A 144179-nucleotide genomic window follows, 5' to 3' on the forward strand; every position below is an offset into this window, starting at 1 on the left:
ATTTCCTGTATTTCAACTTGTGCCCATTGTCCTGTCACTGGACACCACTGAGAAGGGCCTTGCTATCTGGCTCCATCTTAGTTACACCTCTCTCTCTAGCCCCTATCAGGTATTTATATACACTGAAAAGATTTCCTGAACCTTCTCCCCTCCAGGAAGTCTCAGTTCTCTCAGCCTTTTCTCATATGAAAGGTGCTCCACTGCCTCAGTGTGTCCATGTCTGTTTGTTACTGGGGAGCCCAGCCCAGTACACAGTACTTCAGATCTGTCTCACCAGGGCTGAGCAGAGGGGAAGGATCACCTCCCCTGACCTGCCAGTCATGTCTAATGCAGTCCAAGAGACCATTGGCCTTCCATGCAGCAAAGACACATTGCTGTCTCATGGATGACTTGGTGTCCACGGGGACCCTCATGGCATTTTTTCAAAGCTATTTCCCAGCTGGCTGTCCCCAGCACATACTGGTGCATGAGATTATTTCTCCCCAAGGGCAGGACTTGACATTTCCCTTTGTTGAATTTTATGAGACTCCAGTTGATACATTTCTCCAGGTCCCTCTGAATGGCAGCACAGCCATTTGTCTCATCAGAGACATTCTGTATGCCATTAATGAAGATATTAAACAGTACTGTCCACAGTATCTGCCTCTTGGTACACAGCTATTTTCTGCACTCCATCTGGACTTCACACCCCTGATCACAACCCTTTGAGCCTAGCAGTTCGGTCAGTTTTCCAGCTATCTCACTGTCAAGTTGTCTCACTCATTATTTTATCAGCTTGTGTATGAGACTCTTATGGCACAGAGTGTCATAGATCTTCTTGAAGTCAAGATAAATGAAATCCTCTGCTCTCCACTTGTCCAGTAAATAAGTCATCTCACCTTAGAAGGTTATCATGTTGATCAGGCATGATTTCCTCTTTGTAAATCTGTGTTGACCACTCCCAAACACCTTGCTGTCCTGAATAAGCTTGGAAATGGTTTCCAGGACTAGTTTCTTTATTGCCCCCAATTAGATTAAATTGACCCTGAAGTTCCCCAGATTCTTCTTCTTGCCCTTCTTGAAAATGGGAGTGATGTTTGCTTTCTTCCAGTACTCAGGAATGTCTTCTAGTCACTGTGACCTTTTAAAAGTAATTGTGAGTGGCCTCACAATGACAACAGTCAGCTCAATCAGTGCTTGTGGGTATTCCCATCAGGTCCTATGTATTTGTGTACCTCCAGTTTGTTTGTGTTCCCTAATCTGATCATTCTCCACTGAGGGTAAGTCTTCCCTGCTCAAGACTTTCCTCTGGTCTGAGGGGCCTGGGACTGATGAAGTCAATATTTCCACTAAAGACCAAGGAGAAGGAATTCAGTACATCAGTCTCTTCCATGCCCTTTGACATCAGGTCCCTTGCCCCTTTCAGCAGCGAACTGCATTTTTCCTTCATCCTTCGCTGCTGATGTGCTTGTCAAAGCCCTTCTTGTTGTCCCTCATGTCCCTTGTCAGATTCAACTCCAGAGGGGCTTTTGCTTACTGTGACAGTCTGATGAAACCATAGTTAATGTCTCAAATATCCGATAAAGAACTTTGGCAAAGGAAATGGTTTCTATGGAAACCCCAGGGCTGTGTAGTTAATGGCAGGGAGGTGTGGCAAGAGGATAGTGTCCTGCGGGTGGGATGTGGGACTACACTTTTCAGAGGCTGAACTTTATCTTGACCAACTCTGTGAAGAGCCAATAGAGAAGACGTTTTCACAATGCATGTGCGAAAAGGAAAGGTCAAACAATGTCCACATCAACAGGGATGGGGAAATAATTCCCCAACAATCTCTAAGCGCACTGACTCATTTTCAGAAAAATCTAAAGGTACAAACTGCACATGTACCAAAAGCAAGGAGAATTTTAGAAGCGCGAACTGTGCATGATGCCTAATTAGCCTAATGAGTCCAAGTGCCCACTTGGAGGAGGGGCAAGAAATTATAAAAGGACACAAGTTAAAGCCCCAGGGTGGCTGTGCTGCTTTGGAACTGGACCCCTAGGCTGGCTGGACCAACAGTGGAACCAGCACTGGTGAAATCTTCTTTTTTGTCTTTCTTGCTCTCTTTTTCCCCTTTTCTCTTCCATTCTTATTCTGTATCCCCACATATAAGGCAAGGCTTGTTAGGGCATGTTTAAGGTTTGTTGGGGCACATTTAAGGCTTATCAGGGTATGTTGTAAGATGTGCCACTAGTCAGTGTAAGTTTAATGCCTGTTGCAGAGGTTACAGAGATTACTGACAAAGTTTCATTGCAATATCTGTTGTGACTGAATAAAGATTAAGTTTTTGTGAATTGAAGAATCCTTGGTGACATTTCACCTTAAACCTGACCTTGGAATCAGCGAATCTGAGTCATTGTCCCAATAAATTGGGATGTGGCTCTTACCTAACCCCATCCTTACATACTTGGAGAGTGTTTCTGTATTCCTCCTGGGTCACCTGTCCCTGGCTCTACTTCTTATAGGTTTCTTTATATGTTTGTGTTTTATCCGGAGCTCATTGTTCATGCATATAAACCTCCAGCTGTGTTTGCTTAATTTCTTGAAAAAGGGAATAAACTATTTTTGATCATGGAGGATCTGATTCTTCAAAATCAAACTAGCTCACTGGCCTCCTCTCCTGAACCATGTCTCAAGGGAATTCTTTAAAGGAATTTCCTGAACTCATTCTTCTGAAGTCCAGGGTTTTGATCCTGCTTTTTTTCCTGCTCCTTCTTCTCAGAATCCTGAACTGCCCATCTTATGGCCACTGTAACCAAGGCTGTACCCAGCTGTCATATTCCCAACAAGCTGTTCTTTGCAAATATGAGATCCAGCAGACTGCCTTCCTTTGTTGGCTCCTTGATCACTTCTGTTAGGAAGTTGTCGTCAATGTATTACAGAAATGTCCTGAACCACTTGTGCCCTGCTATGTTGAACTCCTAGCTGTTATTTGGCTGGTTTGAGTCCCCCAAAAGGACCAGGGTCTGTGAACATGAGACTTTCCAGTTATCTGAGGAAGGCCTCATCTGCTTCTTTTTCTTGATCAGGTGGTCAATAGCAGACACCCAATGCAAAATCAACACATGTTGTTCTGCCCTCTAGTACTGATCCATAGGCTCTCAACTGGCTCATCATCCATCCAAGGCAGATCTCCATGATTGCCACTGCTTCTTCATGTCAAGGGATACTCCCTCTCATTGTTGTGCTGACCTTTCCTTCCTGAACAGCTAGTATTCAGCCATTAAAGCACTCCAGTTGTGTGAGCTACCCCATGACATCTCTGGGATCCCAATAAAATCGTAGCCCCGCAACTACATACAGATCTTTAATTCCTCCTGATTGATAGTGGGAGACCTAGAGTATCTCCAGCTATCTCTGGGTTTGCCCATAGGTATATTGTAGAATTTATTTTGAGGCAGAACAGAGGGTGATCTGAAAGTGCGCTGCATATTTAAGAAGTGAACATTTTATTAAGCAGTTTTGCTATCACAGTTTTTGCAATAATGTTGACAGCATTGGCTATATACACTGACAATGCTCTGCATGTTACTTAACCTTTCTAATGAATGACTTCCTCTTATTTTCCTCAGCTATAACTTATTCCTGCTAGCCTGACAGTGTTAATATGCATTCATAAATAAGAGACTTCAGGCTGTAGCACTGTCTATTTCTTTTTTGTTCTTCAATTAAATAATAAATTTTCATGAGCTTAATGAATCATGATTAATTGTTAAAAATTTTTACTGTTCACATGTCTTTAAACTTTTTTCTAAAAAACCAGTGATTTTCTGGCATTTAAAAATTGTTGATTGTTAAAAATTGCTTCATATCCCCATTTCATCATCCAAAAAAGAATATGTTTATGTCTTTTCATACTCATTATTGCTAAATATTCTGTTCTTGTAGTTCAGTAAAAGCAAGGATACATGTTTTCTGTTACTGGAACTCTTACCAGACCACATTTGACACCATACTCAGAGAATCCACCTTGTGGGTAGGTTTTGCTGTTGTTGTTTTAAATTGATACATCCAAGTATGAATAATAGTGTTTGGAATATTTAATTTATCACTGAATACCTTACCTGTATACTTACAGGTAGAATTTTAAAAATGAGGAAAGAATTGTAAAGTAAATCAGACTAATCTTGGTTATCTTGAGATCCTCTCATCAGACCCTGTTCTAATGAAAGTTTTGCAAGCAGGAAAATGGGATGAGAAAGTAAATTGAAAAGATTTCAAATTTCATTCACATGTTCTGGGATTCTGTAGATAAGTAAGGGCTTTACTGAATCTCAAATAAACAACAGTAATGAATACAGGGAGGAGAGAGGAGACGAAAGCACGGAAGACTGAGACGGAAAGAATTGCCAGAGGCAAAATAGCTCCAGGGGAGGAAGAATGTTAACAATCGAAATCATTGCTTTTGAGAGGGGAATTTAACTTTTCCTTCTGTCTCTATGTCCTCCCTTTTTTTCTTTGGGGTAGTGTTCATTCCACAGAGGAATGCAGTTCAAAAGACTGGAATTATTCTTGGTCGTTATTGACATCAGTCACAGAGGAAAGCTTTTATTTTGTGCTCTGGAGAGGGCTAGACAGTGCATGGATAGTACTTCACTGTGTCAGTAATCCCACTGACACGAAGTAGGGAGTAATAATAGAGGTAAAGTGACCAGCAATCCACTGGATGTTGATATTTGAACTGAAGTGTTAGAGCACTTGTATTCTTTGCTCACTTTTGTCCTGGATGGGCACATTTTAGTTTCTGTATTATTGTTTGCAACTACATAGCATTTCTGTGATGAAAACAATTTATGGTGGGCAATTTTTCTAACAGGAAGATCACTTCTTCCACTTGCAAATCTTCATGGTTTATGGCAGGCTGAAGCAAATAAGTTCTTAAGCAAATACAAACTGGTTTCCGAATATAAGCCTTCACCAATATTTCTGCGGTGTATCTTTCTTTTCTGCAGTTAGAAGCAGCCCTGAACTTGGAGGAATTTTTGCTGTATTTACTTGACAGGCAAAGCAAGTGGAATTCAGATGGTTTGGAATGGCTGTCCTTGTACCACCAAAATTTACGGGATATCCCCTGATGCTACGAAGCTTCAAAATTGGCATAGGAAGAGAGAGGAGGCAAAATAAGAATCTAGGAGTGCATGTAGCTTGCTCTCACTGCACTCTGCTGCACAGGTCTCAGGTAGAAAAACATGGCATAGTGTAGTTTTAATTTCTGGAAGATCACGTGGCATGAAGAGTGCAGATATCATTCTTTTACTCCTCTGATCTTTTTTCTTTATTATTAATTCCTGTCCCTGAATGTCCAAAATATCTGTATGAACATATGTATCTATGTTTCCTTCAGTTTACATTTACTTTCTGACTTCATGAATTTAAATAAGGTAGGCTGAAAGGGTTGTCTGGAGGTCATCTAATTCAATAACCTGGTCAAAGAAAGATCAACTCTGAATACAGATGCAGCTTTGAAGCTAGATCAGGTTGCTCTTGACTTTACTACAGGCAAATTTATTTTATAAGCAGTCTATCAGTGTAGCTTTACTTTCTTGCAAAGGACTAATTCAGCCTGCATGAATTTATTTTGATCAAATAATAGCCGTACCAGTTCGCTGGAGCAGTACATTGTCTATTGGCTTTACCAACAAATTATTGTTCAAGGTGCCATTAGTGGACACCATAGAGCTTTGAACAATATGTCTTTCTGCTCATCAAACTGCCATTTACAGACTTCCTTCCAAATTTTAGCAATATTTTTCAGATAGAACTCTGTAGTTAATACTCCTGAGCACTAACCAACATTATTTGGTATGGTTTATCATGTATGAATATGTCTGAGAGATTAATCAACAGGAGTATGGTGCTGTCATCACCCCTGCAAATCCAACTTAATCTGTGCAAAATTTCAATTATTTCAAGTTAAACTTGTGAGAGCAATAGAATAGAATGCTCTGGATAAAATTACTTGTCTGTTTTGAATAATATTGCAAAGGAATGATGTGGGATTTTTTTTGATAAAGAGGAGTTGTCCCTTGCCTTTGCATGCAACACAGGAATATTATCATGTAATTAAACTATCCATTCTGAGACAAGATAACTGTCATGATTTACATAGGGTGGCATTAACATCACTGTGTCAAATGCAATATCTATAAAAAAAAAATCACATTTCAAAATCCTGAAAAGTCTAAAAGAAATTCTGCCCTGTATGGAAATGTGGGAGGCTTTGGATAAAAGCTTAACTGATCTTCAATGTAATTTTCCTGTATCACGGTCCTAAACATCGCAAAAGCCAAATATTTCATCATTAATGTGCTAAATATATTTGCTAAAATCTTTACACCATTTCTACTGATACTGTTCAGAATACTGTCTGTGAAATTTCTAACCTTGTAATAGATGAGGAGAGGATAGACTGAAAAAATAAATTCCAATTAAAAATGTCTTAAGAGCTTATTTTTTGGATAATGAAGTAAACCAATGAAGAGTAAAGTGTCATTCCTAAATTGTGTTTGAAAAAGAATGATGCTGACTATCTTAAGATTGCTTATAAAGCTGCAAATCCAGAGAAGCAGTTAAGGTTCTTTATTTTTACTAAACTGCATCAATATCGCACCTTTGATGAAACCATGTTTGAGTGATTAAAAATATGTATCAGTCCTTATGTCTATTTTGTTTTTATCCACTTGTTTTATTTTGTGTTTTTCATTTCATTCGAACTTCTCAAAATCCTCAGTGGTGCCACAGTTTGCTTATTTAATAATTTGTTGGATTAATCCATACTGCCTTTTACTAGCTGAGTAGAACCACCTCCCTAAAAAGTAGAAAGCTGAATATTTGAAGTGTTCTTTGGACAAGATGGCATAACCAAATAGAAAAAAATATTTATTACTGAAAGTGTAAGAATATACATATTTAAGATAAAATGAACTCTCTCTGTGTCATGGTATCAGTGTCTACTTCTAATGAGTTGCAATTTCAAAGAGAATTAATTAATTAAAATTAAATAATTATGCATATTAATTAATTATAATGAAGTCTTAAATCAGATAGATGGTATTTTGAGGGGTAAATTGTGTAAATAGTATTTCTTTGAGAATTACATATTTGCATCACAGTCAGACTGAGTCTTCTTATTGCTAATAAATTTTATGTATATTATCAAGAAAAATGGATTTTTTTGTTTGCTAGATACGCAGCTTAGTCAAACTATGAGAGTAATCATTAGTAAATACGTTGCTGTATTAATTTCCAGAGATATTTATTATGGATTCTGTTTCTAGTAAATTGAATTAAATATTCCATAATAGCTATTTGTTCATTGTAACAATAATATTTAATTCAGCAATTTCATTTTTTGTTTCCATCCCTACGAGGAAGGTAAACCAAATAAAATAGAGATAACATAATTATTTTCTATTAAATATGTATAGGTTGAATTTAATTCTGAGTTAGGAAGCCAGATTCTTTCCTTTATAAAATTAATAAAGATTTATTTATTTCTTATTTCCTGATTTAACATCAAACAATGCCACTTTCTGGATGGCAAGGGCTTAATAGAAGAAAGATAAAGAAGAATCACTGAATACAAACTGAACTTTTCTGTTTAGTGCTTCCTCTTATATGTACTGAAGGAAACAGTGAAAGCTGAGAAAAAATTCCTCTGCCTCCTGCATATATTTCTTGAATTCTTTTTGAATATGAAGTTGATATATAAATATAGAACTACATAAAACAAAAGGAGTGAAAAAAAGCAGAAGTTTTCCTTTTAAGGAAAGCAATAGTTCTAGACATCTTGATTTAATTTCTTCTTTGTCAATTATGTATTCTATTAGCTATAGCATTTTCTAAACATTATTTCATTAACTAACAAAAATCTCCTTAAGGGAAACTAAAACTTATCTGTTTTTAATATGGTAATCTTGAAGTCAATAATTATTCTCTATATGACAATTCATATGAAAGCTTTAAACTACAATGGTATTTAACTTAGATTCTTGCTTTAAACTACAATAGTATTTAACTTAGATTCTTGCTTTACTTGAGTAAATCTCAACCTGAAATAGCCTCAAAGATGTCCACAAGAAATAATCTTGCAACTAGTTATTCCATACTCATATTTACTGATTCTTGTAGGTCAGATTTTGCTTTATTAATTTTTACTCAGAAGCAGCAAAACAAAAAAGGTTGGTGTTTGACCAAATCCAATAAATTAGGGCAAGATCTGTTCAAGGTTTTAGATATCAAAGTGAGTCTAAGATACTTACAAAAATACTAGAAAGATCTAAGCTACTACAAAGTGAGATACAGCCAAGGGTGCTGAAGGAGCTGGCTGCGGTGATCGTCAAGCTGCTTTCCATTATATACCGCTGACTGGGGAGGTCCTGACAGATTGAAAATCGACCAGTGTAATGCCCATATATAAGAAGGGTTGGAAAGATGATATAGGAAATTACAGGACTGTCAGCTTGATGATGGTGCCCAGGAAGCTGATGGAGCAGCTCATCCTGAGTACCATCACACAACACATGTGGGACAACCAGGTGCTCAGGCCCAGTCAGCATGGGTTTATGAAAGGCAGGTCCTGCCTGACAAACCTGATCTCCTTCTATGACAGGGTGATCTCCTTACTGGGTGAGGGAAAGGCTGTGGATGTTGTTTACCTTGACTTTTTTCCCACAGCATTCTCCTGGCAACACTGGCTGCTCATGGCTTAGATGGGCACACGCTTTGCTGGGTAAAAAACTGTCTGGATGGCCAGGCCCAAAAAGTTGTGGTGAACGGAGTTAAATCCAGTTGGTGGCCGGTCACGAGTGGTGTCCCCCAGGGCTCGTTTTTGGGGCCACTCCTGTTTAACATCTTTATTGATGATCTAGACGAGGGGATCGAGGGCACCCTCAGTCAGTTTGCAGATGACGCCCAGTTGGGTGGGAGTGTTGATGTGCTCGAGGGTAGGGAGGCTCTGCAGAGAGACCTGGACAGGCTGGAGCCATGGGCTGAGCCCAACTGGAGGAGTTTCACTAAGGCCAAATGCCGGGGGCTGCCCTTGGGCCACAACAACCCCCAGCAGCGCTACAGGCTTGGGGAGGAGTGGCTGGAGAGCTGCCAGTCAGAGAGGGACCTGGGGGTGTTGATTGACAGCCGGCTGAACAGGAGCCAGCAGTGTGCCCAGGGGGCCAAGAAGGCCAATGGCATCCTGGCTTGTGTCAGCAACAGCGTGGCCAGCAGGGACAGGGAAGGCATCTGACCCCTGTACTCGGCACTGGTGAGGCCGCCCCTCGATTCCTGTGTTCAGTTTTGGGCTCCTCACTACAAAAAGGACATTGAATGACTCGAGCGTGTCCAGAGAAGGGCAACGGAGCTGGTGCAGCCTCTGGAGCACAGGTCATACGAGGAGCGGCTGAGGGAACTGGGGGTGTTTAGTCTGGAGAAGAGGAGGCTGAGGGGAGACCTCATCGCCCTCTACAGCTGCCTGAAAGGAGGGTGCAGAGAGCTGGGGATGAGTCTCTTTAAACAAGTAACAAGCGATAGGACAAGAGGGAATGGCCTCAAGTTGTGGCCAGGGAAGGTTTAGACTGGATATTAGGAAGCATTTCTTTCCAGAACGGGTTGTTAGGCATTGGAATGGGCTGCCCAGGGCAGTGGTGGAGTCCCTGTCCCTGGAGGTGTTTAAGAGTAGAGTCGACATAGCGCTGAGGGATCTGGTGTAGTTGGGAACTGTCAATGTTAGGATAATGGTTGGGCTGGATGATCTTCAGGTCTTTTCCAGTCTAGATGAGTCTGTGATTCTGTGATACTTAAATTAAAAACTGCACTGCTCAGAACTCTTTCTTATTTCGCCCCTCTGTTTCCTTTGAAGGTGCACAGTTCCCATATGTTCTTTTTCTTCTTGGAGCTGGCCAGATTTTGATGGGTCATTAGCTCAGCAGCTGGAGAATGCCCATGCCGGATATCGACTCTGAAACTGTCTGTAGTCCACAGTTAGGGCTCTGCAGGATTCAAGCGCATGATTGTTGTCAGATCACGCTTAACACCACAGAAAGTACAGTGCTGACCATAGCTGACTTTCTAAAAATCTGAATCAGGAAGGTAGTGATGGGTTTCCTTCTCACTGAGCAGCTAATGTTTATATGATTTATCCAGAAATAGCATATATGATTTTTTACCATATGAACTTTTATATATAATTTTTTATTTTGGTTAGAGAACTAACCCTATTTATTGCCAGTAAAAGGAGAATGGTCAACAAATTCTCTACTTCTCTTAATAAGGGATACAACAAGAACAGAAACAAAGATGTGTTATAACAAGGGGAGGGTCTATTTCTATTCATGTAACTGCTTCCTTATGTTCTATAATGCTTAAATTTAAAAAATCCTGACACAATTTTACCTGTGAGAAGGTGTCATGAATTCTCTGCTCTCTCCTTTTCCAGTCCCATGAATCCTTCATTCCTTCTTGTACCACAGCACAGTAAATTGAACTTCTTGTGCTTGCTGGGCAAGCATCCCCATCACTGCCACCCTTCTCTAAGGCACTTATTTCCTCAGGATCCTTTGTGGCTAGCTGAGAGAGCTCCCTTATGACATTTGATAATCTCTTTACAATATATATAGGGGTCCTGGATACCTGAGAGAGCTCAGGGCACTCGTATATATCATAAAGTGCCTAGGAAACATCAGTCATTATAATATTCCATCTTATATCTTTTTTGTATATCTGGGTTCAAGATTCAGATTTAAGACAGCACTAGTACAGTCAGCTCAAGGAACTGCACTTTATCACTGAAAGATATTTAATCTGCATCAATCTTCTAACATTCTCTTTTAAGAGTTTGTTTTCTTAAAGGTCATAATGAGAAAGAATAATTGAGAAATATGATTCAGAGAAGTAACACATATTTTACTGCTAGAGCTCTAAGTTTAAACATGTGTAAAAATACATAAAATCACAAACTTCCTGTGTAAGCTTTCAGTGAAGACTGATGTGTATGGTTAGACTACATCAGATTAGCAGTCATGAGGCAAAGGTGATAAAGTAGCCTAGATATAATCTTTTGGGCACAGTCTACTGATTTTTAAGTATTTTTGATCAGATGCAGACAAGTAGCATTTCTATAAATGTTCTTTCAATTCTTTTCAGCACTGGGTGTTACCTTCAGAAACCTGTTTTTGCAAAGTCTAGTAAATCAAGTTACTAACAGTGGTGTTAACACAATGAATACTTTCAAGGGAACATGACAAAAAACTAATTTCACACTGAAAATAGTTAATGCTTACCTCAGCAAGGTAAAACTATGTAATTTCCCTTCCAGGGGAAAATACTGATAGCTCTCAGTACATTTGCCTTGTGTCTAACCAAATTACTAACTCTGAGAACTTGCAGTGAGCTGCTCATAAAACCCCCAAGATTAAGAACCTTTCTCTGGATTGGTTTCCTTACCTTGTGCACTAAGATAGTCCTAAGTGACACCACTAATCTCTCAGAGCTCTGTAGACACCTTCCTATATATCCAGCTGTAGATCATTTTATGGCTGATCTTCCTGCACTCTGATTATTTCAGATGAGTATTTCATAGTCCTTAATCTATGGAATTTGCTGTTGAAAGAAAGGAAATAATTGCAAAAATTATTACCAAAAAGTAGCTGTTAATATAACAAAGAAGGAGGTTTTTTTTAATAAAAGAAACCCACCAAACCATCCTCTTTGTAATTAATGTTCTGTCACTGTTTTCTGCAGCCTGAATGGATTCATAGCATTTATTTTTTTCTCCTTGGTTTTCTCTGTGACTATGGAATGTTGATAGTGTCACTCAAGTTTGTCCTGATCTAACAAGAAGGATGATAACTGTCATGAAATCTCCCATGAGTTTAGATCAAACTTGGAAAACAGAGCAGTTGCTTTCCACTGACTAGGTCTGCTTCAATAAAGCCAAAGCAATGTCTGGACTGATTGCAGTCCCCTGAAAAGTAAATGGAGCTACTCAAATCAGTCTTGCAGTGCAATAAGATGTGTACAGACATGAAGCTTTTCTTCTTGCATCAGGATTTTAACAGTGCCATTCACCCTGCCATCTGTTCTTCAGGCCCCTTATCAGAATTTACATTTACAGTGAAGACAAAACAAGTTTAGAAACATTTCTGCTATGAGATCAGAATACGGGATCTACACAACAAGGATCTATTCTTCTTAGTGCTTGACAGAGCATGAGAACACCTGACTAGAAAGTTTACAGCAGTGGCTAAATCATCCTTCAGTTTAAGGGAACATCCAGAACCCTGAAGTTACTCCATGGTGTGGCACCAGTTTCCAGTTTCCTCAGTATAACAGATGTGCCAGAAATGGGATGATGCATAACTAAATCATTGTTGCATTTTAGCATGCCCCATGACTCTGAACCTTCACAAGGGGGTCCAATTCCTAAGTGACAGGAACTGAACAGCCAAACCACATCTCACAGGAAGTGTGGGACGAAGCCATACTTTTCTCTGCTACTTTTTTAGCTCAAATACATTTGTACACTGAGCTTCAGAATAAAACAATGGGGCTTCTCAGAAATTACAGTCTTAATATAACTGAATCTGTGTTTTGGAAACTATTATATTGTGCATAATCTGTTTAACAAGTTAAGTCATGTGAAAACTTGTTATGAATACTGACTGTAACTGCTTAGATCAGCCTGGCTCCTGAGTAAGTTCAGGCATCTCTCGTGGCTGCAGACATTCAATCTTTGTCCGGTGAGCCGTAGCTACAAAATATCAAAAATGTCTAGTCTGTAGTCTAAGAAATGTTATTTTGGTTCTTAGGAATCACCAAGTTTGGCACAAACTTCCTCATCTGAACTAAGAAGACTGCAAAGTTTCCTTCTTTTTATTGTTATTATAAAGGTTCTGTTTCACAAGAGGGTTGCCATTAAAAAATTGTTACACAAAAATTTACTCTATTTTGGAAAGACACAATCTCTCATAAATGAATACAGGAATGAAATTGGTAGCCTATACCATGAGAATTTATTTTGCAAATCCTTATGATCTCACTGCAACAATTTACAAGCAGACAATTTTCACTTTTTTTCCCTGAGATATTAGTTGGTGAAAGTTTGGTAGGAACTGAGCTGCCCTGCTATGGGCAGGATCAAAGACAGGCAGAAGCAGCAGACCCAAGATCTTTCTTTCTTCTCCTTTTCCTGACTAACAAGGACCAAGATCTACAGTGCCTGTGACCCTGCTTGTGTACCTCTGCCCAGGTGCTGCTGTGGAAATCCTCTGGATCATCAGTCACATCACTGTTAAAATCATTAGGACTCATGGAGTGGGAAAGATTGCTTGTAAATATAGGTCTAGGTCTTGCTTTAATTATAATTTTAATGATCGATTCTTGCTTTTAATAATAGGTCTTGTAGCAGTTAGATGTATGCTCTCAAGCCTTCTGTCTTCTATTCCCTCTGTACCTATTCACTATGTACAGATCACAATGGTCAAAGAAGAGGAACTAGCAGTGTTTGAGCCGCAGGGTGGGATGTGAGAGATGACTTGTAACTCCCCAAAACAGGGCCTGAGAGAAACAGGCCTGTGAGAAAAAACAGCCTGATAGAGATGAGGGATGGAGGGAAGCAGAGGCCCTCTGAGCCGAAGAGTATCTCAAACACTCACAAGTAGCAAAACTGTAGTCACGGGGTGGATATTGTGAAGTCTGGAGCTGATAAGGGTGCCTGGATAGCACAGGATGCAGCTGGGGGAGGGAGCTCTGTGAAGGCAGGATGGTTCTGCTCTGGTGCATCTTGTAAATTTTCAAGGGCCACCTGTCCAGTGAATGACCTTTTCTTCAATATCCATGAAATACGCCCCTGAATATGCTAGCGAAGACTAACAAGATCATGCTAATTGCATCATTCCATGAAACACATCCCCATTTGTGGGATACATAGGTTTGTGCGTCGACCTAGGAGAAAGTATGTATAAGTTGAGGGGAGGTGGCAAAGAGTGGAAGAGAGAAACTAAAAAGAAGCCATGAAGAAGAGAAGAACACAGATGCATCCCTAATGAACTCAGATGGGACCAACACAGGAACCCAGACCAGTGATCTCTATTTCTTTCTATCTCTATCTTTTTCTTTTTCCCCTTTTCCCTCACGACCATTAAGTAACACAAGGCATACTACATGACTTGCCATAACTCATTATATACTTAGTCAAATATTGTGTATCCGATTAGTACATTGTGGGAAGTTAATAAATGTTTGGACTTTGAGATTTGTCTCATCATTGTCCACTCCATTGGGGAATTATGAATCTAAGTCACTTGTATCCCTTGTTTGAGCAGATGTCACAAAGGGATTGGTTTTGCTTTGTTTACAGAAAAGCTCTGTTGGGGACGACGAAAAAGATGATCTAACTTGTTTGCCTGCTAGGCTTCTAGCTCCTTCTGTTTCTTCTGGATGAGGAAAAGGCTGTGGATGTTGTTTACCTTGACTTTAGTAAGGCCTTTGACACCATTTCCCACAGCATTCTCCTGGTGAAACTGGCTGCTCATGGCTTAGATGGGCACACACTTTGCTGGGTAAAAAATCTGTCTGGATGGCCGGGCCCAAAGAGTTGTGGTGAACGGAGTTAAATCCAGTTGGCAGCCGGTCACGAGTGGTGTCCCCCAGGGCTCGTTTTTGGGGCCACTCCTGTTTAGCATCTTTGTTGATGATCTAGACGAGGGGATCGAGTGCACCCTCAGTCAGTTTGCAGATGACACCCAGCTGGGTGGGAGTGTTGATCTGCTCGAGGGTAGGGAGGCTCTGCAGAGAGACCTGGACAGGCTGGAGCCATGGGCTGAGGCCAACTGGAGGAGTTTCACTGAGGCCAAATGCCGGGGGCTGCCCTTGGGCAGCAACAACCCCCAGCAGCGCTACAGGCTTGGGGAGGAGTGGCTGGAGAGCTGCCAGTCAGAGAGGGACCTGGGGGTGTTGATTGACAGCCGGCTGAACAGGAGCCAGCAGTGTGCCCAGGTGGCCAAGAAGGCCAAGGGCATCCTGGCTTGTGTCAGCAATAGCGTGGCCAGCAGGGACAGGGAAGGGATCTGACCCCTGTACTCGGCACTGGTGAGGCCGCCCCTCAATTCCTGTGTTCAGTTTTGGGCCCCTCACTACAAAAAGGACATGGAATGACTCGAGCGTGTCCAGAGAAGGGCAACGGAGCTGGTGCAGGCTCTGGAGCACAGGTCGTATGGGGAGCAGCTGAGGGAACTGGGGGTGTTTAGTCTGGAGAAGAGGAGGCTGAGTGGAGACCTCATCGCCCTCTACAGGTGCCTGAAAGGAGGGTGCAGAGAGCTGGGGATGAGTCTCTTTAACCAAGTAACAAGCGATAGGACAAGAGGTAATGGCCTCAAGTTGTGCCAGGGTATGTTTAAACTCCCATATTAGTGAGTATTTCTTTTCAGAACAGGTTGTTAGGCATTGGAATGTGCTGCCCAGGGAGGTGGTGGAGTCCCCATCCCTGGAGGTGTTTAAGAGTAGAGTCGACATAGCGCTGAGGGATCTGGTGTAGTTGGGAACTGTCAATGTTAGGATAATGGTTGGTCTGGATGATCTTCAAGGTCTTTTCCAACCTAGACGATTCTGTGATTCTCTCTGATATGGCTGTTTTATTGTTGGATGAGAACTTTACAAATGCTTGCTCACTTAAAAACTGACCTCTTTTGCCCAGAAAATGCTTGTCCTTTTTTTTATTATAGAAATGAGGGTAATAACATTTAGGGCCTTTTAAGTTTTTAGGAAGCCTCTTGGGAAGAACCTTTGTGATTACCTTACCAAAATACACAGTGCTTTGAGCTAAAATCACAAAATATTTATTCATCTAACTAGTATTGGATACCATGGGATGTTAATTTTAACTTCAGACTAACTCCTGGTTTATTCCCAGCTTCTTCCAATAGTCTGTCAGTCAAGTTACCAGGTACAATGTTCTGCCACTGAATGTTTCAGAGTGGGAAACATTCAGTGGCAGCATATTGGTGGGACTGTGACTCCAGCATGTACTTTTTTATTGTACATTTCTCTGGACATTCCAGGTGTTTTTCTGGAACTCACAGTGTGTAAAATGGCGTAAAATCACAAACTGAAATACCTCCTTTTGTGGCAGGATAGTATCATTACATTAGCAAATAAGGAAGGCTATAGAATAACAGTTCTGGAAAATGCATTTTCAGATGGTCTCAGAAAAGCCACTTGTAAGAAGAAGATTGAGACATCATTATTTTTATTTTAGTTCCTGAAACCAGGACCACACTGGAGATGGTTATTTTTGCAAAGTAAGAGAAAACTGAGAGTGGAGGACTCCGCATTACAGATGCTTTGAGCTCAGTCAAACAGAAGGGTGGGCAGTTTGGATATGTGAGCATAAGTATGCAGGAGAGAAACAGAGGAGGAGAAAGGGATGGTCAGTTGTCTCCTTACCAGCTGTTCTTCCTTCCCATTGACCTTTTGGAATGCTCTTTCTTCTGCAAATAAAGGGACCCAGTTTGGTAAGAGGAATATAATTATTTTTTTTGATCACCCAAAAATGATTGCAAAAACAATTAATATAGCCAGATGATATAATGCTTTTCTTAATTGTGTCAGCTGTGTATTGTCAATTCCTCATTTACAGATGGCAATCACTAGCTAGAAAAGCCCATGAGTATATAATGGGACAAGAAAGTTATATCTGAGGATGAATCTTAAGTATGGATCCTAAGGTGCTTTTTTTGTATGGGATTTTCAGCCTGAAGATATTGTCTATCTTGCTACAATGTTTTCTTTTAGAATGAATAATGATTGGAAGATCTTGAGTCCAAAATATTTTTCTGATCATGTTTTGGAAACAGTGACCTCTTGTTTCAATCAGGCTGACTGACTTTCTGAATGTATAATGATTTAAAATTTAATGTAGTTAAGTATGGGTAAATTTACTATCTAGAGATAAATGGATTATTGGTAGCACTGTAAGATCCCCAGATAAGTATTACCACCATTTTATTACATTTTAGCCAATGCATTCATTAAACAAAGATCTTTGCCACAAAGCAAGATCTTAAAGGATTAATCTGGAAAACAGTTTTTAAAAATCTTTTTACTTGTTTGTTTTCACTCATACCATTTCCTATATTCCTGATAAGCAGCTTTCTGCTTCCTTTGTCCATGGCTCTGTAATATGTAAACTAGCAGCATAACAAGGAAATGCTTAAATTAAAACACAATAAGTATTGATTTCTTTTTAATTCCCTAATGAAATTTTCTTAATATGTTTAGAAAGACTATGTCTCAGGTTCTAATATTTTTTCAGGATTTACACTTTCTCTTAAAACTTTTTTTTTTTTTTGTTAGCACATTTCTTATTCCAAATATTCGTTTTCTTTTTAATCTTCTACCATTAATTACTGTTATTCCATTTCAGAAAACTATTACTAATCTAGATCTGTGATTTTCTTTTTTTTTTTAAAAAATTTAATATTAATCTAGTGTTTAATAATTTCATTTGTTGTATGATGGAATTCAAGAGTTTCTCATCAAAGTCAAATTATGTGGAAGAATCTGGTTTTTAAGGATAAATAAGGCATGTTTTGGATGGTGATAGACACATTTGATCAGATGAACCTGTGCTAAGACATACTGGACAAGTCTGTGGCTCTGAGAACACTGGCATAAAGGGTTTTCTTCTAATGTCGTGACTGAATAACAGTGAAAATACCTTGTTCCAAGCTACTGTCCTAGGTACTTGAGATTCAAAGGTCAGAATCCAAATTATAAACACCACATATTTCATGATTACTATTCTGAAATTTCTCTCCTCAAATATAAATCTTAATGTCTTATACTTGATAAATACCAGATCTGAAACCAAATTATATTTTTGTCTTTATAGGATTAACTGTATGGGATTAGGATTAAAAAAATTTTTAAAAAAATAAAAAAATCAGTGGAGAATTAAGAGTAGCAAAAGCCAGAATGCTTATTGCTCACTTGGATACCTACTTCCTTCCAGTAAAATCAATGGAATGATTCACATACACAATTCCTACTTGTCCTGAGCTGAATTTCAGGAACTATATAATTTAAGGTTATGTAGGAACACATTGTTATGCAATTGTAATAACACCACCTGTCTGTTTAGAAAACTGACATTCATATGATACAGAATAAAAGAAACTCCAGTTCTTCCTACTGTGTTTGCAAAATCATCAGAGAGAGCAATGAGAGCATAAGAAACATTGAAGTCATGGAGAACCAGGTATCACAGTTTATATGTATTTGTTCAAAAAGACATTCTTTCATTCACAAGTGAAAAAAAATCATTGTCTTTTAATTTAAATCAAACCAGAATTATTTAAAATAAGCTGAAACTGTGCATAAATCAAGTTTGATAAACTTATTTTCTGTACATTTGTTTTCATGGGTGATCTCTACTCCTCCATATGGTTTTAGGGAATAAACCAGGATAGGATGGAATAGAATGTTATTTGTCCAAATTCCAGTAAATGTAAAAAACTAAAGACATGGCATTGAAAATTAGGCATAAATTTAAGGGATTTAATTAAGAGTTTTGAAGAGAAGATGTAGAGAGAAAATAGCGTTTTACACCTGTGACTTTTTTTTTTTTTTTCCCCCCAAATGACACCACTGGGCAGCTACTTTGTTTCCAGATCAAAGGGCACATCTCTGTGGACTGTGATCTTTCCAGAACTGTGGATCTGACTCCCAAAGAAAGATTGAACTTCATTTTCTTTTAAATCTGCATGCCTGGATGTTCTTTCCAATGAAAACTAAGTCACAGGAAAGACAGACATATCAGAGATGCAGCTGATTCCACATCATCACCCAGAAACTTAAAAATCCACCAGTTTTGACATAGTCTATGGTAATCAGAAGCACAGAATACTATAAATGGAAATCTATCATAGGGATTATATAACAATTTAAAAAAAAAAAACCAACACAACAAAAAAAACAACCCAAACCCTAAAACCCCAACAACTCTTAACATTTTGTAAAGCAGTGGTCTCTTTTTTCAGGATGCACTTGGTAAGGTCACATCACTACTGAAAATAATCAAAAAGTCTGTCAGTCAGACTTCTTACTCAACACCACTGGGCAGTAACTATATAATATGAAAAAGTATTTTAAATGTTGTTTCCCATTAAAAGTGGATGTTGTTAGTTACTATATCACTACACATGCAAGTGCTCCAAGAGACAGAAAAAGGATTTTTAGTGTACAATATGAATTGTTCGGTAGAGGTATGCCTAGACTGCCATACATATCTTCTGACAGGAACACCACACTGCACATTAATATCCTCGCTGTAGTAGCTTGACTGTTTCCAGCCTACCCAGAATTTGCTGAGTCTTTAAGTTTTATGGTTGTATAACTGGTGTTAAAGGGCTTCAGTCTGAAGCATCCTGATAATAAAATGGTTATGATATGCTGTATCAGAATGCTTATTATGGGGCAAATGTGAGACTATGCGTTGTGTCTCCTAAAAGCAACATTATAGTGGAAATGTGCTGGGGAAGAAAAGCAGCAGAAGCTGAACCTGATGTCCATTGCATCAGAAACCTAGTCTGGAACCACACACAGATTTAATTCCGGAAGAAAATTATTTGTTCACACCAAGAAATAACTTGGGAATAAACTAGTATGTATGCATTTTGGATGATCAGGAGACCAACAACTGAGACTGAACTGTAAAGATAAATTATTTAACACTCTAGATAAACCTTATACTCAAAAGTTGCTTCTGTCAAAAGTGCATAGATTTTCACCTATCAAAAGCACATGAGGTGAAGTTCTGGAACACAAAACTTGAAACAAGAATACAAAGAGGAGGAAAAACTTCACAGCCCATAAGTTTACTTGAAATTTTGCCTGGTCCTTAGTGTCTTTGCAAGATTCCTTCCAAGACAACTCCTAGACATGATGCTGAGGCAAAAAATCCTGAACCATTTGTACTCTAAGTATCAGTTCCCAGTGCCAAACTTTTCACTAGTGAAATTTTTTAACAATCTCCCTTTCTACTAGCTATCTGTGGGGTACGAATTAATCTTTAGAAATACGTCTTGGTTCCTTAGTATTCATGGAATCATAGAATAGTTTGTGTGGAATAGACCTTTAAGTGTCATCTAGTCCAACACACACCACCACCCCCCCAACATCCCCCCCCCCCCCTTCAATAAGCAGGGATAGCTTCAAGCAGGTCCAGTTGCTCAGAGCTCTGTCCAACCTGATTCCAGGGATGGGGCATTTTCCATCTAGGCAACCTGTTCCAGTGTTTCTCCACCATCATCATAACAAATGTCTTCCTTATACCTAGCCTAAATCTGCCCTCTTTAGTTTAAAACCATTACGCCTTGTCCTATCACAACAGACCCCGCTAAAATGTCTGTCCCCATCTATTTTACAAGCCCGCTCTATGTATTGAAAGGCTGCAATAAGGTCTCCCTGGAGCCTGCTTTTCTCTGGAATGACAACTCCAGCTCTCTCAGATTGTTGTCATAGGAGAGGTGATCCTTCCCTCTGATCATTTTAGGCTGTCCACTGAACCCACTCCAACAGATCCGTCTTTCCTGCTGTGGTTTGAACTTGGCCGGCAGCCAAACACAACGCAGCTGGTTGCTTATCCCTCCCAGTCCTGGTGAATGGGGAGGGAGACATAAGGAAAAAACCTCATAGGCTAAAAAAAAACCAATTTAGTGATGGTAACAAAACAACAACAACAATAGGAGGTACAAACAGGTAATGTACAATGCGCTTGCTCACCACCTGCCAACCAATACCCAACCCACTCCCAGACAGTGATCCCAACAGAACAAAGATCCTGCCATCACAGACTGGAAGAGAGAGAGAACCTGCCTCCTTTATATACTGAGCATGACATCACATGATATGGAATACTCCAATGGCCAATCCGGGCCCAGCACTCCAGTTGTGCCCACTCCCAGCTCAAGGAAAGTTAACTCTATCCTAGCTGAAATCTGGGTCAGGAGCTCCAGCTATGCTCTCTCGCAGATCAGGAAAATTAACTCTATCCCAACTGAAACCAGAACACCTGTACTGAGGACTCCAGACCTGAACACAGCACTCCATGTGGGATCTCACAGAACAGAGAATAGGGGAAGAATCACCTCCCTCGACCTACTGGCCACACTTCTTTTGATGTAGCCCAGGATACAGCTGGCTTTCTGGGCTGTGAGTGAGCATTCTCTGCTCATGTCCAGCTTTTCATCCATCAGTACCCCTAACTCCTTCTTGGCAGGGATGCTCTCAATCCCTTCATCCCCCAGCCTGTATTGATATAGAGGGTTGCCCTGACCCATGTGCCAGACCTTGCATTTGGCTTCTTAAACCTCATGAGGTTCACATGGGCCCATTTTTCAAGGTTGTCCAGGTCCCTCTGGATGGTACGTCCCTTTCCTCAGGCATATTAACTGCACCACTCAGCTTGGTGTCATATTCCTTCCTCTTACTCTTAATGCAATTTATTTAATTGTGTAGTGTCATCATTTGTCATGACAAACGCATTTCTTAGCCATACAAGGCTGACAGGAGCTCTGATTTACAGTTCCTTTACTGGATGCTTAGTTTTATTTGACTCCCTGCACTCTTCCGTCTCCAAGGTAAATTGCTTGCAAAATTCCTGAGAGATGACACCAGTGGTATTCAAAACATTTATAGGTTTTCTGTATTATTTTTAAGCCCATCATTACATATTCTAGGACAATTATGAGAAGAAACATTTATAATACAAATATTATTTAAACTCTGCATATTTTTATTTACTCCAAGCATTACAGAGAGCACAAACCACAGAAAAATTATTCAAGATAGATTACCAGAGGGTTTGCTTTTGGTCTGCAAGATTTCTATGTTCTTCAGATGCAGTGCTAGTTTTAGGGAACTTCATCAACAATATGTGGAAGGAATCTTAACACTCTCTGTTACATTTTTAAAGCCTTCACTACTGAGGAAGAAAGAATGAAGTGTCTTACCTGATTGAGTATGTGGGAGGACCAAAAGCTCCTACTGTCTCTATAGAAGTCTTGTCCTACCAGGTACTGAATGTAACTGCTCCTGAATTTTAGATCACCTTGGTCAGGAGAAACAACCACATTTGAAAAAAAGGATTAGAGAAGTGTTAAATTATTTTTATTTTCCTTTAAAAGCAGATGTTGCTAAAAGGTAACTCCATAAACAATGAAAGGCTGTACTGACTAAAAGATGTTGAGGTGTTTAAACAGGATTGTAACATTCCATGATTTCTTGTTATTTTTATAGCATTGTTGTACAGACATTCTTCCAACATTCATCAGAGACAAAGAACAGGAAAGGAATCGTTCAAAATAGGACTTTCAGAAGAAAAAGATAGCATTATTTCATTATCAAGAACTACTTTAACTTTTTCTCAGGTATTATTCAGCTCTCTCGCATGTCCTCTAAAATAGGAGTAATCCTGAAGGGCAAAAAAATTCTCTTTACTGTATGTCAATGCATTCAGTAAATGTTATCTTGGAAAGCCTCTGACACTATTTTCCAAATATGTCTTTAGCAGATTTATGACATATTGACATATTTTCAGGGTATTTGAAATTCATAACTTGTATCATATTCCACTGACTTGCTCTGCTTTTATGGTATTTTTCCCCTGTGAATAATGTCATTAGAGATTTACTACAGGGTTTCAAGGGTAAGTTTGTTTCTCTGTTTCTCAGTTGTTTTGTTCTATTTTTTTACTATAATTTTTTTTTTTTTTTTTTTTTTTGCTAATACCACCAGTAAGACTTTGGATTTCTTTAGTGCAAAAGCATAGTGGTGACTCATATTAATCTTATTTTTCTGAGTTTTCTGCAAATGCTGGGGGAAAAATAAGAGCTAACCATACAAGCAGCAACTCAGTGAAGTAGAATATGATGGGGAACATCACATCATCCTGTTTCCCATCCTGCCTGCATAAGCCTACAGGCACTTGAGATGGACCTTGATCATGCAGCGTTCACAGAAGACATGTGAGAACCTCCCTCATTATGCTGTCCCCTGGACTCTTCCCTCACTAGGCACTGACAGCCTTGCCCCCTTTGACAGCTGAATATTGTCCCTGATCAGCAGTCCTCAGACAGTGCCTCCTCCTATCTCTTTTTTTTCTCCTCTGTGTGGTTTTCCATATATTAATGTCATAAATCAAGAGAAATTGGTATACTGAATGTAAGCACAGAGAAATAATTAAGGTCGGTTATTGTGCTGCATCTTGCAAAGTAACCCAAAGGTGTGATTGTATCGTATAGATGATTGAAAGTTATAATTTCATTTAGACTACATATTTGCTTGACACCTAAAATAAGGAGGCAGAGTTGGCTGGTGTGTGCTGCCAGACCATCAGTGCTATATAACAGTGCTACTAAACATTTCCTTTGGCTTGATACTATATACCCATGGTAAATTATGTGACAGAAGAATGACAGAAGATACACATTTGGATGACTTTTGGGAGCACTGCAGTTTGGACAATCTGAAGGACTCAAATTCTGAGAGAATAATCTTCCCAGACCATGTTCCTTTGGTTTTATAACCTGGATTAACATGTTAAACTAATAAAATACACTATGTGAAGATTATGCCTGCAAATCAGATGTGATTATAATTAATAATCCTCCCATTTTAAAGAGCATTTTAAGAACTTTGAACTGCCAGTATTTAAATTAGTTCAGTTACACTCTGCAAAGCTCCATAAAATTTACAGCTTTATAAGACTAGCTTGAAGGGTTGATAGCACTGACAGCTCTTCACAGTTTGATAGACATTCTAAAGATGTTAAGCAAAAAAATAAAAACAAAATTAATCTCATGTAATAAAAACAAGACCTTGTGTTTCCTTAAATGTTTCAGGCTAATTTTTAGAAGTCAGGAAAAAAATCCTGTTCTTTTCACTTTCTTATTATATAGAAACAGTTCAGTTTAAATTAGGGCAGAGAGCAGAGAAAAAGTAGAATTTCTGAAGTAGCGGAAAAAGGATGTGAGTAGGAAACACTACTCTGTATGAGAGATGGTAGAAAATGAAATAAAGTTTAAAGCAAAGGCTCCCAACTTGCGAATGAATCTAGCTATTTCTCTCCAAGGCTTTGGAAGAAGAAGAAAAGTGAAAGACTTTGTCAGTATTGTCAATTTCAGAAGTTATGACTTAGGTCCACGTATGACGTAGAAGTCCTGGTAATTTTTTTTTTTTCTTTTTTCATTTAAATTATACAACTGTGGGAATTTTTATTCTCCAGTTGAATTTTCAGTTTTCAGAATGTCCTTGACATATTTCAACTCAGTCATGATATTAAAATTTGTCTTTCTAATGAAAGCTAAGACTTTTTCAGAATTTGAAGGCTGAATGATTTCCATGCAAAAACATAAAATATCCTTTAAAAAGTCAGAGAGATGCTAGCACTGCATCTTGTTAAGCCTTGTTTAATACTTTATAAGTACTGAAGCTCCTCAAAATTTTTAAGAAGCTTTAATAAGAAAAAGGAAAAATGGATATCATACTTTGGACTTTGCTATGGATCCTTGCATCCAAGTTCTTTCTGTGTAATATATCCATTGAGACTTCATCATATGGTAGTTTGATTACTACAACATCCTTTACAAATTAAAGCTTCCCATGTTCCCCATCAGAACACTGCTGGATAAAACATTTTCTTATTTTGCTAACATAAGCAATCTTTCTGAATCCCCCTATCAATTCTCACTTTTCTTATACAATTAACAATTGATTCTTCTTACGGTTGATTCTTTATCATTTATTCTTTTTTTTTTTTTTTTTTCTCTGATAAATAAGTTTTAGCATACACCTAACTTATTCTGTGATGAGTTTATTGTCATTACTATCCAAGAGGTTGGTCTAGATGATATAAAGGTCCGTCACTGTTCCACAAGCTGAAAGTGGAAGACATAAATATGAAAAATGTATCCAACATAGGGTTAAACACTCGATGAACTGAACACTTGAAAAGAGCTTATATGAATGGATTTATTGACTGTGTTAGAAACTCTGTACTGTCTTGACTTGGGCTGAGCACACTGGTTTGTTTAGACTAAAGAAAATGGATATTGCAGAATGAAATCATAGTAGCAGCCCCTCAGCCAGTTCCTCCTGATGAAATTGGAGATTTCTTCAGTGCCTAGAAATAGCATCACATAAATTCTGCCAGATATCATGGTTCTGGGCTAATATTTGTAGGTTTGGCAAAGTATATTAGATGGATTCAAGTTTCTAGATAAACATTTCACGCAGTTCAGTCCCAGATGCTTTTTCAAATCCAGAAATATAGACAGGATCCACACAGATTCATTTCAGTAATGATGTTAAGCAAATTTTTCATTCAAAGAAGAACATTTATTTATCTTAATTCAGTAGTAATCTGGGTTCTACTCTTTAAATAGAGGCTTAAAAGCCAGTTGGACTAGAAACTGTACTATTTGTATGTATAATAACAGAAATACTGACAATTTCCCAAGTATGGAGAAATCTACTGTAAAAGAAGATCCATGACATGCATGGACTAAAGACATCTAAACTTATGTACTTATAAGACTTAAGTACCAAGTTGCATGATAGTACAGTGTGAGCCAAGGTTTAGTATAGATGAAATTATCGTCACAGAGTATTTTCCTCTCACTTTACTTCTGTATTGTTCATCTTGTTAAAGTACAGTAATGTTAAAACTATCACACTAAATTAATCATATAAGATCCTTCTGTAGTCAATGAAGAGAAGTGAATCACTTTTCAGTGGAGTCTACTCCATCAAAAGACATCTGTCTGAGATGAGTGGATGAATTTCCTTTTGAGAGTGTTTCTCCTTTTTTATTGATTGTAAAAGAGCTTAAATGACTAATAAAACTCAGATGTTAACTTTTAGCTGGTTAAAGTCAGGTAACAATAATCCTACAGTCAATCTTGGAGCCCTTTAAGCCTGTCTATCTCACCGAGGATTGTTTTACAATTTACTACCTCACAGTCTGCCATACACAAAGAATGTCTGTTTCTTCTTGATGAATTTTACCTTTACTTCAATTTTCCAGATAGACCAGCTATCCTTCCTGCACTAACAAGACTTGAAAAACATCACACTAAGATCCAAACTACAACTATTTGGAAGGCTTGTTCTCTTGGTTTTTTCTGACATGAGAAGTAATTGAAGTCTTATTTATCTATGCTAAACAGAGAGATATGAAGGTAGCACTGAAAGTTTTGTACATGTTACATGTCTTTCACTCTAGTGTGATTGACGTCCCTCTAGTGAAGTAGAGAGCAATGATGTGAAATGTTCAGCATGCTCATGTAGGACCTGCTAATGCAGCTGAGCACTATTCACAGCCAAGTACAGAGGGGCCATAGCACCACAATGGGTAAATGCTTTGGGGCTGACAGAGGTTTTTTTAGAGGTTTGAAATTTATTAATTATTTATTTACCCCTGATTTCCCTTTCCATGATATTCTTTGATATCTGTGCAGAAGTGAATTTATATCATAGGATTCTACTCACTGAGGTCATTTATCCTCTGTACAGATACTTATATCTGAAAAATGCTTGAGGGAGAATTGGTGTAAAGAGAGAAGGAAATGGCAGATAGTTGGACACACTCTGCAAATCCAAAGTAGATTTGCGTTATCTTGGGAAAGCAGACTAAAAGAAATTACTTGATTTTTCCACTGAAGCTTTCATGAATCAAAAATTAGAAATATCTGAATGATCTTATAAGCTTAAGTGAAAAGGGCAATTGCATTTAAAGAGAGACACTTCTATATATAAAACATTTTTTTGAGGATACATAAACTGATAATAATACAAACACAGAGGACAAAATTCATCCTTTCTATTGATTCTAATTATTCATTCCATTGTCTTATTGAAATTTTTGCCTAAGGGCAACAGTGGATGTCAGTAAGTCATCCGATGTAGTGAAACACACAAGGTCTTTTCAATTACCTGTACATGAGAAAAAACAGCCTATGCAGGTTTTCAGAAGTGGGATTTACTGAACCGAGATTTCCTGTTCCAAAATAAGTCAGTTTATTTACACATTTCTGCCTTATAATTATGACCATACAGCATGCTCTGAAGGAACTAAATCAAAAATAATACTGCACGGGACCTCTGGAAGGTGAAGAAGAATCAGTATAATTGACTCAGAGATAAAATAATAAACATATTGAGAAACTATGAGAATAATTTATTTCCTTAAAGATGACACAGCAATGAGATTTCACATGTCAGCCTTCAAGTATGAGCTGTAATCACTGTACTAATAATGAATCTCTGTAATACATAATGAACTAATGTCTTTTGAGCAGAGATGTAGTCTTTTTGTAATATATTGGAAGGACCTACAAGATGACAGTTATGACTACATTATTAGAAATATGTTAACAATCATGGAAGTTTAACATACATTTCTTTATTAATCTCATAGACATTGTTGACTGGTGTCTACTATGTTTGAGTACTCACTACATGAGGAACACCATCTCAAAGAGCACCCAGAATAATGAAACAAAAGGAGGGACTTGCTAACTAAACTTATTCCATGACAACCTGTGTGGAATACATTAAAAATACTGAAGAGAATTTTGATTGAAACTGTCTTCTAGAAGTCTTTGGTAATTCCCTATAAGATCAGAAACAAAATAAATGGTTTATTTTCCAGAGGAGTGGAAAAACATAAAAAAAAACCAGTCAGGATTGTAACTTCCAGGCTACTAAAACTTCAGCCTTTTTTCCCACCATATAGAATTGCACATCTAATGGCTAAATTATTTTTTGCTACATGATAATACTATGCAAGTATAAATAGACTTAAAATTTTAAAATCCTTGAACATGTATTTCTTTTAACATATATGGTAACTGTAGTCTAACTTCCCTGCAAAAAAAGTATATGGCTTAGAAAAATGAAGGAAAGAAAATGAATACCTCTTTATTTTATAATGTATACACTAAACAAGAAAAATGTCAATTTATAGTAACAATCCAAGAGACATCTCAAATCATGTTGGTTATCCAAGTCAGTAACACTGTTGATAATAATGTTCTAGTTTTCAGCTTATTTTCTTTTAAAATATATTTTATGTATATAATGTGTACAAAACAACTGAAATCCTTCACAAAAATGTTTATGTAATAGCTCACTGAACTAAGATGTTCCCAGAAATAAACTTCAACTTGCCTTTAAAAATTTTCTTCTGTGCTTTCTTTGCAGTTTTATTTTGTAATTGTAATCCATGAGTGTCTTGCCAGGTTGGGTTTTTTTGTTTTTTCTCCTTCCCCTTTTCCACAGAATGTACACTTGAGTCATTTTAATCAGTCTGTTAGATTATATTCTTTAAATAGATGAGTGCCTTATAAGTAAAGAGAGAGATTTTAGTGTTCAAGTTGGTGCAAAGACAATCACAGAAAAGTAGTGTTGATCCCAATGTTTGACAAAGCTTAATATAAACCCCAAACTCTTCTGAACATCTTCACGGTTGTTCAGAAAGTAAGGAGCTTGTAAATTATTTTTCCCTGAAATAAAAGTTTTACAGAGAAAGTTGCAAGTGTCACAGATACGTAAAATATACCTCAGTATTTACATCACACTTCTTTTCAATCATGACATGTCTCTCTGAATTTTAATTCTAATTTTTAATACATTTTTGTAATACATTCATCACCACAATCACATATTTATCATTAAAATTAAAATCCACATTAATCACAAAATCTTCATAAATTTCACTTACATCAACAAAAAAGAATTCCCCACACCAAAATCAAAATAACATCTTCACAACACCAAACCAAAGTACTCCATTTACAGACAATCCACCCCTTGTCCCTTCACCACAATTACAACAGAAATTCCTCACAATCATTCTTCTCTTTGCTCCATAACAGTATTCAGTCCATGTTTTGCCTGTTACCTTTCCCAGTTACTACCCTTATCTCACATTACTCGTGCCCCACATAGGCACCAAACAGGACTGTGGTGGGTTCAGCCAGGCTGGACACCAGGCGTGCACCAAAGCAACTCTATGACTACCCCTCCTCAGCTGGACACGGGAGAGAAAAAGGCTCGTGGGTCAAGGTAAGGACAGGGAGAGATCACTCACAGATTACTGTCATGAGAAAAACAGGGTCAACTTGGGGAAATTAGTTTATTGCCAATCAAATCAGAATAAGGTAAAGAGAAACCAAATGAAACCCCACCCCTCTCTTCTTCTTGGTCTCAACTTTATTCCCAATTTTCTTTGCCTTGTTCCTGCCAGCAGCATAAGTGGGCAGGGAAAGGGGCTGTGGTCAGTTCATAACATGTTTTCTGTGCCACTCCTTCCTCCTCAGGGGGAGGACTTCTCACACTCTTCCCCTGCTCCAATATAGAGTGTCTCCCATGGGAGGCAGTTCTCCATGAACTTCTCCACAGTGAGTCATTCCCATGTGCTACAGTCCTTCATTAATTTCTCCAGTGTGGGTCCCTTCCATGGGGTGCAGTCCTTCAGCAACAGACTGCTCCAGCCTGGGTCCCCCTCGGAGTCACCAGTCCTGCCAGAAAACCTGCTTCAGCAAGGGCTCCTCTCTCCACAGGTCCTGCCAGGAGCCTGCTCCAGCGTGGGCTTCCCACAGGGTCACAACTTCCTTTGGGCACATCCACCTGTTTTACCATGGGGTCCTCCACGGGCTGCAGGTGGGTCTGTGCTCCACCGTGGGCCTCCACGGGCTGCAGGGGCACAGCTGCCTCACCATGGGCTGCACCACGGGCTGCGGGGGAGTCTCTGCTCTGGTGCCTGGAGCAACTCCTCCCCCTCCTTCACTGACCTTGGTGTCTGCAGAGATGTTTCTCTCACATACTCACTCTTCTCCTTCAGCTGCCATGTCCCAGCAGGTTTTTTCCCCCCCTTCTCAAATATGTTATAACAGAGGTGCTACCATCATTGCTGATGGGCTTGGCCTTCACCTGTGGCTGGTCTCTCTTGGAGCCAGCTGGTACTGGCTTTATCAGACACGGGGGAAGCTTCCAGCAGCTTCTCACAGAAGCCACCCCTGTAGCTCCTCCTATTACTAAAACCTTGCCATACAAAACAAATACACATATATTTTTATAACGGATTTGTATAATCATTCTACCTAGGAATTTGTGAGTTGAGATTGCTAGGAATGCCGGAATAAAAGACCGTAAATCTACTGCAAGGATGTAAAATGTGATTTTTCCTATATCTGGTCAACATTTTATCCTGGAATTTTTATTTACAAACAAAAATATATATGGCATAGACAAATTATCAGGAAGAATATGAAATCTTAATTGAGAAAATACAAAACATACTCCTTGAACAAAACTAGTGATTTCTTTATATAAAGTTGTTTGATGGACCAGTAACCAGAAGGAGCCAGAACCAGACATGATGATGGGATACAGTTCCCTAAACAAGACATGATGATGGGATACAGTTCCCTAAACAAAGGCACCTAGAGACTGTTGTAATGTAATATATTCAATTTAAAGAAATAGGCCCTGATTTTATTGCTATATCTTATCTTAGACTGCTATTCTGTATTGAAATAAATGTTACGTTGGAATTAACTATTTAACTTAGACGTATATTTATGCAAGATGAATCCACACCAACTATATCAATATAGGAAAATGTGATTTGTATACTGAGTATTTAGGCAATAACTTGCTGCACATGGCATCCTTTAACCTTTACTGAAAAAGTATTCTCATTTAAAACTATCTGGAGATAGGCAAGAGGAGACACCATCTTTTAAGTCTTTTTAAAATTATACTAGTTTAAAAAATATATTAGTTTTACTTTATTTTTAATTTCTAATTAAATTTTACTTTGAATTAGGAAGTCATCAGTTCTAATCTAAGACAGAAATATGAATTTCAACAACTTCAAACTTCATTTTAAAATTAAAAAAAAACCAACCTGAAAGTTTTTTAAAAACAGAAAATACTGATTTGAGTTTAAAGGATTAATTGGAAAAATCCTTAAATACATATATATTTAGCTGAAGTTTTAAATTACCTCTTCCTGATCTCAGTCTAATTTATACTAAAGAAGTCCTTCCTTAGAAGTCTCTTCCTTAAAGTGAAGGGGATAAAACATGAGTACATAAAAGAACATCTAAACAAAAACAAAAAGCAAAAGAAATTATGTAAATGCTAGACTACTCCGTTATTTCATCTTTGTTACATTTTGATTTTTTTAAAGGAATGTAATATTCTATTACATTATATACATTTTAGAATAGCTGTAATAAAACTTCAGGATATTTCAAGTCCTGATAGTTTAGTCCCTGTTAAATCTTACAGGACCTTTCTGTGACTGGTCAAAGCAATAGATAGGTAAAATATTCTTAGAGGGAGTCATCTGAACAGGGAAGCGAGGTGGTAACTTGTAAAAGCCAGAGAAGAGATAACTGCAGTTGCCAAAATGAATGATGACCATTAGGTCCTAATACTAGGTTTTGGAGGGAGAACAAAGCAAGAGCTCTCAATTTTCTTCCTTATCTTAATGGATAACTTAGGAAATGCTGTTATCTGCAGAAGTTTCATTCAGGAATTCATTTCAGGAATTTCCTCACAAAGATGTCACCAAAGCTGAAATGCACAAATGTAAGACATAGGAGAATAGGTACTGAAACGTAACATAATTACTGAAAATGAGGCCTGGAAAAAAGTCTGAAAACATTTAATCATGAGCATAATAGACTACAATTTATATTCTTAAATGAGGCAAATAATTTCCAAAACATATAATAAGTATAAATGTCACATTAAAAATAATTTAAAATGTTCCCTTCATAAGGAAATCTGAAAATGTTTTGAAACATCTAATTAATCTGGCCTCATACTTTTATGTAAGCAACAATGTAGCCTATAGCCAATGACAATGCCGATCATTTTCTTAAGGGCTTGAACATCTCAGGCTAAATACTCAAAACCAAACTGTTTCTCTTGAAAGAATCCAGCTCAGGGATCTATCTAGCTTTTTTCTACAGTCAGGCAATAATTTTCAATCCATCAGAATCTGATGATTTTAAAAGAACAAATTAAACAGAATAACTTGAGTAATTAATTCCTACTACAATTTTCTTTTTCTGTGTTTTATTTGGGGAAAGGGGGAAACACTGTGTTTTCTATTTTCCTCTTCCCCATTGTTGTCTGGCTTTTTAGTCTTCCATTTATATACTATGAATAATAAGGACAACGAAGAGAGAAATAGGTGTACACAAAGCACTGCTAAAAAGTTAATATTTTCTACCAGATTGCTTATTACAGTTCTCAGATACCTTTGATGTCGATATGACATCCCCTTAGTACTTACGTAGCACAGTAGCCTGGTTTTCACTCCTCCTAACAATAATGTCCACAACACTTTGTGTATAATTCTGCTCAAAACAAAAATTCAAATACTTGTTGAGCTGTTCAGTGAATATGTATTTTGCAGATAAATGATATATCACGGTGATCATACGTATCTAAAGGTTACATGAGTTACAGTGTATTATGTCTTTACTAGGAGGAGCTTGCTAAACTCAGTGGTTTCTCTGTGAATGGAGGAGTCGGAGTAATTGCTCACTGGCAGAGGGTAACATCTGAGAAAGAGGGAAGAAAAATAAAATGGATGGCGGAAAAAATACTTAAAGAAGGAAGATAAGTTCAGTTTGAACAACATGGAAAGAAGTATTCAGAAGTAAAATATGAATTAAATCATATGAAAGATGACAGCAAATGCCAGTCATGCCTGCTTTATCTTAAGAGAAAGATGCTTGTCTGATTTTCCATCTGATGTGGTAAGGCATTCGTTATGTATAACTTAAGCCCACCAAGAATTAAGAATCTAGTCTAAGATGATATTGCAAGATCCTTCTGATACACTGAAGATAATTAAGCACTTTCACTTGCATTTTTCTTTAAGCTTTTTGTGGTTTAACCCCATCTGAGAACTAAGAACCACCCAGCCACTCACTCACTTCCCCCTGGTGGGATGAGTGAGAGAATCCAAGAGTAAAAGTTAGAAAACTAACAGGTTGAAATAAAGACAGTTTAATAAGTAAAGCAAAAGCCATGTGCACAATCAAAGCAAAACAAGGAATTCATTCATTACTTCCCATTTGGCAGGCAGGTGTTCAGCCATCTCCAGGAAAGCAGGGCTCCGTCACACATGACTGCTACTTGGGAAGACAAACATCATCACTCTGAATGTAACCCCTTCCCTCTTCTTCCCCCAGCTTTATATGCTGAGCATAACGTAATATGATATGGTATGTCCCTTTAGTCAGTTGGGGTCAGCTGTCCCAGCTGTGTCCCCTCCCAAATTCTTTGTGCACCCTCAGCCTACTCACTGGTGGGGTGGGGTGAGAAGCAGAAGAAGCCTTGACTCTGTGTAAGCACTGCTCGGCAATAACTAAAACATCCTTGAATTATCAACACTGTTTCCATCAGAAATCCAAAGTGTAACCCCATACTAGATACTATGAAGAAAATTAACTCTATCCCAGCCAAAATCAGCACAAACTTTAAGACCTCGATGTAGGAAAATAGGATGAATCATCTGCTGCTGCTATCACCAACTATGGGAAGGAAAAAAATAGTAGCAGATCTTTTTCTCTGAACAGTTTAAATTAGGTGAGATGACTCCTACTCATGATAATCATGTCAGTCATATAACTGAATATTCATAATCTGCATGAAAGGAAATAGAATAACTTGTTTTTTTCTAATATCCATCTCAAAGTGAGCCATCAAATTCGATTTCTCCACACATTTGCTAAATAGAATCTGAAATACACATATTTGCTTGCTTTCTTTCAAAATGGAGCAACTTTGCAAAACTTTTGGAGTTTCTGTTATCCTGAAGCTTTATCTCTGAGTGAAGCTGTGACACAACTCAGTTTCATCCAAAGGACAAGTGAAATAATGCATTACCATCAAGCCTGTAAAGACTGAAGCTTGTATTTCTGAATAACATCAAAGTAAAAGGCAAAGTAGAAAGAAATTCTAGGGCTCTCAAACTGCAGATAGAGCTTCCCAATTCATAGTCTGCATTTCCAGATTCTATAACAATACTTTATAGCTCACTTACCAGATGATTAAAAAGCCCAGCTTTTCAAAATATTATTTCTTAAACCTGCAGACAGTAGCATTTTTAACAGATGTCAAGGCTAAATATTCCTTGCAAGAACACAAAGCTTTAACTTTTATACACCAAGTCTTACACCTTTATCAGTTTTGTATTTATAATGAAATTTCTCAGTTTAACTAACGTTTCCAACCCCTCCCCAAATATTACTCAGTTCAAAGGTAATTTAGATACCACATATAAATAAACATTGCTTAACTTAAATATGATGGGATGAAGATAGGATGAATTTACTATGTCAGTGTAGAGAGGATTTTTTACTTATTTTTTAAGTATATAAAAAAAGGAAACAGCAGAAGTAAGCAAGAAACAAATTTCAGGGGGTGCAAAGATTATTTACCCAGCAAAATTCTTAGTTTTCTTGTCTTCTTAATTGTATGATCATGCAGGTTAAAACAATGTTTTATTGAGATCCTAGAAAGCCCTATGGAAACTCTTCAAGCTTTACAACAAAACTTTATCTCACAGTGAGTTTTTCCATTAAGAATGTGTACGCTCATATGGAGTCTTTTTATATATATATATGTGTGTATGTGAAGAGTGCAGTAATATCAAGAAATTGAGACTATTTAATTGGCAGTCTCAAATTTATGCATGTCTTATCTTTTTTTGAGGTAGTTTTCTCATGTAACTCAACTCTCTTGTCCATGTCTTTCTCCAATTACCACCCCCCACACACCCTGTCTCATCTCCTGCAACCAAACTATCTTCCCTCAAGCACCCTTCTACACCAACCTGAGAGCATTTCATGCATTTTTTTTTTTCAAATCCAGCCTTCCACAAATTTGGCCTTTATGCTACCCAAAACTAAAAGCTCCTTCCTTCTCAAATCTAGCTTCCACTGGAGACTCCTAAGAAACCCTCACAACCAAGCTACTTTTGTACAGTTGCAGTCCAAGTCCTGATCACGGGTCCCTTCACTTTACATCACCTCCAACTCTGCTCTCTTCACTACACAGCCTCTGCTAATTAATTGTTTCTATGCATTAAGAGTGTGCCTCAGCCTCACTTGCAGCTTTTGGCCCCATTTGCATCCCTGATTTCCTCCTTTGACTGAAAGGATGTGTTAGGCTCCAGCAGTTGTTACTGGAGAGGAAATAGAAATGAAAGAAAAGGAGGAGGAGAGATACAAAAGCTTGACATATTTTTTTATTGAGCTTCTTGAACTATGGCAGTTTTTCCTTTCTCTAGTTACATTTCATGCTTCCTTGCCAGTGTTTCCTATTATAGAACCAGTGATTTAAATACAAGATACTGAAGTTTTTCAATAATTTATAAAAATGTTCCTGAATCCTGAGCTTTTTCTAAGGGTGAACAGTCACCTACTCTGGTGGGAACCTGGAAGGCAGCAAAGGAATAAAAAAGCAAATGATAACCATTGTTCAAATCTCACCTAAATTATAGTTTAAATAAGAGAAAATGAGTAAAAATCAAGAAACCTAATTCTATAGATGTGTTGCTGGGAAACAAACAGGTTAATGTAGTACAGTGGCAAAAAAGTACTTCCTTCTACTCTAGAAAATAGCTAAACGGCTGGTTCTGTGTTCATCTTTCTCCTACGTTTCCTCAAGTCCTAAAATACATGCCAAAGTATGTGCTTACTTACAGATGTTCATTATCATATTAACACACTTAATGTTCAAAATAGGGGTACAATAGTAACTGCAAGAAGGCATTTTCTTAAAATTATTTTGATAACAATGAAGAAAGCAGTTGCCATGAAAAAAAAAAATCCCCAGAGAGTAAATAAACAATCACATTGTTTGTTAATGACTTTAGTATTGAAAAAAACCCTAAATTTAGTTTTTCACACAAAATATTTGACCAGCTTAGTTCTATCCTGAATAATCTCACTGTCACTCTAACTCAGCTATTACAATTGCTTTGGGAAATAAAGCAATATCAAGAGAGCACTTAGGATTAGTTTTCTGCAAAAGCATCTTGATGTTAATATCAGCTTTTACAACAACATTTTACAGAAGCATGAATAACAACTGTTCACTGTTATTAGTAGCAAGTAGTGAATGGCTAGAGATAGTCTGTTTTTTCTTCAGTCAAATAGGAAGGAGGCCGGTTTCCAAATTCCCTTAAGCTTTGCATCAGTAAAATTAAACCCAGAATCAAACTTAATGTATTAAAAACATGCAAAGACACGTTTGCCTACATTACACTCAGCTTGGCATAGAAGCAGTAGGAAAAAAACCACTGCTAAACATTGCTCAGCTACAGTTTTAGCTCTTTAACTTGTGTTCATTGAATGGGTTTATCAGTGACATCTTTACACTTTCACCCTGACTTCTGGGTCACCACGCAAGTATATTTACACATGAAGTTTTTAAATAACTTTTTTTCTCTGCCTGTAAATACTGTTCCTTATTGTTCATCCCAGGTATCAGATCTTGGTTCTGTCTGCATTTTATTTTCTTGATTAACTCGTATTTCCCTAAACCCTGTCTCAGGCTAAGTCCCTGACTAGCTTTTGTACAGTTGTGTGTGAGTTTTATGCTTTACATCATGTTATGGCTTAAGATGAAGTAAAATTAATAGAAATTAATGATAGACAAGAACTCATTAGCTCATCTATGTAAATCAGTGACACACGGTGGACTTTTTAGCAGAAGTATAACAAAATTTGTATATAATGTAACTTCTAAGAAATTTTTAGGAATATTCAAAATATATTCAGGTCTTTTTATATATATATATATATATATATATATATATATTTTTTTTTTTTCCATGGATTTTATTAATTTTCCTAGATCTTTGTCTATCTCAGATACACTTGACTAATGTTTTACTAATTGCAATACTAAGGATATCCTTGTCACTGCTGATGAATTGTGTCTGTGTACTCTTTTATCATCTTTTCAACTTCTTAGTTTTGAACTTTCCTCCTATGTATTATTTTTTCACAGTTGACATATGTCATTTCAGATTTAAAATACTATAGCTAAATTTGATCCATTGGGGAAAAAAGCCAAACCAAACTCTTTTCAGCTTCTAACATTTTTAACAGAAGTACAGAATATTTCACCAGATATAAAGTTAGGAGCAGTCTTGAGGGAGTAATTAAGGTAATACACTGTAAAGGTTTTTGTCTTCTATGTACTGTTTTATGCATTTTCTTCCAGTGCCTACATCTTCCCTAGACACTCAGTTAATATAACTGGGAAGTTAAATTATTGTTCTTCGTAAGAATTTTTCTCCCAGTTTAAAAAAGTGGACTTCAAAAAATGTTCCTATATCTTGGTATTGACAGTCAGTGAATCTTCTTGTAACTTCCAGGTAGATTTTCCCGCATGTCAGCTTAAGCTTCATGAGAAATAGCAGAACTTGGGTGAGATGTAGACAACCCATGCTAAAGCTACCTAAACCACTATGTTGTAGTAAGAAGATATGATGAGGGATCATTAGGTCCATATCTTTCACGATCCTTCTTGTTGCATTTCAGGAAGATTTAAAAATCTTAGCTGATGGGTATTTTTTTAAATCATCATTTTAATGCCAAGTGCTTTTTTAGCTGTTTAAAGTCTTAATTTCGATTTCAATTGTTAAGTCTGAAACACCTCTGCCCAACTGGATTCCAACATGATGTTAAACATGATGTTGTAACCCTGTAGCCCACAGAAATATGGTATTGCCATTGTTAGTAACAGGCCAGAGGCTTTGTATTCAGTTTGCAAGACTTTGAGTGAAATTTTACAGACTTGTCTGTCCAAAGCCTGGTTTGTCTTGCTTTGCTTGTATTTACATGAGACAACCTATTTTTATACAGACAATAGTAACAAGTTTTATTACTGCAAGTAGTGACAAGATTGTCTGTGTAGAATAAGATATTTATGACTCTAATAATAATACAGTGTAGAGAAATACAGTCTTGGTACAATAACAGAAGACTTGAGATGTGGAGATGCAGAAGGGATACAGAGAAGAATAGGCAGTGGATGATAAGAGATGGGGCACAGGTTGGGCACTGGAGGCCCCAGAGCTATAAACAACTCAGCCATGGTCATTTGAGAAATGCAGACCTGGAGCTTGTCAAAATAAAGTTTTAGAGGTGAGAAAGAGAACAAAGAACACTGAGAGTAAAGTTCAATAACATAGCGAATAGCACCAGAAAAAGAGGCAGAAATTAAGTAGGATGTATATAAAAAATTTCAGCTCCATTATTATTATGGAGACCTTTCCCCACCCCCCCCACCCCCCCCACCCCTTGTGTAGCAGTATAATTCCTTCCTTCCTTCCTTCCTTCCTTCCTTCCTTCCTTCCTTCCTTCCTTCCTTCCTTCCTTCCTTCCTTCCTTCCTTCCTTCCTTCCTTCCTTCCTTCCTTCCTTCCTTCCTTCCTTCCTTCCTTCCTTCCTTCCTTCCTTCCTTCCGATTTTTGCAAAAGACAGTTATAATTTCCATTGTACTCAATATGTATACACATACACACTATACATACACTATGTATACACACAGTAAGGTTTATATGTATATATTCAAAGAGTTAATTTTCTTCATAGTAGATCCTATGGTGTTATGTTTTGTATTTGTGACAAAACCAGTCTATAACACACCAATGTTTTAGCTATTGCTGAACAGTCTTTACACAGCATTAAGACCTTCTCTGTTTCACATGCTGCCCCTGCCAGTGAGTAGGCTGGGTGTGGACAAGAATTTGGGAGGGGACACAACTGGGACAGCTGACCCCAACTGACCAAAGGAATATTCCATACCATATGACATCATGCTCAGCATATAATGCTGGGGGAAGAAGAAGGAAGAGGGGGATGTGATGAAGAGAGTGATGGTGTTTGTCTTCCTAAGTAACCACTATGTGTGCTGGAGCCCTGCTTTCTTGGAAATGGCTAAACATCTGCCTACTGATGGGAAGTAGAGAATGAATTCCTTGGTTTGCTTTGCTTGTGCACACATCTTTTGCGTTACCTGTTAAACTCTCTTTATCTCAACACACGTGTTTTCTCACTTTTATCTTTTCAGTTCTCTCCTTCATCCCTCTGTGAGGAGAATGAGTGAGCAACTGTGTGGGCCTGAGCTGCCTACTGGGGTAAACCTACAATATTAACGCAATTTTAAACATGGAAATGTTGCATGCAAGGAGAATTTTTTTTTTAAAAAAAGAGGTGTTTGACTACACACCAAACTCTGTTAGGTTTTTTAATACAATCAGGTGCACTGATAAAATACAGTCTAGCGTAGCCAGAAGTATTCAGTGAAACTAAAATGTGTATGCACGTAATAACTTTCCTCTTGCACTAAATTACCATATGACAGTACATGCAGCTGCTTTGTAAGAACCAGTTCAAAACTTCATATTAATAAAATCAATTGAGTTGTTACCTCATGATTTAAGATCAAATACGTAGATGAGAATTTCAATCTGAGGATTTACAAACTATGTTTATTTTAAATACCTATTTTAGGTAGGTACCTAGGTTGAAGTTGTTCAGGGTGTTTAAATGAAAGGACTCTTGTTATGGCCCATTTAAAAATGTTTGTGCAATGAAATTCCGGTTTTGTAAATATTCTATTTTTATTGACTTTTGAAATTTGAGGCCATCTTTATTTCACTCCAGTGCTGTGACTAGGTCATGATAGTGCATCAGCCTGGCCCATTCATGAGTCTCACACGGATTAGAGATGGTAATTTCTAAATTGCCTTCAAATGATGTATGAAATTCATTCAATATATTGGTAGTTAGGCAATCAATATTTATCAGCATTTTACATATTTTTTGCTGTCAAGCAGAAATATATAAAACCAATAATTTGTTCTTGCAAGAGACTTTAACTTCCCAGACAACTGCTGGAAATCAACAAAGCAGAGTAGGACCAGTCCCAGAGATTCCTGGAATGTGTGGCAGACAACTTCCTGATGCAGCTGGTGAGTGAACCAACCAGAGAAGGTGCCCTGCTGGATCTCCTCTTTGTGAACAGAGAAGGACTGGTGGGTAATGTGGCAGTTGGAGGCCAACTAGGGAATAGTGATCATGAAAAGATAGTGTTCTCAGTTCTCAGAGAGGCCAGGAGAGGGGGCAGCAGAACTGACATCCTGGACTGCCAAAGGGCTGACTTATACTTCTAGTGACCACTGCTTGACAGAATCCCTTGGGAGATGGTCCTGAAGGGTATACGGGTCCAGGAAGGCTGGACACTCTTTAAGAAGGAAGCGTTAATGGCACAGGAGCAGGGTGTCCACAGGTGCTGTAAGAGAAGCTGGCATCAGAGAAGACCAGCCTGGCTGAACAGGGAGCTTTGGCTGCAACTCAGGTAGAAAAGGAGAGTTTACAGCCTTTGGAAGAAGGGGCTAGACACACACAGTGATTACAAAGACACTGTGAGGCTATGCAGGGTGGAAGTTGGGAGGTTTAAAGCCTGGCTTCAGCAGTCAAGGATAACAAGAAATGTTTCTATGAGTATGTCAACAACAAAAGGAAGACCAGGGAGAGCCTCCATCCCCTGATAGACGCAGGAGGAAACACGGCACCAAGTGATGAGGAAAAGTCTGAGGTGCTTAATGTCTTCTTTGCTTCAGTCTTTAATAATAAGACCAGTTGTACTGAGGGAATCCAACCTCCTCAGCCAGAAGACAGAGACTGGGAGGATGACCACCCTGCAATCCAGAAGCAGTCAGTGACATCCTGCATCACACAGACACACACAAGTCTATAGAACAGGATGGGATCCACCCGAGGGTGCTGAAGGAGCTGGCGGGGGTGCTCACTAAGCCTCTTTCTATCATTTACCAGCAGTCCTGGATGACCACGGAGGTCCTGACAGATTGGAAATTGGCCAATGTGATGCCCATATATAAGAAGGGTCAGAAGGATGATCTGGGAAATTACAGGCCTGTCAGCTTGGTGATGGTGCCCAGGAAGCTGACACAGCAGCTCATCCTGAGTACCATCATACAACACATGAGGGACAACCAGATGCTCAGGCCCAGTCATCATGGGTTTATGAAAGGCAGGTCCTGCCTGACAAACCTGATCTCCTTCTATGACAGGGTGACCTGCTTACTGGATGAGGGAAAGGCTGTGGATGTTGTTTACCTTGACTTTAGTAAAGCCTTTGACACCATTTCCCACAGCATTCTCCTGGTGAAACTGAAACTGGCTGCTCATGGCTTAGATGGGCACACGCTTTGCTGGGTAAAAAAACTGTCTGGATGGCCGGGCCCAAAGAGTTGTGGTGAACGGAGTTAAATCCAGTTGGCGGCCAGTCACGAGTGGTGTCCCCCAGGGCTCGGTGTTGGGGCCACTCCTGTTTAACATCTTTATTGATGATCTAGACTAGGGGATCGAGTGCACCCTCAGTCAGTTTGCAGATGACACCCAGCTGGGTGGGAGTGTTGATCTGCTCGAGGGCAGGGAGGCTCTGCAGAGAGACCTGGACAGGCTGGAGCCATGGGCTGAGGCCAACTGGAGGAGTTTCACTAAGGCCAAATGCCGGGGGCTGCCCTTGGGCCACAACAACCCCCAGCAGCGCTACAGGCTTGGGGAAGAGTGGCTGGAGAGCTGCCAGTCAGAGAGGGACTGGGGGTGTTGATTGACAGCCGGCTGAACAGGAGCCAGCAGTGTGCCCAGGTGGCCAAGAAGGCCAAGGGCATCCTGGCTTGTGTCAGCAATAGCGTGGCCAGCAGGGACAGGGAAGGGATCTGACCCCTGGACTCGGCACAGGTGAGGCCGCCCCTCGATTCCTGTGTTCAGTTTTGGGCCCCTCACTACAAAAAGGACATTGAATGACTCGAGCGTGTCCAGAGAAGGGCAACGAAGCTGGTGAAGGCTCTGGAGCACAGGTCGTACGGGGAGCGGCTGAGGGAACTGGGAGTGTTTAGTCTGGAGAAGAGGAGGCTGAGGGGAGACCTCATCGCCCTCTACAGCTGCCTGAAAGGAAGTTGCAGAGAGCTGGGGATGAGAGTCTTTAGTAAAGTAAGGAGCGATAGATAGATCAAGAGTTAATGACCTCAAGTTGTGCCAGGGAATGTTTAAACTGGATATTAGGAAGCATTTCTTTCCAGAATGGGTTGTTAGGCATTGGAATGGGCTGCCCAGGGCAGTGGCGGAGTCTCCATCCCTGGAGATGTTTAGGAGTAGAGTTGACATATCACTGAAGGATCTGGTGTAGTTGAGAACGGTCAGTGTTAGGTTAATGTTTGGACTGGATGATCTTCAAGGTTTTTACCTAGGTGATTCTGTGATTCTGTAAGTTCCACAATGTCTTAGAAAATGAACAGTACACAACTGAAAATAAATCATGGTCGTAAACTAATTCTGTGGAGAATCTTTGTCACAATTTTATATTTGAAATACTTATTGACAAGGAGATAGTAGCCTGGAATTCTCCGTAAAACCTTTTCAAAATAGATGCATGCTGCCCCATATGATGATTTTTTAAATTTAATTTTTTCTTAAATGAGGATGTCACCATTTCAACAAAGGAAGGTTGAAGGATCAAATAATGCAAGGAGAGAGAAGAATGCTGATCTCAGTCAAAGAGTTGTGAATTTGCCTGAGTGAAGGGTTTCACCACATAAGTAGTAAAAAGGGAGTAAGTTGGGATAACTAGCTGGTAAAAATCAGTGAAGTGAGTGGATTCCTTTCCACAGTAAGGATGAACTGAAATAGGAGACATTTCTCATTAATCTACATTATTTTGTGCTTTCCCTTCTCTGTGAGAAAAACAATAGTATTTTCAGAAATTTGGTACAAATTGTGGCTGTATACATTTTCCATGACCATTAAGGGTCATCTGAAGAAACATAAATTAAAAAAAAAAAAAACAGTGAACCAACCAATCAAGTAATCAAGCAACCAAATCATCTAGAAACTCCACAACTGCAGTAGGGTCTAAGGACACATGTGAGGTTTCAAAAAAAAAATGTTTAGGGCAGGTGATTGGACCAAGGGACACGTATGATAATGCCATTACAGAAGGGAAATACTAACACCCTCCAGATCCCAGAGGTGAAATCATAGAATATTTTGGGTTTGAAAGGACCTTTAAAGGTCATTTAGTCCAACCCCTGTTCAATGAGCAGGAACATCTTCAACCAAAAACCCCATCCAACCTGACCTTGAATGTTTCCAGGGATGAGGCATCTACCATGTCCATAATGTGGGCTGGATTCCCTGGCAGAAATCATTGGTGGCTCACAGCAGTCATTTAGCCAGCATCTGCCACAAATGACTTCGAACGAAATTTCCACCAGCCAGTGAAAATTACTCACTTTCTTGGATAGATCAGCTTGTAAAGTAATTTCCACCTACATATGGGAAAAGCTACTTTCAAATACAGGCCTGAAACCCAGAACTAAACACCTCTTCTCTCAACACCTTTCACTTCAGCACATTCTAGCATGCTTTTTTTCCCAGAATAACTGTTCATTGTCAGGTAAGTTCCCTTACCAATCTTCCACTGCCAACAGCATTTTCTAAAGAGCAGTTTCTAAACTTTGCATTTTCTAAAGAGCAGTTTCTAAACTTTCCTCACAGGATACTTTTTACACACCATGAATTTTATTGGCAAAGCACAAAAAACCTTTCCATTTTAAATACAAAATTGTGAAGCATCTTTTACCTCTTTTTTTCATGACTTAACACTACTTGGAACTTATACTCTGTGAAGTGAACCCATGATCACATCCACACTATATACTGCTCAGTTTGGATCTTCCTTGGTATTAATAAAATGCTCCAGTGTCCCTTAAAAAAAAACCAAAACCCCCCAAAAAACACACCACCAAAACCAAAAATACCCAAGTTTGTTGTCTTGTTTTGTTATTTCTTCCATTTAAAATTGTCCAAATGACATAGCAGCACAGCAGTGTTTTTTAGTTACCAGAGGGTGACCCGAAGACAGTGGCTCTGCAGAGAAGTCCGTGGGAGTCCTGGTAGACAAGCTGACCGTGAACAAGCAGTGTACCCTTGCAGCATAGAAGGCCAACAAGCTCCTGGCCTGCACCAGACAGAATGCTGCCAGCTGGTTAAGGGAGGCTTCCCCTCTGCTCAGCCCTGGTGAGACACATCTGAGTGCTGTATCCAGTGCTGCTCTCCCCAGTACAAACCAGACATGGACACTGGAGTGAGTCCAGCACAAGGCCAAGAAAGGGACTAAGGGACTGGAGCATCTTTCATGTGAGAAAGGACTGGGAGAGCTGGGACCATTCAGCCTGTACAAGAGAAGGCTCAGGCAGATCTTATCCATGTGTACGAATGAATACCTGATGTGTGACATGGACAGGGGTGTAAAGAAGATGGAGCCACACTCAGTGGTACCCAGTGACACAACAAGAGACAATAGGCACAAGCTAAAATTAACTATAAGGAAGATTTTTGTTTGATGAGTTTTTGTGGTTTTTTTGGTTTTGTGGTTTTTGTTTGTTTGTTTGTTTTTTACTTTCCTTATTGTGAGAATGGTCCGACACTGGAATAAGTCATCCAGGGAGGTTGCAGAGTTTCCATCCTTGTAGATATTACAACCTGACTGGGCACAGTTCTGGGCAGCCTGCTCTAGCTGATCCTGTTCTGAACAGGAGTTTAGACTAGATGATTGGCAGAGGTTTCCAGCCCTAAATATTCTTTGATTCTGTGACTGTAGATGTGGAACCGTATGGAAGTACAAAGCATATGGGCATGGTATTGGACTCAAATTCGGTAGACAAAATCTTTTTCTTGGGATTTTTCTTGGACTGAACTATCCTTCTGAAGAATACTTTCTGTTCACACCAGAAAGTACCTATGACTGGTCTGCAGGCAAATGTGAAAAATCAGAGGAACAGGGGACTGGAGAAAGATATATGTAAACTAACATGACAGTTCAATCAAATAAGTTATTAACTTCCTTTTTTACAATAGGTTTTCTACAAATATGAAGATTCTATTTAGATTAAACTACTCTCTTTCTATATTAAAAGTCATGTTTACTATAACTCTGACCATTATTTGACATTAAAGGTGCACAGTTCTTCAGATCTTAGTGATTTTCAGAAAAGAAAAATGCATTATAACAGTGTCAAGAATAATCTGTACATAACATCACTTATCAGCACTGTGATGGACTTTTTTGTATTATACTAGAGCTATGTAATTTATATATAATTTCTTTTATACAGTTCATTACCAGATTTCTGTTCTGATGTGATGGGGAACATTCAGAAATTATTTCTGCAGAAAAAACCCAGTGTCTTTTCTTAGAAATTCTAAGAATTCTACTCTTTTTTACTACATCTCAGCAAACATTCTAGTCTGTATTTTCTCTTTAAAAACAAGAAAGCTTTTAGCTATAAAAATTTGTATTATTATTTCTCAGTAGTAAGTTGACAAAAATTCCAATGGGATGTCAATGGAAATTTGTTCACTGAGATAAGTGGGTTCTGGGAGTAGTCCCAGTCCAGACTTCACGATTCTAACCAAAGCTGTACTCTTACTAAATACAGAACTGACAAGAAATATTGTTTTCTTCTACTGGACACTACTATATAATACAGCAAATTAATATCAGCTCAGATCTTCTAAAATAACAAGCGTCAAAGATTAGACCTAGCTGACTTTAAAACACATACACATTTTTCCTTGAATAATTATCAAGGAATTGTTTATATAATTTTGTAAGTATATAAAAAGTTGATAGAACTCAATGGGGAAAATAATAACTGCCTGAAAGCACTATTACCCATGTAATTTACCTTTTGTTTTTGTTTTTCAATATCTCTTCTGTTAGCTTGAGCAGAATTCCACAGTGAAGTAGTTGCTGAATTTTTTGCACATTCTTTCCCATGCTTTAAATGTGTTTATTTTTTGTGTGAGTGAGCAAACTTAACTGTGGAAGAATGATTGAAATTCAGGGAAATTTTCCCATAAATTCAAACATTTATCACAGCAGGTGTAGCTGAATGTCATCCACATAGTGACAAACTAGGTATAAATCAAAAATTTGAGGTAGAAAAAGCTCTTATAAAAATAATTCATATGTAACAGTGTAACTGAATGAAAAGACTATGAGATATAAACTGTGATCCTACATTCACATATGGCTAGAAACAACTCAAGACAGGTAGATATGAGAAAATGTTCAGGAAAAGCTACCCAATAAAACTAAGTTTCTTCAATCTGTCTCTAAATTAAAATTAATATAGACAATTCAGAACTATAAAAAATGCCATCTGCTAATGAATGAACATAAGGTCCAGAGAGTCAGTGTCTTATAAAGGCAGTCAAATAACTTTTATTTAAAACTCTGTTTCGTTCCCAAAGATGTGGAAGTTCTACTGAAATGAATCTCAAAATGTCGAGCAAACTTAACAACATAGAAATAAATTCTGATTTAATAGAATAATTATGTCTTTTTTTATTAGCTGTCTCCCAGTAGGACTTCCTCTCTTCCAGAAGGTCCACAGAAAACTGAATCCATATTCTCATCACCTTTTATTTTTCTTATTATTAATTTCTAAGTTCGCTATGAAGATACATAATTTTTCCAGAAAAACATTCCTTCTTATTTTTTACCATTTTTAAAAATCAAAAAGAATTGTTAAGAAGCATAGACAGATAAATCTGACTTGTTAAATGAACAAATCTCAACTTGCTTCTCCCTACCCCACATTCTAGTTTCTACTTGGTGATGAAAATCCAAAAGAATTATTTTTTTAAGATAAAACTGCACTCATATGAACACACTGTCCTTGTTTTAAGGATCAAGATTTGATTTTATTCAGATGATTTTTAATAAGAGAGGAAGAAAAATATTATTACCAATTTTACATTAAATGGCTAACCAAAACTCAGGGACTTTTTGATTTTTTTCAACTAGTTCTTACTGAACCAGCTAATCCTATTAAGCAAAGTGTTCATATCCAAGGAATATATCATGTTATTTTTCTCCTATCAGTAAAAAAATGAAAATGAAACAGAAAGCAGTTGCCTCACTTCTATCCCTGAAATTGGTTAATAAGGTAACTAACATGTCAACAGAATTTGTTTATATACAAGAGTGGGCCTTACATTCATATTCAAAGGCTGCTCTTCATTCTCATTAAATTCCTGATTAAATTTGTAAATGACCCTGTTTTGAGCAAAGTTAGTAGCCCCACATTCATTTCATACAAATTAACCCAAGCAAGGTATTACTCTTAAACACACAGATCTCAATGAGATTTAAACAAATCAGTTACAGCTGTGCAGCAGCTGCTCAGAGCTTCAGCAGCCCATAAGTGTTTCTAACTTATGCAGGGTGTGACAAACCTTTTGGGCTGGAGCATTCCCAGAAAAGGTATTAAGCATTGTTACTACTGAGGGTCTTGCTTGACCTGCTGTCTTTACTTCACTCTCTCAGTCAAGGCATTATAAGGTGATCATAATCTGTCTTAATAGTGGTGCCTTTATAGATTCTACCCATGGTATCAAATATGGTCTGTAAAAGTTCAGAATTAATTTGCTGGAAAATCTGAAAAAACTGATGTGTTTGCTAGACTATCTAATACCAGAATATAGATAGAAAGGGAACTAAGCCTTTGAAATAGCTGCTGAAATTTTGGGATTCATCCCTCAGTCTCTGAGTCTGACTGGGAAGTAGGAGTGAGAAGTGTGCACAGTTTTGGAAATCGGACTGGATACTTAGCTATCCCTTTAGTGTGTATGTGTGCAAAGATTCTTGTAAGGACCTCTTCTAAAGCTGAATGGATATAATATCTGTAATAATTGGATCGATAAAATAGTTAATATTTGTAAACATCTGAGTCTGCAGTACAGAAAGATGCTTACCGTTTTCTTTAGCTAGTAAACCAACATCTCATCCCTAATTACAAAATAGCAAGTTCTTTAGGCTGTGCTTATAGATGAAGTCACACTTATTAAAACTACCTTGAAGCCATGAAAGGAATCCATCTTAGAATATGCTTCTGTGACTAGGTGGAATGTGAAACATTTAGCAGACCACTACTGTTGTGATTTAACCCCAACTGGCAATAAGAACCACACAGCCACTCATTCACTCCCTCCTGGTGGGATGGGTGAGAGAATCACAAGAGTAAAAGTTAGAAAACTAATGGGTTCAGATAAAGACATTTTGATAGGTAAAGCAAAAGCCATGTGCACAATCAAAGCAAAACAAGGAATGCATCCACTATTTCCCATTGACAGGCAGGTGTTCAGCCGTCTCCAGGAAAGCAGGACTCCATCACACATAATGGTCTCTTGGGAAGACAAATGCCATCACTCTGAATGTTGCCCCCTTCCCTCTTATTCCCCATCTTTACCTGCTGAGCACGATGTCATACGGTATGGAATATCCCTTTGGTCAGTCAGGGTCAGCTGTCCCATCTGTGTCCCCTCCCAACGTCTTCTTCACCCCCAGCCTACTCACTGGTGGCGTGGTGTGAAAATCAGAAAAGGCCTTGACTCTGTATAAGCACTGCTCAGCAATAACTAAAACATCTTTGTATTATTAACACTGTTTTCGGCATGAATCCAAAATGTAGCCCCATACTAGATACTGAGAAGAATTAACTCTGTCGCAGCCAAAACCATCACATTCTCCACATTTATTACGTACAATTTACATCATGCTCAGGTCCCACATTATCCAAAACATCCTTATTAATTACCACCCTTCCCATCCTTTGATATAATACAGAGATGTCATTCTTTTAGTCTAAGGACCACTCCTATATAATGTCTTTAAAATGTCCACAAAATGCCCAGTGAGTTCATTTAGTACATGTTCTGTCTGTTATGGTGGTTACTCCCGACAGGAGAGGTGATGTGTTGCAGGATTACTGGGCACCAAAGCCAGCTCAGGTCAGCTTACCTGCTTCTTGCAAGACTTGTCCTCCATTGGTTCAGGTGGCTCTTGCTATAATAATTCCTATAACAATTCAACTAAAATAATAGGTTACAACAATTTAAAAGTATTTCCACTGCAATCTTCATCCCTGGTCCCTTTGGGTCAGGTTATAGGTTTTAACATTTCAATGAACTTGTCTTGCTCCTAGCCTGGCCAGCAACAAGGAGTTCCTGCTGTAGTAGTAGCCATATCATGCAACTCAAATCCTGTGTTACAGCAATTTAGATGTATGCCCATTACAGTTTCCACCCTGTGAGAGACGAGAAACCAGGCCTGTGAGAAACTAAGACAAACAACCTGGGAAAGCAAAAGTTGAGGCTGATTGAAGAAATGCCTCAAACACTCGCAAGACAAAACTCCGAGTCCCAGGGTGCATTCTGTGGAGGCCGAAGCTGATAACGCTGCCCGATGTAGCTGGGGGAGAGAGCCCTGTGGAGACAGGACGGCTCTGCCCTGGGGCACCGGGGCAAATTTCAAGGGCCATGTGTCCGGTGAATGAACTTTGCTTCATTATCCACAAAATGCATATTAAAGTTGACACCCCTCAATATGCTAACGAGGGCTGTCATGATCATGCTAATGACATCATCCCATGAAACACCTTACCCCTCCCCGTACATGGGATACGTAGCTATGGGGGTCGACCTAGGGGACGGACCCAAGGAAAATGGGTATAAATCAAAGGGGGGGGAGAAAGGACTGGCTCGCTCTCTCTCTCTCTGCTCCTCTTCCTTCCCCCCCCCCCCCCGACCGTCTGGAGAAAGCAGTGAAGCGAAGAAGACAAATGCCAGCGAAGAAGACGGCCGCCTCCTGGAACCCTCGCCGGCGGGATCAGCGCAGGAACCCAGACCAGTGATCTGTATTCCCCCATTCCCTCTATCTCCCTCTTTTCCTTTTTCTATTAAGAAATGCAAAGCATATTATATTGCTCACCACAACTTGCTCTGTACTTGGCCAATTATCATGTGTTCAATTAGTGCATTGTAGGTAGTTAATAAATGCTTGAACTTGGAGACATGTTGTCCGCTCCAATTGGGGATTTGCGAATCTGAGTCACTTGTCCCCCTCGTCGGAGCGGGACGTGACACACCCCTAGTTCCTTTGGACCAGGCCATAGGGTTTGACACTGCAATGAACTCCTCCCCTTACCCCTGCTCTTGCTTGGAGATATTATAGAATCATAGAATGGTTTGGGTTGGAAGGGACCTTAAAGATCATCTAGTTCCAACCCCCTGCTATGGGCAGGGACACCTTCCGCTCAAAGCTCCGTCCAACCTGGCCTTGAACACTGTCAGGGAGGGAGCATCCACAGCTACTCTGGGAAACCTGTTTCAGTGCCTCACCATCCTCATACTGAAAAACTTCCTTAAATCTAATCTAAATCTACCCTTTTTCAGTTTAAAGTCACTACACTTGTCCTATCACTACATGCTCCTGTAAAAAGTCCACGGACTGCGGTCCCTTACAGGTGTACCTGCTCCACGTGGAGCCTTATCTATGAGCTATAGCCTCTTCAGGGATATATCTGATGTGGCATAGACTTATCCACAGCCACAGTTGTTTTGAGACACACCTGTTCCAGTGTGGCCTTCTCCATGGACCACAGTGTCTTCAGAGATCTACCTGCTCCAGTGTGGCCTTACCCACAGCCACAGTCCTTTCACAGAAGTAAACCTGCTCCAGCATGGCCTTACCCATGACTACAGTCCCTCCAGGGGCATACATGCTCTGTCATGGGCTTGTCCATGGTCACATGCTTTGAGGTGCTCCAGTATGAACTCATGCACAGCCACTGATGGTTCAAGGTGGACCTGCTGCAGCATGGACTTATCTATAGCCACAGATGCTTCAAGGTGTGCCTCTCCAGCATGGATTTATCCATGGGCCACAATCCCTTCAGAGGTATACTTTCTGTGACACATAACCATGGCCACAGATGCTTCAAGATGTATCTGGTCTGGTGTGGACTTACGGCCACAGATGTTTTGGGGTGTCCTGCTCCCATGTAGACTCATCCACAGGTCACAGTCCCTTCCACCCAAGTTCCAGTCTGTTGAGTACAGCAGCACAGAAACAGCAGCCCTGGCCATCTGCCTCCCCCGTATACCCCAGCCAAAACCAGCGCATCTGAGATTCAAAGTGTTGATTCAATGGCAAAATTAATTAGAAGGCAATTTTTAAAAATGTTGCTACAACCAAAGTTTTTGTGGAGCCCTTCAAGTCACAGAAAAAATCAGGAAGATTTGATCCAGAAATTCTGATGATCTGTACATTCTATAAAAATCATTCTGAAGAAAATGTGTATTTTTTCTGATGGAAAAAGGCAATAATTGCCTTAGGTCTGACTTTACAGAATGTTCTTTTATTCTCCACTCATTTTCTATTTTCATAGACTTTATAGCAGTTAATGCCATATTTGAAACATCTTTCAGTTTTTAAAGACCAAAGCTCAGCTGTCCTTTTTTATGTCACATCAGTCATTGATAGGCACCCACTTCAAATGTGAAAAGTCTTCTTGCTTTATATCTGTCTACAACATTTACAAAAAAGTTTACTGCTCCAGTTAATGAGACGCTATAACTTTGGTATCAAAATTGGCAACAAAAATTTTTCTAGTGTAGAAAGAGAAATAATAACTAAACAAATCAAGTCTGGAAACAAAAGGTAAGAAATAAATACAATTATTTATGTTCTCAGAAGGTTAGTTTACTCTGTGTGTGTGTTGTTTGTGGTTTTGGTTTTTTTTTTTTCTTTTATATGAACAGGATTTTTTTAAATTTAATTTCAGTCCTAAGGAACAGGCTTCTCAGACACATATACAAGAAAAAAGATTATCAAATTCTATAGACAATGAATTCTCGATCCCTTATACTGAAAGTACAAGATGTGAGGCAATAAGAGGTTTGGTGTATTGGAAAACACTTTCAGACTTACTTTAGTGTTCCATATGAGTTAAATTCTTTCTCCAGTCTCCTGTGTGGTTTCCTACTGTGCCTGATGAATTGCAGCATGTTTTGCTGAATGTGACAAAACAATAAATTAAACAAAGATGGAAAAGTAAAACAAACCCAAACCTCCTTCACATCTGAGGTGAAGCTTTGATAACATAACACAAAATAAGACAAGGAGTTACCATTATCCTGAGTGTTTTCTTCAACACCTGTTCATAGGACACATCAAATCAATTTTTGCAAGAGAAGAGAAAGACCTATACAGGTGTAGAGGCACTTAATGCAGTTAAAAAAAGTGCCAGTCTTACAGAGACTTTGATTAAAAGTGCATGCTGACTCCCATGTGTTGACTCCTTGGTATAGATTGTTTAGGCTTGTACCTTTGGATGGCTTCAGAGAGATTGTCTCTAAGAAATGCCCATTAATTCTGAAGTACTAAGTGATAAGAAAAATGTTCCTAGGATATACATACATGCCTGACTGCTGTAATGAAGCAATTTCAGCTATTTATCTGGCCAGTAGCACTGGAGAAGATGCCTTTTTATCTATCCAGTTATGAGATTTATTTGCATCAAATTTTATTTTGAAAATACACTTTCAATATATTTTAATAATTTAAGTTCTGAGACATATCTTCAGAAAATCCTATATTTGAAAGATTAAATTTAAAGAATTTATGCTAAAGCTCAGGAAAATTTATGAGACAGGTGAAATAAGTGATAAGGAAAGATAAAGTAGTACAAAAAACCAAAGGGAAATGGTAAGAAAATGGTGGTAAATGACAGAGAATAAACCCAGGATTATTTATATGTATATGTATATTGAGAAAGATTTGGCTATAAGAAGATGGAAGCAGAAGGGAGAAATGGAAAAAAAAAAAAATGAGGAGGAGGGGAAGAAAATTTTAAGAAGTAGGAAAATGTAACGATAATTAAGTAACGATCAGAAGACAATAAAACACAGCAGAGAAAGGATTTTACTAGTTACAGTGAAGTGGGTAGCTGAGTGTCAGGGAAAGTAAATAAGAATGAGAAATTATACCTTAAGATGCTGAACAAATAAGTGAGCTTTTATATTAAAGCTTGTAGTTCTTCGCAACTTCTGTACCTGAATGAAGTGTCAGAGAAATGGTACATACAACATTTTCATTCCTGAGGTGCCTGTTGATCTTAGTCGCAATTCATAGGTATTTTGATTTTGTATCCTTGGGGTTTTTTATGCCACAGGGATACAATTTATGGATTAAGTCCAAAGATTTTGAAGAGCTAGCCAATCATTCCACAAAAACTCTTACTGAAACTAAACTAATATATATATTTCATGAAGAGTGGACTTTTTTATTATAATAGCATAGATGGTAGTCTGCAGCAACTGGTTGCTTTCTTTTTTTGTAGTTATGCCTATGTTCAAACTGATAGTAAGCCACCATCAAATATTTTTAGAAATCTTCCTCTTTTTATTCAGGTTTTCTGGCTTTTCAAAGAAAGAACATACCTTTTTCATATATACTACTTAAAGCTTCTGCTAACTTAATAATGAAAAAGAACAGAGTTCAATGTCCTTCTTCATTTTCTCTTCCCCTTCAAAAATTATACCAGGCTTCCTCAATATGTTTTCAGAAATCTGTTTCAAATGATTTATAAATGGCAGTAGAACACAGAAAAAGATTTTAACATGTACTGATTGTAACCATATTTTATTCTATGAAGCATTTCTTTCCCTTTCCTTGGATGGAAAAGCAGAAGCTAATTTAATGCCTATTTCTAAAGTATTTTGTTGTTTTACTTTCTAATTAGATCCCTGAATTTTGTTCAAGCCACTGAGGAATAAAAATACAACTCTAGCTAAACTTTGAAACTCACATGGAATGGCTGGTAATGATAACTGGATTTATCCCTTTGAATAGTGGGTTATTTTCACAAATTACCTTCAACTTTATTCACAAAAAGACAAACATTTAGAGTCCTATCTTTTTGACAAGCAGAATGGCTCACTGAAAAGTTTGTGTTAACCCCTTTTAAATTAAGGTCTTCCATTTGTAAGACTACATGGAATTGCCTCTTTAGGAAAGGGAAGTCCATAACCAACATTGTGCTGTGTGAAACAGCAATTTAATGAGAAAAGTTAGATGTTTTGAAGGTAGATGAAAGAAGTATCACTTAGTGAGGTTTCTTAATAAGTAAATCCGGAACAGCTTGAATGCAATAGGGAAAGCTGCACTTATTTTAAGTGAAATCTATATTTTTGCAAGGTACCTACAGAGAAGAAGAAAAGGAAAACAAATTTGGGTTTTTTTTGGGAAGGCTGTTTTTTGTGTCTTTTTTTTTACATTTGTTAATGTGGTTTAAAAGAAGGATCAGGAAATGGAATATTACAGAAATTGAATACATTAAAGGCTTCTAATGATTTTTATTATATAATTCTGTGGTCCGTTTAAGGTTTTCCAGAGGTTTTGAAAATGGATTTACTAGGAAAATATATGTAGGACTCTTTCCCTTAAATGAATGGACTTTACTGGATGATAAACAAATTAATTTTTGTTTTCATAATAATGAAAACATGCACATAATTTATTTTAGGCCAGGTGTTTTCTTTCAGCGTAAGTGACTAGGGTTCAAATTCAACAAGAATCTCATTGAAGTAGTTTGTGATGCCCTATGCTTATAGCTACCCACATTCTTAAGTACTTTGCTGAAGGAAGACCCAAATGGCTAATTAAAAGCCTGGGGAAATCTCGGATCATAACCACAGCTGGTAGTGTAGCTTCATAATGGGTGGATTTTCATAGAAGTTGAGTTATTACCCAGCCAACCCCTACCATGCTGACACAAATCTGGACCACAGAATTATATATTGCAAACTGCCAGAGCTAGGCTTCCTTTGTATTACAAGCACAGAAGGAAGGAAATGTGGCTTCTTATTTCCTACTTTTCTCTCAACTTTTCCTTGAAACTATGTAAAAACGAAGAAAATTGTCCTTGTATTAGAAACTCTGTTTTAGGTCTAGCCTTATTTAACCTAATTTTGGTCATAACAGTTAGGAACATAATTAACATAGGCACCTTTTAAAATATTTGAAGTTTTACTTTATACCGCTCCCCCACCTTAAGTCTCGTTGCATTTCTGAAATAGATTCTTACATGCATATGACTAAATAATGTAATTCTGAGTGCATTTAAACTCATTCATAATTGTTTAACTTGATTTTCCATCTGTCTACAGACCAAGTGCAATCTGATATATTGTTGAGCAAAACATCATAATGTAATACTATATTAAGAGTATAATATTCTTCCTTTACCTAGAATAGTTACAACATGTTAAATAAATGCACAGCCTTTATTACTCTAGTATGCAGATGGGTTGTGGTTTTCATTTAGAAAATTTACAAATAAGAGACAAAATAAGACCTCAATGTACTATTGAATCGCCAACCCTCAAAAAACAAAAAAAAAGCCATAAAAAGAAGTCTTCTTTGTATTGCAAGATTAAAATAATTTAGATAAAAATATCTAAAATTTAAAAATATGTACATATAATGTTCCTATTAAAAAGTTACAACAGTGTCAACATTACACTTTAGGAGAAAGGTATATTGGGATCAGATGTCTGGCATATTGTAGAATTATAGACATATCATGTAGTTTACTTCCACCCTCTGTATACTTTAAAGGGGTAGGTATGTCACCAAGAATGAAAGCTGACCTCTAAAATGCAGTAAATACCTTAAAAAAAAAATTAAGAAAATATAAAATGAGTTTACATCTATTAGTGCTTTCTCTGATTAGCACTGCATCCAGCTACAAAACAATAATGAAATTATTTTAGAAGATAACAGTACTTTGCATTTTTACAAATCATGTTTTTTAAGATTACACTAGAAATATTACACAAATTATCTCAAAAGTAACTTGGATTCAATCCCTTCTACTTAAGGGAAAATACTACAGTATCCGAAGAGAATTTTAACTGATTATATTTTGAAGATCCTGGCCCAAATTATACATAATTTTGCTCTTTCTGTTTCATTGCTAAAGCATAAATTGTTTGTGACTTCAGAACATGCCATGAAGGTATTTATATTTTAGTTAAGAAACTAAAATGTATCAATACAGAACATACATCTGTAACAGAACCTTCATCTTGCGGGTGACTCCAGATAACATCTAGAAAAATCTTTTTGTATGCAAACCTCAAGCTATCTTAAATTTTTAATCAGTCTTTGAAAGAAACTTATTTTTTGGTAGTTAAATTCTAAAGACTTTTATAAGCAAAGAGACATAAACTAGTTCAGTAAAGCTAAACTCTTAGCTGATCATTCTTATTCTTTTCACAGCTGAGTAGTGTCCTAATAATACTCTGATTTATTTATTTCCAGGTAAAAGTGGTGGCTGAAATCAGATTTAGAAGAATATCATCACATTCATGTATATTCAAAGTGGTGTCACGTCCCACTCAGATGAGGGAGACAAGTGACTCAGATTTGTGAATCCCCAACAGAGTGGACAATGGTGAGACCAAGTCTCAAAGTCCAAACATTTATTAACTTCCCACAATGTACTAATTGGATACATGATAATTAACTAAGTATATAATGAGTTGTAGTAGCAGTACAGCATGCCTTGCATTTCTAAATGGTAGTGAAGGAAAAGGGGGAGATGGAGGGAATAGACATCACTCGTCTGGGTTCCTGCATCGATCCCACCAGTGAGGGTTTAAGGAGGCATCTGTCGTCTTCACACTTCACATTGTCACTTCACTTCACTTCACTTCACTTCACTTCACTTCACTTCACTTCACTCTCCAGGCCCCCCTCCCTTTTGCTCCCCATCAATTTATACCCACTTTCCTTGGGTCTGTTCCCTAAATTGACCCACATACCTACATATCCCATGTATGGGGAGGGGTAAGGTGTTTCATGGGATGATGTAATTAGCATGATCTTGTTAGTCTTCATTAGCATATTCAGGGGTGTGAACTTTACTATGCATTTCATGGATAATGAAGCAAAGTTCATTCACTGGACAGATGGCCCTTGAAATTTGACCAGGCGCTCCAGAGCAGAACCTTCTTGTCTACACAGGGCTCCCTCCTTCAGATGCATCTTGTATTATTGGGGCAGCCTTATCAGCTTCGACCTCCACACTACCCAGCTCGTGACTATAGTTTTGTTACTTGTGAGTGTTTGAGACATTCCTTAGCTTGGAGGGCCTCCACTCTCCTGCTAACATTTATCTCTTTCTCGGGCTGTTTTTCTCAGTCTGTGTTTCTTGCATGCCTGTTTTAACAAGTCATCTCTCACACAGAATATACATAGAGGGCTCCTTGACTGTGATGTACTGAAAATTAGCAACTTTCCTTTATGCTTTAAGCAATAAACTTGTTTATGCAGCCTTTAATAATTTCTACTGAATTTTCAATGAAGTGATGAAGTGTTATTTTGTAACTACTTTATCTATTCCTGCTACAAATTCTGCATCTTAGGTAAAGTACTGAAGATTTATCTGTTTGCTAGGTTTCTTTATTTTGTTTCAGTGATATAACAAATTCTTCTATACCTGTTAGTTATCAAGAGTAAAGGAACTACAAAAAAAGGGGGACTAAATTATAAAAATCTGTGCTTCACAGCTTTTATACTCTCAGTCTCAGGAGTTCACGAACTTCACTGAAGTGAACGGAGGAATTAATTTTATCTTAAACTACACCACCCCCACCCCAATATAAACCATTAAATAATGGGGGGGGGGGGGGGGGGGGGCGAATTCCAGCTCAATACTAAAGCTAACAGTTCAACCTTACACAAGCTATAGGAACGTGTGTTGATCTATAGTATGACTTGACCATTAAAGTATTTAATGACTGACTAACTGCAAACTCTGCACTGGAACACTGAGTCAAAATACAACATATTTATGTTAGGCTGGAGATAGCTACCTAGGCTTATTTGTTAAACTGTTAAAAACAAGTCTCCAGTAATCTCTGCTCCTGAAGCTGTGGTGTCGTGGCCCAGTTCAGCTGATGGCAACTTCTTCTGACAACTCAAGGTTGCACCTATGTGACTCTCGATATACTTCATCTTCGTTGTTGTTGGTCTTTGGCCCTTACCCTAAAATCATTGTAATTATTCAAATCTTATTGTTCTATTCCTGAACACATAGTATTGACTGTAGTTGGAAATACAAAATGCGGTCATGGAACATTTTTTTTTTATTTCTTTAGTATGGCAGTTCTTATGTAAGCAGAGAAACAAAATTAGCTGAATCTTCACCAACAAAAGTTGCATAAAACTAATGCAATTTTGTGTAAAACTAGTGCAATTTTGTCCATGTTGATTAAAGTCTAAGAGTTGCTCTGCTGCATGTGAAATAGATTCTTTAAACCAGAAGCTCTTCCCTGGGTGTGCTTCAGATGTGCTTCAGCTATCCTTGGGAAGTATAAAGATCTGAAACAATTACTGGGCTTTCAGATAGCTTTACTTTATGGGCACTGGGGGAATATGTGTTACAGGAAACCAGAAAAAAATCTAGCCTTAAATACATGAACTGAGCTGCACATACCATTTATGGAGGTGACTTGCACAAAGTGTTTTGGTTTACTTCTATCAAGTCAAACTACTTGGTAATGTAGTTATTTATACTGAGAAAAGTAAAGGGCATCTAAGAATACCTCACACCATAAAGCTCCAGCTAGGTTCTGGCACCATGAGCATTAAGGGAACCACAGACTGCCCCACTCATTTCCACAGAACCAAACCCAGGTGAGGAAGTCACACAAGGGTCTGCTTAGTGCCCCTTCCTCACTGCAGCCTGGGGAACCTCACAACCTGCATCACAAAGGGGTGAGATGCTTACCATTTTGTATCAATAACATTTTACATTGCAACACAGAGTGCTGGATACTGAGGAATCAAGTCCTGGAGATTTTCTAAAAAATTCTTCATCTTTTCATGAATACTATTACTCATTTATGTTGCTCATAGTTCTTTAAAAATACACACCTCACAGTGTAACTGATCAATGTATTAGAAAATGGCATAAGTGACTATGTGAATTAAAAACTCCAAACAAGTTTTTTTCTCATAAAAACTCTTCTTAAAATAAGCTAGGGATGATCTTTAGAATTGAAAGGTCTCCAGAATTTTTTATATTCTAGATTCAATGGTGGATTGTCTTTCTTATTTATTTTTATTTTTACTTTCATGAAACATCTATGTGTAATCTTTCCAAACATAGAACACCTTCCTGAGATGCAGGCATCATGTCTGAACTGCTGTGTACTTGTTATAAACAGATAGACTATTTTGATTCAGTATCTGGGAAAATATCTAAAATACCTGATATCCCTTGAGTTCAGTTTGACATTTAAAAACATAAGTGAATTTCAAAAGACTTTAAAATGGTCTTATGTGTGTGGCAATTGCCTTTTGTGATAAATTTGCTGTTTGATTCTTGTTCACAGGACTATTCATTAGTGACATTAGCTTCTAGTTAATGCAGTATAGTTGCGCTTAGACCATGAGAGTGAGATTTGTGATGTGGGGAGATGAGCTAACCAGGGCCTAGCGTACGAAGCCAAACACGTATTCATGTCTGTCCCTCAGCTTTAACTAACATACTTTTGCCTCTGGCACCAGAAGTTTTCCTTGTGAAGCCAAAGTACTTTGGCAGTCAGAAAAGTTCTGAGTGAAAGCTGAAGAAAGCTTTGAGCATTTCTTAAATTAGCTTTTTAAAGGCATAGCCAAAACAGAACTCACTAACTTTTAAAACAAAACAAAATGTTTTCAATGACCTCATAAGATCTTATTTCATAATGTTACTACTCAACTATTTTAACTTTCACCATGACTATCATTATCAAATACTTTATCACCAGACACATTTGCCATTAAATGGATTTGGCTCTTGATCACCTTTCAATTTCCTTTCCTCTCCCAAACATCATAATAAAATGACCAGATTTCTCTTGTTTTGATTTGTGTTCACATTTCTATTTTCAAACTTTTTCTTTCATATACTAGGAACTCTAGAGTTAATTACAGATTAGTGACATATTTTGGAATCAATTTTACTTATATTAAAAACTCTACAATATTACTTAGGGGTAAGATACTGTTGGGATGAATAAGTGACTGAAATTTCTGTTCTTGGGACAGAGAAATTCATTCCCCCTAAAATTTAAAGAAGCTTGTCAAAATCATATGAATTACTGAGTAGGATTTAAAAAGAAAAAAAGAATAAGCTCAGGGTATGGTTGCAACTTCCAAAGAAAATTAAGGGCAATCAGGTGCTTGATTCTTATGTATTTTCAAGAGAACCCAATCCATAGACTAAATTTGCATAGAAACTGAAGGAAAAAAAACAAAACCAAACACCACAAAACAAAATCCCAGACACCTGGGAAGAGCTTAGTACAAGCAGAAAACTACAAAGCAAGACGCATTTGTCTTGCTTTAATTAAACACCTTCATCTCCATTTAGGTGACATTTGCTACCTCTGTACCTGACTATGTGAGTACCCGCTTCTCTCATGAGATTGGCCATTACTGAAGATGTGAAATGGTTACTTACTCCAGTTTACAAGCCAAATCACCTACCCACTCAGCCTGTCCCTACTGCAAACATCTAATGACTCTTTTCCTTGAGTGGTCTTATTAACATAATAAGTAGTAATTAAGAGCACCTGTAATCAGAATTTACTTTGGATTTTGCTGCTTCTTGTCATATTTTGTTAATTTCTTTTAAGCTTACAGTTTAGCCTAATAAAAGCTGTTACTTTTCCCTACAAAACGTTAGCATGACCTCTATCAGCCTTCTGTTCCAGAGGTCAAAGAACCCAGTATTTCAATTGCTCTTCATAGAATATATTTTCAAAACTTCCAGTGACTCATACTATGCCTCTTAATAAAAAAACCTGTCTTTCCTCACGTATTTAAATTTGTTATCCATGCTTAAGAATTTACACACTAAGAAAAGGGCATGCATTATCATTATATTCTATAATAAATGTCTATTTATGGGGGGTAATTTCCGGCATAGTTACTAAATGTCTATTTATGTGGGGTAATTTCCCACATAGCTACAGCAATCAAATCATTTTACTCTAGCTATGCTTATATAAGTCCCCCACGCGGACAGTCAATCACTGAGTAAATCCAGCTGTCCTCAAGATTAATTACTTTACTTCTAAACAATAAAAGCACTTTTGTTCCAAAATAATTTTGAAGTGGGGAGTCATATTAGAATAATTTAAAGTGGACTAATTATTCTGCAAGTTTTATGTGTGGAAATTTCTCCATGTAGACAAACCCCTCAGCTGATGCAAGCTCCTTTGCATAGTCAATCCCACAGTGGGAGCACAGTGTCTGTCCTCCCACTAGAGAGATCTTTTCCTTTTGCGATAGGTGTCTGTGGAGGGTGTCTGTAGGAAGACCTACCAGAAAGAATAACCGCAGCATGGTTATGAAACACCATGTTTTGTTTCCCTGGTACTTGTTTTTTATTCTCGCTCGTTCAGTAGTTTTTCTGAATATTTTTCTTTCCGTTCTTGCCACCTCTTTTTGATTTTTACTTTCAGTTTAATTTCCCCACTCACTTTAATTAATCTCTCCCCAGGCTCACATGCTTGCAGGCTCTTATTTATTTATTTTAAAACGAGCTGACTAACTAGCCAGAATTTCCTCAAATCTCTAAGCTCTCATTAAAATCTTCTGTCAAACCATTTCACTTTATTTTTAGTGAGACAGAGCTAGGCATAAATAGGAGCAAAAGAAGTAGGGGGAGAATTAATTACTCTATATAAATAGAATAAACCTTTTACTACATAGAAGTAGAAAACATACAATAGGTAAAAAGGTACACACATTGTTTTTTAGATTACAAAAATAGGGAAGTCCTGATTTCCTTTCCAGTTTCAACCATCATGTGCTCCTTACTCTTTTCACTCCATCTTTCCATGGACTACAAGAATTCACACAGATACGCAGTCTCATTTTCTACATTATTTCTTAGTATCCTTCTGAAATTATCCATGTGTTCAATTTAAAATCACTACATTTATCCTTGCCCTTAGTATGTAGAGTAGTCATATGACTACCATGATGTGGTGGGATTGATCTAATTTAGAGAAAAATTTGACTCCCATTCAAATCAAGAAAATTTCTGGAGGCTTTCTCTTACTTGCTCTCCACTCATGATTATAAATTTTATTGGAAAAAAAGCAGGCAACTCTTCACAGATTTTACCTCCCAATTCTCCATCAAACTTCAAGAAGTACATACGTAAGAATTTTTATAGTATCACAGAATAGTTTGTGTCGGAAAGATCTTTAAAGGTCATCTAGACCTGCAAAGATCAGAGACGTCTTTGGCCTAGAGAAGAGAAGGCTCCGGGAAGACCTTAGAGAGTCCTTCAATTAATTAGAGGGGGCCTACAAGAAAGATGAGGAGAGACTCTTTCTCAGGGAGTGTAGAGATAGCATAAGGGGTAACAGTATTAAACTGAAAGAGGGTAGATTTACATTAGATATAAGGAAGAAATTCTTTACTGTGAGGGTGGTGAGACACTGGCACAGGTTGCCCAGAGAAGCTGTGGCTGCTCCCTCCCTGGCAGTGTTCAAGGCCAGGTTGGACGGGGCTTTGAGGCGTCCCTGACCATGGCAGGGGGGGTTGGAACTAGATGATCTTTAAGGTCTTTTCCAGCCCAAACTATTCTATGATTCTATGACCTTCAACTAGATCAGGTTGCTCAGAGCTATGTCCAACCCAACCTTGAATGTTTCCAGGGATGGGCCATCTACCACCTCTCTGGGCAACATGTTCTAGTGTTACATCGCCCTCATCATAGAAAATTTCTTCCTTAGATCTAACCAAAATCTACCCTCTTTTAGTTTAAAACAATTACCCCTTGTCCTATCGCAACAGACCCTGCTAAAAATTTGTGTTGGTTTAGGCCCTGCCGGGACTGGAGAGCACGTTGCCCCTCCCCTACCCTCAGCCGGTTGGGCTGGAAGTTAAGCGCAGACCCCCGGGTTAAAATAAGAAGAAATTTAATACAACAGTGTGATAAACAATCAGAACAACAACAGTGGCCATGATAATAACAATGAACAGCAATAACAGTAAGCAAGACAAGCGATATACAGAGAAATACTGCAAATGGCCAGTGAACAAACCCGATGGGTGCCTCCCACCACCAAAAAGCCACCAAGCGAAAAGAAAAAAAAGTTCCCACCTGGACCTGATGTCAGCATGGTATGAATAACCCAGCTGGAGATCCCTTCCCCCTCTCTCTCTGCTGGGGAAACTTAACCCTATCCTAGCTGAACCAGGACATAATTTTATACCCATCTTTCCTGTAGGCCTCCTTTAAGTACTGAAAGGCTGAAATAAGGTCTCCCCAGAGCTTGTCTTCTCCACGAGGAACCCAAACTCTCTCAGCTTTTCTTCACAGGAGAGTGTTCCACCCCTCTGATGATTTTTGTGGCCATCCACTGGACCTGCCATGTCTTTCCTGTGCTGAGGACTCCAGAGCTGGACACAGTACTCTGGATAGGATCTCACTAGAGTGGGGTAAAGGTAGGATCACCTCCCCCGGCCTGGTGGCCATGCTGGTTTTGATGTAGCACAGGATACATTTGGTCTTCTGGGCTGTGAGCACACATTGCTGGTTCATGTCCAGGTTTTCATCCACCAGTAGATCCAAGTCCTTCCCTGCAGGGGCTGCTCTCAATCCCTTCATCCCCCAGCCTGTATTGATGTGGGGAGTTGCCCTGACCCACATGCAGGGTCTTGCACTTGGCCTTGTTGAACCTCATGAGGTTCACATGGGCCCACTTCTCAAGCTTGTCCAGGTTCCTCTGGAAGCAATCCCATCCCTCAGGTTTGTCAAAGAATTTTAAGCATATGCTATTTATATCACTACACAATAGGTAAAAGACATGGAAAATAGCAGGACCACATCTTATCATTCTTAGAAACTTCTCCACAGAAAAACTGGAATGATTATCATGATTCTTTGTTTATGATTCTCTAAAGATTTTTGTCAGGCTCTGTAATAACGTTGTTATCTGAGCCAACTTGAATTAATTTTGTGTGGTTTCACAACACAGCACATCAAATGCTTCAGTAAAATCTAAATATATTGCATCTGCTGTGTTCTCTGAAACCACTAATCCTGTAATTTTATCAAAAGCAGCAATCAGACTTGACTCGAAAGATTTAAACATCTTAATTTGATGCTCCTCATTGCTTGAATTTCAGTTATTTCTGTCATGCTGATGTTCTGCAGATATATATTTACACTGTTACTTAAGAGTATTTTGATAGATTTGAATTTTATGTGATAATCCAAAGGTCATTGCACAAAAGCACAGGTAATGTAAAGCTAAATATACAGCAATCATAACTTATCTCTGTGAGAGACGAGAAACCAGGCCTGTGAGAAACTAAGACAAACAACCTGGGAAAGCAAAAGTTGAGGCTGATTGAAGAAATGCCTCAAACACTTGCAAGACAAAACTCCGAGTCCCAGGGTGCATTCTGTGGAGGCCGAAGCTGATAACGCTGCCCGATGTAGCTGGGGGAGAGAGCCCTGTGGAGACAGGACGGCTCTGCCCTGGGGCACCGGGGCAAATTTCAAGGGCCATGTGTCCGGTGAATGAACTTTGCTTCATCATCCACAAAATGCATATTAAAGTTAACACCCCTCAATATCCTAACGAGGCCTGACATGATCATGCTAATTACATTATCCCATGAAACACCTTACCCCTCCCCGTACATGGGATACGTAGGTCTGTGGGTCGACCTAGGGGACGGACCCAAGGAAAGTGGGTATAAATCAAAGGGGGGAAGAAAGGGCTCGCTCTCTCTCTCTCTCTGACCCCCTCTCTCTGCCCCCCCCCCCCCCTCCCCCAGCCGTCTGGAGAAAGCAGTGAAGCAAAGAAGACAAATGCCAGCGAAGAAGACGGCCGCTTCCTGGAACCCTCGCCGGCGGGATCAGCGCAGGAACCCTGACCGGTGATCTGTATTCCCCCATTCCCTCTATCTCCTTCTTTTCCTTTTTCTATTAAGAAATGCAAGGCATATTATATTGCTTGCCACAACTTGCTCTGTACTTAGCCAATTATCATGTGTTCAATTAGTGCATTGTAGGTAGTTAATAAATGCTTGAACTTGGAGACTTGTCTGCTCCAATTGGGGATTTGCGAATCTGAGTCATTTGTCCCCCTCGTCGGAGCGGGACGTGACAATCTATAATAATAATAATAATAATAATAATAATAGTAATAGTAATGATTTTACTTTGGTTCAGCTATTTTTCATCAAGGGTATTTCATACCACTGTATTTGTCTTTTATTTTAATATTTCAAATGTTAGCCTTTATTGATTACTTTGATAAGGCTTATTAATGAATCAGTTACTACAAGGAATATTATTTTCAGAGGAACAGTACTGTAGTTCCCAGATAAACCTGTCTTTTCTTTATCAAAAACAATGAAACTGTATTTGGATAATACTGTGTACTAATGGAAGATCAGGACCTATCTTTAGAACAAAGAAGGTACATGAAGCAAAGTGGTCAACCATTTTTTTTGATATTAGACACTGTAAAATTTGAGGAAACAATACACTTATAATAAAATAGTGCATAATTTTAAAATAAAATTTGTAATTTGTCAGTTGAATTTTCAGTTAGATAATCTTATTCTGCTCAATTCATTATTCAAATGCTCATTATTTATGAGCATTCTTCTTATAGCTCTAAGTATCAGCTAGAGAAAAAACCCAAAACTTTGTTAACAAAGTCATCAGATCCTAGTATGCAGAACGTAGTTCCCAGATTCTTTCAAGACAAATAAAGAGTCAAATTACATGGAGGAAATGAAATTAGTGGGATGTTTTATGAAAAGTTTGTTTTTGTCCCTGCCCACAAGTTATGACCTTTTCCTCCTGTTCTTGACCATCACCAGAACGTACTGATGAACCTTGATATCTTTCTAGCCCATGGACACCTTTCTTTTGGTTTGTTTTGTTGTTGTTGTTGTTGTTTTTTTCTTTTGTTGTGGTTTTTTGTTTGTTTGGGTTTTTTTGGGTTTTTTTTTTTCAACAGCAAAATATGACAGGAACATCAGCATGACAGTAAAGCTCTTACATTCATAAACAAAGACTGTGTAGAAATCAGACTCGATGTCCACATTTATGCCACTGAAATAGAAATACAACTGAGATGTTAGAAGATGTTTGGTAAAGAAAGATAAAAGGATTTTGAGTGAAATACACTGAGCTATGAAAGACTCCAAAGAGAAGGATCGTGGGAGACATCAGAAAAAGTTCCAGACTGAACTGAGATAGTATTATGGTAACAAAGTAGAAGGAAATGTAGATACTGTCAGAGCTGAAAAAAAAAGTTATTTCTCAAATCTAATATTGGGAAATTACAGAGAAATCCAGCAACCTGAGGCGATCAGAAGAATTTTATCAGCAGCTCAGTGAAGAGAACAGCAGCATGACAAGTATCACCTCTTCCCTCCTTTCATACAATGACATTTTTGCTAAGATAGTGAAACATTTTTTCAGTGCAAGTGTATTTCAACAGAGATAACAGAAAGACATTCCTTTAGATCTTCTTAAACTGGACCACCTCCATGTGTCAATAAACTTTTGGAACACATGAACAAATACAAGTCACTACAGAACTGACAGTATGCATCTATGAAAAAAACCTGCTGACAAAGTGCTGAGCAATCAAGAACTTGTTCACCTTCAGAGAATAACATTCTTATGAAAGCACTCCTGTGACATGGAATGAAAAATATGAAAAATCTTGTGAGTATATGAAAGATAGATGCCCATGGTGCTGGTGTAACAAAATGTAGGTATTATTAATGACATCACAGCCCTCCTCTGATGTCTCCCTACATGCGGTTAGAGATGTCATGAGGGAAATGCAACTTTGTCTAACAACAGCACTGAGCTGGATTTTCCAGTGAACATTCTGTATGTTGAGAAGGATGGAAAATTTAAGCAGAAATCTCTTGAGATATTACAAGTCAGATAAAAAAAAAAAAAAAAATCGGAGAGAGGAAGATCTTGAAGTATATCTTCATATTGATGTGTATTATTCTAAGTAAATATATGATAAATTTGTATGATTAATTGTGTATAAAATGTTCATAGATCTGTCAGAAACTATTAGCAGTTGAAACAGATATCCTGCAAACACAGAAGGTGAAAGTGTTGGGATAAGAAACCTTTTGAGTGAGGAAGAGACAGAGGCCAAAAAAGCCTGAAGAGAAAGCTTAGTAGAGAAGGACTGTGTTCCAGTTTAGGGTCCGGACATGGACAGAGAATTAAACGGATCAGAGATTAATGTTGCCACTCCATCTGCATATGATATTCCACATGTAAGGCAGAACTGATGGAATTTGACTTCTAAGTTTAGAATCAATTGGCAAAGAAGTAAGAAAATAATTTTCACGCAAATGATGTTTTGTTCATTTCCAGAATAAGCAAGGTTTTTTCTTCTTAGTGTTCTTATTTTGTATTTAGTGCTCTTCAGATATATGAAGATGGAGACATATGTTACATTCTGTTTCCTAGGTATTTTATAAGTGAACCTGTAGGCATTTAACCACAAAGATAGGAACTCTAGTGAGGATCCTGTAAAAGAGAAACAAAACAAAAAAACCCCCATAACGGTCTTTGAAAGAGAAAATTTTAAAATGTAACAGCAATGTATGTGTGTCTATGCATGCTAATATAATCTACACTGAAAAAATAGGGTTAAAATTTGTCTGTCTTAGAAAATTACAGCGTATAATAGATATTATTAATAACAACTACTAGAATTATACTGAAACAAGTCCAAAGAATAATACAAGAGTGGTATTGCTCATAACGAGTCATAAGCCAGTAGTACCTATTCTGGGTATTTGATATTTGTTGTGCAAACCGTTTCAGCAAAATATATCTCCTTTGACACAAAGTGATGGGATCCTTTCCATGGTCAAGGTGTTATACTTCCCTTCAACATAGCCAAATATAGACTGGAAATTTACTCTGACTTCAATCCTTCCCAGGATGTTTTTTCATCCCAGTAAATGTGAAGACACCCTATTCAGAATAACACAAACTGTATTTTTCAAACAAATCTAAAGGAGGATGACTTAGTAACATTCGACTGAATGAGAACAGAAAGAATAGAATGGGCATGAATCATTCATCATTCAAATGGAGCTAGGGTTTATGAAAGCCATTTATTACAACACTTCTGTCCAAAGTATGCTGGCCTAATGCCCCACCTTCACTGCATTTTTATTAAGTGTTTGAAAGTGATGTGCACAGTTAAAGCTGCCTTCTGGAAGAGCAAAATATCAGCAAACTATGGTTGTGCAGGACCTTGATAGGTGCTTATGGGACTTGCTTAGCCTGAATAATGAATCTGAAACTGTTCCTAGTGTTTTTTCTGACATGGTCTGCATGAAAAAGATTAAAAGAATTTGGGTAAAAATGTTTTCTTAAAACACTCTACTAGTCAGGCTGAATTATCTAGACTGTTATCCATTGGCTCACACAGTGCTTTTAGAAGTACTGTAAAATACTCTAACAACCATTACTAATTCTGAGTAACTCTATATTAGTGGAAGAGGAAAGCAAAATATTTCAGTTTAAGGTGTCAAATACATTCCTCAAGTCAACTATAGTTACAAAGAAGCTGTAACTGTTAATATAAAATTCCCATACCTTAACAGAGGACAGAGGTTTGACAAGTGCGGTAAGGGACATAATAATTTGCCATTACTAAGCTAAAGATAATGCATAAACTATGAGAAACTATTGTAGATCAGAGCAGTGCTGAAGACAAATAATGTTTACAGTTATTTGTTTTAAGCTGATATTGCTCTCTTTCGGCATTCAGATAATGAACTAAAAGTAGAATAGAATCACAGAATCACAGAATCATCAAGCTTGGAAAAGACCTTGCAGATCACCTAGTTCAACAATTAACCTAACTTTGACAGTTCCCAACTACACCATATCCCTCAGCACTATGTCAACCCGACTCTTAAACACCTCCAGGGATGGGGACTCCACCACCTCCCTGGGCAGCCCATTCCAACACCTAACAACCCGTTCTGGAAAGAAATGCTTCCTAATATCCAGTCTAAACCTTCCCTGGTGCAACTTGAGGCCATTACCTCTTGTCCTATCGCTTGTTACTTGGTTAAAGAGACTCATCCCCAGCTCTCTGCAACCTCCTTTCAGGCAGCTGTAGAGGGCGATGAGGTCTCCCCTCAGCCTCCTCTTCTCCAGACTAAACACACCCAGTTCCCTCAGCTGCTCCTTGTACGACCTGTGCTCCAGACCCTGCACCAGCTTCATTGCCCTACTCAAAATGAGCAGCTCCATCAGCTTCCTGGGCAGGAATGTCAAGCTGACAGGCCTGTAATTTCCCTGATCATCCTTCCAACCCTTCTTATATATGGGCATCACATTGGCCGATTTCCTACCTGTCAGGACCTCCCTGGTCAGCCAGGACTGCTCATAAATGATGGAAAGCGGCTTGGCGAACACCCCAGCCAGCTACTTCTTCACCCTCTGGTGAATCCCATCCCGTCCCATAGACTTGTGTGTGTCTGTGTGATGCAGTAGGTCACTGACTGTCTCCTCCTGGATCAGGGCGGGTCATTCTCCCAGTCTCTGCCTTCTGGCTGAGGAGGCTGGATTCCCTCAGTACAACTGGTCTTATTATTAAAGACTGAGGCAAAGAAGGCATTAACCACCTCAGCCTTTTCCTCATCACTCATTGCCATGTTTCCTCCTGCACCTATCAGGGGATGGAGGCTCTCCCTGGTCTTCCTTTTGTTGTTGACATAGAAACATTTCTTTTTTTCCTTGTCTGTGGAAGCCAGATTAATTTCTAGCTGGGCTTTAGACCTCCTGACTACCGCCCTGCATAGCCTTACAGTGTCTTTGTAATCACTGTGAGTGGCCAGCCCCTTCTTCCAACGTCTGTAAACTCTCCTTTTCTCCCTGAGTTGCAGCCAATGCTCCCTGTTCAGCCAGGCTGGTCTTCTCTGATGCCAGCTTCTCTTACAGCACCTGGGGACAGCCTGCTCCTGTGCCATTAACGCTTCCTTGTTAAAGAGGGTCCAGCCTTCCTGGACCCCTGGACCTGAAGGGTACTTCAGGACCGTCTCCCAAGGGATTCTGTCAAGAAGTGGTCACTAGAAGTATGTCAGCCCTTTGGCAGTCCAGGATGTCAGTTCTGCTGCCCCCCCTCCTGGCCTCTCTGAGAACTGAGAACACTATCTTTTCATGATCACTATTCCCTAGTTGGCCTCCAACCGCCACATCACCCACCAGTCCTTCTCTGTTCACAAAGAGGAGATCCAGCAGGGCACCTTCTCTGGTCCGTTCACCCACCAGCTGCATCAGGAAGTTATCTGCCACACATTCCAGGAATCTCTGGGACTGGTCCTACTCTGCTGTGTTGTATTTATGAAAGATGTTTTGTATTAGGAATAAATATATGGAGAGATGCACTTTTGAATAATGAAATAACTGATATGTTTTATGTGTTTTCAAGTGCTCAATTTTGTGCCAAGAATATATTAACTGTTGTTAATTATTGCCACAATATCACTAACATCACTGTTCAGATACTCAGAGTTTTTTCATAACATTTCGTACACTGCATGTATCAATGTATGTAAGTATGAATACATATGTTACATTTGTCATGTTTGGAAACAAATAGAGATGCTGTAGAAGATCCTTTCGTTGTAATTAACTCTGCAAGGGTCAGTAACTTTCCTTTCTTACCTCAATAGAATAATATTACTCTTCCAATTACATAGTCCTTATTGTATTTCTCATTGCTTGCAGGCACAATATGTAATGTGAAAAACTGGTGTGAGTTTCATCCGATCCTCAGGGAGGTTAAATGAATCACTGTGCATTCTTTGTCTGACTCTTTACAAAGCACCTTATCTTGCTGTAGAAATGTAATGCTTAGACTTGATTTTATAGCTTTTGAACGGATAAAGTTAAATAAGATTAATGCTACTATGAATGTATTGCTATTTTAAATAATCTGAGTTTCCAATAATCAACATACTGCTCATTAAACATTTCTGTTTACTAAGCCAAAATTCATTACCCAATATTAGATTAATCATACAGAAATGTTACCTACGAAGGCCTGAATACAATGCAATATTCTCCACAAGTTTTACAAAGCTATAAAAAATCACCTCTCTATTTTTCATTATACAGATACTGTGATTTATGAAGATTATTGTTTTTTAATAGTAGACAGTAATGCACAAAACCAAAAATCAGTAATAGACCTAAAATAATTTGTTATCTTTGCCCACTGGTAGCACTATTTTGTAGTGCTTTCAGAGAAAGAAGTATTTCATAATGCTTTCAGAGAAAGAGGACATATTTACAATCCTCTTAAATTATGTTATAAAGGTAATAGAAACTAAGAGCATAAGCAGAGAGTATCTAGCAAAGAAGACGATGTTAACAAAATACCTAAACTGTACACCATCTCTTAACATATATTAATTAATTCTGCTTAATACTTAATTAATTCTGCTTCCTTAAATAATTTCACCTGCCTGTCAGTGCCTGGACTCTAATATCGCCTATTTTTCTCAACTTACTTTAGAAAATGTTCACACAAAAGACATTATGCCAAAATGACTTTGTAGGAAAAGAGACAGTGACCAAAGCTACTGTTCCATACTGTCTTATGTTGCAGAATTTAGTGCTAAACTACTGTCTTTTCCCAAACACTTTTTACCAAGCATATCAGCTGCAGAGTTAGGACAACTACTCTAGAACGTACACGTCTATAATTTGCCCCTTTACCATGAGTCTGTCTGGGATTAAAAAAAATCAGACATTCAGGATTTGCTGCAAAGATATCATAATCTTTTTCCTTTATGCTTATTCTAAATACAGTTTTTACTCTACGTGACTGAACCAAACATGTCAAGGCAACAAATATCGCTATATCCATCTTCCTAGGTTTCTTTTTTTTTTTTTTTTTTCTCTGTACAGTTAAGAAACAAGTATATTAATTGATGATAAAATGTAGTAAGAAATTGAGAAAGCTTAAGAAAATACATTAACCTTGATTTTAGCAATGAAATTCATCTCCGAAGTGTACTTACAGTGTCAAATACCTTACTACTTAAACATTTCTAAGTCAACAAAGCTGTACCAGAAGGAATTTTGATCCACTATTGTAAGAGTTTGTCAGAAGATCAGCATTGTCTCAACATTGTCATCAGGGACGTGGACAGTGAGGTACCCGACAACAGACTGTTTGGAACACAGTTGCCAAACCCTGGAGTCGAATGTAGTGCAAAGACTCCTTAATGCGGATATGTGTGGCACAACGAGTACTGAACCATGTGGTGCAGGCAGTGCAGCGCTGTTCTTCGGTGCCTGAGCCATGCAATACAGAGTGCAGTGCTACTGTTTTGTACCTGGGCCTAGCCAGAGCTGTTAGAAATAATTGCATAGCCACTGTCAGAAAAGACAGATCACAACTGTTGCCATAACATCGATGACAAAATCATAAACTTTAGACAAACTTTGCTTCATTATAATATCAAAACACACCTCCTGCTTGAAGGCTACCTGCCTCCAAGATTGACCATACCTCGGACACCCCCCAACCCCACCTCCCTGCCACGTGCATGTGCGAAGGTCTCGCTCGAGAAAGGCAGAGGGCAGAGATATGATAATTGAATTCTGAGAAGGGCTGAGACCCCTGAGGCAGAGGTGGAGCAAGGTGTGTTACTAAGCATAAAAGATGACTTCTGGACAATGAAAATTTGAAGCTTCCCCACCAAGGATCATGACAATCGACGATGCAGCATTAGTTGGACCCGGCACTGTTAGGATGTCTTGAGATCAGCAATAGTAGCTATAAGCTCTCTTCCTCCTCTCTCTAAACTTAACTTTACTTTTCTTCTTTCCTTCACCCATCTCTATCATGTGCTGCTTCACTGGCAACACAATAGTTTTACTGTTTGATTACTGCTATCCCCTTTGGTGTTGGTAACCTTAATTTTGCACTTTTGAGATCGTAGCAAACAAACCATCATGAGTCAACCGAGTAGACCGTGACATGTTGAGACCAGTGTTGTTTAAGATATTTGTCCATGATATGAACAATGAAATTGAGTGTACCCTCAGCAAGTTTGCCGACGACACTGAGATGTGTGGTGTGGTCAACACACTGGAGGGAAGGGATGTGCTGTCCAGAGGGACCTGGACAGGTTTGAGAGGAGGACCCGTGCAAACCTCATGAAGTTCAACAAGGCCGAGTGCAAGATCCTTCACATGGATGGGGGCAGTCCCAAGCACAGATACAGGCTGGGTGGATAATGGCTGGTGAGCAGCTCTGCGGAGAAGGTCTTGGGGGTATTAGAGGATGGAAAACTGAATATGAGCCAGAAATGTGCACCTGCAGCCCAGAAGGCCAACTGTATCCTGGGATGCATCAAGAGAAGTGTGACCAGCAGGTCGACAGATGTCATTCTCCCTTTCTAGTCTGATCTCTTGAGACCCCACTGGGAGTAATCCCTTAAACTCTGGGGCCCCCAGCATAAGAAAGACATGGACCTGCTCCTGTTGGATTGGGACCAGATGAGGTCATGAGGGAAATGCAACTTTATCTAACAATGGCACTGAGCTGGATTTTCCTGTGAACATTTTGTATGTTGAGAAGGATGGAAAATTTAAGCAGAAGTCTCTTGAGAAATTACAAGTCAGATTTAAAAAAAATAAAAAAAAAGAAAAGAAAAGAAAAGAAAAAAAACCAACCAAGTTTAACAATCAAACTGTCTTTGTGTGGACGACAGGCTAAGTCTCTTTAATTAAACATACCTGGGACTGTTTTCTGGTACTGAAATCAGTTGCCATGGTACAGGTAGAAATCATATTGTTTCAGACTCAAAACCAAGGAGGTCGCCTTTTCTACTTGCATGTAAGATGTCCTGGGCCATGGTGGTTCCCCAACCACTCCTGAATTATGGTCCACTTTTGTATCACAGTTATTCTGAGAAGTTAATAATATAGACAATGAGTTCCAGGAATGTTTCTGGATACTGTTTAGGTTGTTAATAAAGTCCTAGCCCTACAGAACTGTTGCATAGTCACAGGTAAATCACTCAAAATTTTTTACCCAAGTCTTTGCTGTGGTTAGCCATATCTAGTTTTTGGTTTACCTTTATTTTATTATTAAAAATAATATAATTAAAAAAGAAATCTCATATAATTTACTATTTCTTTTTGTGAATGTGGTTTGTATGTTCTGTTACTGTATGTAAGACCCATACAACACGAATTCAATCATGCTGATGCTTGTGGTTTAGGTTTTTTTCTGTCCTGGTAAATTCTTTACATTTTTATAGTAGTAATTATTGGAATAGCGGCACAAATCAGATGAAGATTTATAAGGAAAATGAGGGGACCTTAATGTTGTAAACCTACCTTAGAACAGTGATAGCCACTAGTGATTCAGTTCCAGCTTCTTTTTTGTGCTGTCTTTTCCATTTCCTTATCACTTTTTTTCTCCCATCTACATCAAATAAATCAGGATTGCAGGTTCAAACAGTTTGCAGTATAATTCAGTTTTCACCTATGTGACTTTGTAAGTGACAGTCCTTTAAAAATTATCTTGGCAGCTAAACAGTGAACAAAATAACAGATGCATAATTTTGTGTGTTATTGACGGACCAATTTTCCTCACAGGTTGCAAGAATTTGGGAATAGCCATTAGAAGAAAGTAAGAAGTAGCCAGTCTTTATTTTAAAGTATTTCAAGAATTCCTTCTGGTGTTTTTATTGGTTATGTATCTAAGTTCAAAACTGACACTAAAAGTAATAAGATTCTGGGTTCAAGCTCTCAAACTCCAAGAGATTTTACAGAAAAATAATTCTCAAAAAGAGCTTCTCAGCAGCTGTGTAAGTAGTCGTACATTATTCATCAGAAAACTTAATGCTCTGTTAGAGCTTTGATTCAAAAAATGTATAAACTTCTATTATTTTATTCTCAGAAGTCCGAACAGAAATCGGTATGAAGAGTCTTGAATTTTTATTGTCCTGGTTTCAGCCAGGACAGAGTTAACTTTCCTTGAGCTGGGAGGGGGTACAGATGAAGTGCAGGGCCCAGACTGGCCATTGGATTATTCTATATCATGTGACGTTATGCTCCGTATATAAAGGAGGAGGGTTCTTTCTCACTCCCGGTCCGTGATGACAAGATCTTCATTCTGTTGGGATTGCTGGCTGGGTATCGGCTGGCAGGTGGTGAGCAAGAACATTGCGCATTACCCATTTGTACTTCCTATTATTATTATTGGGGTTTTACCATCACTAACTGTTTTTTATTTCAATCTATGAGTTTTTCCTTTTTGTCCCTCCCCTATTTTACCAGGTGGGGAAAAGGTGAGCATGGTGTTTGGCTGCTAGCCAAGTTCAAACCATGAGACTTATAGAAGTTAATGGAAATGTCCTTCTGATTTCAGGGGTCTTTGGATCAGTCCATAAGTGTTTTACTGTCCCCTCACAACTAGTTTCTATGGTTCTGAAGTAAGCAAAGGTCCTACTGAGTTTTAGTCACAAATGAACTGAAGCAATCAAATTGAGTAAAAACTGCTGAAAATACTTGTTTTGATCAGTTTTGATGCTGACCTGTGTGCACAGACAGAACAATATGAACCCTGTTCATCTACAGTTTAAAACAAAAGTACATAAATGAAGTGCAGAAATTCACACAGGTCAGTTCATCCTGATATATCAGGTTATACATCACTGGACAATAATTCAAACTGAATTCTATTAGTTTTAATGCCAGCACCACTGTCACGCCCTGTAGAAGATAACTGACACGAACAGCTTCAGAGTGGCTGGCCCATTGATCCAGGAACTTGGACATGTTTTTTAACTTCTACATTCTCCAATTTTTAAGACTTTTAAAAATGCATGAGCACCTCTTCAACGTATTTGCATTCTTGGAGTTATCAAAAACACAGCTTGGGTTACGTACGCGGTTTTGCAAAACAAAGTCCAAAGGAGAGAAATATATCTGACCTTGGTATTTCCCTCCTCACTAAAATGGCCAGAAAACAGAAGACACTGAGGACAGAGTATTAGGCTGAAAGTTCTCTGCAATAACAGTTGGAAATCAACTTTACTTTCGTTGACAATTTTGTAAAATCCTCAGACTCTAACAGTTACTAGGCATTTACTGAGCCAATTTTTTTTTTTTTTTTTGAAGATCATAGACTGCGGATTGCTATGGTTGTGCAGTGTGACCTTGTTACCATTTCAGATCTATGTTAGCAGGTAGTCCTTCCATTGTACCAGCAGCCTGTGGTTTGAGGCAAGTTGAAAGTTTCTCCCGTTTCTTCTGTTGAAAGAATCTTACCCGTTCACACAGAAAATGCTTGTCTGTCTCAGCAGGAAAAGCCCTGGGCAAGAGACAGGAAGCTGAGAAAAGATAAAGAACCATTAAAAAAAAAAAAATACTGTAGCTTAAATATGTCAAATCCAGCCATTAGGCAATGAGGATAATGAGCAATAACAGAGTGCAGAATTTTGCTCCTTATTGTTCAATATGTGGGTGGTCTGTTCACTTTCACACACAGCTGCTTCGTAAGTAGGCTGTATTTTGGGCTGCAGCTGCTGAAACAAACAACAGAAATTGTTTTGGGAAAAAAAAAGCTTGGTACTTCAATAGCAGTTTTCTAACCCCCCTTCTCTGGCATGTGTGTCTTGATTCACCAGCTCAATCTTCTTTAATAAGAGGCAGTGAAGCAAGGAAACAAATCAACAAATTGTCTATTTTTCAAATTTTTAAATATTAATTTTATTTTCCTTTTTTTTTTTTTTTGATAAGTGGATATTACTCATTTGTATGCACTGTAATTGTGTGTGAGGGTATTGGGTTTTCTAAGGTCAATACAATTTATCCACTGAGAAAATTATCTTTGCCTCAAAAAGAGCTGGTTTTCCTCATTTTACATATTTTGCATTTCTGATGGTAAAAACAAAACAGCAGATGGTATCTAACAAACATCATAAAAAGTATCAATATTCTGATAACTGATTGCATCTTTTACAAATCCCATAGTGTGACTGCTTATCTTGCATTAAGTGCCCTCTTTGTAGTAGCAACCATTCAAACTATGGTGAAAAAAAAGGTTAATGACCTCATTAGATCCATGTTTCATTTAATATTAATATTCCTTTGAGAAACTGTCTTATATATCAACATGCATAGAAGTCAAAGCAGATGTAGAGGAGCATGCATGGTCTTTCTACCAACCCTGCGATGAATCTGAAGAAATTGTATTAAAATTTTGAGTCATGTAGTCCTGTTGTCAAAACAAAATCAGCAGTCATCTTCCCAGACTGACATATATAAAGATTTGAAAGATGCACAGAGCCTCAGAAGTTCATTTCCGTCCTCTGCTATGCAGAGAAGAAAGGAAAAAAATCCACCTCACCCCCCTCCCACCCTCACCAACAGAGTAGCTCCAGAAGCTCTGCATGAAATGTTTCTGCTCCAGGGAAAACAATCTGGCCTCATCATGCCTAGTTGGAAAATGTTGTAATAACTTCCTTTTCTTTGAGGCAATTTCCATAATCCATCAGTTATTCAAAGAAAGAAACACACATTATGCTACTATATAAAACACTGCATGTTTACTAATCAGACTGAATTCTTTGAAATGAGCCTTTTTGTACATTTACATTTCCCTGTAGTGTCACACTACGGTAGCACTGGAATTCCTGTAATTGCAGAAAACCAATTGATTTCAGCTCCTTTTGCTTAAACAGAAATAAAAACATGTTATTCACACTAAGCTTTGCTATGATTAAATGCATTTCAAAAGCTGGATATCTTGATATGATCTTGAAAGGTTAAATCATTTCCCTTGGAGTACTCTAATTTTCATATAAATTACATTACTGAGGGCATAAACCCTATCTTCATAGATCTTGGAGACCCCATTAGTTGAATTAGTTGACAATTTAGTAGTATCTCAAAGTAGCTCAATGATTCTATGAATATCAGTGTTTCTTAAGATAAGTGCTGGCTGAATTTCCATGTTAACAGAGAACTACAAACAATAACGTCACTTGGGATAAAGTGTATCAACATGTCTTTACTAAGGTTAATGAGTGCCAATATGTGTAGTAAAAACCATAGATCACCATATATATCAGTACGATAAGATTTGTTCTAACTGAATGGATATCTGTTGCTTAGTTGGGTGTTTTACGTGGATGGTGGAAGCAGAAACACATTCAGATTTGGTTATGTTGTGATTAATCAAAAGCCTGTGTTTGCACAAAGTTAAAACAGAATTTTTAACCAATCTAAATTACAAAGTGTCCTGCAGATTTCTTGACAAAAAACCCCACATTTCAGAGCTTTAAAAACATACCCTTCCTGGTTTGTAATGTGCTACTTCTTACTGCCTCAAATAGGAATATCAGACCTGATTGTGCTAAGCAGTACACATAATAAAAATAAAAAGAATTTCCCCACCCCAAGTAATTTCTGATTTAAGTTTTTAAAAAGGAAAAAATCTGCATTTTGAAATAAAATGCAATATTTTTGTTATTAGAATCGGGTCATCTCCTAGGCTAGACAAGCCAAAACTGTTCAGAGGTCCTATAATATTCAAATGTTTATGAATCATAATTGATATAAAGTATATGCCTGGTTCATTTTATTAAAAACAAAGGAACTTCATTACAGACATTCAAACACACCACAATATTTTATTAACCCTTCTCTTTCAAGAGTATTGGTCATACAGATCCTTGTCCCTTGAGGTACTGGGATACTGCACTCCTGCAAAGAGATAGACCATTTGTGACCTCAGTGAGATCAAATAAATTTTGATACTTTCTGGGCAATGCAAGGAGGTATGTTATTGTGGTGGGTTGACCCTGGCTGGATGTGAGGTGCCCACCAAAGCTGCTCTATAACTTCCCTCCTCAACTGGACAGGGAAGAGAAAATAAAATGAAAGGTTCGTGACTTGCGATAAGGACAGTTTAATAAAGCAAAAGCAAAGGTCATGAGTGAAAAAAAAAGGAAAACAGAAGATATTATTCTCTACTTCCTATCAGCAGGCAGTGTCCAGCTACTTCCCGGGAAGCAGGGAGTAGTGAAGGGAAGGTGTTTTTTTAAGATTTGGTTTTGTTTTTCTTTATCCTACTCTGATTTGATTGGCAATAAATTAAACTTATTTCCCCAAGTCAAGTCTGTTTTGCTCATAACAGTAATTGGTGAGTGATTTCCCTACCCTTATCTCAACACATGAGCCTTGGAGTAGGTTTGCTGGCAGGACTTGTGACCCTGTGGAGGACCGAGGCTGGAGCAGTCTGTTCCTGAAGGACTGCACCCCTCGGAAAGGACTCATGTTGGAGAAGTTAATGGAGGACTGTCTCCAGTGGGAGGGACATCATGATGGAGTGGGGCAAGAGTGTGAGGAGTCCTCCTCCTCTGGAGGAAGGAGCTGCAGAAACAAAGGGTGATGAACTGACTGTAATCAGCATTCCCTGTCCCTCTGTGCTACTCAGGAACAGGAGGTAGAGACAATGAGGAGTAAAGTTAAACCTGGGAAGAAGGGAGGAGTGGGGGTAGGGTTTTTTTAGGATTTGGTCTAATTTCTCGGTATCCTATTCCAATCTGATTGGCAATAAACTAATTTCTCCAAGTCGTGTCTGTTTTGCCTGTGATGGTAACTGATGAGTCATCTCCCTGTCCTTATTTCAACCCACAAGCCTTTTGTCATATTTTCTCTCTCCTGTTCAGTTTAGAAGGGGAGTGATAGAGTGGCTTTGGTGGGCACCCAGTATCCAGCTGGAGTTAACCCTCTACAGTTATCCTCATTCATTTGCTTTTGAAAGAATAGACAATCAAGAGTGAAAAAATAAGGGTGTAAATGAGCTACTCTTCAGACTGTGTTTAATATAATTCTTGATAATGTATAAAGTTACATGTTCTGAGAAGAACTTATAAGACTATGCACACTTAACAGTGGTTAGTATGGGCACTTTTTATGCATTTGTTCCTGACTTATCTCATGCTACCAAGTTGGAACAGTGTCTTTAGAATGAAAATCCACATCCAAAATATACAGTTATTAATCACTGTTAGTTTTAGTCAGATACATCTTACAATTGTCACGTCCCGCTCAGATGAGGGGGACAAGTGACTCAGATTCGCAAATCCCCAATTGGAGCAGACAACAAGTCTCCAAGTTCAAGCATTTATTAACTACCTACAATGTACTAATTGAACACACGATAATTGGCTAAGTATATAGCAAGTTGTGGTGAGCAATATAATATGCCTTGCATTTCTTAATGGAAAATGGAAAAGAGGGAGATAGAGGGAATGGGGGAATACAGATCACCGGTCTGGGTTCCTGCGCTGATCCCGCTGGTGAGGGTTCCAGGAGGTGGCCGTCTTTTCCACTGGCATCTGTCTTCTTCACTTCACTGCACTCTCCAGACAGCCGGGGGGCAGAGGGGGGGGCAGGGAGAGGAGCAGAGAGAGAGAGAGCCCTTTCTTCCCCCCTTTGATTTATACCCACTTTCCTTGGGTCTGTCCCCTAGCTTGACCCACATACCTACATATCCCATGTACGGGGAGGGGTAAGGTGTTTCATGGGATGATGTAATTAGCATGATCATGTCAGCCCTCGTTAGCATATTGAGGGGTGTTAACTTTAATATGCATTTCGTGGATAATGAAGCAAAGTTCATTCATGGGACACATGGCTCTTGAAATTTGCCCAGGTGCCCCAGGGCAGAGCCGTCCTGTCTCTACAGGGCTCTCTCCCCCAGCTACATCGGGCAGCGTTATCAGCTTCGGCCTCCACAGAATGCAACCTGGGACTCGGAGTTTTGTCTTGCGAGTGTTTGAGGCATTTCTTCAATCAGCCTCAACTTTTGCTTTCCCAGGTTGTTTTTCTTAGTCTCTCACAGGCCTGGTTTCTCGTCTGTCACAACAATATCAAACCCTTCTTGTCTGAAACTGAAAACAGCCACAAACCATTCTAAAGCCATTTATACTGCTGTGCACAAGTGCACAAGAATTTAGAGGCTTCAAAGGTCTTTTGGTGAAAGGTAACTCTGAAATTCTCAATTAAGCCAGTAATAAATATTTTTTGCTATTATAAATCCTATGAGATATTAATCTATTCTTTAAAAGTACAGGTTACTTCAGTTTCATATACCGGTGCAATTAGCTCAACAGTAGCTTATTAGACTGCATGGCATAACATCAGGGAACAGGGAAATAGAATCCAATAATTCTATTCTTCATTCTCAGGTTAAGAAAACTGTGGGATATAGGTAGGTATTTGTCGTATTGATAATGACTTGAGACATCTATGCTTTTTCTATAGCACCTATCACAATAACATCCAGGAGTTTTTAGATAATTCCATTTCAAAGATTAAATAGCTCATATTGCCATACACACTTTAATATGCAGGCTTAGGATGGACTTAAACTTGGCTAAATACAATCTCAGTAAAAGGAGACTTCTGTTTTGGGGATTGTGAAATCTATCTATATGGATTTAACATCCTAAGCTTCCTTCATAATCAAAACCTCCAGAGGCTCATCATTTTAAAGTTAGGTAGGAGTATAAGGATCAAATTTGTTAGACATCTCCACATCTCCAGTGACTTCAAATTCAGTGTGTTGTATTTGTTTGTGTATGGTAGGGTTCTAGTAGCAGGTGAGGGGGTTACAGTAGTGGTCCCTGTGAGAAGCTGCTCAAAGCTCCCCTGGTTTCAAGTCAGACCTTCTCTGGCCAAGGCCAAACCAATTAGACATGGTGGTTGAACCTCTGTGATAGTATATTTAAGAAGGGGAACTTGAGAGCAGGAGTTGGAGTTGTGAGAAGCACACCTATGCAAACACCAATCAGTGGAAGAAAGAAGGAAGGGGGGAAAGTGCTCCAGAGCAGAGACTCCCCTTGCAGCCCATGATGAGACAGGCTGTCCTCCTGCAGCCCATGGAAGACCCCATGCCAGTGCAGATGGATGCACCCAAAGACAGCCGGGACTCTGAGGGAAGCCTGTGCTGGAGCACTTTGTTACTGGGAAGATTGCAGTCCGTGAGAGGAACCCACACTGGATCAGTTTGTGAAGAGCTGCAGCCTGTGGGAAGGAGTCATGTTTGAGAAAGTTCATAGAGGTCTGTGTCCTGTGAGAGGGGCTCCATGCTGGAGCAGGGGAAGAGTGTGAGGAGTCCTCTCCCTAAGGATGACGGGTGACAGAAACAACACTTGATGAACTGAATGCAACCACCATCCCCTGCCCTCTGCATTCCTGGGGATGAGGAGGTAGAGAAATAGAGAGCAAAGCTGAGCCCAGGAAGAAGAGAGGGGTGGGGAGAATTTGTTTTTAAGATGTGGTTGTATTTCTCACTGTTCTACTCTGTTGGTGTTTAAATTAAATTGATGCTCTTTTTCTTTCGCAGTTAAGTCTGTCTTTTGCCCATTACCATAATGGGTGAGTCATCCCTCTCTGTCCTTTTCTTAATTCCCAAACCTCTGTTTCATTTTCTCCTCCCCATCCCTAAGGGGCAAGGGGTAATCAGGCGGCTGTGTGGTGCTCAGCTGCCCTCTTGACTCAAATCACAACACTGTAGTGCTACGGCCTGAATAATAGGCCCCGAAAAAAAGTTGACTTCTAGATGAACCTCACAACTAAACATTATACATTATTAGTATCTGTTGATTAGTAAAATCTGTATTACTGTTAGCATTAATTATTGTAAGTGATCATTAATGAAATATGTATGCTTACTAGCGAAAGATGTAGCTTAAACAGAACATAATCAGAAGTGAGGATGAAATGCTGTGAGAATGTATCCAACTTTCCTTGTTCAGCCTTGTTCAAGGCTGAGAACCCAAGTGTTTGTCCTTGTTCGAAACTCCCTTGGTTCTCCCTGCTAAGACCTGGGCAGGCTTTAGGTGGAATCCAACAGGAGAATGAAACCAGAATTCTTCCACTCAAAACAAAGGTGCCAGCTATTCTGGCTTGCCCATCTCGAGTATATAAGGCTGGACCTGCTTGCAGCGACCAACATCCAGTCAGCCAGCTCTCTTCTGGCTAGACTATGAAGACTATATTGCAAGAGACTGGTGTGGTGTTGTGCATATTTAACCATGGGTAGTGACAATCTGAGTCTTAACTTCTATTCACTTTAACAGGATTCAACCTCCATCCTACTAAAGTTCATAACCAGCAGGTATTCTTGGCCAGCAATTCCTTCATTCCTTTCGAATCGACAAGAGAATATTTTAAGAAACTAACTTCAGCCTAGTCATTAAATAACATGTTTTAAATGATAGAGTAAAGCTAGAGTTCTCTAACTAGCAGTTTGCTTGTCCAATCAAAGGCTAAATAAAATGCATATACATTTGTGAGAGCTGCGATGAGAAACCTCTACTAAAAGTTACAGCTGAATACCCAATATACTAGGACACATTTGGGCTTAATCACCTCTTCAGTTAAGTGAGGAAATAACTAATGGATGTAGGTGTAAAGGAGATCTGAAAAATGGGTAGACTGGACTGCTAATCGAGTCTGAGACAGGCTTTAGAAACAGAAGACCTAACAAAGGGCAGACTGTGTCTCACCTCAGACCACAGACTAAGATACCTTATAGAGTTATCACAACACTGATGTCCTCTGCTTTAAAAATAAATATCTTGACTTCACCTCTACCTCAGCATTCATGTTTGAAAAATGTCTTCTCCTTAGTATGACATTTATCAATCTGATCTGTATTTCATTGATGCTGCCTCTTAGAGTCTTATTTTTACAGGTAAAATACTTCAGGTCATCCATCCTTTTTCTTCAGTATTTATCACCACAATATGTACCTATTGCTTCAGTCAGTTAAGTTCACAAAATGGCTAGTCAACATATTTGTGTTCCTTTGATGTGCTAAATTCCAACCTGTGGGGGTTTTTTTATATCATTTTTTCTATAATAAAGATGTAATGTAGCTTGGGCTAAATTGCATTCAGGTCTAAAGAAACAAAACAGATTTTTTTTTAATCATGTTATTCAAACCACAATGTTGTAGAAAACTATATTTTTAAAAATTGATACAGAATCACTGAAAACCATGATCAAATTATGGTTTCTCTGAGATGCTAGTTTTTTTCCTCACTGTTTTGCACCAAAGGTAGATGTAGAGAAGGTCCTGCTTAAAGAATCAAATCTCCTTCATCCCCTCCCTTCAAATTTTGTGTAAATATTTCCGTACTGATATAAAAGATACAACATCTTGATGTAGCATGAAGATGCTCTGTATCAATTCAGAATAATCTGTTCCAGTCTTAGGCAAGTGTTAATGTAAGCAAAAATGAACATCTTTAACATTCCTTGCAATATTGAGATATTGCCAGAACTTCTTTTTTTCTGGATCAAACAATTATTTAATATCCTTATTGAGAAGAAAATAAAATAAAAACTTTTGAAAAATATTGCTGAATAGTGATTTCAGGTATGTTTCTGATTAAAAAATAAGAGACTGGCAGTTCCATAAACCCATTATTTTTTCTTAGTTTTAAAAATTTTCAGGGTAGCTAGTTAAAATAACTTGTCTAAATTTGCACAGCAAAGCAGCAAACCCTTTTTCTGTGTAGCTTTCACAGGTTGAAGTGTTTGCTGAAATACTTAAATCAACAGAAAACAGCTGTGTATTCACACCAGCATCCATTATCTGATTGCTGTGAAAGATTATATATATTTTTCTTTTTGATTCAAAAGTCAGAGGGTGGTTGAATTATTGCAGGAAGAGTTCTGTATGACACTTCAGAGACTCCATAGCAACTGTATTCAACTCATGGCATCTGCGCCACATGAAACTCTTCAGAGCTCTACTTCTTTGGGTTCAAGGAAGGTGTCATACGAAGTCATGATGTCATGTAAAGATTGTCAAAGGGAAATATGTCCATTATAAAAAAATAGTGTATATAGAAGTACCTCGTAAGCCTAGCCACACAGAAATGGTAAAAACATTCTTTTTCTGAAAATAAGAATGAACAGTGGCAATTCCTCTCATTATTTTCCTCAAACTGCAAGCACTGAAAAAAGTTATTCAATAATGTAGAATAATTAGAAAATAGGTCACATGTGCTCTTGTACCCAACAGCATTGCCAAGAGAAACTTTTTACTTCTTTGTTAAAAATTACATATTTTGTACTGTTTTGCTCTAAGGAACAACAAAAAGTAATCCTATTGACATGTTTATAGAGGAACTTTGACACTATGGAAACATCTTTTGATAAATACAGTATAATTTTTCTGACTGGTACTAGCTGCAGCCACGAATTATCCCAAGTGTAGCAATCATTATTATTTACAATATCTTACAGCAGCGTATGAGTTTAAGGGCAATCTGGAGATAATTTTACCCAAATTACCTCAGCCTTCTGCTTCTATTTCTCATTTTTAAAAAGGGGCCTAATAGTTCCTTTGCTCATTACAAGATGATCTTTCCTGTTTTGAACTTTCAAATCGTTGGAGAAGAAAGAAAAATTATTTTTTTTTTTTAAACGTAGTGGAAAAAAGTTGTCTGAACAAATTACTTTCTGTTATAACTGTTCAAATTTCTACTTCTCACGTGCAGTGGCTTCATAGTTTCATTAATTCTCTAGTTATCAGCTTTTAGATTATTAAAATATAAAATTTAAGCAGGAATAATAATAAAAATTACACACTTCAGGTCTACTTTTTTCCCTAAAAAATAATCAACAGAAGGAAAAAAGGCCTTCATTGCCAATAGAAGACTTGAATTGGGCCATAACAAGTTTTTAACCATACCAAACACTGTTGTCATTGCTTTTATAATTGCTTTGATAATTATTTGTAATGTTATCAATATCTCCAGCCATGCACAAATCCAGGGTGGCAGCCTCCTGGACTGTAAGATTTACATAAAGAGATCTTCTATATGACCTATGGTTAGGGGATAGAGGACATACCAAGTGTCTCACATGTGTATCAAACACCTAAAAAGAGAGTGAAATATAAATATAATTCACAAATAAAGACAAAATCTCAGCTTCTTTGCTATGTGATTTGGGTAGGCTGAATGAGTAGAGAAACACAGTGATGATGGTCTCTGCATTTCTTGTTTACTCATTTTATCAATATCTATAACTTTGACTCCTCCAGAGGCCCCTGAGCCAGTTTATTCACTATTCACATGAGATAGCTCCCAGTAGAGCAAGTATATTTAAGCAAATTCCATGTAGTACATGAAGTATGTTTTGGTTATGCCAGTGTTAAGTCCCATGAAAACATTAAAAAAAAAAAAAAAAATCAGATTGACAGAAGGAAATTACAGGTGTTTATTCAATGTGTATTTCTGGTAGTGTCCTAAAAATAAGGGACACTTCCTGAAAGAATATGAAGTTCAATTCAGAGGTCAGTAGGGATCAATATTACTAGCATTAATATAAATAATTCTGTTTCTCAAGTTCTCTGTAGCCCCCTTTTACCCTCCTCAAAAAGTAAATTATTAATTTCTTGATTAAATGCAGACTTCAGCTAAGCTTCATTGACAACATAATACCATAAGCTCTGAGGATACAAAACCATTCTGTATGAAACTGAGTGAATATTACCAGCATTTTATTCTTTTACTATGCTTTCTGTGATTTTCTCACTTCTTGATCTGCATAGTACTCAGTTATTCTCAGTGCCTATTACAGGTTTTGGAAACTTAAAGTAAGCTCATTAACTAGGTAGTTACAGTATTTTTAGTTGTACTTTGAGTTGAATATATCTACCATTTTAGAGTTGGATCCTTGACTGAATATCTTTAATAGCTTTTTTTACCAATGTGTGAAAGAATCAGAATAACCCTATACAAAGAAATAAATCATGTTTTATTGCCACTCATTTGGAGCCACACAACACTCCACTGTATGTTTGAGAAATATTTCCAAAATCTGCTTTTCAAAGTCTTTTAACCTTTACAAAATCCGATGTTATGTCAAGTTCTGTCACTCCTTAAATTCTCTTTTCTTGCTCTGACAGATCTTGCTTATCCAGAGTAATACCGAAATATAATGAGGGGATCTGAGAGAAGGAGCTACATAAACAGTGTTTTCAAAGTAAAGATGATGCTTGGAACTTCTTGATTTAATTCAATTGGTTAGAGTTAGAGCTTTTACTAAACAGCATTACAGACAAACTCATACACTGCCAACTAGTGATGCATTTAGAAAATGAAAAAGTTTGGCATTATGATAGAGCTTCATATTCAGAACTGGAAATATTTTCTTGCATAAAGTCCAAATATCTCTATTGCTTGTCTAGTTTATTCCATACACAAAGTGAGTGTTCTGCTGAATTCCAAATGTTTTTTCTTCTCTATCACCTCTTCTTGAGTGCAACTCATGTACTTTTCACTTCTGATGTTATCAAGTGTTGAAAGACCCTTCCAAGTCAATCTTTTAAGTATTATTGCCATATGTGTTTGCATCACATTTCACATATGAATAACTGTCATCCAGGTAGCAGAAATATAGAATTATCTGTGATAGAATATCTGAAGGTAAAGAATAAGTCTCAATTTGTTTCAAAGTTCTGATTAGGGATAAATAATTGAAACAATTATGCCTTCACTGATTATAGCAGGAGATCCATTAACAGAATTACCAAACAGAAGCAGACATGGATAGGATTACCATGGAAAACATTAGCATTCTCATTGACAAACTCTGTTATCTGGTAATTTATCTTGTATGTTCTTCATAAATAATGCATAATCAATGTGTCAGACTTATTTTTACATTCTTCTACACTTTCCAAGGGAAAACACTGTCAAGTAGTTCCACAGTAGGAATTAAGCTTCTTACTGTTTTGAAACCCAAAATATACATTTCTTAATCATTGTTTAGATTCTTTCAGACCCTGGTTGTCTGAAATGTGTAGTTATCTACATTTCTAATATTGTGTCTCTAGAAACTGCTTTCTTGCACATACACAAATGCCTCATACTTCACTATGCTGAGTCTAATTCATTCCAAGTCGTCTTTTTGAGGTATTTCAAATGTGCAGTTGCTTCACCTCTCTCATTGAATACATCCATGTCAGAAAAAGTAGTGATGTTCTACTTGGATAAGGATGGAAACATAGGGGTTCAGGATGCTGGGGGCAAGGGGCTGGGGTGTAAGTGGGACTGTGGTAGCTGATGAGGCAATCTGTAGTGGTAAAGGAACAAAGCGCGTATAAAAGGGGCTAGTCACATGAAAAATGTGGATGATTGTTATGCCTGTCTGATTAGTGCACCTGTCATTATGCCTGTCTGACTGATCACTGCACCTGATCATGACACTCTGTCCTATCTACTCATTAAATCTTTTCTTAGCTATATCCCTGCGTAGTCTCATCCTCTGTTCCATATGGTTGAGTACATGTGTCTTTTTGCTAGCAAGAACGATGCTGAACAAGGCAGGAAGTATGAGACCCCTGGGGCAAGGAAGAGGGCCAGGCAGTGGTATACTGGAGATTTGTGTGTGTGCCTGCAGTAGTGACCTTCGGCCTCTGTCAGACCAAGGGGGTGCGGGGACTGGCTGCCTGTGCTCTTGTGTTTTATGTGAGTCCTGTACGTTAGTGCTGTTGAAGGCAACACTTTCTCCATGGCAGTCTGTGTGACCAGCCCTGCCAGTGTCGTGTGTGTGTGTGTCTGTGTCTGTGTGTGTCTGTGTGTGTGTGTGTGTGTGTGTGTCTCCAGGACCTGAGCTCAGCTTTGCTACTGCTTGACCCTGCAAAGGGGAAAGTGACAGCCGCATCCCTCAGCCTGGGTCCCAGGGCACCAGGTTGGTCTCCAGGAACTGGGCAGGAGGGTCCTTGGCTGGGGCTGCCAGAGAAGACAACCACTCCTAACGTCACGTAGCAGAAATCACTCTATCTGTTTAGACCTTGATGGTCTTTTTGACTCCTACCCTTAGATGCCTAAATTTTTCCATACAGAGGAAATCTAGGGAGTGGTAGGTTCCCCAGGCAATTAACCATCAAAATGTCACACATAGATCAAAGTTTTGTGTAAGCTTTTTGCTCCTTTTCACCTTCTAAGCATTAAAATATCATTAATCATAATTTATTTCATGTATTTTTCTAATTAAAATGAACTTACTAAAACTTGGATTTTAATAATATGACTTTCAAGTTCATTCAGAATGGAAAACATGCCTTTTATTGATATTATGCTTTCCTTAAAATTACAGATTCTGCCAATGAGTCACACATCCTTCTACAAAGCTAAATGACATTTTGGGCGTCCTGGACACTGTTATCTCTGGGCAGATAACAGTACACTGTGCAAAAAATGAATGTGTAGAGTTTTTAGCTCAGTTCAGTGCATGTTGTACCACCTCTTTTATGTCAAGAATAACAGCAAAAAAAATTCAACATGAAAATAAAAGAATATGAAAGTAAAGCATAGTTCTTGTTGTGAGAGACGAGAAACCAGGCCTGTGAGAAACTAAGACAAACAACCTGGGAAAGCAAAAGTTGAGGCTGATTGAAGAAATGCCTCAAACACTCGCAAGACAAAACTCTGAGTCACAGGGTGCATGTTGTGGAGGCCCAAGCTGATAACGCTGCCCGATGTAGCTGGGGGAGAGAGCCCTGTGGAGACAGGACGGCTCTGCCCTGGGGCACCGGGGCAAATTTCAAGGGCCATGTGTCCGGTGAATGAACTTTGCTTCATTATCCACAAAATGCATATTAAAGTTGACACCCCTCAATATGCTAACGAGGGCTGTCATGATCATGCTAATGACATCATCCCATGAAACACCTTACCCCTCCCCGTACATGGGATACGTAGCTATGGGGGTCGACCTAGGGGACGGACCCAAGGAAAATGGGTATAAATCAAAGGGGGGAAGAAAGGGCTCTCTCTCTCTCTCTCTCTCTGCCCCTCTCCCTGCCCCCCTGACCGTCTGGAGAAAGCAGTGAAGCGAAGAAGACGAATGCCAGCGAAGAAGACGGCCGCCTCCTGGAACCCTCGCTGGCGGGATCAGCGCAGGAACCCAGACCGGTGATCTGTATCCCCCCATTCCCTCTATCTCCCTCTTTTCCTTTTTCTATTAAGAAATGCAAAGCATATTATATTGCTCGCCACAACTTGCTCTGTACTTAGCCAATTATCATGTGTTCAATTAGTGCATTGTAGGTAGTTAATAAATGCTTGAACTTGGAGACTTGTTGTCCGCTCCAATTGGGGATTTGCGAATCTGAGTCACTTGTCCCCCTCATCGGAGCGGGACGTGACATTAAATTGGCGTAGTCGGCAGGATCCCCTTTGGTGTCGGAAAGTCTTGTGAAATAGTACTTCTCTATCCGACAAACTCGGACAGGGAGAACTGGGAATTGGCCCCTCAGCTCTAAGCTGGGAGAGGGTCGGAGGGATACCGATTCTCTATCCGATGAGGACAGGGAGAATCGGGAAGTGACCTCTCAGCTTTAAGCCGGGAGAGGTTCGAGCAGTTGCAAGCCATGACTGGCCAGGAAATGTCGGTGCTTGACTGCTCCCCTATTTTTGAGAAGCTGAAGGAGTATAAGGCTTGTCCTCCTCCTTTAGTAGAGGTTTGGGCCCATGATAACTGGCAAAATCCAGAAGCAGTGGCGAGCTATATCAGTGTGCTTGCAGGGGTGAAAGGGTCGCGACCAGGCAAAGGAAAAGCTGTTGTGTGTGCTGTATTAGGGGCAGCACTGACTGCAGCCCAAAAAGATAAACATGTTAAGAAACAATTGGAAAGGGAAATGATCGAATCCCTACAAGATCTGGTAAAAGCTCTCCAGGATCAATTGGTTGAGGAACGTAAAGTTACTGAACAAAAAGCTAAACTCTGGCAAAAGGAAAATGAAGTTTTGAAAAGTCAGTTAGCTGATGAGCGTAATACCACTCAGCGACTTTGCACAGCTCTGTTAGATGCCTTGGACCGAGAAAAAATCTCACGGTCTGAAAAAGAGATGAATGAACAAGAAACTTGTAACCGGACAGATCTTAGCTCTGTTCCGGATAGTGAACAGGGATTTACAAGTCTGGCAAAATCAGCAGCCAGACCCTTGTACCCAATGAAGGATTTAGAGATAAGCCGAGAGATTTATTACCCCGAAAACGAGGGGGCAAATTTAAGACCATTAATTAAAACGGAGACCACCGAGGGTCAGGGTGGAAGAGCTCCGCAGGTCACCACTCGAACTACACCGTACCCAGCAACTGAGCTTGCAAAAATTCAGGACAAATATACCAGACGAGCTCAGGAAACTGAGACTGAATATGTGTGGAGGGTATCTTTGACTGGTGGCGACCGAATTTTGTTATCAGAAGATGAGGCCCAGGGGTACTGGGGGCCAGGAGTTTTCTTAGTTACTGACGACCAGAGAGAACCGTGGTCGTTAACTCAACGAGCTGCTTATTGGGCTGGGGGTCTGGACCCATTGGAAAGGGGGGATCCAGTATGTATTGAGACCCCAACCATAAATCATTTGACTGAAAGTCTGCAGAAGGCTGCTTGTCTCCAATTAATGCATGACAGGCGTTTGGTTCCGCAGCAGCCTTCCCCAATGTTATTAATTGCTAACCCCGATCAAATGACTCCCCTGATCTGGGGCTTGCCGGACTCTTTGAAATCATATGCAGTACAATTACAAGATCGTTTGCGGATTGCATTAACCCCACGGAGGGGGAGACAGGAAGCGGGAGACCCCATGACTTGGGGAGAGATAGCTCAGGACTTAATAAATTATGGCCGGAGAATGGGCCTTACCAGGGGAATGGGTAAACCTAAGCCCTCCTTATGCAGAATGGAAAAGCAGGAAAATCTGTCTCCTTCTCCTCCACATGTTTTAAGAGCAAAGAGAAATCTCTTGTGGACTGAGGGAACGAGACAGGGGATTCCCCGAGAGTTAATGGATGGTCTGACTACTGCAGTTTTAGAAAAGCTCATTCGAGCCTGGAAAGGCAGAAGGAAGCTGCCCCCACACACACACAACCGAGCAGACCTTTCGGACGAAGGGAGAGACAGATCTGAAAACTTACGAGATGGTAGTAATTGCTTCACAAACACCAACTGCCCCTGAAGAGGACTTGATTGATTTAGGTTCGGGAAACTGGATGTGCCATCCCCAGTAAGTGAGCCGGGGGATGGCGGGTGAGTCCACTTAAGGAGGCTCACAGAGAATACTAAAGGAGAGTTGTGGATTACTTTTCTGCTCGTCCCCCTTTAAAACTCCAGTTACATTTCTAGTAGATATGGGTGCTCAGATCTCAGCACTCCAAACTGAGGTTGCCAAGCAAAATGGCATAATTGCTGATAAAAAGCAGATTTGGGTTACAGATGTTTTCAGGGAGTCTAAGCCACAGCCGACTACTCGGGTGAAATGCTGGTTATCTGGGAATGAAACTGCAACAGAAACTATTATGATTCTAGGAAATTTTCCCACAAATATCCTGGAACTTGACCTATTGAAGGGACAAGTCTGGGTAGACTCAAAAGGAAGAAAATGGAAATTTTCAACTGCCTCTATAAGACTTTTACAGCAAGCGCCTGTGCTTCCTCCTTCTAAAATTGTTAATGTGAAAAAGAGACTAAAGACTTCGGACAACCTGTTCTAGTAGACTTACCCACTGTGGGGCAAGTACCCCTAACCCTAAAAACTCCCATCAGTATCTGTTCATGGGTGGCTACTGATGCCCATGGGAAAGAATACTGTATCAATACCAGGTGGATTGTCCCTTCTTTCTAACCATCATTGTTTTATTATGCATGTATTTGTTTTACAGGATATTGATCCTGGATGACCAAAGACCTATATTACTTTTAGTGCTTTCAATAGTTATAGTAATTATTATTTGTAATCTGTTTACATTATTATAGAATTTGTGGAATCATACCTGCTAAGTGTGGAAAATCTACTTATTGGAAGACTAATCTGGAGTTGTGCCTTAAGTTACCTTATTGGGAATCACATCCAAAATTAAGGAAGCCTGTAAGTCACCTGTGACTACACACAGGTGCTTACAAATATCATATAACCAACAGCAAGATGAAGTAATCAAAGACTAGCTAGAGGGGTCTGGTCCCACAAATTAAGCATTAACAAATTGTACATCCTTATTGACCTTCTAATGTGATTGTGTAACCTCAAATAGTTTTAGAAAATTTAACTTAGCATATGTATGTACTAACAAGGTATACCTTTAAGGAATTAAAGGTGCAGATCCATCAAGCATCTAGGATGGTGTTGCAGAATCCAGCTAGCATTGCTGAAGGAACATGGACTGTGCGGTATGCTGAGTCTTTCTAAGGGAGAATGCTGCATCCCCATCCACAATGCACCTCTACACCACCTCTACAGAGGACACCCGTGCCACAATGAAGAAGATTGCCAACAGGAACAGAGAACTTTCTTGACCAATGAACTGGTTTGATGTATGGAACCTTGGGTCATGGGTAACATCACCGGGATCCTCAGGACTCACGGGGTGGGGAAGACGGCTTGTAAATATTAGTATTGTAATATTGTGCAAAGTTTTGCTTTTCATAGTGTGCCTTGAAGCAGTTGGATATATACTCTCTTACCTTCTGTCTTCTTTTTCCCTATACCTTTTGAGATCACAATGGTCAAAGAACTTGGAGTGTTTGAGTCACGGGGTGGGATGTGAGAGACGAGAAACCAGGCCTGTGAGAAACTAAGACAAACAACCTGGGAAAGCAAAAGTTGAGGCTGATTGAAGAAATGCCTCAAACACTCGCAAGACAAAACTCTGAGTCACAGGGTGCATGCTGTGGAGGCCCAAGCTGATAACGCTGCCCGATGTAGCTGGGGGAGAGAGCCCTGTGGAGACAGGACGGCTCTGCCCTGGGGCACCGGGGCAAATTTCAAGGGCCATGTGTCCGGTGAATGAACTTTGCTTCATTATCCACAAAATGCATATTAAAGTTGACACCCCTCAATATGCTAACGAGGGCTGTCATGATCATGCTAATGACATCATCCCATGAAACACCTTACCCCTCCCCGTACATGGGATACGTAGCTATGGGGGTCGACCTAGGGGACGGACCCAAGGAAAATGGGTATAAATCAAAGGGGGGAAGAAAGGGCTCTCGCTCTCTCTCTCTCTCTGCCCCTCTCCCTGCCCCCCCGACCGTCTGGAGAAAGCAGTGAAGCGAAGAAGACGAATGCCAGCGAAGAAGACGGCCGCCTCCTGGAACCCTCGCTGGCGGGATCAGCGCAGGAACCCAGACCGGTGATCTGTATCCCCCCATTCCCTCTATCTCCCTCTTTTCCTTTTTCTATTAAGAAATGCAAAGCATATTATATTGCTCGCCACAACTTGCTCTGTACTTAGCCAATTATCATGTGTTCAATTAGTGCATTGTAGGTTGTTAATAAATGCTTGAACTTGGAGACTTGTTGTCCGCTCCAATTGGGGATTTGCGAATCTGAGTCACTTGTCCCCCTCATCGGAGCAGGACGTGACACTTGTAGCTAAAATAAAGAGAAGTAGCCAAGACAAAAATTATAATTTTCATGTATTATATAAGTGACAAACATTAGTTTGGTAACAAACGCACAGTAAAAATTAGATGACAATTGAAAATGCTAAAAAGACCTATAGAGTAAGAACTGATACAGGTATTTAGGATTTGGTGCAAATTGACCAAAGCTTAAAGATGGAGAGTGAAGTCTGACAGCTGAAGACCAGGAGTTCTTCAGAAGAACAGCTATCATACTCTGAGGCTTAAAACAGGTTCTTAGCCCTGCAGAGTACACTACCACTGAAGGCCTCTCCAGATAAATTTTGTTGATAGGTAAAGCCCATAAACTATTCTGGGATGCCAAACCCAGCTGGACTCTGTCTGTGTGTGTATGTGTTTGTATGGGAGAGAGAGGAAAAGAGAGATAGAAAAAAAAGAAACTGATTATATTCAGTGTAAAGGCAAAATGCAAAATATTCATACAATAGCATACTGAAAGGAAGGTTGTACTTTACAATGTATGAGAAACAAAAATAAATAATTTTTAAAAAGAGGAAGAATTTGAGTTTCTTATGGTTCTGGCAGATTCTCTACCAACTTTGTTTAGATCTGGAGCTGAAATTACATTTTAGTTTCTGCCAGCCCCCTAAATTCATTTCACTATTTAACTGCAAAGATTATTGCCATTTCTTTAATTAAATAACATATTTTTATTGATTGCAATCTAGATCTTTCTCAGGTCAGCTTGTATATATTGAAGACCATCCTTAAAAAGCTTTTATGTCCCACAGGTTGGAAGAATATATAAATTCATAGGGTCTGTTTTTCGTGACGTGAAAAAGACTTCACATGTAATTGCAAGATTAACTGGAACTTTGTGTGCAACAATAAGAAATTACATAGTATCATTATCATTGAACTATCCTTAAACAGTAATTTTCATCAAATTTTGTGATGAGCTAGCATAAAATCAACATAAAATACATAGAAAATAGACTGGGTGAGTTTTCAATAAAAAATGCCGAGGTGTTGTATGTATGTATTAGGATGCTTCCAGGAACATATTTTGAGTATTTAAATATTTCAGACATTCATAGAGTACAATATTCATACTTAAAGCTGAATCAGAGGAGACAAATTCTCTCTCTATATATATGTTGCATTTCTTTAGGAAAATTATAAACCGAGGGCTTTTCAAAAAAAATGTTGCACTGAGCTATTTGTAAACACCATATGCTGGTTTAACTGTGTGACTTGAAGTTTTATTATTAAAATAGAGGAGTATTTCTTAGCTCTCACAAATTATTGTGAAAAATGTTAAGAGAATAGCTAAGGTTGCAAAGTCAAGAGCACCAGAAAAAGGAATTTAAATAATTAAGCTACTTCTTGAAATATGAGTTATGTTGTGTTGTTCATATGAATCTTCATATGAACACAATGATAAACTTGAGTCCACAGCCTGCTGAAGATCCCCAGCAGAGTTAGCTGTGAGATTTGTCAGTTTTCAAGTTTATGTTTTAACCATAAGTGATAGTGCACTGAAGGAGAAAGGTTGATAAGATAAATATATACTTATTTAAATTGTGTCAGCAGTGTGCTGACATAGAAAAGGATCAGATTAAGAATGTACATGCTTTTCAGGATAGAGATGAGAAGAGCTGAAAGTATGATCAGAAGAAAAATAGCTTTTTTCCCAGGGATTTTAGAAGCAACAAAATTGTATTAATTTCTGAAATACGGTAGCTTGGGAAAATCAAAGGATAGATACAAATAACAGTTTTCTACTGGGACTGATCCCTTATTTTAACTGTTATTATTTCATTTTTTAAAAAAATAAACACCAAAATCCCATAAAAATCAGTTGAAATTACTTCTAAAGAATCTAACCAGATATTTTTAAAACTAATACTTGGTAATAATTAAAATAACTTGAAAATAACTTAGTTTTAGAAAGAAAAAGAAAACACACACAAAAAAGGATCAGAGAATATGTAATTCATAATTTTAAAAATTCATTAGCAAAATTAACAGTTCCTATTAAAAAATGGGCTTTTAGCACAAAATCTTAATTCAAGAAAATAATTGGCATCATCCGAATTTTATTTGTCATACAATATTTAATTATACTTCAAGGTTACATGTTATAGAATCATTTATATACTTACAATAACACAATAGTTTGTATTTGAGGTTATTTATCTCAATCTCTTTTAAGTCCTGACATGACTTAAAAGCAAATTAATCACTCATCATTTTATATACTAGCTGTGTGATAGATATAAGGATACATGATTCTTAATAAAGAATCTTCAAAAGCATCGTCATATGTTCTCTAAGGTTAGATTACTTGTACTTTACTATGAACTCACAGTGCATACAGTGCGCATAGAGTGAGAACTCTGACTTCCTAAAGGAGGTTGCAGCTGTAAACATATTTGAAGAAAGAAATGGCAAATGAAATTGAACTATAGGGGTAATTTTGGTCTAGATTTCAGTTCACACTTTAGTGCTAATTGCTTCCTAAATTTAAAGACATGAATTTATGTGCTGAAGCTTGCTACATCTTTATAAGAATATCTGTTGCAAGTATGGGAATAATATAAACAACTCCTGTAGCTTTTTTGAAGATTTCATCAGTACTTCAGAAGATGTTTATATTATATAAATCTCCATATTTTTCTGCCAGATTGCTGTAATTTTCTACTCCAGGTCAGTAAGAAGACCAGCTGGTTCCCAAAGCAACTCTTAAACAATGACAACAATGAAGTCTCTGAACTATGACCCAAGGCTCTGACATTGACCTTGTCCTTTTACAGAAATTACTATTTACTTTATACAAGCATGTCATCCATGTTTTTAAACTGTCTGTTCTCAAAGCATGAAAACAATTTTATGAAAACAAACATTAAACTCTTAAACCTCTTGTGTCTTCATAGACTTCTGACACCTTCCAGACATTTATTTGAAATCTTAGTAATTGTTTCCTCTGGGAAGTTCTACTGTGGTCCTGAAATATCACTGTTGATTCAAGGAGAATATCTTCCATGATCTTTTACTAGTTCAGATAACAACTAGAGCAGTGTGAATTTGAAGAACTTGCTTATCTCTGGTCATACTTGTAATATCATGAAAACTCCAGCATAGAGTAAGAATTTAGTTTAAACTTTAATCCATTCATTTTCAAATTCTCATAATATTATTGGGACCACTACTGGTAAAATTAATGTAAAAATAATTTATTTTTATTTTAATGTAGGTCATACAGTCTTATTTTGTTTTATTTTCTTTTTTCTCTCTTCTGAGCATTTCTAAGCAAAAGCCTTGGCCCTTTGATGGATACCTTTTTGAAGTAGTTGATAAAAAATGCTTTTAGTGGTTCGGAATCCTGCAGAATTTCTTGCTTGGAGGGAGAAACAGTAAAAACTTCTCTGAATCTTTAGAACTTGTTTACTTTGAAGTTAAAGGCCTCAGCAGAAACTTAGTGAAAAGTAGTTGGGACTTCAGGTTTTCATTATATCAAGAAAGGCCTGACCAACGAGCTAGGCAGCTACAAAGACATTTGACTCTTAGAAAGCTAGTACTAGCTTGTTTGGAAAGTTAAAGTTGGACTTAGAGTTACTTACTGCTAAGTCAGTCATGATCAGTTGGTTGCAAGCCACAACTAGCTTAATTCTGTGTTTTACCCAGAACAGGCTGCATCATCTAATGTCTCACACTTCTTTAATAAATAGACTGTGGCAAAACTCTGTAAAATACAGCTTGAACTCTTGTAAGGCTTTCCTTTAGATCATAGAATCATAGAATGGTTTGGGCTAGAAAGGACCTTATCATCTATTTCCAACCCCCCTGCCATGGTCAGGGACACCTTCCACTAGCCCAGGTTGCTCACAGCCCCGTCCAACCTGGCCTTGAACACTGCCAGGGAGGGGGCAGCCACAGCTGCTCTGGGCAACAAGTTCTAGTGCCTCACCACCCTCACAGTAAAGAATTTCTTCCTAAAATCTAATTTAAATCTACCCTCTTCCAGTTTAAAACTGTTACCCCTTATCCTATCACTACACTCCCTGATAAAAGAGTCCCTCCTTGTCTTTCCTGTAGTCCCCCTTTAAGTACTGGAAGGCCTTTATAAGGTCTCTCCAGATACTTCTCTTCAGACTGAACAACCCACACTCTGTCCACCTGTCTTGAGAGGTGATGTGCTCCCGTCCCCTGATCATCTTTGTGGCCTCCTCTGGACCCACCTGAGCAGGTCCATGTCATTTTTATGCTGGGAGACCCAGAGCTGGACACAGCACTCCAGGTGGGATCTCACAAGAGCAGAGTAGAGGGGAAGAATCAACTTCGACCTGCTGGCCACACTTCTCTTGATGCATCCCAGGATACAGTTGGCTTTCTGGGCTGCAAGCACACACTGCTGGCTCATAGTCAGTTTTTCATCCACCAATACCCAAGTCCTTCTCTGCAGGACTGTGCTGAAATCACTGTGCAGGTATAGAGCACAAAGAGTTCCACAGACTCTATTAAGATCTTAATTTTTTAAAACTTTTTATTGGAAACAGGAGAACAAATATTGGATAGAAAGAAGTAGATAGAGGAGTGCAAGGAAAAATGAGACAGTAGTGATTGATACGATAGACTGTGCTCTCTGTATTGAGTCCAAGGACAGTTTCATGGAAGACTTTGAAAGAGAAATTACTCTGGTAAATGACTATCTAAGCCATGTCAGAGAGCATTGGTGAAGTTACAAAAAATAAAGTTTTGAAAATGTACAAGGGGTGGTGGAAGTTTATAACGTGGGAGACCAGGGTAGAGAATTAAGAAAGTAAACACCTCTAGCAGGTGAGAGACATCTCTCAAATGTAGTATCTTCTTTAGAGTAAAACCTACTGTTCTATAGATTTACAGTGCTGATAACACAATGTGTATGCCTTTTGTAGTGTCAGAAACTGAAAGGTAGACCTCCCAGTACAACATATGCATAATAAGATGTACATTCCTACCAGATAATTCTGGTATACTTCCAGTCAACAGTGTATGGGGAGAGCAATACCTTTCTAAACAGTAAGACAGAGGATATGATTTAGGAGCCTGTTAGCTTCATTTATTTTTGCAGAGACCCTAAATCAGGATGCCAAAGTTTGGCAGTTATTACAGCCATCAAATTATGCTTATTTGTTTTAGCACCTACATTTGAGAAGGTATGTGGAGAATGATAGTCAGAATTGCCGTATATTAAGAAAGAGTTTTAACAGCTCAGTCCGTATTCCAGTATAGGATCTGTTCTTTGTACAAAATGAAGTCCTTGATTTTCTGGTGTTGCATTTAGCATCTTCTACAATATATCTTATTCTTTCTTCATGACTATAATTAAGCATTGGATATTTTTATAGAGCTCATTTACATGGGAAAAATTATTTGCTATGTAAGATCAGATTTTCACAATATTAGATTTTGGCAGTAGGTGTATTTAGGTGGCCTGTAAATTGTAACCCAAGCAAAGGCTCAAATTTCACTGACAAGTACTCCTGTGAAAAATCTAAAACCCATTTAAAAATGGTCCCTCCTTTGGAGACCACCAGATATGCTTAAGATCTTTTGTCATAATATTTACTGGCCAAGTCCAAGCCTAATTTTATATTTTTGATGAGGGGGTCATCAAAGTGAAGAAGACTTTGAGAGAGATGGCACTTATGCTATGCAGAGAATAAGAAAACTCCTAAATCATTGACCTAGAAGCTATATTTCCTGATATCCTGTCCGGAACTATAAATTCAACTATATCTCATTAAAAAGAAGGAAGGCACAAACTCGTCTCTGATTATGTTTTTCCTTTGAGCTGGATTCTGAAAAGGAAATAATGTAAAAAGGAACAAACTCACTTATTTAGGGGTTATGGTATTTCATACTATTTAAATATTTTGTCTATAATTATTCATTAATATTTATTCTACACTTCATTATAATATTTATGATTATAAAATACCTGCTATATATTTTAGAAATATTCATTATTTTCAGACTGGTTGTGTACAGAGAGTTTTGCTAATGGCAATAGTAAAAAATGTTAATAAAGGAATTAATAGGTTTCTGACTGAAACATGTATGCATTTACAGAAGTAATGCAGACGTATGTTCCCTTAATAAAGCATTAAGAATCTCATTTAAGTAAACATATACTGGGCTTCTGTGAGCATCACAAGTTATTATCATAATTCATAAATGTATATTTAAAATTTCATAATATATATTATTGATTCTGTGTAGGATAATAGTTGTTACGGGAAGATGTGTTGTGTTAAATAATTGTAAAATGGAATTAATGATGTTGAATAGACTGACTGCTGTTTGAGCTATTTTTATCAGAATGTATATGTGAGTCGTATTTAATTTCACATCCAGACAGTTGTACAATGAGTTATTGACAGAATCAGGACATGAAGTTATACAGCTTGTCCTTTGCAGGAGGAATTTTCAGTGAATTTAAGCAACCACCGAAGCTTCTAACCACATAGAAGGCATTTTCGGTGGAGGAATAAAAGCTTAAGCATCCCTGTACATCATTGATTGGTTTCAAGAAGGTCAATGCTGCCAAGTAGTTTCGTGTTAACAATTAGAAAATGAAAGTGCGTATAATTGGAGAATCTAAGCCAGCACAGAGTAGTTAAAGGGGTAAAGTACCCCTTTCTGGTGTCTTAACCAATCTCTATTTATTGAACAACAGAGGAACAAAAGAGTAAATTGTAATTTATACTGAAGCTATTAGGAATTACCTGTCCATAAAGTGTCATGAAGTCCATGACAGAGGATGGAACTAAACCTAGACTGATTATGTCCTCGTTTAGTACATTAACCAGAGCAATTTCTACAACTCCTCCAAATTATATTCTTCCCAAAATCCCCCCTTATTTTATAAATAGGAATCATCATTTAGACCAATTACTACTTACTTATACCAGTGAGTACAAATGAGCAAAGAGATAGCAAGGCCATTGAGGAAATAAATGTCATTGTTAAGCAAAGTACATAACAGTTCTCCATCCCTTGTTCAGACAGCTCCAAAACTCCAGCAATAGTTGCTACTGAGAAAAAAAAAAATCAATGAATGCTTTTCCAACTAAATCATCTGTTGACATTAAAATTTAAAAATGGATTTCTGTTAAAGGGACATGAGAATGGGTAACTTCCAGAGAGACAGCATAGCAGCGCATAAGCAATCCAGGTCCAAAGAAGTGCAAAGTCCTGCTCCTGGGACAGAACATCCCCATTCATCAATATATGATGGTGTGAGAGATGAGAAACCAGGCCTGTGAGAGACTAAGAAAAGCAACCTGGGAAAGCAAAAGTTGAGGCTGATTGAAGAAATGCCTCAAACACTCGCAAGACAAAACTCCGAGTCCCAGGGTGCATGTTGTGGAGGCCGAAGCTGATAACGCTGCCCAATGTAGCTGGGGGAGAGAGCCCTGTGGAGACAGGACGGCTCTGCCCTGGGGCACCGGGGCAAATTTCAAGGGCCATGTGTCCGGTGAATGAACTTTGCTTCATTATCCACAAAATGCATATTAAAGTTAATACCCCTCAATATGCTAACGAGGCCTGACATGATCATGCTAATTACATCATCCCATGAAACACCTTACCCCTCCCCGTACATGGGATACGTAGCTATGTTGGTCGACCTAGAGGACGAATCCAAGGAAAGTGGGTATAAATCAAAGGGGAAAGAAAGGGCTCTCTCTCTCTCTGCTCCTCTCCCTGCCCCCCCTCTGCCCCCCGGCCGTCTGGAGAGAGCAGTGAAGTGAAGAAGACGGATGCCAGTGGAAAAGACGGCCGCCTCCTGGAACCCTCACCAGTGGGATCAGCGCAGGAACCCAGACCGGTGATCTGTATTCCCCCATTCCCTCTATCTCCCTCTTTTCCTTTTTCTATTAAGAAATGCAAGGCATATTATATTGCTCACCACAACTTGTTATATACTTAGCTAATTATTGTGTGTTCAATTAGTACATTTTAGGTTGTTAATAAATGCTTGAACTTGGAGACTTGTCTGCTCCAATTGGGGATTTGTGAATCTGAGTCTCTTGTCCCCCTCGTCTGAGCGGGACGTGACAGATGGGGATGGACCAGTTGGAAAGTAGGTTTGCAGAGAAGGACCTGGGGGTCATGGTGGATGCCAAGTTGGCCATGAACCAGCAATGTGTCCTTGTAGCAAAGAAGACCAATGGTATCTTGGGATGCATTAGGAGGAGTGTTGCCAGCATGTCAAGAGAGGTGATTCTTTCCCTCCATTCAGCACTGGTGAGGCCACATCTGGACTATCATGTCCAGTTCTGGGCTCCTCAGTACAAGAGAGACATGGACATACTGAAAAGAGTACAGCCATGGAGTGTCATGAAGACTGGACTGGAGCATCTTTCATAGGCGCAAAGGCTGAGAAAGCTGACCAACTTTTAGCCTGGGAAAGAGAAGGCTCACGGGGAGAAACTCACCAGTGTATAAAAATATCTGATGGGAGGGTGCAAAGAAGATGGATTCAGGCTCATTTCAGTGATGTCCAGAGACAATACAAGAAGAAATGAGCACAAACTGAAATGCAGGACATTCCATCTGAACGTCAGAGAACACTTTTTTTCTGTGAGGGTGACTGAGTACTTGTACAGGTTTCCCAGAGAGGTTGTGGAGTTGCTGTAGGTAGTCCTGTTGATGCAGGGACATTGGACTAGATGACTTCCAGAGGTCTCTTCCAATCTCAACCATTCTGTGATTCTGTGATTTAGGTTAACATGTCTTTTACTGGAACTGAGGTGGAAAAAGCAATAAACTTATCAGAGTTCTGTATTTCATTATTACAGCAAAACACAGTTTACAGTAATGAATAGGAATGTGAACACTAATGTTCTAATCAACTCCTCAGAAACAGACTAGGCAAGAATCACATACTCACCATTTATTTGAGGGTGTGAAGGATGCTGAAACAGAAACTAATTTTTTACATTTTCAAAAATGTTATGAAACTGCTATTTTGTATAAACCCAAGGAAGAGATTAAGATACAGCAAGATGTATGTATGGTTCTGATGTTTCTACCAGCAGGTTTGCTATTGCTGTCACCAGAACTCCTCAGAAATGATCTGGAGGAGAGTCTTGCTATGATAGATCAGTCTCCACTTTTATTGAGCAGATTCAGGTTTCCCTTAACTGTGGAGAGCTCTGTGCTCAGCTGGGATCATATTTGCTTCAGAAACTTAAGTACTAAGTTGGCTGCAGACTCAGATATATACAAATTTCATTACAGATAGATAAAAATTTCACCCCAAATAATCTTTAAACTAAATGCATAACTATTGTCCAATTTCCTCATGAAACTCTTTTGCCAGACATTTCGTGACAGAAATTCATTGACTTTTCCAAGGAAACACTTTTATCTTAATAGATTTATGTAAGATAACCGACAGTATCCTATTCCACATAATGGTTTTCAGGAAGGACTTGCCTTGCCCAAGAGTTTAAGTAGTTATTTATTTCTCTATCAGGAAATCTGTTTGCCCATTTAATCTGGGAGCAGATTTTATCATGGTAACTACAGGAGCAACACCTAAACATCACTCTAAATCTCACATTTTCTTATAACTACTTTCCTACACAGGTAGTTTTCTTACATGGAAAAAGGCCAGTGAAAGAAGATATTGATGTCAATATGTTTTGAATGTAGACGTCTGTGCAGCTGACTGTAATCTTGAAAATGGTTTAAATGAACCTGAAGAATGAGAAAGGTCATGTGCCAAGTTCTGCTGCTTTGTAATGTTATCTGTACAATTGCTACAGAGAAGACAGAACTGCAGAAGGCCAATATTTGTGGAAACAGCTGGAATCTTACCACTCTTTTGAAAAAACATTTTGAAAGCAAAGTTATCTTGATGAAAGACATGAAAAAATGAAGAAGGTTTTAATGAAGAAATCCTATTCTACCTTTGACCAAAGTATGTCTGATAGAGATAGAATTTAGCCCTTTATGAACCCACATAACTTAAAGCAGCAAAACTGCCACAAGAGGAATAGATAGTTTTATTGCTTGTCAGCTCATTTTTAAAGAGAATGCCTTACTAGAAAAATTATTGAAGTTTAACCTTTTTATCTCTAATCTTCGTATTCCTGTTCATATCTGTCAAGTGACACAAAACACTTTTATTCTTTTTCATTCCTCCTAGTGCTTCAGAGCATAGTTGTATATGAATAAACTGTGCTATAGTCTACCATGGTCATTGCAAACATAAATGATAAATAAGGAGTTTAATGTACTGTAAAGGAAGAATCCTGAATTCAGAGAAAGTTGGAACTGTATATATGCCTTTTAGAGGGTATTTTTCATGTTTCTAGGCACATAGCAAGGATGTCTCCTTAAGTCAAGTGACTTTATATTTTTCCACTTGTACTGTGTGAACTAACACAGAAATAAATCTGGCATGCAAACAAATAGGAAAGTAAAGCAGGAAATCCTCTGATGTTATTATCCCCCTGTGTACAAAGCCCACTATGAAAACCACACATCACTTAAAATTGATTGCTCACATAGTGTTTCAGACAGATTTGATCCTGACCTTATAAACGCTGCTCTTACAGCTTTGTCTGCCTCATGCCTAAGATATCCATATAGTGAAGGTGAGAGAAAAGGATGGTGTCACACTAAAAAGAGCTTTTCAGTGTTAGATGAGAATGATTTCTTCCTCACTATATCACACAGGTGATTTTCTTAGTGTAATCCACAAGAAATATTTATACTTTTAGATGAATGTCTGAACTGTTGCACTGCTGAATCCTTGGCTTTGCCTGTCAGTTATTGCTTGGAGTTATCAGGCAGATATTTCTTCATGGGTAGCATCTGCAGCATATTGTTTCATCACTATGCATCATATATAACAATTTACACAGAATTAAAATGGCTATTAATTATTGACAAATATATGTGTCCAATTCAAGTTCTCTTTTCATGGTATAAAAGACTACAAAGAAGTGGAGTAATCTTTTTTTAAAATTCATGTATATGTTGACCCTGAACCATGGAGTCATTAGTAATGAAAATTTTAAAAGCACAAGTCAGATTATACTAATAATGAACATATTTTTTATCTGAAGCAGGAGTAAGAGAAGACTAAGTTGTATTTCTCTCTGATCTCTGCTAGTTTATGATTTTTTGAGCTTTACTAATGCATAAAAATTTCAGACAATTGCTTTAATTGTATGACTAGTAACCACTGAGCAGTTCCTTTTGATAAAACCTCCTCATTGCATTCTAGTCAGTATTTAACAAAAACAAAGATCCCAACTAATGGCTGCATAGTCACACATCTCTTTGTTTTTCACTGTTTTTCCATGAATACAATCTACCTTTAATTTTAGTCTCTAGATAAAATTAAAAATCTCTCTCTTACACCTTTCCAGTTAATGTATTTGGTAGTTTATAAAACAAATAGTACAATAATCCTCTGTATTTCTGTAGCATCTTTAATCTCCAAGTGTTTAAAGAATTTTCCTTAGATTTTGTGAGACTCTTGTAAAGAAGGTGATGTCTGGGTCAAATCCACCTGTGCAGCTACACAGCTCATGGGAGTTCATTCATCTTCACAGGCTGTGCAATCACAGAAGCTGCCCTGTAATTGAGGAGGCTACATCTAACTCATAGACACAGAAGTCAATTCTAGACAAACCATGTACTTGATAATAACTAAGAAAAAAACCCCACAAACACAGAAAAATGCAGCTTTTTACATTCCCCTAATTATTAGAGATAGGCCAATTCTCCCTATCTTCGTGTTAAACACTTGTGGGAGAATCTTTAAAAGCATCAGCAGAGTAAAAGATTCAGTTCAGAATTACTTGTATAACTTGAATTTGAGCTACCTTTTCCCACCTTAAGCTTACTGAAATGTGCTTACTGCAAACGGCATAAACTGATGTGATTTGCATACAAAGAAGATAGAAAAAAAAATGTTAGGGCCTCCATTTTGCTTCATGTCACCTTTTTTTCAGCATCATCTTAATTGTCCTTTTTTCTGTTCTTGTGGGCTTGATTTTAATTTCTTATTGCCTGGTTCAACAAGTGGGTCCACAATCTGCAAAAATTTCTGAACATGTAATTATTTTTCTTGTGTATGAAATTAAATTTATACATGAATCTTTGTAAAATTAGTCATTAATCTTACAAGAATTGTAAGAAGAATGAAATGGAAATGTTTTGGAAAATTATGATCATCAAGTGAACAAATGAGATGAAACCACTTTACTGCTATTGCCAAGAAAAGAGCTCCCCCTGTAATGTTTAGCAGTTTCATTCCTACAGGTGTGGTCAGACTTGTAAAGGAACTATGCAGTGCACTGTCACTATACCATCTTTGTGCTTCTTTAGTTCCTGCAGGCTGTGTTAATATCATGCAGATAGGATGGGTGAAAACAGTTTAGGGGAAAGGTTCATGGAGTTTGATGATGACTCATGAAGAGAAATGAAAAGGAATGTTTTAATATATTATATTATATATATTGCATTAAATGTTATTATATACATGATATATCATGTCATGTATCACGTATCATATATATTATGGAAAGATATAATCATATATTCATAGAATAATTTAGGTTGGAAATGACCTTTAAGATCATTGAGTCCAACTGTAAACCTAACACTGCAAGTGCACGACAAAACTCTGTCCCTAAGTGCCATAGCTACACATCTACATCCAGGGATGGTGACTCAAACACTTCTCTGAGCAGCCTGTTCCAATGTTTGACAAGCCTTTCAGTGAAGAAATTTTTCCTACTATCCAATATAAGCTTCCTCTGGTGCAATTTGAGGTTGTTTCCTCTCATGCTATCACTTGTTACTTGGGAAAATAGACCAACACCCACCTCGCTACAATCTCCTTTCAGGTAGTGGTAGAGATAAGGTCTCCCCTGAGTCTCCTTTTCTCCAGACTAAACAACCCCAGTTCCCTCAGCCACTCCTCATAAGATTTCTGCTCCAGACCCTTCACCTGATTAGTTGTTCTTCTTCGGACATGCTCCAGCACCTCAGTGACTTTCTTGTAGTGAGGGGCCCAAAACTGCACACAGTGTTGGAGGTGCAGCCTTGCCAGTGCTGTGTGCAGGAGGACAATCACTTCCCTAGTCCTGCTGGCCACACTATTTTTGTTACAAACTGGGATGCTATTGGCCTTGGCCACCTGGGCACACTGCCAGCTCACATTCAGCTGGCTGTCAAGCAGCAGCCCCAGGTCTTTTTCCACCAAACAGCTTTTCCCCAAGCCTATCAAGATGTCTTGATTCCTCAAAAATCCTGATATTTGCTTTAGCTGTACGGAAATTGTAAAGATAGTATATACATAAATCCCTAAACAACTTTCCAGTCCTCCAAAGCATATTCAATACCAGTGCAGTTGGAAAGCATTTCTTCTGGCAATATAGACTACAGACACAGAGCAGTGAGTCAAGTGCCAGTGATCAAAAGTAAAAGCAGCAGCTACAACAGCCCAGAGCAGTAATTCTGCTTCTGGATCAGCTCCAAGTGCCTTGCTGAGTGGAGCATCAGCAGTGCAACATTTAGTGTTTTTCAAAGCAGACTTGCCTTCGTGCTGTGGGGAATGCTTTATATTTAAATTCCTTAAAATTGAGAGCCATTAACTTTTCACCAGTTTTAATACTTTCTCTACCTGCTCTGTTAATTATCAGGGGTTTGTTCTTCCTCACCCACCTACATGATCCTTCTCCATGATCCTGCAATGAATTAATCATGCTGACATTTTGACAGTTAACTTATTTCCAGGCAGTAGACTACTATGTCATAAACATAGTGTTATGATTTTATTGAAGAATAAGAATAAGCTTTAAGTGGAAAGATCATCTTTATTCAAACACAAATGTCAACAACAGTGGCTGAGGGAAAATAGAACATTTCTGGCAAAGAAAATTACTTGCAGAACCACTATCTTTTTCTTTTTCCTAACTTTTTATATATCCACAGATACAGATACATATGTACAAACTTTATCATCTGAATACATAAATTAGTGTAATCCCTTTATCACTGTGTTCCATTTTTCTTGCTATATTACTGATATTTACTCAAAAGAATAAGATTTTTCAAAAAGTACTTATTTTATTAAAAAAACACTGAGATTTTCTCACATATTTGACATTTTAGTATAAAGTCTAAGCACAAACAGTAAAACGCAATATACCTCTATCTTCATATCATGGTATAGTTTCCAAATTGCTTCTGTGACTATAAAGAACCCCATAAGCCTTCATTCTTCCAGCCCTAATAAATTCAGAGATATTTTGTAGATCAAAAAAGTACCAAATTCATATTTTCTACATAAACTATTTCTGGAAAAAAGATGTTGACAACATTTGTAACCATAAGAAGTCAGATTAGGCAGTTTACATTTGAAGGAGAGAGAAATACACACTGCATCCTCGTATATTTCTTCCTATGGCTGCTCAAAGAGCAGTAAAATTTAGAGACTACTATTACAGTTTTGGTTTTTTTTCATTAGAAGTGACCAAATTTTGAGTCATTATTAAATCAGTGGTCTTTTCCTTTTTTTTTTTTTTTTTCTCTCTTGTCGTTCTGTTTTGTCAGATATTTTAATGTTTCCTTACATGTTATCATACTTGGCACAGCCATTTCTTCTTATAGGTACTTAATTCAAGATATGTGGCATTGAATTATGGCTGCCACTAAGTATGGATGATTATAGTGGAATATGAACTGCACTAGATGCCAGCATGATTTAACTCAGCTGGAGTGTTGTCTTGGACTTTGGATCAACTCCCCACAGGGCTGGTGTGTAGAATTCAGTTCAGTGTAATCTTTAATTCTAACTAAAGTTCAATGAATGTCTTGGATTTTCAAACACACATTAAAAAAAAAATTATTCCCAGATTCCCTCCAGCTGGTAAAATTATTGGTTTAATACTTCTGTAATATAAACCAGTATCCATACAAAATTTAAGTGCATTTTTCCATTAGACATCAAGTGGAAGGTGTTTTCTCCCTTCAAATTCTCTTCTGTTTATTTTCAAATGGTATCTCTTTTCTGTGTCTAACCAACACTTTTCTTTCCATGGTAGAACATTTTATGCAAGATCTGCTGCTTCTAAACTATGTTTATAAGAAAAAATCATAAATTATCAAATGCAAACATTCTTTTAGAACTGTGAATAAGATTCTGACTGAAGTATAGATACTGAGAAGATAACTCTAGAGGATTTTCAGACATCTGAAAATCCGAGATATTTTGACAATCTTTATCCTCCCATACCTTTAAATCCTTACTAGTTTGCATTCAAAATATCCTATTCTGGATATCACAAGGTAAGTAAGAAGGTAAGTAAGTATCATAAGGTAGGTAAGAATTTACTTTACCAGACATTTTATCCAATATTTTATAGTTCTGCTGTCCAAGGGAGTCCAACTGTTTCTGGAAAATGTCTTTCTTGTTGAGTGACAATGTCTATTTTAGATTTGAGACATCTGACTTCTTCCATTTAAATTAAACATTCAATTTGGTTTTTTTGTGAGAATTTATTCTTAACTTGTGATATGATATTTCTTTGTTACTTTTTTTTTTTTTTTTTTTTTTTTTAAAACCAGTAGTATTTTTAAGGTTTTAAACTTTGGATTTATTATGCTATTTAAATTATTTTTTATTTATATATTTATTAAACATTGCCAGAATATAAAACACTACCATCATGGTAACTGCAATGCTTAACTCATGTGAGAAACATGTATTTGTCTGGTTTTCTAATCTATATTTCAAGAAAATCTTACTTATTCAGAGTGCCAGATTATATTGGTAGAGTTTAGTATACTTTTAATCTATGTAAAACTGAGTAGATTTTTTATTTTTGCCATTCAAAAAAATGATAGTTTTCAGCAAATCAGTGCATCTAAAAATCAGGTTCTTAAGGTCTTGTGCATATTCTATTTCAGTAATCACATCAACAATAATTATGTCCCTGGTTGAGAATGTAACTAATACCATCTAAATGTGAAAAAAAAAACTGTTTGAGAATGATTCAGATCCTTTATCAAGAAAAGACAGTATGTTTTCAACGACCTCATTTCCCAAAGCAATGACACACTTCCAAAGACTTCTGAACTTCAACTGGAAAAAAATTAAAAGAAAAAAAGCAGCAGCAACAACACACACACACACACACACACACACACACACACACACACACATCCCCAACTGTTATCCAATAAACCTTAATTTATAAGTGGTTTCAGGGTATAATCAGAAGCATGACTCCAGTGAAGTATGTGTGTATCATTTTTGAAGGGATTATGAGTAGGAGTACATAGTAGCTTTCTTATGATAGAACAACTTAACCTTATTATATGATTAGCATGTGCCTTTACAAAAATACATGCAGACTTCACAGTGAAATCAACACAGATGGACTAATATAATCAAGGTATTTTTAATTTCTTGAGTCAATTTGTGTTTCATTTCTGTCACCTAGTTTCAAAGCTTCTTGGATTCAATCCCAGAATGTTTCTACCTTATAGCACTTCAAAACCAAACCAAACCAAACCAAGCAAACCAACCAATCAAAATGCCCCCCTCTCATCCACGAAGCCACTCAAACTTCTGTCATATGATGCAGTACAGATCAATGTTATAACCCATTCTGAAAAGATGTTTTGGAGTTAATTAAAACTTAACATATATTATTTTATGCAGCTTCATATTCTACACTGATAAAGTTCCATCAATTTAAAGCCAGGACATAGAAAATCTTTGTAATTTTCATGATGTCCTGCTGATAATTATCAGTCCTCTAAGAAATGTTACAAGCTAGGAATAGATGCTGAATGTACCACTTAAATTTTCATACAATGGATTTTTGAGTGACAAGTTAAGACTCAGAAAAAAAAAAAGATCTTTCAGAAATCTGAGTCACTGAAATCCACAGTTCAATGAATGGCTGTGGAGCAGGGAACATTATTCTTATCTGTCCATCTACAATACCCCGCACAGTGAGGTTTTGGTCCATGAATGGTAATCCTAATTGCAATGTCAATAATTCTGCAAAATAACAATTACTTTCCTTTACAAAATACTTAAGGAGGAATATATTTTCCCCCATAAATTCTACTTGTTAATAGGTTTAATAGTTCAATTAAAAAGTACGGATTCTCCAAGTATCATCAAAACAAAATTGATATGCCTGAAAGTTTTACAGCATTTCACATCAAAGCTTTTTTCTGAATAGATACCTGTCATAGTTTAACTGTTATAAAAAAAAAAAAAGAAAAAAGAAATACATTATTCCAGTCAAAGTACATCAGTATAGAGAAACTATTTTATTACTATTTTATTAGCTTACAGAAAAAGTTAGGTTTAAAATTATGTGAAAGAAATTTTAATTTAAGTGTCCACCTATCACCATTAAAAATTGTCGTTATCCTTATGTCAGTGTGGGAAAATAATGGAAGATTAGCAAGGAGGATTGTAAACATGCTCAAGTGACTTGCAGCTGGGATGTAGAAAAACACATATATCATACTAATTGTTGTCTATGCTTGTGTGTTTCACAAGTAGAACATCTGAGTTCAGATAACACAGGTCTGTGATAGAGGAACCCTTCTGAACATGCTTGAGATTCTTGCCCTGCTGTGGGAAAGATCAGAGTACAATAGTAAATTATGCCTGCATGAATCTCTGAAAAACAGGCACAAACAGGTTTGGTGATCCTCTACCAAGGACTGATCTCCATCCCCAGTTGCATGCCTCTGCCCAGGTGCTGCTTCAGGGATCCACCAGTGGGCAAGGTTATGAAAATAAATTTACTCTTTGCAGTTCAGCCATGGTCTTGTGGTTGTTCTTCTGTCTTGCCTGTGCTGACTCACAGAGTCAGTTACATTTTTTCTATTAGTTCTCTACTAAGATATTACTAAATGTCCCCAATAATGCTTTTTCATTCTTCAAAAATGATTTTGTTAATGCAAGAATAGAAATTATTGAGAAACATGGGATAAGACAATCCCTTGTCTTTATTAAGCCCTGTATGTATATAAGCTCTTACTCCTATCATAGCCAAGCAAATGAAGCAACAGTTCTTGAAGGGATGTAGGACTATTTATAGGGACAAGTGAAGAAATTATTTTCCATTTAACTCAAGAATAAAACTCCCTTTGAAATAAGACAGGAATTTTACACATACTGATGGGTGAAATTCAAATCAAGAGAGAATTTTAAGACATCCCACAAAATTCAGGTCCTGCTTGACAAACCTGATCTCCTTCTGCGACAGGGGGACCTGCCTATTGGATGAGGGAAAGGCTGTGGATGTTGTTTACCTTGACTTTAGTAAGGACTTTGACACCATTTCCCACAGCATTCTCCTGGAGAAACTGGCTGCTCGTGTCTTGGATGGGCACACGCTTTGCTGGGTAAAAACTGTCTGGATGGCCGGGCCCAGAGAGTTATGGTGAACGGAGTTAAATCCAGTTGGCAGCCGGTCACGAGTGGTGTCCCCCAGGGCTGGGTTTTGGGGCCACTCCTGTTTAACATCTTTATTGATGATCTAGATGAGGGGATCGAGTGCACCCTCAGTCAGTTTGCAGATGACACCCAGTTGGCTGGGAGTGTTGATGTGCTCGAGGGTAGGGAGGCTCTGCAGAGAGACCTGGACAGGCTGGAGCCATGGGCTGAGGCCAACTGGAGGAGTTTCACTAAGGGCGAATGCCGGGGGCTGCCCTTGGGCCACAACAACCCCCAGCAGCACTACAGGCTTGGGGAGGAGTGGCTGGAGAGCTGCCAGTCAGAGAGGGACCTGGGGGTGTTGATTGACAGCTGGCTGAAGAGGAGCCAGCAGTGTGCCCGGGTGGCCAAGCAAGCCAATGGCATCCTGGCTTGTGTCAGCAATAGCGTGGCCAGCAGGGACAGAGAAGGGATCTGACCCCTGTACTCGGCACTGGTGAGGCCGCCCCTCGATTCCTGTGTTCAGTTTTGGGCCCCTCACTACAAAAAGGACATTGAATGACTCGAGCGTGTCCAGAGAAGGGCAACGGAGCTGGTGCAGGGTCTGGAGCACAGGTCGTACGGGGAGCGGCTGAGGGAACTGGGGGTGTTTAGTCTGGAGAAGAGGAGGCTGAGGGGAGACCTCATCGCCCTCTACAGCTGCCTGAAAGGAGGGTGCAGAGAGCTGGGGATGAGTCTCTTTAACCAAGTAACAAGCGATAGGTCAAGGGATAACGGCCTCATTACCTCAAGTTGTGCCAGAGAAGGTTTAGACTATATATTAGGAGGCATTTATTTCCAGAATGTGTTGTTAGGCATTGGAATGGGCTGCCCAGGGAGGTGGTGGAGTCTCCATCCCTGGAGGTGTTTAAGAGTAGAGATAACATAGCACTGAGGGATATGGTGTAGTTGGGAACTGTTAGGTTAATGGTTGGACTGGATGATCTTCAAAGTCTTTTCCAATGTAGATGATTCTGTAATTCAAACATGTTACTGCTTGGCTTGAATACCTTAGTAGGAATCAATAGCTTTTCTTATCTTAAGATGATTTGCTTCAGAAAGTATTTTGTATGCTATAGAATGGATTTTGTGGTTAAGGCACAAGCTGATTGTTAAGGTCTAGGTACTGGATGTACCACAAGCTCTGTCTCCGTATTGGCATGATTTCTCAGGCTGATTGATAGTCAGCAAAAATTCTCTGATTAACCAACTGTCTGCAAAGCAGTTCACATTTTGACTCCAGTTTGGACTTTGTGAACTTATTCCAGGGAAAGAAATGTAGGCCTAAGGATTCTGGTTCATGACTGAGATCTTCCCTTAAACTAGGGGTACAAGTAGCTTGAACCGCATACCTTTGCAGCCTTGAGTTTAACAACGTAGCCTTGATCACAGCTACTAGATGTGGTGCTGAGGTAGCCTTCTGATCTGGCATGAATCAGCTTCTTTTTGTTTCAATTCCCTCTGATATGGTGCAGAATAATAGCTCTTCTGCAGGTTGTAGGGGTGATGCTAGAATCCCACAATATCAGAAGTCTTTCGTTCAAATAACATGCTAGAGACAACCGTGCATAAAAATACTTCAGCAATAATGAGAACCCTAGGAGTCATAAACACTGCCATTAGAGTGGATATTGGAGACAAGGAATTAATAATCTACGGTTCTCTGGCTATCCTTAGGGCTAGGAATTATGTATGTAGTGTGGCAAAGGGCTTTCTTTGAATCAGTAAGTGGGTGTCTACTTCTCGAGATACAAAAAACCAAAAGTGAAATAGTAGAAATCTAAGCAAAAATAACTTTTTTTTTTTCACTATAACTGTTCTCTCTGCTATGACGGTAAATCACAAGAGGATGTGGAAAAGTTCAAACCACAGGTACATAATAATTTATTAACTGATCAGACAATACAAGCAAATGGAATAAAAATGCTCAGAAGAAAAAAAGTATGCAAATTCCGACACTAGTTTTGAATATATTGTCTTGTCATGACCAATAAAATTTGTTTTCAAACTCTGCTTTGCCATCATTAGCCCCAAATACTTGCTAATAACTAGTATTGATGTTGAACAATTTAGTATTTAGTAAATGTATTTGTACCATTAAGTCCTTAATTTGCAACCTAGGCATTATATAAATTGACTTAAACTAATAGGGTTTGTGTGAAGTTCTAAGTCTGAATAAAATAAAAAAAAATCTCCAGTTTTCTAATAACTAATAAAAAACCAGACTAAACTCAATTAATGAATTATTCAAATACCTCAATAAAGAATGTATCTGAAATGTGTGTGAAATACTCTCAGAAAATCTCGGAATATACCATTTTGAGATTTGTTTGCTCAGGTCCACTAAAAGCTACACCTTTTGGACACCTGTTCTTTGTTTCCTGATGCCCCAGGAAATTCAAAGCTAAATCAGCAGAGACATCAGAGAAATCCTCAAAGGTAAAGATTTCATTGTTGAAAAATGTTCTTTAAAGCAGCAAAGCCACTACTTGGTCACACCCTCTAAGATGCCTGAGACAGATAATTTCAACCCTTTCATTTTTTAATTTAAGGAACTTATGTGGGAGTTTTTACAGCTCACAATTAAATCACTTGTACTGAAAATAAAAGTTGAAGGAAGATATGAGTAAAACTTTAATGCAAATCATAGCTTCACCATTAAATATGACTTTAAAAGCAACTTACAACTTCTCTTATTTTTGCATGTGAATTTTCATGTATATATTGAACACACCCACATTTTTGAGCAAATAGCTTATATAAATCACCTGAAAGCAAAAATGGCATGACTAAAGAGACATATCAATCAGAATCTTATATGCATTCAGTTGGAAGAGCTCTTCCATAGAATCCAGTCTATTACATTTAAGATGACACCTGGACTATTTCTGAAACATTTGTCATGCTGTTCCCAGGAAACCTTTAGTAACAGAAATACTTCCAACTCCCTGACTAAACTGTTCCAGAACTCTACAGTAAAAGGTTTGGGGTTTTCTTTTAACATACAATTTCCCTTTCTGCAACTTGATTCTTATGCTTCTCTTAATATATATGGAGCAGAAAGACAATCTTGAACAAACAGTTTGCATTTGGACTGCTAACAATCTTCATATATCCTCTTATTCTTTTCTCCAACGTAGACAATGTCGTCATTTTGGTTTTGTGGAAATCTTATTTTCAGAACTTTTTAACCACTCTTATAATACTACTTGGCATTATAACCCAATTGTCTTTGTGTTTTTCTTAAACTAAGGGGGGAAAATCATTGCAGCACTAGAAGCAGAGAAGCAATTATTCTGAGTTTCTTACATCTGACACTTGTTTTAATACATCCCAAGATAAGGGTTTTTCTGCAGCAACACTTCAGTGTTAACTCATATTTAATCCCACCACCCACCATAGTATAAGCTCTTTTTCTGACCGATATAATTACCTATTAATTTAACCTTCTTTCATATTCACAAATTCTTCATTGAACTGAATAATTCTGGGAGACCACCTCCTGATATGTTTTTCAATTTGAGAGAAATTTATTGTCACTCATTTTTTAATAAATTTTATGGATTGACTTGATAATATATCTTTGAAGGTTTTATCTTACTATGCCTTTCAGAATGTTATCTGTCAGAAGTCTAATAAAATAAAGATATTTCACACTAATTTATTCTGTCCAGTAAACCATGTATTTGTCAGTAAAGGAAATTTCATTCAATTAATTTCAAATTATATTTATAAACTAAGAACCTGTATAAAAAATACATCACTTCAATATACCATAAACCTCTGCTTTCGTTTGTGTGTAGTCTGTTTAATCCAGACCTATAACCCTTTATCAACTGATTTTCTATACAGGTCATGAATTTTGCATCTGATATTTTCTTTTTAGGTCCTTAGACTGCAATCTCTGTAGGTCAAGGCTATAATCTTACCACTAGACATATGACAATGTATTTTCTCTCTAGCATTTTATATCACTTTTACTTTAGTAGTATTAAAGTACAAATGATATTTTAATATTGCAAATATGTTAACTTAAAATTATATATTTAGATGAAAAGCTGTGACTGTAAAAACCCTTAATATAGATAATTTTATTTGCATTATGTTCCCCAAATCATCACCAAAAGTTAGCTCTTGCCTTTTCTTATGTAATGTCCAATTATACTGCTTATTGAGCAAGGAATCAGCAGTTGCCTATGATCTTACTGGCAGACAGAAGTGGTCATTTATATGTCACTGAGAGAATGTCTTAAAAATGAAAAGTCACCATTGTCTCATACCTAGATTTAATGAAATTTGGAAGTGGTGCTAAAAAAAAAAAAAAGTGATAAAACTTAGGTGATTTTTTTTAAATTGTCCATAGAAACTTGTATTAGTTGAGTTTCTCAGCCAATGCTCAATATGTGCTGTTGTGGTCATTATTCTAAAAGATCTGTTTTAACATAACCAAAGGTAAAGAGTCTGTAGGAATCACCACCATGATGGAAGTTTTAATTTATCTTCAGTGTTATCTTCACTGTTTACTGATTTTGCTACCAAGAGAAAATAAAAGTGATCAGGCAAATGAACTAACATATATTATTTTAGATCTAGCTAGGAGATTTACATCAAATTGTACCTAATGGGTTCTGTTAGGTTATGTGATTAAATGCTAATTTGCATAAAGACAACAGAGCACAGAGACATGAGTCCCTGTTCCACCCCCTCCCAGGGCCATCCCAGGAAAAGTATCAGCCCTATGGGCTGGGTGAGACTCAGTACCATGAGTCCACAGGGGCAGCTCTCTGGGGCACCAAACAGTCAGAGAGTCCCTGATCTGGGGGATGGCACTCACTATGGGATGTCAAGAAAGAGCATCCTGGGCTTGCACAAAACTTATTATGGGATGTTTGCAGGAGAAGCCAAGGGTGGGTAAAGGGAGGGATCAAGGTGGGTGAAAAATAGAGAGATAAGGAGATAATATGGGCTCATCTTGTGTAAGAAAAGGATCTGTATGCTTGTCTAGCCATGCTCTGTTCCTGGTCAACATAGTCCATTCTGTGTTCCTGTTAAACAATTTCTATTTACTTTCCTGAGTGAAGGGACTCTATTGGTCATGTGTATGCACATGTGGAGGTTTTTGTGCAGCAGCTGGAGTCAGACTGTTGGTCAGAGTGTCTTTGGTTTGCGGTGCAAGCAACAGAAGAGACTGGTGTGTGCATACTGTACAGGAGTGTGTATGTCATTGCAAGCAGTTTGTTAACATCAGGCTGGACTAGAAAATTAAGGGAGTAAGAGGGATGGGAACCAGGTGTCAGAAATGCCATAACTTTATTCAAATACTGGAGAGATCAGAGTGTCTGAACTGACTACCGGACTGGTCCAATCTGGCTACTGAGAGATCAGGGGATCTGGGGAGAGGGCTGCTAGTAAGGTCACAGATCTAAACCACCTACTGGAGAGATCCATTCATGCATGTGTTCATGTCTGCTTATGAGGCAAATGGGGAAATGCAGGGACCTGTGGGTCAACTACTGGATAGAGTTTGTCTAAGGTTTGTTACTGGAGAGAATTAGGGGTTGTGTGCCTCTGCATGCATGTGTGTGGGTTTTTTGTGTGTGTGTCTGTGTATCAGCAGCTGGAGTGGGGCTGTGAGCATCATGTGCTAGCCTCGGGAGACCGAGGATCCAGGACCAGCTATCATATATATGTATACTATTTCCACTGGTGTTTTCATTGTGATCACCCAAGAAAGGAATGGGATCAGGCCATTTGTGTTGGTCATATTTGAAAGAATATGCTGTGTTTCGTATCTTTATTGATCTGTACGGTCAACCATGCAAATACATACATACAGAGAGAGAGTATACCTTTTGGGAATACATGCTCAGCCTCACTACTGGCTGGGCCTGGAGTTACAAAGCTGCAGCAGCCTTACCTGTGCTGAGCTACCAGAATTTCACCTTTAGGCAGTGAGATAATCAAGTGCTGTAATTAATATGGACAAAATACAGCCGATTACTCAGTGGCACAAAGTAAACTTCATTGGTTCCAATAATATTCATTGCTTGTTGCAAGTGGTGACCAAATAGAGTATAAACCAATAAAAATTATTTTTATTTGAGATTTTCAGTCTTGAATATGCAGAATTCACAGCTGGACATCTTGCAGTTGCACATGTTGAATGCAGTAACCGAGCTCCACTGAATACTATGTTTTGGATTATTTTATCTTTGCTATTGGATAATTGTCTAGCTGTATGTTGAACTGACATTTTCTGTGATATCATCCGAGCTTTCAGTTGCATAACAAGTACAAGGATTAGAAACGCAAAAGCCTTTAAAGCAGGCAATTTCTGTCCTGTTAGTTATTTCTAGAGCCATGCTGGTTCACTAACAAAGATAATGGGTGAGTTCTTTCTATCCAAAACCGGTGAAATACAAGTGCAGTTTCACCTCTACATTTCCACCCTGGGGACTTAAAAAAACAAACCAAAACATGGGCTATATAGAAACATTCATACAAAGACGGTTCAAAATACTCCACAATTTTAGACAACAAATTGTAAGTAAGTTGAAAATGGTAAATACATGGAGGTCATGGGGATTAAACTACACACTCAAGAATAAAAAGTATTTAACTCTATCAGTATAAAAACAAAATTCAATCCAGATTTGATAAAAAGGTCATGAACCATTGAACTGGACTTGTTCTTAACTCAAACTAAGCTTTTGAAAAACTATTTCTTCCCAAGGGAGTAGTGAAAGAGGATTGCATTGGCTTTAGATGTTCTTTACTTGCTGTCAGCAGGGATTCAGTAGTGTCTGAAGAGTTTTGCTATGAATTTTCTCTCTTGCTTACATGCTTCCAAGCCCATTTTTCCCTTTCATAAAGATTTATCAGCTTCCCTGGTAAAGCTTGGGTAATTAATATCAAAAGGCTTAGTCTTCTCCAAAAGTTTACCATGGATAAACATTTAGCACCAGTAACTCCAGCATTTGGCTACTTCTTTCTAAAACAGCATTATGACAAAGCCCATATAAGAATCAAAACAACAAAAGCCCTTATTCTGTAAAATTAAAAAAAAGCATTACATTATTTAAAAATAAGCAGGACTGATATACCTGAGAAGAATCTTCGAACGAATGGAAACCAAAGTGTATCTCAAGGTAACCACTTTAATCAGAATATTGGAACATCCTTATGCAGACAAGGAGGTTAAGTCTGTCTTCTAGCTTGAATAGAACAGTTCTATGTATAATAGGCAATATGTACAAAATTCTGCAAGGTTTAGACTTAGCAACAGAACAATATAGAAAATGGCAATTATCTTCATCAAAAAGAAAAATAAGAAAAACAAAATCTGAAAGCTCATCAATTATAGAATGCTACTGATTATATAATATTATGGATTCCTTAACACTTGAAGTGAAAACTGGAAACTTATTCCAAATCTGGAAAAAACCTTGAAAATATAAAAATAATTTAAATTTGAGATGTGTTTTAGGTATATGTGTGAGTTTCATCTGTAGTGCATCAGCTGTCATATTATGGAAAGATCATTAGAAGTAATGCCGAAAATGTAACAACTCACTCAGCCAGGCTGAATGTCAGCTGTTTTCCTAAGTGGGAAACCTGATAAAATTATTTCAGTACTGCTAACAATGAATGCTGTGAGTGTGCATAGCTGTAGTCCTTGTTGACATTTTATTACTTGGGTTTAATCCACAATGGAGGAAACTAAAGCTCATTCAGTTACGACCCTTTTTCACTGAAAAATTACAGATGGCTCAGAAAGTTCTATTCCAAGAAACCCCAGACATACAGCATTACTTGGAAAGTTTCCAGATTTACGTTTTTTTGAATTTTGATTTTTTAAATAATCAAATTAGATATAATTAATTTTTCCTGTTGCCAAATTCATCACCTTAAAATGAAATAAATAATCCTTTGTTCTGGATCAATTATTTGTTTTTCAGAACAACGGGGTTTTTTTATATTGGAGGATAAAAATCCTTTTCTCCCTTCAAAAGTGATTGACTAAAACCATAAATCTGAAAAAATTAAAAGGAAACAATGAAAAATAATTGGATTGCCCTAAGATATCCAGTAACACATGAGGATTTCTTAGCTAATCATGAGCCAGTAGTTCTACTATAGTGTTAATTTTTACAATCCCTACTTTAAATTGCATTTATCAATGGAATATGATAATAGTTATAATTTTAGCCATAATATCATCATGGCATCATCTATCAAAGACAGCACATATAACAAAGTTAAGCAGTCAATGGAGAATATGGAAAAGTTTTTAAATTAAAACTACTTTATAATTTCTCATACACACGTTGGTGTGACCCACAAATACATAGTTTTGTTCAAAAAGATACCTATTTACAAAGTGTTATTAGATATTGCAGGCCTCCTACTCTTTGATTTCCGTGGTAAATTCAACATTTACAGAATGAATTTCTTTTACTGTGGATTAATTGTCCCATTCTGCCTTCTCCTTTCCATGCACCTTTATTTGAGGAATATATTTTTGATGTCAACAATCAGTATTTCTGCTGTATGTAAAGAAACACATGAGGTGTATCATGTGTCAGACTTAGCAAAAAGCATTGTTTGTGTGTGACGCATTTGTCTGTGTTGAAAAGAATTTTCATTTTATTGCCACCATGCAGAAATTCTTGGCTAAACAATGGCAGAAAGTGATTAACATTGAACAGCTACCCTTCAACACTGAAAAGTGAAAGAACCAAGAGAAAGAGTACGATGATCAAAATGGAAAAGCTCAGAGGAAATGAATTTGCAGAATGTATCTGAAATATTAAAACATGACTGAAATATGAAAGAAGTGGAACTTAGATGGAGAAGAGTCCCTTTAAGAGCTACGGGCAAAAATGTATTACACCATTCCGGTTTGGTTCTGTCTGTTGGAACCTAGTTGGCATACAGAATTTGTCACCTATATCTCTTACAGTCTGTCTCTTGATAGTATTTTTTAATATTAAAATCTTCATAGTTTTAAACTCAAATATTTTAATACTCACCATTTAACCGCCACCTGATTTAATCACCACCTAAGGACACTACATACATAGTAAAAGAAACAGTATAGACAGGGAAGAGAAGAGCTAATACAAGACTGCAGGAAGAAGAAGAGTAATTAAAAAGCCCTGATAATTAATTAAAAAATTATAAATGCATAAATTAATTCAGTGAACTTTGCTATTATTCTTTTACAGTGGGTGGTAACAAAAGCATTCCAGACTCTTACCAACATTTCACAATCTCTTGTTTTATTAGCTTGTATTTTCAAGGTAGGGGTGAAGTATCAGATGAATTAAAGGGTGGTAAAATGTTAATGTTGAGATGAGAAAATACTATACTGCAAACCATTCATATTATTTTGCTGTATTTTATGATAGATCCACACAGCAACAGCAATATTACTGGGGTGTTTTTAGAAGTTGGATATGAATGTTTTATCAGGATGAATATCACCATGTAATCATTACTGTAATTAAACTAATATCAAGCTAGAAATGTTCAATTTATATGGGTATGACATATATATCTTGGATTATTTTCCTGTTTTATTGATATTCAAACATGCATGGTCATATAGTGGTAGAAGCTGGGAAAAAAAAAGTACTGATATAACGTGCAAAAAGGATCCTACGCTACCTAGGCAGCCAAATGAGAAAACAGCCAGTCACTGAAGAACTAAAAAGTGCCATGTCAGCACATCAGTACACACCGGCCTACCTGAACCACTACATACCTTACACGCATGTGGTGAATTTTACACTGGATCTCTGTGATTGCTGTGCTGTATACATGCACCACAGGATTCTCTAGAAACCTCATCCTGAGGAGGGACCTCTCAGGAATGGTGCTGAGCTAGACCCACTTAGACAAAATTACTGATGCGGTCAACACCTCTAAATGTGTTATGGATCTCCTAAGACTAAACCTATATTGTTTAGAGTCTAAGCCATGAAATGAAGAAAAGAAACCTTCTCATACATAGTATCATATAGATACTGATTAAACCAAATCATGTTTGAATAATGGTGAAGATGATTACACTAGGAGATAGTTATGTCTGCTTTTTTTTTTTTTTTTTTTTTCCTTATTTTCAATCCAGAAGAGTCACTATCTTCAGAAACTGTCTTCCAGGGTCATTATATTTGCTTCCGTACAGGAGTATAAACTGCTGGAGTATAAAATAATTTCATGAATTCAAACACTTATGATCTTTCTGGAAAGTTTCATGCTGGTTCCTTATAGATATTCTGGAATATTCTTTGGAATGAACTGGAAATTTTTAGTTAGTGGTCTTCCGCATCATGTCAAGGGTTGCTAGTGGTCTTTAAACTATTTGACCATTTACATACTCAGTGGGCATGCACACAGTATAAGACAGGAAACTGTATTTCCCGTTTTTGTTTTAGAAAGAGTTCTAAAAATGTATTAAGTGACAATTTTGTTACTTCATTCCTTATTCAGGAGCATATGTTTTCTCACTTTTCTTCTTTCTGTGTCCAGGTCTCTGGTTCCACTCCTCAAGGCTTCTTTAACATATCATGACTATATATACTTAATACATTAAAAAATATTACAGAACTTTCTCCTGTCAAAGTAGTTCAGCACTACATTAAGACTAAAACCACTGAAATTCGGAACTTTTAATTTTCTCCTTTACACATAAAAAGTGCAGAGACAATTTTGTAAATCAGTAGCCAGCAACACTGCCTGATCCCCGACTATTAGAGTACATTTGGCTTATTTTTTTGTCTGTGCACTGAATGACAACATGATCTCAGTATTTAAAACCATCCTTAATGCATACCTTCATTCTACTGCCATCTCCTCTGAAATTAATGAATTTCTTTTTCTTCTTCAACTCTTAAAGGGTTTTTTTCTCTTGTTCATTTCACATTTTGTAGAAGTGTCAAAAGGCAGAAAAATGAGGTTGTATATTACATGTCTGTCACAAACTATAATGGAGCAATTTAAACGAAATTATCTAATTGAAACTTGGAGAACAAAACCCCATAAATATTTAGAAATCTGATTTAAATTTAAACTTATGTGTAGAATTAAGTATTTTCTTGTTGACTATAATCCTGAATGAAAAAAGAATGAGAAGGATTACTCTATGAACAAAAAATATATTTAGTTCAAAAATCGATTTTCATAAAAACCAAATATTTTGTGATAACCTTTCATTTTTTAAACTCAAATGTTAAAGATGATTATACTGAAATTTTAAAATATTTTGGAAATATATTTCCTCTGCTATCATCCTCCTTACTATTTCTCTCCAAAAATTCAACAAAATAAATGTTATCTGTATGCCTTAGAGTTTTCTAATTATGATTAAACAAAATAGTGCCAGAGAAGATACATAAAATTAACTTGTTTATATAACCAGTGTTAACAGCTATTTCCAATCATTTTAAACAATTTTCTGCAAACTCCTTGTTCATTAAGTGCTTACTGAATTTCAATAATCTGATGAATTTGCGATGACTGTGTTGACAGTAATAATTCAGCAAATAGGTCTTGGGAAGGAATTACTTTTTCATATAATTCTATTGTCAGGATGCTCAAAAATAGAGTGCATTTGAAGAAAACAATTTCACGGGAAAGACAAGGCAAGTCACAAATACAATCTGACAAGCTTGTTTTTGGCTTGTTGCCCTCCCTCTCTTTAACATCTTAAATCAGCCTCCAGTTTTTCCTTCTGACTAAAAGTTTCAGTTCTTTCCTTTTGGAAACTGGTTATTCATGAGCTCTTTTGGGGCTTTAATTTGAATATAGGCAGATACTCTCTTTCTTCAGGCAAGAACCGTAATTAAGATTAAAATGTTTGCAGTGAATGTAATCTTAGTTCCACCAGAAACTTAAGAGCTCAGTCCTACAGAGGACTTCGATACCCAAAATAGAATGTAGGTGGAATTGAGTTGTCTATATTTAAACTTGCTATCTTAAAAGCTTGGCAACCCGCACCTTAGCCTACTCAGGGTGAAAGAATGAGGTGTACTTTTGTTTAACTTCACTGTGGGGGCTGAGCTGCTCCTCGGCACATCAGTATCTTGACAGGATCCAAATGGAATGACAACCTTTTTTAGCAATACGGTGCTGGTGCTACTGTCCTCCTTTTAAATAATTACCTCCTGTCTAAACCAAGTTTTAAAATAAGACCTTGAGGATCACCATCCTTCTCAGTTTAATGAACTATGAAGAAGACTGGGGATTATTTCTGTTTTCTGCAAGATTGATCTACTCACCAGGTACTTTTAAGCGTATGGAGAACTTAACATCTGATAAAACCATGCAGCAAAGAAACAAAATGATGTAAAATGGATAAAGCCCTTTACATAGTCAGAAGTATAAATCCTGGGATGTTTAACTCTGGAGATTGTGATACCTGATCCAGACCTGTCTGTGTATCTCATTCAAAGGATATACACCACAGAATCAATTCCTAAACAAGGGCTGGAGCTCAGAACATTTCCCTTCTTCATAAGTGCAGAAGCCACTATATTGAAGAATCACATGCCCTCTACTCTAGAGAAGAAAATATGAATACTCTAAAAATATTTGGGTTCTTTATTGTAGGGTGAAAAGATACAACAAAGGGAATAGTTGTCTCTGCTTGTGATACATAGTCAACTAGTTTGAACATACTCATAAATATGAGTAGATTTGAGTTTCAATGCCCATCTGAGACAACTCAATTGTCGCCTTGCTTTCAATCCAGCTCCATTTTGAGTCTGATTCTTAACCATGTACATAACTTAATGCAGGAAAGTGCTGCCATTTAGTCTCAACTGTGATGACAGTTTAGAAAGTAGAGCAGAGTGAATCACAAGATATTAACTGGCTGCAGGCTGACTGTTTCCACCCCCCCTCTTCTAGGTCTTGCAAAACATAACAGAGGTGTCAAATGAGAGTTGCAAATGTGACACCGTTTTCACACTCAGATAAAAACTATGGCTTTCTTTTTTTAAAAAAAATAGTTATAAAGTCTACTGACATGTGATGCAGTGTTAGGCTTGGTCATTTGAAATGAAAATACATGCATAGTATTATCATTGCTACTGTCCAGAAAGTTTAGAAAGAAGAATAATGATTAAACTGTTGTTATCATATGTTCTTTTCTACAGTGCTTTATCACTACAGACTTTTATCTTTACCGTGAACGCTCTGAGAATTATTTTTTTTATACATTATTTCTTACAGTTATTGCCTTGGTTTATGAAAATGTGAAATGGAAACAATCATACATTTGTGAGCATAGTTTATTGAATGCCTCTTGAAAATTAAATTTTTATTATAGTTACTATTTGCCTTAAAGTGCATGTTTGTACTTGCCATCACCCATCTTATTTTAAAGATATATCTAAAATTAGGCCATAGATATAAATTTTCTTCTGAATTAATTTTAAATGACCTAATAATGGATTTGCCTTGTAATAAATAAATAATTTCTGAGTGCACTACTTATTAGTTGGAAGAACATGTTACTTCAATTACATTAAAATATATCTGTTTGCTTTGAGGAACTAGAGCCATTCTCTGTGATCTAGTGTTGAGAATAAGGAGAAAAGGTCCTCCATTGAGCAGTAAATTGCAGTTGGAAACTACAGATATTCTCTTGCCAGAGGAACAGAACTTTTCAACAATACTACCACATCAACTCTGAAGTTCCTTTAGAAGTTTTTTTCTATGTTCATCTGTGCATAGTTTTCAGCATGTACAGATGGGTAGCTCTCTAACCTCTGTAATGGTTTCCTTTGTATAGCTACAACTTCAGTGTATAGCTCTGCCCAGAGTAAAGCCGTTTGTAAAATCTGTTTTATCTTTCTGTGCGGACTATACTCCTAGTTTCATTATTTCTCTCTTTGTTGAAATAGAATTTTGACAGCAGTAGTTAAAAGTGGATAAAAGGCCAAGCACTAAAACGTGAATAATTATAATAGGATGATTACTGTCATTATGGGGATGATGAAATTCATAGCAGTAATCAAAGGACAGTAATTAGGAAAGGAGAACATAACCTGATACATTTTTCACTTATATCATATGTATCATATTTAAAACATTTTTTCACGATCATTCTACTTTCAACAAGTAAATATAGCTGTGAAATAAAAATATTTTCTATGGAAAATTCTACCATGCATTTACAAAATAATAAATGATGTGCATATGCCTGCACATGAAACACAAAGCAGAGGTAGACAGAGAACGTGAATGATTCTCAGTTCTATTGTTTATCAAATGTAACACATGAAGTGAGACAGAAATAGTAACCACATTTATTGTTGTTATTGTTTTTCAGTTGTGGGGGTTTTTTTTGACATTTGTCTTCACCAATTCCACCTCTGAGCAGTCAGCTGAGTTGTTCTTCTCTACCTTAGCCTGATTTTACATTCCACAGGAGGAAAGACTAATGTTTCAATAACTAAAACTTGTGCTGACGCTCCTGAAGTGACCACAGAAGAGGAATGCTTTGCTATGAATTAGTCTCTTTTCTCTGTAAGTGGAGATAACACTCCAAACCATGAACATAGACCATACAAACCGTCATAATAGATATTAGACTGTGCTTTAAGTCTAGTTTTGGAGTGTGTTTTTTTGATCAGGGCTGGGATTTTTTTGTGCTAAAGTACAAGAAAGACTTTAAACTACAAAATTTAGACTTCGTTTTAGAATAAACTTTTAATATCTGTTTTTGTCTCTGTGCTAGTTGGAGAGAGAAGTTAGTCTTTGACTGTTTTTTTCCACTCCACTGATGTTCATTAAGCTCTCCTGAGTCTTGAGTTGTTCTGAAGCTCTCGTTCAACAGTATTTAATAGTTTAAAAATAAGATTTGAGAATATCTGATATGAAAACATGATGACACATTTCTCTTCATCTTTATTTGTGCAAATAAATAAAATATGAATGATAAAATATAAGAAATGTATTTGTGTGTTTTGCATACTGTACTTTTAATATGAAAACTCTGGGGTGTAAATAAGTATAAACTAATCTACTTCCAAAATGTCCTCTAGCTAGAGAGTATTTTCTTATATCAGGTACAGTGCTATTTCATTGTCATTGAAATAAAAGTTCACTTTTCATTTCCCAGACAGTCACAAAATCTATTGTAACCCCAGGTACCCAGAGTTATGCAAGCTGACATTTACATTTGCCATATCTTGGTTAATAAATTTCAGATTCTGACTATCCTGACATTTTCTCGTACAAAGTTACTTTCCTTACTCTAGGAGTTTAACAGGTGTGAATTCAAGTCTAAGAAACTGTAGGTGTTGAGCATGTGTGGGGAAAAAAAAAAAAAAAAAAAGAAAGAGAGGGCAACTGAGATAGAAAAGCTTATTGTACAAACATAAATTAATAAAATGAGAGGTGGATTTTCAGAGAATTTATATTTGAAGAAATGTACACACTTTTGAGCTTATTAAAAAAATAATTAAAAGGAAAAGTCAGAAACAACTTTCTGGCAATTATATTTGTTTTACCAAAGAATTATAAATCTGCTGATGAGATTTAAAACTTGTGTTGTTTGTATTGATGTAATCAAAATCGGCCTAAGTCAAATGCTGTGCTATATAGCCTAACAAAGAACATTCAAAGACACTTCTAAAGTTATTGTTAGTACAGGGTCTAACTTGGATTGTCATAATGATTATTCCCCTACTATGAAATATATCCACAAACAATTTTATGTGTTTTAGCTGATCATTTACTTTTCAAGCATGTATTTTGTTGCATAAGTATTTACTTTACTGCTTTGATCTCACTTGATTCGTCTTCCATTTTGTTTCAACAAACATACATTTCAAACTCTGGAAACCATCTCTTCTGAGGGTCTTAGAGCAACAAGAAACTACGTGACCATACTTAGTTTGCCAATGTGCATTGTAAATTGCATAAACTGCAGACAGAGTATTTCCAAGTTTATTTGAATTCCCATGTTAAATTAGTGCTTACCAAAATTATAAGTCCAAAATGTGTCTTTGCTTTATATGCAACAGGTTATTCAATTCCAGTTAAAATTTTGGAATTCCTTTGTACCTGAATGTTACAAAAATAAGATCTGATTCGGATCTGACTTGCATCTGCATGATGTTTTAACTTAAACATACCTAAGCATTGATCTATACTGGTAGTTACGAAAATAAAATCAGATCTGATATACTGGACTATTTTCCTGACAACATTAGTTACTATTAAACCAAAGGTTTCATTTTTAGCACACTCTTTGCTCTTGTTGAAAGTGTTTTCTCTCTAGGTACAATTCTGCAGGCATACCAATGCTAACAGGCACTTACAAATCTCACGGGCTCAACATGAGCTTTCATGGTCACATTACAGAAATATATCATTCTCATATTGTGCCACAAAACATAATGCTCTTTAAACATCCCGTGAGTGACTTGAGAAATGTCTGTGCAACATCTGCTTCTTCTGAAGAAACTTTCTGCTGCTCATATCAGATTCCCTGCCGTCATCATCACCATTTACCTTAATCTACCTGAGTTTTTTAAGCATTTCTACTGCAGCCTTCAATCAATCTTCAAGGTCATGTGGCTCTGTAAATGGAATATTAACACCCTGTGAGTAGGCTTGCCAGCAGGAGGTGTGTCAGAGCAATTTGACAAACACTGCTTTGAAGGACTATGACCTTGGAAGCCTCTAGCAGGGCAACCTATGAATTTGGAGTAGCTGTCAGATTGAATTGTAGAGGGGTGTATATTAATACACAGGATTACAAATGAAGACCCATTCATAAACACTGACATCCTGCCAAAGAATGGATCACACAAATGTTTAATAACTATTCACTTATTACAAATACATAAAAAGTAAAAACTATCTATCTGCATCCTTAGAACTCCACAAATTGTACCATAGTTTCCAAGTCCTTATTTTTACAATTAAACATTTTCCTTATAGTGTGCTAAATCCTGCCCAAACTGGATACTGGCACGGGTCCCACTGATTTTAGCAGAAGTAGACCTGCCTCCAAAAGTCAGTTATAATGATGCTCATGTTAAAATTGAGAACACAGCACATTCTTATAGGACACAACTAAGCATCTGAAATTAGATTTGTAAATCCATATTGATACTTCTGCATAAATTTGGCCTGCTTTTCAAAGACAGTCAGTGGTCATATATCAACTGAAAAGAGCTAAAGGAATTAAAGTTAGGTCATATTTATCTATGGGCTTTAATATGGATTTAAAGACTTAACTGCAGACATACAGGTTTGGAAATGGCCTATAGTTGCAGCCCAAACATCCCCAGTGTTTTCTAGGAATGATCAGACAATTATGCAGTAAAGCACATGTGCAGTACTGTTGACTATGGCATAATTAAAGAGAGACAATAAAGCTCTGAGGGCTCAGCTTAAAAAATACTGTAAAATTACTTGTAACCACTGAACAGAATGATGATTGTTTTTTTGGTTTTGTTGAAAAAAGCCTTATCCAAGAACTGAAACTACAGAAATAAAATATAAATTATAATTACACAGCCTAAATATACATTTGTGAGAAACTATTGTCAGTAATTTTGCATTTATATGAACATCATTTAAAAGGCAGATTCACTCAGCAGTGAATTCTCAATTACAAAAAGAAGCTTCCCTTTTGCAAATAGAAATGTGCTGCTGTTAGACAGAAGTACTTATGTTCTTCATGCTCAACATTAGTGTGTCTCCTTATTAAGTGTTCAGAAAATTTGTGAATGCTAATCCTACCAGTTTGCACTGTTACTCAGCCCAGCATAGTAAGAATTTAAGCAAGTATTGTCTTCAAAAAACCCAAACCATTAAACATGTAATTGGTGTAAAGAGATATCCCCTTTTAGCTGGTTTCTCAGTTCAGTACAAAATGGCCTGACAGCACATTGAAAGTTACACAATTCTGAAGCCCTGCCAGTATCCACAGAATGAAGCAATAACCATCCTAAGCGTGATCCAAGGCCAGTTGAAGTGAAAGGGAACCGTCTCATTGCTTTCAGTGGCTTTTGGAACATGCAATGCTTGACAAATTTACTCTCCGCTACACCCTGACATAATCCTTGTATCACACAAGGCAGTTGGACACAAAAAATACTAAGACATCAGCAGGCATAAGATTTATTTCAAGAAAGTTGGTGAATGATATTCTTCGCATGTCAAGGTTGATCCTCAGCCAAATGCATATACCTTGCTTATTACTCATCATATGTCCACTTTTAGTACAAAAAAATAATTCCTTCTGAGCTAACATGCTGACTCCACTAATATTTTCAATGATTTTTAAAAATCTTTTTCCCTCCAGAGTTTGTTTAATGAAGTTCTGTAAACTCTCACACACAACCATGTAGGAGCAGAGACAGGCAGTGCCAGATCACTTGGTTTCCATGGTTCTCCACCAGCAATATACAATTATTTTTCTTTACTGTATTTTTTCAACTCACTCTCTCTATATATCTTTGAGTTCGTATGATAGAAAGTGAAGAGTTATAATTTAAGATGAACTTGTCTGGGAAATCATGGTTCTCTTTACTGACATGAAGGCTCTGCTATTACCCTCAGCTTTTCAACACAATTAATGATGAGCTTTGTAGAAAGTTCTGGGATAGCATTAAAACATCATCGCTCATAATCTAAAAAAGCAGAGCCAAGATACTTTTACCTGCCACGGTACCAATTTTTATTCTTATAAACTATACACAGTTGAGGTTATTTTTTATTATATTATAATTCAATAGGTGGCACCCTACAGTCAGTGAAGAACAGTTTTCCAAAGTAAATAATTTTTAATAATGAGGTATAAAGAACAGTTTAACTGTTTCATTGGTAGACATACATTCCTTAGATAAACCACTCCACCTTGAAATAGGGTGGAACAAGTGAAACAAAGAAAATATGTCACATCCTTCAATGGCCTTGAGTCACATGTTCTGCAACAGATTTATCCTTCACTTTACCTTTACTGCTTATGTTAGAGGTCTATTTGAAAATAAAACCCAAGATTATCCAAATAAGAATTGGAAGCAGAATAATCATGAGAAGAGCTACTGAAATAACGGAACAGAAGGTTGGAGGGGGTAAAGGACAGTGAAGTGATGGGGAGGAGTGTGGAGGAAACTTCATATTTTCCATCACACTAGATGAATATTCAGGTAGTTGATATCAATCACTATGAACTGTAACAATACTTTTATGCCTAAAAACATTTAATCTGCAGATTATCAGCATGGAAATGCAGTACCTGGGGACTACTTTTTGAGACTGATCTGGAAATTCTTTTCCCTGCCTGCAATCACATTTTCAAGCTATACTATTAAAAAAAAAAAAAAAAAAAAAAAAGTAAAAAAAAAAAAAAAGGTAAAAAAAGAAAAACAATGAAAGAAAAATAGGAATTCTTTTTCTTTCTACTGCCTTGCTGGAATTTATCACCTATAACACTGTAGTGTTGACTGTTTGAAAGCCGAATATACTGAAAATTAACATTAATTTTTATTCAGCATATTTTGAAAATTACCCTCTTCAGGCACATTGTAAGCCTCTTACTACCAAGATATGCAATGGGCAGCTTCACTAGAGTTTCTGTTAACACAAAAACTTCTTCCGATGTCAAATTTAAATGTCTTCCTTGTAATAACATTATACTTCATATTACATACCTTTTCTCCCTTACTGTTTATTAGTCATCATTTCTGTCACCTTGGTATGGAGAACAACCTGATAAACTTCTACAATGAAATGACTGGTTTGCTAGATGAGGGAACAACAGTCATTATTGTCTACCCAGACTTCAGTAAGGCTTTTGACACTGTCTCACATAAGATCCTCATAGAGAAGCTGATGACATATAGCCCGCATGACCAGACAGTGAATGGACTGAAAACTGGCTGAATGGCTGGGCCCAGAGCATGGTGATCAGTGGCAGGAAATATGGTCAGAGGCCTGCCACCACTGTACATGGAGGGTCTATACTGGGTCTGATCCTGTTTATTATATTCATTACTGATCTGGATAATGGAGCAGAGTGTATCCTAAACAAGATCACTTGTGATTCAAAACTGATACACCAGAGATACATGCTGCAATCTAGAGGGACCATGACAGACTGGAAAATGGGCCAACAGAATCTTCATGATGTTCAACAAGGGGAAGTACAAAGTCCTGCACCGATGGAGGAACAATCTCATTCACCAATATATACTGGGGGTCACCCAGCTGGAAAACAGCTTTGAAGAAAGGAAAGTACCCCGAGGTCCTGGTGGACACCAAGTTGACCATGAACCAGCAATGTGTCCTTGCAGCAAAGAAGGCTAATGGTATCCTGGGATACATTAGGAAAAATGTTGCCAGCAGGTTGAAAGGGGGCATCCTTCCCCTCTACTCAGCACTGGTGAGGCCACACCTGGATTATCATGTCCAGATCTGGACTGGCCAGTATCAGAGAGACATAGATATACTGAAAAGACTCCAGCCATGAAGGACCATGAAGATGATTAAAGGATTGGAGCATCTCTCACATCAGGATAGTCTGGGAAATCTGGGACCATTTAGCCTGGAAAAGAGAAGGCTAAGGAAGGGATCTTATCAATGTTTATAAATACCTGAAGGGAGAGTGCGAAGAAGACAGAACCAGGCTCTTTTCAGTGGTGTCCAGTGACAGGACAAGAAGCAACGGGCACAAACTGAAACACAGGACATTTGTTCTGAACATCAGGGAACACTTTTTTATACATGTTGCCCAGAGAGTTTGTGAAATCTCCATTGCCAGAGATATTCAAAAAGCTATCTGGACATGGTCTTGGCAGCCTGCTCTATGTGGTCCTGTTTGAGCAGGGATATTGGACCAGATGACCTCCAGAGGTCCCTTCCAAACTCAACCATTCTGTGATTCTATGATTCTATGAGTAACTTCCATCTAACTTCCAGAATTTAAAAAGCCAAGAGTGAATCTATGCAAGCATTTTTGTTCAGATGTAACTTTGAAATTAATCTCCTCATTGTTTCTAACATTGTGATACCCTTTGCAGAATAGTCTCAAGGTGCATGAATTGGACACCTCATAAAATAGAGTACAAGCCCACCTGACTCAACAGCTAATTTTCTTTCAGGCAAAGCTAGAACAATCTTGAGGAAAAACTCCTCAAATATCTGAAGTGTCCACATTGGGTCCTCAGCATCATTTTATTCTATAAATCCACTCCTGATCAGTTCTGATACTTGCAAAAATGTAGTTTTCACAGGAACACAGAATTGTCTAGGTTGGAAAAGACCTTGAGGATCATCCAGTCCAACCATTAACCTAACACTGACAGTTCCCAACTACACCACATCCCTAAGTGCTATGTCGACTCTACTCTTAAACACCTCCAGGGATGGGGACTCCACCACCTACCTGGGCAGCCCATTCCAACACCTAACAAAACATTCAAGAAAGAAATAATTCCTGACATCTAGTCTAAATCTTCCCTGGCACAAGTTGAGGCCATTCCCTTTTGTCCTATCACTTATTACTTGGTTAAAGAGACTCATCCCCAGCTCTCTGCAACCTCCCTTCAGGCAGCTGTAGAGGGCGATGAGGTCTCCCCTCAGCCTCCTCTTCTCCAGACTAAACACCCCCAGTTCCCTCAGCCGCTCCCCGTACGACCTGTGCTCCAGAGCCTGCACCAGCTCCGTTGCCCTTCTCTGGACACGCTCGAGTCATTCAATGTCCTTTTTGTAGTGAGGGGCCCAAAACTGAACACAGGGATCGAGGGGCGGCCTCACCTGTGCCGAGTCCAGGGGTCAGATCCCTTCCCTGTCCCTGCTGGCCACGCTATTGCTGACACAAGCCAGGATGCCATTGGCCTTCTTGGACACCCGGGCACACTGCTGGCTCCTGTTCAGCCGGCTGTCAGTCAACCTCCCCAGGTCCCTCTCTGACTGGCAGCTCTCCAGCCACTCTTCCCCAAGCCTGTAGCGCTGCTGGGGGTTGTTGTGGCCCAAGGGCAGCCCCCGGCATTTGCCCTTAGTGAAACTCCTCCAGTTGGCCTCAGCCCATGGCTCCAGCCTGTCCAGGTCCCTCTGCAGAGCCTCCCTACCCTCGAGCAGATCAACACTCCCACCCAACTGGGTGTCATCTGCAAACTGGCTGAGGGTGCACTCGATCCCCTCGTCTAGATCATCAATAAAGATGTTAAACAGGAGTGGCCCCAACACAGAGCCCTGGGGGACACCACTCGTGACAGGCTGCCAACTGGATTTAACTCCGTTCACCACAACCCTTTGGCCCCGGCCATCCATCCAGTTTTTACCCAGCAAAGCGTGTGCCCATCCAAGCCATGAGCAGCCAGTTTCACCAGGAGAATGCTGTGGGAAATGGTGTCAAAGGCCTTACTAAAGTCAAGGTAGACAACATCCACAGCCTTTCCCTCATCCAATAAGCAGGTCACCCTGTCGTAGAAGGAGAAAGTTTGTCAGGCAGGACCTGCCTTTCATAAACCCATGCTGACTGGGCCTGATCCCCTGTTTGTCCATTATATGACTTTTAATGGCACTCCAGATGACCTATTCCATGACCTTCCCTGGCACTGAGGTCAGACTGACAGGTCTCTAGTTTCCTGGATCCTCCTTTCTGCCTCTCTTGTAGGTGTGTATCACATTTGCCACCCTTCAGTCCAAAGGGACCTCCCCAGTTAGCCATGATTTCATGTAAATCTATCAGGTTTTCTATCATCCGATGAAAATTCTTGCTCATTCTCTCATGCCCAGGAATATAAATATATATATATATATATTTATTTTTTTTTTAATCATAATACAGGTATTATCATAAAAGGATTATTTTAAAAGGTAACTTTTAGCTGAATCTCTCAGAGTGGGATGGTGAAGGCAGTCTCCTGACAACTAGCAGTTGGTAGGTCTGGACCATCCTGGGCTGTGGATTAATTTTCATCTTATGTTTAGAATACTTTCTCAATAGGGTATGATACAACACCAAATGCAACCCCGTTTATTTCTAAACTAAAATGATGCTTTCAGTTGTATATTGGACTAATTTCAATGCCACTATGAGGCTTCTAAGAGCTACACTTCTTTCAGGAATTTAGGTGTATTCCCCTCCCACTGCTGGAGCATGTGTGACTAATCTGCCCAAAGAACAAGACTTCCAGCTGTTCAGACTGGCAGGTTGCATGTGAGCAAAGGGTTATGTTTCTGCACAAGAGAATTTTGTAATAAGACAGAACAAGCTGAATAATTCTCTGAGATTTAGCACAATATTTAGCATCTCTGACACTGTTACTTGTCTTAGTTCATCAGTCTTGGGGATATGCACCGTTCAGAGGATTATGGAAATGTGTGCTGGTGCTTGTTCAGTAGATCAAGATTTCTGAGCTACTCTATTTTTCCTGTATTGTCACATACACTTCTTGACATAAAAATACCTCATTTACTTCAAAACTGCTATTCAAAAGGTTATTGAAATCCCACTCTGTTATTAGTGGTATAAAATAGGCGTATATTCTTCTTTAATCATGAGTCTATTTGTATGTCCACAGGGGACAGACTAACCTTATGGCATGTGTTTACTATCAACAGCCTTTGGGCAACAACACATACTGTGACATTGTCTCAGTCTGCAGCCAAAAATATCTACTAAATGTAATCAAAGATTTATTCTTTTTGCCCTCTCTTCTGTCTTTTCTTCAGTCCATTTTTGTTACCAGTCCCATGTTCCTTAAATAAATCAGGATGCAGATTTTCCATCTTAACAATCATCTTCTGTAATCCTGTCAAGGTCAGCATCAGTTTTGCTTAGTAAAACCCACCAGGGGCTAACGGAGTTCTAGTCCAAAGAATACAAATGGAATAAGGCAAATTACCTTCCAGTTATCTGCGATTTAATGATTAATGTGTTGTAAATCCAAGTGCCAAATGCTTACATGAAGAAACATTCACTTCTGTTATTTAGCACCATGCTGCATGTACTGTCTAATGCTTTAAGTAATTCTCTACAATTTCCAAATCACATTCAAGGCTGTCTCATGGTAGCTCTCACTGATAGCTGGTATAAAACAACAAGGTCATCTGACACTCTGCGTTGTAACTGTAGCATAACTTGTCTGCCACATGAAATACGCACAAATCATTAGGATCATAAAAGTCTCAGACAGAGTCTGCTTATTTGTATGTCCCATGAGGACAAGAGAAGCTTATTTTCTGAACAGCGGAAGTGTCGTATGAGAATCAGAAACATACAGAGGAAGACAAAATAATTATTAATTTTTAAGTAATAGCATTAGGCTCCTAAATGAAGCTTATACTCAAAAATCCATTAAGAAAAATAAGAGAATGACTTTGTGTATAATCAGATGGTATTGCCTGTCTAATTTTTAGAATTGCTGAAGTGCATCTGATTTCTACCACATGCCATTGCGACAGACCAGTTGTGATAGCAGACATTATAAATTTCCTATGGCTAATATATTAACCACTTTTCAGCATTTGTAAAGACACGCATTACCACAAAAGTATTTATGAGAATAGCAGCACTGTGAATTGCCAAAATAAATATATTTTACAAATATGAAGCCTTAATGTACTTTCAAGTTAGATAAACACAACTAAAGGCGAGTTTTCTCTCTTATCCCTGGTGTACATACAGGAACTTTGTGAGGTGAAGTGGTGTGAAGACTTAAGAAAACATGTCAGAGCACTTTAAGTAAGAGTCTGTTTCCTGGTCCCTTTTTCTTCTTAATCATATTTGCAAACTTAAAATATATTGGTTACTTTAATAAAGTGCTGAGCAGTGTCACAGGTTTGGGTTTTTATTATTTCATTTGCCATTTGGGACCGCATTGTTTCATAAAAATTGAAGTGACTAAATGGAATAGTTTATGTCTAGGCAACCTTTCCTTTGCTGTCCAGTACATATACACTCAAATCTCTAAAGCACAGACTGGCCTTTATGAGTAGACTAGACACTCAGTCTATTACCTTTTTCCCTTCCTCCTTGTCTCTTTTCTCATGAACTCCTTCTCATGCTTCCCAGATAATGCATCTTAGACGTTTCCTGTCTTTCAGTTCAGCATACACATACCTTCAATGTCACTTCATGCAATAAATTAGGTCTGATCCTGATGAAGCTGGTAAGAGTTGTACAATAGATTCACTGGAGTTAGTAGATCAATTAATGTCTTGAAGCTGTTGAAAAAAACCCAACCAAACAAAAAGCCCCCTTGGTTTTGTTTTTTTTTTGGTTTCAGTGAAACAGTCCAGTACAAAATGGCAGAAAAGAGAGACTCATAGTACTATTATCCTCAGCACCCTTGTGGTTGGGTGGAAGTATTCCATGTCCCCTGCAGTTAAGGCAATACGCTTCCATAAATTTGCACAAGTAATTAATCTTTTTAGGGGCAGACTTTGTAGCCGAACCAAAGATTTCTACACTTTCTAAGATCCTGTAAGATAGTGTTCTCCCCTCAGTTTCAGTGCTAAGGCTTCACATTCTGTCTTTGGGCTCATGATATAAACAGTCATTAAATTTTCATCAATCATCCGTCCTTCAAATCCATTCATGTCAAATGACTCCAGCACCAACGTACATTACACAGACTGTTTCTTCATCTTCACATGATCATTGACTAAGAATACAAGAAGAAAAGTCTGGCGAAACCAGCTCATGTGGTATGATGTTGAGAGACGTTCATAACTGCTCCAAAAAACAATAACCGTGGTGTCTTCTATGGTACAACTTCTTGCCTTTCTCTGACTGGTGACCTTTTGCAACAAGAACCAAACTCAAATTAGACATGAGTGATTTCTCAGTCCCCTCTTATTGCCAACTGAGAAAGATGAACATGGCATGTGGATTTTTTTAAGCAGGATCTAGAAACAGTCTACTATGTTTTCAGTAAATGTCTGGTTGTCAGTTTGGATGCCAAAAAGCAACACAGTCTGTAAGAATCAGAACTTTCAAAAGTTTAATATCCAACTGACTGTACAAAAGCAGATTTTAGTCATAGCTCAATAAAATGGCATGACATTACAGGTCTCATCATCACCACTAAGTGATGAAGTAATGCAAGTCTTGGCATGAAGTTTCAGGCTTCATGGGGGGTTAGGACTGCCTAGGCCAACCATCATGTTGCCCATTGTGTAACTGGATATGAGTAATGGGTCTTTATGTTGAGGAATTTAGAAGCTGTGACAAATGTGGTCCTTCAGATAAACTTCCTTAATGTAAAATTCAGAAGGTTTGATTAACATCTATCTTCTGCTACTGAAAGAGTTACCAAAAAAGACAAGGACAAAGGAGTCTATACAGTTGGATATACGAGAGTTTCATCTTAAATTTCATCTAAAGCAAATGTAATTTCAGGAGCATTTTGCCAGGTGCAACTAGAGAGAGTATAGCCAAACCCACAGTTTGCCAGCTGAAATATTCCTGGATTAGAAGTTAATGAATGGGAAGTATAATTTTAAGAACCATTGAGAAAATAGTTTAAAGATGTGCTTTTGTATTTCACCCCTTTGATGAACATGATTGTTTCCATCCAAGTAAGTTATGAGTGCATTTATGCCAATTTCTTTTTAATCAATACCTTCCTCTTCTGTTTAGATTCATTCATCTAAATCCATTTTGTAAACAGTGCAGAGGAGAGGCAGGTGAGTGAAATCAAACTTTAGTTAACTTTGTTTCTGGCACTGGTGTCACAGTTCAGAGAGAGAAAGCTGTATGAGAGTTCAGAAGTGAAATGTCTCAAATAACTGAGTTTTTTGTCATATAAAAGTCTTAGAGGAAAGGATTGAAGTGGTGATTGGTTAAAAAAAAAAAAAAGCCTACAGTTTTAAATTGGGCCATTTTCATTTACTGTTGGCTATGATCTTACTATTCTGAAATATAAGAAACACATGTTTCTAAAACAAAAATTAAAAAATTAGTGAACAGGTCATTTTGTCTCCAGTAGATTCCAAGTGTCTCATCCCTCTCAACTACATAACTGTAAAAAAGACTACTTTTATATTTTCCCACAACAACATATAAAAGCCTGAAACAAATTCAATTTCAAGCTCTGATTTTCAAAGATCCAGTTGCACTGGAACAATACATAATCTGCAAGTTGTTAGTCCAAATATTTGTGGGAAAGAGAGGAAATAAACAATGGAAACTTGTGAAGATTTTTTTTTTTTCTTGTTTTCCTGAGAACAGACATAAAGTCATGGATTTTAGGGCATGAAGGGCGAAGGGAGGAATAATTTTTTTTTTTTCCTTTGTTTCCTCAGTGATGCCTTCTTCCCTAGATCGAACTTGAGGACTTCAAACTGGAGTTTTAACAAGACTAAATGGAGTGCCTATATCAAATATTTGTATATAAAAGTAATAAGACTACTGTTGTGCTTTTTTTTCACAGACATTACAGGTCACAAAACACTGAACAACATCTACCACGTAATATTGTTGAATACAAATTTTTCATCTTGTTAGTAACTTGATTTCAAAGCAGGTTTGCAGAGATACATATACATAGGCTCTAAAGGAGTTATTCGATTGATAACACCACTTAACCTATTTCTTAATTACATCCATGCTATACATGGATGGTAGCATAACAGCAGCCAAAGAGCTGTTACAATGTCAGTGCAATTAAACTGGGATTTTATTGACGCATCATTTTAATGTGAAATTTTCTTGCTGGGCAAAGTCCTCTCAAGAAAAAAATGGATCATTCTTGCATCATTTTCTCTGAACAGGAATAGAGAGAGAATAATATGGCTGAGTCCTTCAAGGAAGAAAAAATGAGTTACCGAGAAATATGTCTGGGGAAACTAGAAAATAGGTCACTTGACAAGAGGTATTAACATATGTGAAGAGCACACCATGGCTCAGACATTACCACAGAAGGTTTAACTCGATTTATGATTTTTGGTGACCACAAAGTTTTGCTTATGCTCTCATTTTCAATGTTGTCTGCAATACAAGTTTTTTTTAGTCATGATATATATTCATGTGTGTATACACATATATCCTTACATATATATATACAAACACATATATGTACATAAATGCAGTTTCTTTAATTTCTGATATCTTACATTGCATTTTTAATACAAAAAAAACCCCCGAAATAGTAAAAAATCTGTTAATATATATAATTTATTTTTATATTAAATCTGTAGGAAAATTTTGATAATATACACAGTCTTTTTATTGTTCCTAACCACATCTCTGCCTACTAGTACAGAATGCTAGTATCTGTGGCATTCTAGTCCTCTAATAATCTATTGTACTTTCAGGAACAATTGAAGCTCTGTTTTATTTATAAGCTCTTCAAAGCATAACTACTATCCTGTATTCAACCTGTGTTTTGCTTCCAGGGCATCCTGCTAGAAAGTATAAAACCTTTCCAGCACTCTCCCTTCTCATTTTGATTCCAGATTTTCCTTGTAACACGTTTTTCAAAAGAGAAATTATGGATCCAAACTTCTGGTCAATTTTGTGTGATGCCTGTCTCTGAATAAATAAAACTACTAATTAAATATAGCACAGGTCATACAGGTAAGCTTACATATAAGTGAGAGTTTGTGTTTGGAATTTCCAGAAAATATTAAAGAATAATAAATTTATTGTTCTCCCAAGACCATACAGAACTTTTAACAAAATTTGATATATTCATCTTTGTGCACTTATCACAATGTCATTTTTTTTTTAAAAAGTGCTTCCCACAGATGTCACTGAAAAGTGAGAAGAGACTCATGTCTGAAACTGGTTCAATTAATTAATGATGCTGAGTTTTTCTCACTGATGGGATCACTGTGATTAAATGGTGCTATCCATGATCAACTTGAAATATAGTCTATCTCCTAACTAGTCTAACAAAGAAAAATTTTAGAGGAAAAACTTAAGCTAAAGGTGGTGAATCATATCCAAAAGAATTGGACTTTTTTTCGTACTACATAAATCATAAATTATTTAAAATTAAATTGTCAGAAATATTCAGCAAATCCACTGACTAGACTGTTTGTATATCCTTTAATTCTGTGAAAAATCAGATGAGCAGATTTATTCAGGGAGCCACTGCATGTTGATTTTAGGCCTTGTTATTGTTACTAAATTTTCCATGTGTTTTCCTCATCATAATCCTCAGTATCTTTGTTATTACTATATAAGGAGAGAATACTTTTACAAATTACTATGACAATGTTATAAATAGCCCCACTATACTACAGTTTTCCCATGGGTATCCTCACTATTGAGGAAATTGGCCTTACACAGGACGATAAGTCATTTATGACTAAGAAGGTAAAACTACAGATAGTGGGATAAATTTTGGAATCATTCAGTCCCTAACTAGACACAGTTTAGCTTCACCAGGACTGTAAATATGCTGTGCAAAGTATCCAGCTGAGCTCCAAATCCAATAGGTCTCCTGGTCAAATTTGTATTTATCTGCCTTTGACACCCTTTCCCACAGAATTCTCCTGGCAAAATTGCTCGTGTCTTGGATGGGCACACGCTTTGCTGTGCAAAAGACTGTCTGGATGGCCGGGCCCAAAGAGTTGTGGTGAATGGAGTTAAATCCAGTTGGTGGCGGTCACGAGTGATGTCCCCCAGGGCTCGGTATTGGGTTCACTCCTGTTTAACATCTTTATTGATGATCTAGACGAGGGGATCGAGTGCACCCTCAGTCAGTTTGCAGATGACACCCAGTTGGGTGGGAGTGTTGATCTGCTCGAGGGTAGGGAGGCTCTGCAGAGAGACCTGGACAGGCTGGAGCCATGGGCTGAGGCCAACTGGAGGAGTTTCACTAAGGGCAAATGCCGGGGGCTGCCCTTGGGCAGCAACAACCCCCAGCAGCGCTACAGGCTTGGGGAGGAGTGGCTGGAGAGCTGCCAGTCAGAGAGGCACCTGGGGGGGTGATTGACAGCCAGCTGAACAAGAGCCAGCAGTGTGCCCAGGGGGCCAAGAAGGCCAATGGCATCCTGGCTTGTGTCAGCAATAGCGTGGCCAGCAGGGACAGGGAAGGGATCTGACCCCTGGACTCGGCACAGGTGAGGCCGCACCTCGATTCCTGTGTTCAGTTTTGGGCCCCTCACTACAAAAAGGACATTGAATGACTCGAGCGTGTCCAGAGAAGGGCAACGGAGCTGGTGCAGGGTCTGGAGCACAGGTCGTACGGGGAGCGGCTGAGGGAACTGGGGGTGTTTAGTCTGGAGAAGAGGAGGCTGAGGGGAGACCTCATCGCCCTCTACAGCTGCCTGAAAGGAGGGTGCAGAGAGCTGGGGATGAGTCTCTTTAACCAAGTAACAAGTGATAGGACAAGATGTAATGGCCTCAAGTTGCACCAGGGAAGGTTTAGACTAGATGTCAGGAATTATTTCTTTCCAGAACAGGTTGTTAGACTTTGGAATGGCCTGCCCAGGGAGGTGGTGGATTCTGTGATTCTGTATTTCATATATTCTGATTAATTATGCTTCCATAAATGTACTTTTAATGTGTAAAATGTTCTGGCAGAAGAGATGTTCAGAAGTGTAACTTTGCTATGTGGTATTTATAAAAGCATCTTCACAATTCTAGTAATGAATGTAAAGTTCATGGAAAGATCATGTTTCAGTAATAGCTTACAAAATCAGCGAATCATCTAGGTTGGAAAAGACTTTGCAGATCATCCAGTCCAAACATTAACCTAACACTGACAGTTCCCAACTACACCAGATCCCTCAGCAGTATGTCAACCGAACTCTTAAACACCTCCAGGAATGGAGACTCCACCACTGCCCTGGGCAGCCCATTCCAATGACTTAGTTACTGAATAGCTAAAAATAGGCATAGCTTACCTTATCTGCACTTTAAGAGAACAATTAAAGTTAAAAAAGCAGATCACTCTCCAAATTCCTTCACTTGTGTTTGTCTGGTGGGACATCGAGCATGAACAATAGCTACATGGCAGCTTTGTGATATGTGCTTGGCTTGAAAGTCCTGGTCTTGACAAGGATTTAAGTTGCTAACAAGCTTTGGGTCAGTACCAATCTGAGAAGTGTTGACTGTAGTGATGGAAAA

This window comes from Athene noctua, chromosome 2, assembly GCF_965140245.1.
Source record: "Athene noctua chromosome 2, bAthNoc1.hap1.1, whole genome shotgun sequence".
Classification (NCBI taxonomy): Eukaryota; Metazoa; Chordata; class Aves; order Strigiformes; family Strigidae; genus Athene; species Athene noctua.